Source organism: Cygnus olor, chromosome 1 (assembly GCF_009769625.2).
Source record: "Cygnus olor isolate bCygOlo1 chromosome 1, bCygOlo1.pri.v2, whole genome shotgun sequence".
Lineage (NCBI taxonomy): Eukaryota > Metazoa > Chordata > Aves > Anseriformes > Anatidae > Cygnus > Cygnus olor.
In genome coordinates, this window is record NC_049169.1 from 141,894,641 (window position 1) to 142,038,819 (window position 144,179).

The 144,179-nt window shown below is 40.2% G+C and overlaps 3 protein-coding genes across 4 annotated transcripts; 2 read left to right on the forward strand and 1 right to left on the reverse strand.

The window, feature by feature from the left end:
- Positions 1 to 1,903: 1,903 nt before the first annotated feature.
- SLC9A2 (solute carrier family 9 member A2) lies at positions 1,904 to 35,504 on the forward strand. The gene is made up of 12 exons (XM_040536451.1): positions 1,904 to 2,080; positions 7,612 to 8,075; positions 13,383 to 13,633; positions 20,470 to 20,687; positions 21,981 to 22,183; positions 23,920 to 24,009; positions 25,440 to 25,510; positions 26,999 to 27,160; positions 27,782 to 27,878; positions 29,092 to 29,223; positions 31,120 to 31,213; positions 33,013 to 35,504. Exons 1-12 carry the CDS (start codon positions 1,939 to 1,941, stop codon positions 33,381 to 33,383), a joined length of 2,295 nt encoding a protein of 764 aa, XP_040392385.1. The 5' UTR covers positions 1,904 to 1,938; the 3' UTR covers positions 33,384 to 35,504.
- A 4,117-nt stretch (positions 35,505 to 39,621) lies between these two features.
- Positions 39,622 to 51,253, reverse strand: MFSD9 (major facilitator superfamily domain containing 9). Its single transcript, XM_040536465.1, has 6 exons — positions 50,409 to 51,253; positions 47,506 to 47,593; positions 46,085 to 46,128; positions 44,663 to 44,792; positions 43,186 to 43,395; positions 39,622 to 42,669 (listed from the first exon to the last, which is right to left on the reverse strand). The coding sequence occupies exons 1-6, from the start codon at positions 50,493 to 50,495 to the stop codon at positions 41,879 to 41,881; spliced, it is 1,350 nt and encodes a 449-aa protein (XP_040392399.1). The 5' UTR covers positions 50,496 to 51,253; the 3' UTR covers positions 39,622 to 41,878.
- Positions 51,254 to 60,662: 9,409 nt separating this feature from the next.
- TMEM182 (transmembrane protein 182) lies at positions 60,663 to 87,099 on the forward strand. 2 transcript variants are annotated; one of them, XM_040536477.1, is made up of 5 exons: positions 60,663 to 61,014; positions 61,434 to 61,533; positions 63,384 to 63,482; positions 72,164 to 72,301; positions 85,593 to 87,099. In XM_040536477.1, exons 1-5 carry the CDS (start codon positions 60,874 to 60,876, stop codon positions 85,814 to 85,816), a joined length of 702 nt encoding a protein of 233 aa, XP_040392411.1. In that variant the 5' UTR covers positions 60,663 to 60,873; the 3' UTR covers positions 85,817 to 87,099. The 2 variants fall into 2 exon arrangements, with proteins under 2 accessions (XP_040392411.1, XP_040392420.1); XM_040536486.1 differs by lacking the exon at positions 72,164 to 72,301 and having other exon boundaries at positions 60,687 to 61,014.
- Positions 87,100 to 144,179: the final 57,080 nt, after the last annotated feature.

Below are 144,179 nucleotides of genomic sequence, written 5' to 3' on the forward strand. Positions count from 1 at the left end.
TTCTTTTTCTATATAAAGGAATTGTCCTCAGAATTGGCAATATCCATTTCCCTCATTTCAAGGAATATAATATAACAAAGAAAAACGCTTGTGAAGATACCCCATGCAGCTAGAGGGCTAGATGGTGTGTACCCTGGTTAGAATTTCAGATGTGTTCTCCTGGCTGCCTTGTACATAAACCAAAGAAAAAATTTTAATTGGCATCATGTTTAAGAATTTGTCATTAAAGTCATAGGTGTAGTGACCTGTTTTCAGGTTATGGGGTAAATGACAGCTACAGATACTCAGCTAATTGATTCGGAGCTTTAGCTTTAACTCCCTATAGAAACAACAGCCACTGGCTACTTTTAGCCATTTGGGGAACAAAAAGAAATCTCTCACTGCTGGCTTTTGGTTTATTTGAGGTCAAGAAAGATATGCTTTTCCATAAAGGTGTGCGGAGTGGCATGCCATAAAGATTTTATTAGTTTGAGCTTTGGAATACCATATTACTCATAAGTGCTGAAGTTGTGAGTAAACCATGACCGTGATTCTATTGTTGCAGGAAAAATGGAAAGCCGGTGCTCAGCATTAGGCGAAGGAATACCAGCCTTGCTGAAACCTGTGACACATTTCCAGTGCCTTCTGCAGGAACAGCATTTTGCCAGTGACATGTTCAGTATCGGCAACACACATATATATATATATATGTACGTATGTATTTATACACATATGTATATATATGTGTGTGTAAACACATTTATACTGTGTGTTGTCAAATGTCTAATGGGGGCAACATGAAGATAACATATACGTTCATATATATGTTATATACTATATAGAACGTATATACGTATATACATACCTCATGTATTATATTGCTATATACTATATAAAATGTATATAGGTGTATATGTACCTATACATATACATATTTATACAGAGTATGTTCTTCTAACTGTAAATTAACTGAATTTAACTCTTAATTTGCAGGAACAGAATGTCTTCTCTTATGCATTTAGCAGAAGCCCCTTTCCTGCATTTGATAATGGCAATAAATACACGCATGTATATATATGTATGTATTTATACACATACATATACGCGTATATGCATAAACATAGTTATACTGCATGTTGCCATATGTCTGATAGGGCAACATGCAGATAACATGTACGTTCATATATATAATATGTTATGTATTATATGTTATATATTATATGTTATATATTATATAGAATGTATATATGTATACACGTAGGTACATGTGTATATATACGTATCCATTTATACAGGTACGTTTATACAGAGTACGTTCTTTTAACTCCCAATTAACAGAATTTAACTCTTAATTTGCCGGAACAGAATGTCTCCTCTGATGTGTTTGGCAGAAGCTCTTTTCCTGTAGTTGATAACGGCGATATATAGGTATACGGGCTCACACGTGTGTATATTTATAGAGACGCACATTGACACAGAGCGACTTCAATGCACGTACGACTAAAATACACTCACTGGTGTGTGTGGAGGTGCACGCACACCGACCCAGGCGCGTACCCACAGGTGCCTACAGCGCGTCACCCCCCTACCCCCGACTCCCTGCCTGTCATTCCCCCCGTGCAGGGCCCGCCGGCGTGCAGGGGGCGGCGCGGGGGGGAGCGGAGCCGGGTGCCGGGGCTCGGCCAGTGCCCGGCAGGAGGCGGAGCCGGCGGGGCGGCGGCGGCGGCAGGTGCCGGCGGCGGGATGGTGGCGGCGGCGGGGCCGTAGGGCAGCGGCGGCGGGGCCGGGTGCGGGGCGGCGGGGGACGCCATGGGAGGGGGCGTCGGGGCCGGAGACCCCACGAGCCGCTGCGGGCCGCGGCTGCTGCTGCGGCTGGTGCCGGTGCTGGCGGTGCTGGCGGCGGCGGGGGCGGCGGAGGCGAGTGCGGCGGCGGGGAGCCCGACGCCCGACGGCACGGTGATGGGCGCCGGCACCCCGCCGAGCCCCGGCGGCACCGCCTCCGAGGAGACGCGGCTGCACGTCTTCACCCTGGACTACCCCCACGTGCAGATCCCCTTCGAGATCACCCTCTGGATCCTGCTGGCGTCCCTCGCCAAGATCGGTGAGCCCCCCCCCCCACCAACCCCCTCACCACTACCCCATCCCTTTTCCCCTTCCCTCTTTCCCCGGAGGTCCCGGGGCTGGCGATGCTCCCGCGGCATGGACATCCCGGCGTGACTCAGTGGTGACAGCCGGAGGGACCGGGCTTGGAAAAAGGGTCGCGGAGAAGGGCGATGCCCCCCCGGCCCCGAAAGCGCCGGGGCCGGGAGTTCACTCAGCCCCTTCCTTCCTCGGTCGTCCCCGCTGTCATTTGAGCGCTTTCTCTTAAAATAACGCCGGCTACAATGACAGCTTCCTAGCAGAACAACAGATCGATGGAAAGCAAATATTTATGAGGAAGCCTTCTCATTGCGCTTTCCCACCGTTCACTCGTGTCCCGTGAAAGATGAAAAATGCAGCGCTGAATGAGTGAGAAAGGCCACTTATTCCCTCATGTGGAAATTATTTGTATTGCATAGTTTGACTGTTTTGTGAGGTTTATATAGCATGTTTTTAATGAACTATCTATGGCCCGGGCAGAAGAATAAGTGCAATATACTAATGTGAAGAATGTCAGGTAGAGGCGTCCTACAGAGCTATGTAAAAATCACTAAAACTATAAATGATAAACTCTGTGTCTTCTTAACAAAAAGATAGCCTTAACGTCAGGGATAAAGCTGGGGGAGCCAAATAAAAAGGTGTGCTCATACTCTGGTTATTTAAATCAGAAGCCAGACTTGGCAGCACAGATTTCAGTAAAAGCTCCAATCACACTCACTTTTGACGAAACAGTTTGATACAACTTAAAACTTTGACTTCTGCCTGTGGCATTTAAATGGACCATGTCACGTTATTTATGTATTGCAAGACAGGTAATTGAAATTCTGAAAAACCAAAAATTTGTGCTTACCTCCAGCACCCAGTTAGTGTTGAAATTGGAGGCCTGATCCCCTACCCCAGTAACTTGCTGTAGCTTCATTACTTTCCGCAGATTTATTATATGCTGCATCCGTTAAGGTTGCATGTATCTTAATGCATTAAGTATGCTTGTTTAGCCTTGAGTATATAATTAGGCACTTGCAGAATCAGGTTGTAGTTCAAATATGATCCTCTCAAATATATCATGAACTGTTATAGGCAGAAAATACAGAGTTCGGTACAGAACTAATCTCAGCCGATTAAGTACTGCAAAATTGCTCTGGCTTCTGAGTGTAGATACAGCAAGAACTCTTGAATAATCTAAGACTAATGAAAAAAGTTTATGCTTTATTAAAGATTACAGGCAATCCATTTGAAACATGTAAACACATACGCACATAATAATATATAGATTCTGCAGGACTGTGTACATTATAATTGTCATGATATTTTGCTAGTGTATAGGCACCTAAAAAGTAAAAAAAAAGGAGACTTGGCTACTTTTATTTCCCAAGCTGACTGCAGTGAAATAAATATGCAGAGAGCATAAGTGAGGAGAAATGCCTATAATTTAAAAATGTTTTCATTTATACCAAATGAAAGCCGATGTGGCTAATCGAGGGTGTTATCCTTGCTGTTACGAGTGTGCACTAAGCAATGAGGGCTGGATCCAAGGGAGGCCCTAGGTGTGGCAGCACTCGGCTCCACCACGCCTACCTGCAGGGGCCCTGACTCCGGGACAGGAATTAGGAACATCCAGTTCTTGCTGCCGGAGCTCCTTTTGCGCTCCCTTATCCAGCCACTGGATCGGGTCACTACACCTGCCCAGCGCAGACTCTCATCACTCCTAAGCCACATTCCCACAATGTTAATTTTGCACTCGCTTGTGTCCTCTTTGATAGGTAGCCCAGACAGCAGAGTTCTCTAACCACTGAGACACAGCAATGTTGGCTCTGCCACATCCTACTGTGTTTCTAGGATTGGGCCATTTCAGTTCAATGGGATGGAGAGGAGTTTCTCAGCCCATCTCTCTGAGCCTGTGAGAGAGGCTGCTCTCCCGTAGATTCCTTTCTCCAGCATTTCCTGCTGGGCAGCACAGGCATCTCGCCTGTGTCATGCCACCTTGAGACTCACGCACTGCCCAGGAAACTTAGGTGCTTAATCTGGCATCGCAAATTCCTTTCTGGGGCTAGGCACTGAGCGCTTACGCGTGGCACTGCTGAACAGCAAACCTTTATGAGCAGAGCCCTAAGTTCTTCTCAGGTGCAAGGAGCTCAGAAGATGTGGCCAAATTTAATAACAGCTCTCACGGTGTGTGTAGGATCCCAAAGACAACTGTATCGCAGCACCTGCTTGTTGCCTGGTTGGAGCCTTTCTGAACAAATGTGATTTTGCAGAAGAGCAGTTTCATCGAAGCAGAAAGATTCCAAGATGTGCTTATTGTTACAGATCTGAAAGGTTTTTCAGATCCTGTCACTGCAGACTAGGTTTAGAGAGAGCACAAAACGTAGCATGAGAAAGGAAAACTTGAAGTAGTCAGGCAGAACTTAAAAGTTTTGATGAAGTACATTTTCACAAAGAAGTTAGGAACAGGCTGTGTATATTCCAAGATAAAACAAGAGCACGTTTTGAAATGTAAGAAATTGCCTTGAACAGAATTGCTAATTTCTGGCTACTTCTAGTTATTTATTATCTTGCGTGGTGATACCACAAATGAGGTATGTTACTAACATGCTGATGGACTCCACCAGTGGACTCCGCCAGTGCTTTAGGTGGTATCCGGTGCACCCCAAGCATGCTGTGGTGCCTAGGCAGTGAGGCTCATGTGCTTACTGCCCAGTTTTGCTGAATTCCTATGCCTCTAAACTTACAGAATGTTCTCTAACTCGTCCAGATTCCCATTACTACATTTAATCACAAATACATGATTAGAAGTGCTGCTTCTGGGAACCGAGCTGATATCCTTCCAACACTTCTTTCCTGAAAAAAGGTTTAAACTGTTCAGCACCTGAACTCAGAGTGCCCTTGGAAAACTCACACATAATCATAAGTACATGTCTCAATAGCATTTTCAGCATCAGAAAGCATTGGATTTCACCCAAGAAGTGGGAAACCAGGGCTCTAAGGACTTCCATTTTGAAGAATATTGAACTTGCACTTTAGGCAATGCCCAATGGCCTGAGGGCAAACATCTTCCATGCTTCCACTGCATAGTCAGGAGTCCAAAAACAAGCAGGGTTAGAGGAGGAGAAAGTAGCTATGGTCCTGGGTTCAGCATAAAGGGCCAAATAGTCATGTGCTGCTGGGGATCTGCTCCCAGGACACTGCGGGCAACATGGCTGTGGATCTGTCAGAGCAGGGAAGATGTCCCTCATCCTGCAGGACAGCTGTGCCTGAGTTGGTGTGCACTGGATGCCATCTCCTGGCTATCTGCCCGTAAGTGGGGAACCACAGCTTGTTCCTGAGATCACCTGTGAATGCCTTTCACGGAGGCAGGTAGTCTTTTAGGAGTTTTGATGTGGCTTACATGGATAAAAAGCACATTTAACATAGTTAAGTATAGTAAACATAAGGAGCCCTTATGTTACCTTCAAGGATGAGGTAGAGTCCCAAAAGCTCTGAGAAGACATGAGCTTTCCAAACAGTGACTTGTAAAGGGAAAAAAAAAAAGTTGTATTCATAATAGACATTTCATTGCCTTTGTGTTAGAAGTGGCTGGGAGTTTTTTGTTTGTTTGTTTTTCATTGAAAGCAGTATTTATACAAATTCTCTTCTTTTCAATTTTTATTTAGAAAATTATTGAAGATACTTTTAGAAGACTTTTAAAAACTTTTCTTCTAGCAAAACCTACTTAGCCAGGAGAAACTTCAATCACTGCAATAGAAATTTTGGCATCCTGCCACTGCAGAAACTAAGGCAAACCATAAAATGTTTAAGTGGAAGTAGCTGAAAGGTGAAGAGTCAAGTGTCCAGAAGGCAATTCTTGTGTCTCCAGGGTCATTACCTATTCTGCCCGTGCGATAGACTGGATATTGGTGATTCCTGTTTCGAGGAACGATAGTGAATTTGGCAGTCCTTCTGACACATCACATAGGCTGTGTTTCTAATTTTTAAAAACTGTATTCATCCAGAGAGGGAAAAAAAAAAAAAAAGAAGTTTGAGTTGCTCGTTTTTAAAAGTAGCTTTAACAGTTATTGAATATGTAAGTAAAATTCTGTAGATTAAAACAGCTCCCCCCTTAGTCCTTCTTAACCACTTGTTTTTCCTAACTATAAACTCAGGCTTTTTTTTTTTTTTTTAACCTGGAAAAAATCTATGATGAGAGGGGAATTAACAAAATCAGTGTCACAAGATACAGAAACCTGGAACTGGTAAACTAGATGTGAACTTTTCCAAGTTTGCACTAGTTTAACTGTTTCGACTACAGGTGTGATTTTTACTGAAATAGTTTTACTGAAATAGATGCCCGTTATTACCACACCCAGTGTTTCCGTGCAGCTCTCATTTAAAATAATTTAAATGCTTTTTAGTTAGGCAAGAATTGTAGGATCTTGTGGGTGTGGATAGTTTTCTGTATAATTATGTGGGCCAAATATAGATAAGGAGGAGCCTGGAAAAGATTGGTATCGCCAGGACCTGGAATGTGACCTTGGTGCATACGGTTGACCATTCCATTAGATTGGCCAAAGTAAGTTCCTTTGGAACATCTCCCATTCATCACACACACACGCATACACACACACAAATAAATGAAAAAATCACCTCTACAGTAATCAACTTCTAAAAGTAATCAGAATCTTTAAATCAAAACTATTTGGCTTTGAGAATTTTAGTGAGCTATGGAACAGTCAGTCTTTAAGTCGTCATTCAGAATTTTTTAATTCTTTTTTTTTTTTTTTTTTCAGTACTCTGCACAGTCTGCTTATGAGAGACTCTTGACACTACCATAATTCATATAACAGAGAAGAATGAGAATAATAGTACAGGTTGCAATTTATTGTCACTTCATGAAAAACACATGTTTTTTTTTTTTGTGTGTGTGAAATTAATTTGAAGGCTCCACTAAAGTTAAAAGAATGTGTCTTGGAGTGCTCCTCATAGTCTCTAATGAAGTGACCGTGGGTGAGTGAATGCAGGTCAAATGTGCTAGTTCCCCTAGCTCTGAGACCCTAAAACACACCTAAAAATAAAATGAGTGTGTTTCTTAAGCTTCTTTGTGAAGCTGTGCATGGAGGAAGGTGTGGTTACTTTGATTTTTTTTTTTTTTTTCCTCTCAGATGTAATTTGCCCTGTAGAAGTCTTTGGATCATATTTCTGGGGTATTCCACTTTATGTAAAAAACAAACAAACAAACAAACAAAAAAACAATTTCACAATCAGGGCAATAGTTGTTCTATTAGCTTGAAAATCTAGCTATTAAATTGATTCTCCACCAAATTAACTGAATTAACTGCTGTAGCTCACAAATTTACATTCACCTGTTGTAGTGGTCCATTTCAGTCTTTGCAATGAAAATGAACTTGCCCTGCAATTGCTGTTTGTTTACTATAGAGACTAAGATAACAGAATCCGGAATAGTCTTGGATTCTGTGCAAGTAACTATTTCACTTTCTTGTGTTTGAATTTCCTTTGAAGGCTTTCATCTTTACCACAAGTTGCCCTCAATAGTACCTGAAAGCTGCCTCCTTATTCTGGTTGGATTGCTTCTTGGTGGCATTATTTTTGGAGCGGAGGAGAAGTCCCCACCTGTAATGAGCAGTGATGTTTTCTTCTTATATCTTTTACCACCGATTGTACTCGACGCTGGATATTTTATGCCAACTCGTCTTTTCTTTGAGAACTTCGGTACTATATTCTGGTATGCCGTGGTAGGCACACTCTGGAATGCCATTGGCATTGGGATTTCACTTTATGGAATTTGCCAGATCAGTGCATTTGGTTTGACTGATATCACATTGCTGCAGAATTTGCTCTTTGGCAGCCTCATTTCAGCTGTGGATCCTGTGGCAGTGCTAGCTGTTTTTGAAAATATTCATGTCAATGAGCAGCTTTACATCCTGGTGTTTGGAGAGTCATTGCTGAACGATGCTATAACTGTGGTAAGTTACTTGGTAAATGGTGAGTTGATAAAAATAATAAATGATTGTTTGCATGTCACTGTGTTATATCTCCTTGTATGTGTGTGGTTATTGCAGTTTGCTAAAAGAGGGAAGTCAGTAAGTGCTAATGCATTTATGTAATTCTCTAAACTTTATGTTTAGAAACTACAATAGCCTGACTACAGCAGAGCAACACATAATGGTAGCATATTTGCTCAAGTGATTTTACTACCTGACCTCTTTAGTTTCTGTATCTTTTAATTCTGTTACTTCCGTAATCCTAAACTGGAGGATTTCCTCAACTGCAGAAATGTCGTTGGATGGGAGAGGGAAAAGGGCCAATGTGGAGTGTCTCTGCAAGTTCGCAGGGAGAACGGGCCAGTCACTGAGCTACCACAGGCACAGGATCCACTTGATGGTAGGCATTTGCGTGTGCCTGTCCAGATGAAACTGCACTGAGACCACCTATACGTTTCTCCCAGGCTACAGATGAGATAGGACAGCCACCCGGAGGTAGCCGTTTCTAATCATTAACTAGCTGAACTGGGTTTGTGGTGCTGACCTGAAGACAGCAATCTGCAAATTCTGCTAACACCCCCAATGCCCCTCGTTTGTACCTGATGACACCATGTCTGGAACATTACTTCCATTTAGCCATGCCTAACTTGAAACCCTGCCCATGTTAACTATGTCCTGGCAATGGAAATCCATTTTATTTTATTTTTTTTATATTCCAGAAGGATCATGAATGTACATGAATTGGGTCTGCACCATCCCTGTCTCTGTCACTGGCATCTTATCTACTGTCACACTCCATGCAGAACTGTCCTTTGGTTTTCTTCCTCTCTAGGACTTTGCCTCATCTGCTTAACACATGCATTTCTCAAATATTTAATCTGAGCCTTGATACCAATTGTTTCTTGTGTGCCCATATGGTTTTGTTCTCCTAGGCTTCATGTTTTACCTGACTCTGCTGCTATCCAGTCAGCTGAATCACATCCCCTTGCATGGCCTTGCCTTAGAGCCTAAATTTTTGCATTAGCTTACAGCTGAAACTGCCTGTTCTGACTAATCTGTTACCTAAAGCAGACGTGGAAAACAGTGGGTGTAAATACCGTGTTTCAAATAACCTGGCAGTTTAGCCATGGCTGTGTCTTGTTGCTATTCACTCTTAATGACCACTCATGCAAGGGAATTCTTTCCATATTATTATTATTTAAGGGGAAAAAGGGCTACTTTTATGTTAATATAAAGGTTTTTCTTCTTGATTTTTTTTTCCAACTGAAATTGCTTTTTCCAGTCACAAAATCAATCGCATTTCCACTGGAGCAGCGGTTAATCCAGTTTTGCTAGCAAAACACTGCATCCTGATGACGGATGTATTTGTGTGTGACATGGCAGATTACTTCAAGGCACCGTTTTTATAGGCACTGGCATGGCAATTAAATAACCATGATTTGCAGCTTTCCTGTAGGCATCATTATAGCCTTCTTTAGGGTCCTTTCTCACGCACTGCCTTCCCAAACACCCCAGCACAGGGGGAGCTACTCTGAGGAGCCTGTAGGGCCAACTGGGCATATGGCACTGGCCATGCATATATTCATGAGAGAGTGAAAGGGATTTGGAGTGTGTTCGGTCTTACTTCCCAGCTATTATTTAGAGGTGGTACTTGGCAGCAGACCAGGTGGTTTCTGCATGCTAAGCACTGGTCTGCTAATGGCTCCCTGTTATGGTTTTGCACACCTGCAATCATGTGCTTAGACTTAAAACATGACCCAGGCCATCGCATGAGTTCTCTGTGGGGTGTGCTTAGTGGACTTTGCCTTCTGTCCCCACGGCAGTGCTGCCAGAGTAGTTCTTGCTGCAGTGTGGTCAGGGTAGCATGGGTGCCTTCAGTGGGATGTGGGGATGGGGTGGGAGGGATGTTGAAGTTGGGCTGGCCATCAGTGTGGACTGCCCAATTCCTGCCTGCAGACACCAGCCACTAAACCACAAAAGTACCACAAAACCCGGGGGCTACACAGACAGGCAGTGCAGTACAGTGTGACTTCAGTAACCATGCTTTCTAAATACTTTAAGCCCTTCTTCCTGCTAACCTGCTTGCACTGCCAGGCTGCTCCTAATAAAAGATTTTGTTTTGTTAGGAATCTCAGCTCGGCTGTGCTTCTCAGATGATCTTGCATCCCTGGTAGGTTTCACGATAGGCCTGTGCATTTGGATGATCCATTTATCCTGCTGGTGGAATTTCTGAGCTTGAATTTGGCTGAAGGCAATGTTTGCCAGTCAGCTGTAGTGCTTCTCATTCGGGGTTGGTGCTTTACCAGCCTCCTGGGTCAGTGACAACTACCATGATAAAACTAAATGGCAAGATCACAGGTGAAGCTGAGTGTTAGCAGTTCAAATTTCAGTCCTGGGCTTAAAATCACAGAGACGGAGCTAGTGTCATTGCAATAATATTATTCCCTTGTTAGAAAACATTGCAGCAGTACTCTGTATTCTGCCTCTACTGAAAACATTATTTTAGAGTGCTTTAAAGTAATTTCAGAATTAAAAACTAATAACTGAGAACTGATGAAAATAAGCAATTAGCGTCTAGGAGGAGCAGAGATGCTCTGAGACATGATTAAGAAAGGATTGGTGACTGATATTATTTGTTGCAACCTTCAGCGAGTTCAGCTAAGGGATGTTGAGTAAATGCAAATCTTGAACTTGAAAAAAACCTGTTCTCATACCAAAAGCATTGCAAAATGTGTCTAGTGTTGCTGTTGTTTAACTCACCTGAAAGCTTAAAGAGAGCTGTAAAACTGAACTACCTGTAGAGTAAAAGGGAACTGAACCTGATTATGATCTCATGTACAGTAGTGCAGATAAAGAACAATAAGGACGAGATCGAAATTGTATTCGTGAGATTCCATAGTCCTAGCTGCTGCTTCTAGCACGGCAGTCTGGTTTTGAACCATGAGCATTGCTTTTCTTCTTTCAAATGACTTCTGGCAACAGACTCAAGATTTGTAGGGATGTCTGATGGAACCAGGCTCCGTTCGATTTGCAGTGTGAGTACTTCGCTGTGAAGATGAGGCGATGTTATGAAAAGGCTGTTGCATGAGGAGGTCACAATTACATGCTTCTTTACAAGTGGCTCTCAGTGGCCTTACCTCAGAGACTTGCCATACATATACATATATTTATATAGTTAGTTTTGAAAATGTAGAACAATTTGACACCACTTAAAGAAAATAGTCATCTTCCATAATACATACGAAGGGACTAGACTATTCTACAAGGTGAAATTCTGTAAATGTCTTGAAGAATAACACAACCCTGGGTCACAAGTCACAAATACCAAGAAATGGCTCAAGGAAAGTCCTCTCCTTGCTTGACACAAAACAGCAGTATTTTTTCTTCAGCCTGTGATTTGGAGAGCCCTGGGAATCAGTGGACTGGAAGGTCTTTTTTTCTTTTTTTTTTTTTTAGGGTAAAAAATAAAGGCACTGCTATTGTCAGGAGGCTTGATTCTGTTATGCTTTTCTCCATGCAAATTCATAAGGTCCACAAATCAAAACAGGTTGAAAACTACAGGAGCATATGCCATTACTTTCCTGTTCTGCACGGGACACAGTAGCAAGGAAGAGGGCAAAAAAAAGGCTGGTAGTCTGCCTCAGAGCAGCAAGGTGAATGGGTTTGCCGAGGTGAAAAATGACACTTCTCCCATGTGGACTCATCGTGAGGGTATCGTTCTTAGGAAATGAACAGTTTGTGCTCCTGCTCTTGCCCTTTTTGCTGCTTTGTAATGAAAATCAGAAATTACCGGTGACCCTGCTATGTTTGATTTAACCTTCTTTTTTTCATGCTTGCACTGGAATATATATTTTTTTCTTTTCTTTTTCAGTTCTTTCCTTTCACTTAGCCTAAAGGACCCCTAATAGCCCATGTCTTCGCATTAGTCTTTAGTGAGGACTTTTACCTGTGTAAGACCTCTCAAATTTTGGCCAAGAAGAGCTGTACAACTTTCTTTCTGTCATGTGAGAGAGAACAAGACTGCAAAGGTGACAAATCCCTCCCAGTATTCAAATACCTACATTGTTGGCACAATGCAAGTACTGATAAAACATTGTTCTCTCAAATAGCATTTCTGATAGAGAAACCTGTCTGGTCTACTAAGAAGCCCAGAAAGAAAGCAGAGGTTTAACTCCTATAAACTGTCCAAGCTGCCTAGCCTGGTGTTTGTTATGACCAAGGTGGCTTAACCTGTGACCCCAGTTTACACTTCTGGCTTAGATGCATTCTGTAATAGGAGTAGGACCAAGCTTTGGGCTGGGCAAGGAGAGCACATAGCCATCATGGTATCGCATGGCTGGAAGCACACATACAATGAATCTGCAAGAGGGGAGACCGTTTAATATTTCTTTAGGAGTGACTGATTCCGTTGTTGTCTTTTAAGTAGTAACTAGCATACTGAATGTTAGAGAAATTTGGACTTTATATCATTCTGTTTCCTGCGTAGAACAAAAAAGATTTCTGGCCAAGAAAATATAAAAATCTCATTGACCTCATTTGTTTAGGAGGACTGCTGTAAAAACTTTGAAAACGAAACTGGGCAAATACATGTTAAGAGGTCTTCTAATGGGAATTAAATCCAAATCTCTAGAAATAATCTCAAATTTGAAAAGTCTTTAAATCATTGGATTCCTAATGGTTAGTAGAGAAAGACCACTTCATGGATGCTATGTTTCTTGTGATCTTTGGGGTGGTCACAGTCCATCTCCCCCATGCCAGACAGATCTATGGTCTAATTCAGTGCTGCAGCTCTTGGTGTCCTATGTAGCTCAAACACGGTTGAAAATAACATGAATTTTCACCAATTATGAAGCTGTATTTTTTCCTCCTTTTTTATTTCTTTGCTTCTGGGGAAAATCTGAAATAGCCATTTGAGGGGAAATTAGAAGCTCTGCAAATGAATGAGTTTAAAGAAAATTTAAGTGAAGCTTTGGACAGGTCTTTGAATCAGCCAGGTAAGGAGTCCAATCATGACTATGCTCCTGGCCTGCAGAATGATGTCAGTTGAGACAGTGCAGTCTTTTGTCTCCATTTGCAAAAATGGGAATAATTATATTTACCCTTCTTCGTATATCTCCCTGATATTTGTGGAGGACAAGTAATATGTCAGAAGTAAACAGCAGCATATCTCAAAAGTGTGTTCAAGATAGAGAAATACAAAGTCCAGCATTGAATCAGAGGAATATGATAACACAAAAGGAAATTAAGAAGAATTCAGAAACATGATGTGCTTTTTTCTTTTTCTCATAGGTCCTGTACAATTTGTTCAAGTCTTTCTGCCAGATGCGCACAATTAAGGTTATTGATGTATTCGCTGGAATTGCTAACTTCTTTATAGTGGGGATCGGTGGAGTATTGATTGGAATCCTTTTGGGATTTGTAGCAGCCTTTACCACCCGTTTCACCCATAAAATCCGAGTGATTGAGCCACTCTTTGTCTTCCTGTACAGTTACTTGTCATACATAACAGCTGAAATGTTTCATCTCTCGGGCATCATGGCGTAAGTACCCCAACCTTCAGTAATTATAGCACCCAAATAAGAATGCCAAAGGGAACTGCAGAGAGGACCAGATTTTGCAAACTCTGCCATATGGCCTCATTCCACTGTGCATGGCAGCAAAGCTGGCTTGAGGATTTCCGGCCTCTCCCCTCCTGCTTCCATCCCATTGTCTCAGCTTGCCACCACACCAGCTGTGTCACTAAAACTGCCCGTGGCATCACACCATAAACCATATCTTTGAAACGTTCCAAGTTAAAAATAATCCCTTGTATTTTTGGTGGGGTTATTCATAACCCAGATCGGTTGGTGACCCAAGTCCTCATATGACCCTGCCACCAGTCACAAAGGCATGGCTCAGGGGTGGCACAGAGTGACGTGGGGGCAGCAGTGGCCGGCAGGGAGTGGGAGTGGTGGCTGCGAACCTCATGAGCTGGCTTCGCTGCTGATGCCAATGTATTGTGAAACTGCATCTTCACACAGTCATGTGAGCAGCCAGTAAATGCCATTCAATGAAGACAATGCATGTATCATCCAGGCAAACTCCTGCTGGATTACAAGTACAGTAGGGATTGGATGAGTGTAGGATTTGCAGAATCTAGTCCTATGGTAGTATAACACTTTAGTTTAATATATTCATACATGTGCCTGTGTATTACAAGGCTGTCTGCGTACATCATTATGTACAAAAAAATATTATTCTTCCCACTGCTAACACATAAAAATATTTTCCCTCCTTGGGTTTTCACTCCTGGGCTTCAGTAAAGATAGAGCACGGACTCTCACTTAGTGCTGTTTATACTTTAGCAACCTCAACTTTAGAAAGAGCCTTTATGACATCTGATATATGGTTTTCTTTGGTTCCAAGTAATATTTTTAAAGGCTGACCTTCCTTAATGACTTTGTATTGTTCTAGTGGCAAATGTGAGTCATTCAGGCATTAGAAGCATAGCTTTTTTTGAAAGCTCATATGTTACTTCTGAGTACCACTGATACTTGATAATACCTCATTTGATGATTATGCTTTAAGAAAGTGAAGATAGGTTTGATATTGTAGTCCTGTCAGTATAAGGTTTTCCGGGGCCAGGAAGCAATTTACAAGGAAACTTGTAGCTGATGATTTCAGTAGTATAAAAATAGAAATACGCCATGAAACGAGAAGGGTTAGTACTTTAATATAAGTAAAGATGTAAAGATTACATGGGTTTCTTTCTCTGATATGAGCCTAAATAAAGTAACATATGCATCCACTTTGACCGAGTTCATAAATGAGCCATCTCTTTCCCTAGCTTCTATTCATAGCATTTGTGTGGTTTCTAGTTTCCTCCACTTCTTAAGTCAAATGTCCTTGACATCCTATGATCAGATACTTAAAGGGCTTCTAAACTAAAAATGTGTGGCTAAACTGTGCATGGAAAAAAAATGTATCAGTGTGCATGAAAATACTGAATTGGACATTCTGCATCCAGGATAAAATGGAAAGAGCACCATGGGTCTGCTGGTGGGTAAGTGGAACTGGTGTATGCCAGTGCCTGGAACCAGCACACCATTGCTTCACATGGCACAAGTAAACTATTTGTTTTTATTCTATTCTATTCTATTATTTTATTTTATTTTTATAATGGCATCCTCTGAGTGGGTGCAAAACAGTAGAGGAAACATTGAGGATTATTTGTTTGTTTGTTTGTTTGTTTCCCTCCAACAACACAACAGAAAACAAGTTATCTTTAAAATGTCCTATATGCGTTTCGACTCTGTATTTGTATCTGAGCTGTATTTGTATCAGCTGAGGGAGCTGGATACCTCAGTGGCACAGGTGGGAAGGAGGAAGTGCTCTCTGCAGAGGTGTAGACTCTCTGCTATCATGAGACATATAACGTGCCCCCACCCTGCAGGGGGGCCTTACAGCTCCTGTAATCCCCACATCACCTTGGAGTAAATCTTACCTCATGCTCTTTGCATTTCATTAGGCTCCGAGCTAGGGAGAATCTCTTGCCCTGTGTCAGAGCACAGTATGCACCAGTACTGAGCCCCTTGCCACGTTTTGCAGCAAGTGCTTCTTGTCACGATGACTCTGTTCTGACTTCAAAGGCAGCCCTGTTCTGAGCAAGCAGCTGGACCAAATGACCTTGGGGTGCCCCTCACAACCCAGCTTGTTCAGTCCTTACATGATTCTGTGGCCATTTGCAGTTCAGCTCACAGGGAAAGATCTATATTTGCTTGAGTCTGCTGAACTATTGATTCCCTCTTCCTTCATAACCAGGTTCTTAAAGATACTCCACAAAGCCTTGCAGGTACGCACTGTGCCACACTTCAGGCACAGGACATAAGCAGGAACGTGCAGTGTTATTGCATTAATAAGATTTTTACATAAATATTATGACACACAGAGTGCCTCCTTTCTGTGTAAGTAGAAATTTTGCTGCCAAAGGAGCAGAGGGGAGTAAGAGGTGCCCTCTTGTCCCTCCCCTGATAAGTCTGTGTATTCACCCTGGGGACAAATGATTCGTGAAGCATCCATGTGAAAACCCTGCACTGGGTTACTCAGCTGAAATAGCTCTGGGACTGAATCACCTCCCTGCCAGCTGCTGTGTGAAAGTCCTCTCCAGAAAGAGAGGAAGGAGGCCCTCCTGTAATTAGAGCCTGGCTTGAGTCAGATTCACAGGTGTGAAAAATACAGATGTGAATCTGAATGTTATCTGCTTGATTCTATTTGTAATTATAATACTGCATTTGCTGCTTTTGCTGCTTACTAATTTCTTATAACGGCTGTGAAGCAGCAGAACTTTTTTTTTTTTTTCAACAGTGAATTAGCAGTCTGAAAGGAACAAACATTGAAACTACTGTAAATTTAGTAGGTCAAGGAAACATGAGGATTGAACCCAGTGGCCTAGTTTATTTCAGTCATGACAGAAACTCTACTGTTTGTGCAGGAGAATTTCTATTCTTCAGAGGCACAGAAAGCTGCAGGTTAATTGCAATTAACTGTTTTTTCCCTCCTTTTCTTGATGAAGACAACTACTGTAGGTCACAGAAATGGAAGCTAGAAGTAATGTGTGAGGATAAGAAATGTAAAATAAAACACACCTAAGCTTTTCATTTGATCAGGGTGACAGTAAAAATTTAGTCTATGAAAAACATCTTATAGTGATCTACATAAAATCTTAATAAAAATTTAAAGGATTTGCTTTTATATTGAATCTTAAAGGATTTGATTTTATATTGAATTCTAAAACTTTATCTCCATACCATTTTCAAATTGAAGAGACTTCAATTGGATTTTTTTTTCTAATGTAGATAAATATTCTGAAGAGATACCAGATTCATAAAATAAACAATGATTTGCAGTGGAACAGCATTTATCTGAAGAATAAGAGTGAATCAACTCAGCTGATGACACTAATTGGATGAATGCAAAATGTGACTGAAAAGGATATTTTATATAGGAGTGTAGTCCCTTTAAATTCTTGTGGTGGTTAAACATGGTAGGTGTTTTAAATTACACCTTGTAAAGATCACGATTAATCTGGTGGCAGATTCTTATCAGACATCTATTTACAGTGTCTCCATTACCTCAGGATCCAAAAACAAACTGTGTCCAGTGTATGCTTCCTCACTCCCCAAGCTACAGGGCTTTCCTAAATTACTATAATCACAAAAACTATTTATTTTAAGAGGGTAATAAATAGCACTGAGTGTTTCATTTTGTCTTTGAGGCAGACCTGACAGCCATAATGCGTCAGGCAGTAAGCTGCAGCTTTGAGACCCTGAAAAGCCTGTGTGTCTATAAGGGTCTGTTTTGCAGCCTGCCCACGGCATTCTTACTAGATTGCCCCTTCTGCCCCTGCATTTGCACCAGTGCCGTCTCTGCTGTGTGTACAATCGATTGGAGGTGGTGACGATGTGACCGAATTGCTATACCTGGGCAGATGAGCTGTGCATTCACAGGAGAGCTGTCATGGGCTGTGACATAACCTGAGATATCTGTAGGTCTATCAGTGCAGTCTGTGGCTTGACAACAGCTGACTTGACCCTGAATATGAGAGTTCTGGAGAGTGAATGTGATAAGTAGAATTGAGACCCTTCTTCACATATACTTTAGAGGTTGGTCACCTGTAAACTGAAGAACCTGGCAACGTTTGCCAGCTCCCAGGCTTGGGTGTGTGTCCTGGCCAAGTCATCACTCCATGTCAGGACAAAATCATTCATGGCCCAGGTCCTCTCCCACTTTCTTCCTGAGATGTGCAGGCATGTGTAATGTGGGATCTCTCACAAGTCCCTAGTTTGGGTAACTGTAAAATCAGAACGAGGAGGAGAGCTGTGAAGAGCATCTGCATCACAGTCTGTGCTGGCAAAAATGCAGGACCTCGGTTGTCCTAGTCATGCTTAAACTAGAAATGTTACATAAACAACTGAAAGTTGCAAGGAGGAAGGTTGCATACTCATGAAATCTGCATCGGTTCATTTGTGCTGGATCCCATGTAGCCATGACGAAAGCTGCTTCCCAGAGAGCATGCTAGTCTTGGGCCACAGAGGATCTTTCTGTTCAAGACCATGGTGAAATCAGCTGACAATGAGAGAGAGCTGACCGTTATGTTCGTACTAAATGCAGGTGAGGACCTGGGACGGTTTTTATCAAGCTTTCCTTTTACTCAGTCTTGGGGTTTGGTTAGGGATGGAGCTAGTGCTTGGATAGAAATGGCCATTTTGTATCGTGCAGACTAGATCTGCCTCTGTATCACCGAGTGTAGTTGTACAAAAATGCAGAGCGAAGTCCAAGTTAGGTGCACTGTTCTTTTAACACATATCCACTTACCTTTCTAAGCCACTACAAGCATCTGTCCCCATATCAGACCCTCTTCCCTGGATTTTATTCACCCTGATATGCCTGCACTGTTCAGCAGAGGTAAGAGGAGTAGTCTGTGCCCTCTCCCAGTGATGTCCCAGGTTCACCTGGCAGACCTAATGCTTCCCAGTCACTTTTGGGGCTGTGGACGTGTTGGTTGGGTCAGAGATCTAGAACTACATATCACATTGTGGCCATTGTCCTCCAAAACGGGTCATGTTGGCTCCACATAAGAGAAAGAAACTTCTGGACAAAACTAATTTTAATTAAGTTATTTAATTAAAGAAATGTTTTCCGAGTCTACCAGCCTCAACTACAGCCTCAGTCTCTGTTAGGGACAACCTCTTGCAAAATTTTAAGAAAGTTTTTATTCTGAGGTCCTTTTGAAGTTACTACTAATTCTGATATTTAAAAAAAAAAAAATTAATCCCTTCTTTTAGAAGAAAGAATCTAGACATGTTTATTCCAGTCAGTAGGCTTGTTCTCAGCTTTCCCTTTGCCTTCTTTTCCGTTTGCACTTACAGTCAGGGACAACTGAGTTGTTCAGAGATGGGACTCTCAGCTTGGAGTGAGAACACAGAATTAGATTTTCTTCACTGGAATCTGCATGAGACTTCAGGAAACATTCCTCAGCTTCTTTCCAAGGAGGGTCTGGAAAACTTTTGATCTTCTTCCTTCATGAGAGAGAGCAATGTGGACATTTCAGTAGGAGGAGATATCCCCTGTGTTGGCAAATAGTGTTTATAAACTGAAAGCTGGTGGTACTGGGGCAAGTAACCATGGGATAAGTCCTCGTGGGCTATATTCAGAAAAACAGCATAAATAGACCTCTCTCTCACTCTTTAGGTTTAATCTATATCATTTGACTCAGAATCAATACATGGGTGTGTATAATATTGTTTTTAACTGGGAAATCAGAAAGGACATGGCTGCAGGGAGGGAAGACATGCTCTTGCCTTAGGTAAAAGAACTAAGAACGACAGCTGTTTCTCAACTCATCTTGCACTGGTTGCCCACCTTGATGATTATTAGGCAATTCAGACTGTGCTTCCCTACTCCGAGGCACCACTTAGAGGTTATCTTCTAGCCAGAACTGCTAAACATCTTTAAGTCTGAAGCCTTTGCAGCTGAATAGTCTCAGCCATCCCTGCACTGTGGGATACATCACCATCCTGAGCAAATGGCGTACAGCCAGTAATGTCATTCTTTGCTTTGCTCTTCCTGCTGATTAAGAGTCTACATTTACTAACAGGCCTAGAGGAAGGACCTGTAGACATAGTAAGCCCTGTCTGTTCTCTCACATATCAGTTGAGATGTGCATTTCATTCATTTGTGAGTGCTTTATATGTACAACAGCACCAGCATGATTTCTGGTTGTGCTTTTTACTTCTGAAACCGTGGTCAGCTCTGTGCATACACAAAACAAGCAGAGTCCTAGAGTGGAGGAGAAGTTTTCTGTAGCTTACTGCTTGCTGCTTACTTTGCCAGGAAAGAGGAGCTGGCTACTGTCACTGCCGTTGCAGGGGGAATGGTTTGGTGGGGAAACTACTTATGGGAAGGGAGTAAAGTCCAGCCCCAGGGCCTATGGTTTCCATCCTGTCTGTTGATGTCTGAAGGACATCTGTCTGATGCCCTTCAGCAGCAATAGGAGCAGCAGTCCCAGTTCTCTAGGGCTGCGCTTGGCTCTCCTCAGCTCTGCCTCTCTTAAAATACACAGTTTGAGTGACCCTTGCACAGATCACATGGATTTAGTATGTGAAAAAACTCTCCATATACTGATGTCTTCTCAGAAAACTTCCCACTGTGGGGAAAAAAAAATCCCATGCCCCAAGCTGGAGGTTCACTGAGTCCATAACTTTGACATGTAGTGGTGGTGGAATAAGTCGTGCTTTGCACTTTAAAGAGGACTATGGAAAAGTGAATAGTATTCTGTAGAAGTGAGAGAGGGTAGAAGAAATCATACCAATGATACAGGATTATGTTTGCCTTTCAGGATTACATCTTGTGCCATGACCATGAATAAATATGTGGAGGAAAACGTTTCCCAAAAATCCTATACAACGATAAAGTATTTTATGAAGATGTTGAGCAGTGTCAGTGAGACCTTAATCTTCATTTTCATGGGAGTGTCCACAGTTGGGAAGAACCATGAGTGGAACTGGGCCTTCGTTAGCTTCACCCTCCTTTTCTGTTTAATATGGAGGGCACTGGGTAAGCAAGTCTCAGACTGCACGTCGTGTTCTTTAAAAGAGAAAACTCCTACCACTTTTCCTCTAGCAGAAAATGCCAAAATTTAGGCAGAGTCCCATCAGCTTGTGGAATTGTCTTCTTATTTATAATGTTTTCTAGATCTCAGGGTCAGCTTCCACCTTTTCCCAGAACAGAACCTAAACATCAGTTTGGTCTTGATCTTGCCTATCTGAAGGCAGAAGCAGTAGGCGTGGTAATCAGAGTACATATATCTAATTACACATTTATTTACAAATAAACCATTTTTACTTAAAAGGATGATCAGTTCTGCAACAATAAAAAGATTTTGTTTTTGTTTTAATGTTTACTAGGCTTGTGTTTTTCCCCATCATTGACATTAATAGCATCAAAACAAGAAATGCTATATTTGTAGTGCTGTTCAGGCATATGATGTGAGGAAAGTGCTTGACCCTGCTGTGTTTGCAGTATTAGCTCTTTTTCGTTTACCTTGATACCAAAGTAGATGTCAGATTAATAGGTCTTCAATCTCGGTTTGCTGTGTAGTACTTTGGCCCATCTGTGCATACGAGCAGTTCATGTTCTGGACTGCCTCCTCACTCCTGCTTCTAGCTCCCAAGTCTCCCTTCACTGCACAGATATGGACTATTTTCCCTCCACCACACGTAACCCCACAATTAATACCTTATACTGAAAAACATCCTGACTGCCCCTCAGCTCAGGGCCCTTAGGCTTGCTCCCTTCACCTGCCTTTATGCCTTTACTCCAGCCTGCCCCATGTCTGGAGCCTGTGCCTTGGTACACTCCCATTCACTGATATCTTCTCTTTCCATCCCTGGTCCTCCATCCTTTCTGCCTATTACAGTAAAATTAAGAGATTGACTAGGATTTTGCAGAATTCAAAGCACAGATTTGACAAGGCAATGTGTTCAAAAGCACTTTAAATCCCATTTAAAAATATAATTTAGGTGTCTCAGTCTATACTGACACAAGAATTATTGCTACTTTAGAGGGGCATAGTGGCTGTCTCATGGCTATCAATTAGGTCCTTCAGGTCCTAAATCCAGCTGACCTGAGGTGGATATGTTTAAGACAATGCTTCTTGGGAATTAAAATTTTTTCTTCTTTGGTGTTTTCGAGCTGCTATATAACTTCTAATTTCATCTATAATGAGTAAGGAAGAAGCAAATAAAGGTGTTTCAAAACAAATATTAGTATTGTGGGGGATTTCCATGCAATTTTAATTTCCCTTTTTTATTTTTCTCTTCTTTGTATTTCCATTTTTTTTTTCTTCAGGTGTTTTTGTTCTGACTCAGATCATTAATGTGTTCCGGACAATTCCCCTCACTTTTAAGGACCAATTTATTATTGCTTACGGTGGCCTCCGAGGAGCTATTTGTTTTTCACTTGTGTTTCTGCTTCCTTCTACTGTGTTCCCCAGGAAGAAGTTGTTCATCACTGCCGTTATTGTGGTGATATTCTTTACTGTTTTCATTCAGGTAACGCCTTTCCTCTTCTGGACCTTTTCTTTCTCAAACATGTTGCAAATAAGAAGTGGGTAGAAAAACAGGTGTCTTAAATTACTGGAAGGAACATACTTGAAGGAACATACTTCTGTATTGCTCCATGGTCATACTTACAAAAAAAAATGCTATGCAGTCAGCAGACAGGTAGCAAAGGTATGCCAGATATTAAGTACTTATGCAAACATGTAAGTAGCATTAAGCGTTTAAAACCCTATGAGGTTGGAGGGGGGGAGGGGGGCGAGCTGCTACACAGGAGATTGTTAGTGTAACTGTTAATTAAACTGACGTTTGGGCTGGCCTTTGAAGGATTGTAAAGTGAATGAGGAAGGAGCTGGCAATTCCTCCTGTATAGGGAAATAGATGCACAGGGCCTCTGAGGGTCCCTAGTCCAGCCCCATGCCCACAACAGGGCCACCTGCAAGAGCTCGATCAGGTTGCTCAGGGTGATGGCCAGTTGGGTTCTGAGTATCTGCATGGATGGAGATCCCCCAGCCTCTCTGGGTACCTGCTCCAGGGTTCGACCACCCTGAACAGATGAGGCTGATGAGATGGAACTCCTCAAAGGATGGTTCCTGGCGATGGTTTTGTTTAATATTCTTGCTATTGACCATGACATAGGAGCTTTTTGGTGCTATGGTTTTTGATGACAGACCTCGGAAGGTGACAGCCTTATGGGGTAGCAACTAGGAAAAGGAGAGCGAATACGGACCAATATGATAGAAATAGAATGAAATTTAACAGTAGTAGGTGCAAATGTGTTCTTGCAAGGACTTTCTTACTAAGGAGTTCTCTTATGAAATGGGGACCTTTCATTCTGAATTAAAAAATAGGGAAAAAGACATAGGTGTACTGATTGATAATGGGGTGGGGTTTAAGCCACCAATGCAATATGTACAGAAGAAAGGCAAATGTGATCTCAAGACATACTGAGACAGGTATTTCCAGGAGAAAACAATGTCATGTTCTAGACTGATCATGGGACTGGTAAGCCTGTCGTGTGAAAGGAGACCAGAATGTCTTGGCCTCAGCAAAAAGAAGGAGAAGAGGGAATGTAATTACTGTTTATATCAGGGAGTGAACACCAGAGAAGGAGGAACACTGTTCAAGCCAAAAAGACAATGTTGGCACAAGAACAAAGTGGTACAAAGTGACCATGATGTAATTAAGAAGCTGCTTTCTAATTATCAGAACAATGAGGTTCAGGAGGAGTGTTCCAGTATGAGCAATGGGGCAAAGAAACCTAACTACTTTTGAGATAAAGCTTGATTCATTTATGAATAGAAATACATGACATGGTTGTCTAGGGTAGTAGGGACTGATCTCAACACCATTAGATTCATTTCTCTCTCCTGTGTCAGTGTGCCTATACAAATAAACAATGATGTAAATTCTTCCAGAAATAGTGGTTCAAAATCATTGTATCATTTAGAGGTAGCCAAAACATTTGTTCTTTCTCTAAGAATAGTATAATATGGATACATATTTACCAAAAATCTTGGTGTCATGGGTCTGGTCTATAGCCATTCAATAGCAATTTTAGTGCTCCTGTTGAGACATATTTGAGTCCCTGAGTTAAGAAAATTTTTGGAGCGAAAAAAGCTATCCACAGCCATTTTCACTGCTCTGACAGAGATGCAGAAGACCAAAAGGCTTTGTTTTTCCTTTATGTTTATGGAAAAACACAGAAATATTTGCTTTTTTCTTCACAGGGAATAACGATTCGTCCACTGGTGGAGTTTCTTGATGTCAAAAGGTCAAATAAAAAGCAACCTGCTGTCAGTGAAGAAATTTATAACAGGGTATGCTGTATCTTCAGTGTTACAGATGAAACCTTCATATAGATAAAATTGCTGTTGGCTTTCAGTGTGAGAGATTTAACATACAGTATTACAGAGATACGTGCACTCTTTAAGATTTCTTTTCTAAAGCTGTTTTAAGCACAACAACTGTAAAGCTTATATTTAAATTCTGATCATTATCAAAATTATCATTGTTATGTATCATTATTTGGGAATCTTCACCTTGTTTTGTTACTTGTTGAGGTATGTTATCTTCTTGTAATTTGTTTCTCTTAGGAGATGTGTTATTTTGGAACTTGACTACATTAGGAAACCTTTGGCAATTTAATTACATTACATCGTGTTTGAGTTAGTCTAATTAAACACATGTAAACTCCTTCTAAAGACACATTTAACCTTCCTTAACTCTCACATCATCAACCCCTCACTGGATTTGTATTTAGTATGTGTATGTCTAATTATTGTGGCTCATTAGCTGTGCATGTTCTTGAATGTGTTTCTCCTTACAGCATACCTGTGGTAGGTGGTTTTAAATTCCAAATTGAGGAATAATAAGGTGACATTCAGTAGAGAACTGAATCTAAGCAACTAAAAGTCAGTACTTCTAGAACTTACACTTTGGACATATCTATCAGGATTTCCATCTGAATTTTAGAGACCCCCTGCTATGGTACTTGAATCAAGAGCACAGCTGCTTGTGAGCCACCTCTGAGGATCCAGTGAAATCTTAGATGGACTGGTTCATCCTTTTGTAATTGGTAATAGACTAAGGAAGAGTGTGGTTCCAATACTGGGGGCTCAGGATGTTTTGAGGTGAAGTTGGACCACAGTCCTCTGAAATAGGAGCTCAGGACCCAGTGCTGGCTATTGTAGCTCTATCCTGTGCATACAGAAGGGGCAGTGCTGGCACAGGGACCTGCTGCCCACTCAGGCTGTCTCCTCCACAAAGTCATACCTGGCTCACTGTCAAGCCTGGGGAAGTCCCTGGAGAATGCCCAGGCATAGCCCCAACTGGTTACAGAACATAAAAGAAATGAAAATATAGGAAAAACAAATTGCCTCCAGATTTAGGTAGGAGATCAGCAAGATTGACGTGGAGATTGGCAGCTGACTTCTGTCCTTCTGGGGCTGTGAACTGATGGAGCTCTAGGGGAGGAGAACAGAAACCAGCTCCGAGTTCATGGTGCCCTCCCTGGCATTTGAATGGCAGCAAGGATGGACCCCTTTCAATATCCATAAGCCAAGCCTGCACTTGTCTGTTTAGACTGCATTTAGTTAACATTATTTAGTTGCATTTAGTTAAAGTCAAGCACCATCCTGAATTCTGACGAGGCTTTTCTGTTTCGAAGTAAGTTGAAAAATAGTAATATCTAAGTGCAAGCTAAATTATGTCTATAAGTTTATGTAATGATCCAACATTTCCCCTTTAGTTCTTCGATCATGTGAAGACAGGAATTGAAGATGTCTGTGGACACTGGGGTCACAACTTTTGGAGAGATAAGTAAGAATGGCATTTAAAACTCTTTGTTATACGGGGAGACTAAACTGGCTCTGCAGCAACAAATAAAGGCTGTTGGGCATCAGATTTCATTTTCAGCATTTTATTCTTGAAAGTGGGTGGTTGTTTTTAGAATGTGTGGGTTACAAAGAGAAGGCAGAAAAACAATGTCTTTTTAACTAAACCACAAGCAAGCAGGACAAAATCTCCAGCTGGGAAAAAGCACAGCCCTCTGATCCCAGGGTAAAGTATTCTACCTTCTGAGGGTGAATGTAATCTCCCTGTTTCTGACAGTTTCAGAGCATTTCCTGTATGTCTGCTGAGCTTTTCATCCCGAGCTGGCTTTCCTGCTCAGGATGCTGCTGCAAATTGTATGCCACTGTGGTGTTAAGTGCGGGGTTAGTTCCCTAGCTGATGAGAAACAAACAAAAGCTTTGGGACTTCCTCTAGGAAGATCAAGGCACTGGCTGGCATGAGGTGCATGAGAGATCTTAATGGCAGGCAGCTCCACATTTCCTGATGGTATTATTTAGGATTTAGTGTCAGTTAAGAAGATTACCACTGGCAATACCTGAATTATTCATGTGTTCAGTTTAGCTGCTGAATCATCATCATCATTTGTTTGGATCTAACTCTCTTTTCGCAGAAGTACATTCTTTTTCACCCAAATCCTTCAGCCCCAAAGCATGGGCATTGCTCACCCACCTTCTAGTCACTGCTCCAATAAGAATTTAAGTGTTTTGTACAGAGGAAAGAGCATCAGTGGGAGAGGCTGAGAAGATCCCTCTCCAAATGATTAGAGGACATGACAGAGGATGTGTTCCTGAAAGATGGATAACATGGGTACAACTCTTTTTTACTCAGCCTGGTTCTCCTCCAATCTGTGTGAGATCTTTAACCAACAGATTATGGAGCAGAGGAGAGTCCCACCTCTTTGTGACCTTCAGAAAGACTTCTGACTGAAATTCAAGAATAATTTCAGAATGACTGGAGGGCAGAATATTTTCTGACAAACAAAGTCACCCTGGCTCTAATCAATGTTTTTTCACTAAGCATCCAAGATAGTTGTGGTTGCTTTAGAGAAAAGGAGAACTTCTGAAGTTTTACAAGAGCAAGCTAAAATTTCAAAAGAAAAAGCAGTGGGTGCAAATGTAGACCTTTTATTTGTTATTACAGTAAATATTTAATGTTCCCTTTGTCTCAGTGAAAATGGAGAATTAGAAACAATATTGTCCAATAACACATAGTACCTAAAAGTTAAATGTTGCTGCCAGAGACATGTGCTTTAACAGATGAACCAAAACATAGGTTAATACTAGCTGAAGCAAAGATGAACTTGACCCTTGATTATGTGTTATCCAGCCCTAAGTTCTTAATATGCACATATGCCATGGGAATAAACTTCACAATTGCTTTAGCTACAGTATAGCAGCTTTCCTCAGCTATGCATAGTTGAAATTAACTGGTTGGGTTGGTTTGCCTCTCATACAGGTTTAAAAAGTTTGACAATAAATACCTGCGAAGACTTCTCATCCGAGAGAACCAGCCCAAATCCAGCATTGTTTCTTTGTACAAGAAGCTGGAAATAAAGCATGCCATCGAGATGGCCGAGAGTGGAATGATCAGCAAAGTCCCATCGTCGGTGTCTCTCAGGTAAGCCAACTAGGCCAGCGTGGCTGAGCATTGCGGTGGGGTTGTGTAATGTATTTCACAGTCCATAGGCAAGATAATCACTTTAACTTAGGGCACTTTGTGTCCACGAACAGTAAGCAGACGTGAAACCAGAGCGTTTCACTTGCAGCTCACATAAAAAGTACTCAGTGAGCCTCGATCTTCCGGAACGTGTAGTTTTACAAAGGCAGCTGCATGCAGCTCACAGGGAACGTTGATTTGCTGCCTAGAACTGAGCTGGATTTAAACCAGTGCCTGCACATCTGCTACAAGGAGCTACAAGGGAAGCCTGAGGGACATTTTGAAAAGTGTCTTAGTCGAATTTACAATTTAGTGAAAGCAATACCAAGTTTTGGAGAGTGGGTTTTGAGCCTTAGCACTTGACTCAAATGAGATCAAGGTTTCATTCTTACCTGCTACATTTTTACCTCTTCCTCAGTTGTTTTAAAATGCTGTTTCCAACTCTAGCAAAGAAAACAGTTCAAATATAATTTTCAATCATAAAAAATAAATATTCTTTTTCTCTCTCTCTCTTTCATGTATTTTATTTTTTTTTTTTGTGTGTGTGTGTTTGTTTGTTTGTTTGTTTTTATTCTGCCACAGTGAATATCATGAAGGAAAAATAAAACCATTGTCTCCCACTGAAATGGAAAACATGCGGGAAATTCTAACAAAGAATCTCTACCAAATACGACATCGAGTAAGAATAAAGCTTTGCATACTTAAATACCCCACTACTTTTTGAATATACTTATTACCTTTCTGCTTTTTCAGTCTTCCTTTTGTTCACTCCATTTACGGTACTGTCAGCTCAGGTGCTAATGAAATATTAGAAGACCGTTGTGCAGTGAATTTGTACCTCTTGGTCTCGGGTTCACCTTTGAGCAGGATTTGCTCCTGAAGCTTTATTGCGCCATGAAGCAGGCTCCCCAGGGCAGTGGTCACAGCACCGAGCCTGCTGGAGTTCAAGCAGTGTTTGGACACTGCTCTCAGACATAGGGTCTGATTCAGGTAGTGCTGTGTGGAGCCAGGATTTGGACTTGATGGTCCTTGTGGGTCCCTTCCAGCTTGGGATATCCTATGGTTCTATGACATCTTTGGGCCAGTACAGCATCTGCTGTACTATAGCGTAGTAATTAATCCTGTTATTTACTTCTGTTGTCTATTAATCTGCTGTCATATGTAGAGCAACATATTCGTGATCCTTTATGCAAATTGCTTACTTGGTCTTAGACTATTGATAAAGCTTCATGTTTTTCTCATATTACCTGCAATATACTTCCATTACTTAGAAAGGATCATAGGTGCAAATTCAATCCAACCTTGTCCCACTTCTATTAGTATTTTGGTCACTTCATGGTATGGGATTAGGTTTCCCATTTGCCTCCAGTTGTGAAGTTGTTTGTATTAAGAACAGAGGTGATGAGCTGGAAAAACAGTGAAATAAAAGTAAAAGGACATTTCACATTTACCCTCCTGTGGCTAAGTAGTTTGAATGTCTGCGCCCTTGGAAAACATTCAAAAGTGGAGCTTGCTTCAACTTGCTGGAGGTAAAAATGACTTCCCTCTAGGTGACTCATGTTACCACTTTCAAATGTGCATCCTCCATTGACATTTACTGAGCTAGTACAACGTGGGGGTAAACACTGTATTAAGTCAGCTTTCTGCAATTTCTGTTTCATTACAAATATCAGCAGGCTTAAAAAACAAGCAGCTGCTCACGAAGCCTCTGACTAAAAAAATGCCAGCATAATTATTGTCCTTGTTCTTAATCATCTTTAATATGATTTTATTTGCAAGGATTTATGGTGGTTATTAAAATATTAAAGCAAAAATCCTATTTTGTACTATTCATATAGCTCAACATTTGACATTGCTCTTTTCAGAACGTAACCACTGCTTTTCTGTTTCAGACAATGTCATATAACCGACATAGCCTGGCTGCAGATGCAAATGAGAAGCAGGCCAAAGAAATTCTTATCCGTCGCCGGCACAGCCTTAGGGAGAGCCTAAGGAAAACTAACAGCCTGTCAAGAGAAAGACCGGTACTTGCATTTTAGTTGATTTATAGAAAACAACTCTCAGTAGCTAAATGCCACGCAGAACAAAATCTGAAATGCAGAAAAAAAAAATCCCAAATCTGAAAGACAACAGCACATATAATGTCACACTTACACCCTCAGTTGTGCACTTGGGCCCCTTGGTTTGCACTGATCCCTTCAGAAAACCTTCAATGCTGTGGAATATGAGTGGGATGTGCTGCTATGATTTTATCTCAGAGGAACTGAGCAGGTTCCATACACAGCATACTTCTATGGCATGGTCAGAATTCTCTGTCAGTGTTTTGATGAAGAGTGGATGATCGAGGTAGAAAATGACTTTGAGACAGTCAAACTACTTACAGTATGCTCCAAAATATGGGAAAGATGAGAACTTTTGGTCAAGTTTGACAGGGTGAGCACTCCATTTGAAAACTGTCATCATCTCCTTAGGGTTCTTAAAAAGTGGTCAGGACTTCAGGTTTTGACACAGGATGGGAAAAACCCCTCCATCTGCAAGAAATGGCATGTCATGTTGACATTTGACTCTGAACCAATCCTTTTATGCCATCATTGTAAACTTCAGACCTTCCAAACAGAGCAACGACAGAGAAGCTGATACTCCCATTTTAGCTAGGAGGGAAATTAACCACCTTATAAACACGTATTTTCATGTTACAAGAACACTTAGTGACTTCATTGATACATTTGTCCTTCAGCTACGAGGCTGCTGATAGTGATGTCTACAATAAGTGCTGCATCCCATTTGTGATCATTACCTGGGTGGCCTGTGGCATTAGTTATAGTAATAAGTCCGTTTCTGAATGATCTTTGTGTTGTTGTTCTCAACCACAGTAACGTATGTTGATTTTTTAGAAGGAATACTGAAGACACTTAGCAGGACTGAGTCATTTTTGGGCAGGGAGAAAGGTGATGTCTGACAACTTTTTAAAATGCACAGGCTGTTATTTTAAAAATAATTATCCTTGAATAAATCCACCACACAAGGAAGTGTTATCTGTAAGTTCGTGCCCAGTGCACGTGGCCAGACTACAGAAGTGATCCTGAGAAGCACAAAAATATCAAAAGATGAAAAATGTCTCATGGAAAGTAGATTTTCCTTACACACTCCCTTTGAGCGTGCAATGATGAGTGGTGCAGGCAGGGGAGAGCTGGTAGATTATAAAGGTTTTAAACAGGTCTTCATATACAAATGAGAGAAAGGATACTCTTGAGAAATCTCTGACTTTTAAAAATCACCCTGTCCTGGAAAGTACCTCGTATGCTCCAGGAAGTGTTCGCCAGAGTATGCCAGAGGTGTGCTCTGCACCCAGGGACTTTAGAGCTTAGTCTTGGGAAAACAAGGCTTTTATGCCCTGCACTGGTAAATGGTCACACTGGTGCCTAACTTCCTCGTCAACTAGTGTGACTAGTCAACTGTAAAAGTCATTTATATGTATAAGGTGTTTGCAGGATCAGAATACAGATTACTTCTTGTGCCCAAGCTTCAGTCTCAAGCTAATTTTCGTAGCTGACTAATAAGGTTCCAGACTGGAATTGCATAAAATGATGCTTTGCCTTCCTCTGAAAAACGTGTACAGGTAAGGTTGAGGTTAGAGAGCATATATTTATTAACTCTGATCTCAGAGGGCATAGCACTAGGCTTTGCTTTGATTAAGCTGCTTGAGAATACCCAGTCCTTACCTTAGTTAGCACAGACCTCAACCAGCAGTAAGTGTTAATTGAGTGTGTAGTAAAAGATCACGTATTAGCTAATCCCAAACTACTCTCTAGCCCTTTAGCTACCTAAGTCTGTTCAAGCCTCGGTTGTTTATCTTAACATACACTATGGAGGTACTTCAGTCTGCTGTAACTTAATATTTCTTTTATTTCTTTGCACAGGCTGCTGCTGCAAATACAAAAAGATTTCTTTCACTTCCTAAAAACACTAAACTCCCAGAGAAACTACGTGTAAGAAATAAAACATCTTCCAGAGGTAATGGAAATTTTTCTGCTCTCTTACTGTGCTGCACTCATCTTGCCTACATAGAAGGAAAGCTTTTCCAGGGACGATGTAAGGAAGTCAGCATGTTAATATTGAAATAAACTTTAACTGCTTCATGTGCAAGTGCTTTCATTCTAGAGTTAATACCTTCATAAAATATTTGTAGGTGCTGGATATTTAGCAGAGGTCTTACAGCATTAAAAGTGATGGGTTCTAAAGCAGGTATTTTAGTGTGGAGAAATACCTCAGCAAGCAGTCTTGTGGGGCTTTCTCAGTTCAAATGCTGTAGCTGCATGGCCCTCACAGCGCATCTCCTCATGTGAGCAAGCAGTAGCCTGAGACACTTGCACCAGAAACTCTGTTCATTGCTTGTTCTCCATGTCTTTATTCAATAATATACAGATCTCTCTCTTGGATTGTAACCCTATGTGGTTTACTTTCTTACTGGGGTCAGAGCAGACGACAGTGTCCTGAGAACCAAACCAGCGAGGAAAATGAGGACATGAGGTCTGATTTATAGATCTCATGAAGAACTTCTCAAAAGTCTGTGGTGTACAACCTAAATGTTTATTTATTTATTTATTTATTTTTATGCCTGAACTCACAAGTGGTTCACTTTAGAGTTCTTGAATTCTAAAAAAAATTAAGAAATAAAAAAAAATCTGGAGGAAGGCAACAATTTGATGTGAAAACTTAGCCAACTCTATACATTACTTTTATTTGCATTACCATGCTTATACCATGCTCAGGAACATTCCCTTTCATGCCAAGCAATCATCAGGATCTCTTGTTGAGAAGTTTAAATCTCTACATATTCACTAAAATTTCTGAACAACACCCCAGCCCAATTAGTCTTCCACTCTTGCAAATTAATTTAGCAATAGACCATGTCTTTGTCTCTTGTTAATTACATCTTTGCCCTCCTGAATGTAAGATGCGTTTTATTCTATAGCTATGTCTACAGAGGTCACCTACTGTCACCTAGAATTAGATATTAAAGAGGAAAAATGCCTCCAGATTATTCAATTGTCAAAAACATATATCATATGACATATTTAGGAGAAGAAAAGCCTACAAACACAGTATGATGAAGACCTTCCTTGATATAAAATTATCTGGGTGAATGGACAATTATATGGTGATATATTTTGTTGACCTCTTCCTCACCTTTTTAAAGGAAATAACATGTAGGTTACTAATGGAAGTTGCTCTTATGACAGTTGCACAATATGCAATTCTTTGCTTTGATTCATTTAAAACATTATATCTGACGTGAGCCTAAGAACAAATCTGAGTCATTCATAAACGATTGTTAAAATGATTACCAAATGACTGAAGTGCGCAAGTTTTGATGAAGATGTTTGTTAATTAAAAAGAAGTCTGCTGGGGAAAATATATTGCACATGCACACACCCAAAATGTTTCCAGCTGAGCTTACCTGATAGTTATCATTTAAGAGTATTCCCTGAATAGTTATGCCAGCTTTCCCGTGGCCATTTTCTACGTTGCTGTGAGGGGATGAAGGAGTCTGTGGCACTTGCAAGCTGTGAGATTTGCCCTGTATTTTTTCTTTGATATCTTACGTTTAGGCATATTAAGGATGGGATGTTTCCTCCTAGCTGGTCATTGCCCTTGGGAGATCCTTTGCTTGGTGGAACATTGATGCTACTTTTCCAAAGTCAAGTTTCTAGAGTCCCTATATGTGCAGTGCCCTGGAAATGCCTCTTATGGGATGTGAGGCTGAGTATCTCATTTCTGTGCCAAATTTTAATTTTGTTTTCAATCAACAGTGGGTGACAGCAGTGACTCTGAAATGGATGCCACTACCACGGTGCTCAATTTAAGACCCAGAGCAGGGAAAATCTTGAGAGAACAGAGATTGAGGCAGCAGCGGCCACCGTCTGAGTTAAGGATGGAATGGAAGAATGAAGTCGATGGGAGCCAGAATGGACGAGGAGAGCAGCAGGAGCCAGGCAGCCTGCCTCAGCCATCCGTTGGGTTCAGGCAGCCACTGCTGACGAGACCAAGATTTGGCACTTTGAGCAGGGAAGATTTGACTGCAGACCATGGGTCGGCAAGACCTATACCACCACCACGATTGGTTAGGCAGGCGTCACAAGGGGAAAGACAGAGAAATAAGCCTGAGAACCAGCCGTATTGAACACAGCAGAAACTGAACTATTGGTAATAAGCAGTGGGCATATCGTTAGGATTCTAAACTATCTGATCAGACAGCGGGATCCATTAAAGAGAAGAGAAACCTTAATGTGGATCTAAGCATTTCCATTTGGACAAAGTCAACACCATTAACTAAGTGAAAGGAATACTGGAGCAATTGCAAAACTGAGGACGTTAAAAAAAAAAAAAAATCTCTTTTATAAATAACTTATGGCAATGCTTTAATTACATTATATCCACTATTAAGATAGGATGGAAATGTGCCTTATCACATCATCTCCTGTGGAACCAAGTCATGCAAGTTCAATACCCAGCTATCCATAAAAAAAATCATGAAAGTCCAGTGATGAAGGGGTTCTTTACAAAAACCTATATCATTTCAGGTTTTATTTATGATCAAATAATACTTGTTTTAACCAGAGCTTTAATATGAGTAACACTGAAAATTGCACAATGCACCTATCATATAGACTTCATAAGAAGAATAAATATATTCCTGGAGCCCAGTTTATTGGAAGAGCTGTGATGTGCAAAAAGAGGAAGAAAAGAAGGAGCAAGCTGTTGGACCAGAATTGCACAGTTTATAGAGAGAAGCTGCAACAGAGACAAGGCCTGAATAGCTTGAATTTTTACTTTTTTTTTTTTTTTTTTTTTTAATTTTTGGCAATATGTAGCCTTTGAATGGTACTGCGAATCACCAAGGGAAATCTGAATTCTCACTGAAATCTGAACCTTGATTCTGACTAATGTCAACACAACTAGAGCACCTAAAAGGACACCAGAAGTCCTAAAAAGAGACTTCAAGTAGATAAAAAATGTTACTGTTCAAAATTGCTTTTCGCACCTTAGCTTTTCCATGGCAGTGCAAACACAGCAGTAGAACAGTTGCAGAGCACTGCACATAGACAAAACCAGCAGTGCCCTGTTTGAGTTTTGGGACCACTGAGGTTCAAGAAAGCTCCTTCACTCATGCTTGTGAACCTGGTCAACTCATTTTACTTTCTGTTTCTTTATCTGTAAAGGGGGAATGATTATCTTTTCTTTGGGCTATGCACTCCAAGGAACAAAAATGTTCCTTCTTGTACAGTAAAAGTAGGACCTGGAAAAAAATAGCTCTGGAATCAGTTGCAGTCACTGTGCACCTTACTAATACCCATAGAAATGCAGACTTTCTTCACCCCAGCGTAAATGGCTGTCATCTGAGTGCCTATGAGAAGGGAGGGTGCATTAAAATAAATGATACTTAATAGCTCTCAGGAATTTGCACTTTCTGTCCCACTTTATCTTAAGTTTTGAGCTTGCTTCAGCACAGATACACATTTCAGCACAATGCAAAAATCATTTTCATTCTTCCGGTTACAAGATTCATAACTTTCAGTTAAGAATGTACACTGTGAAATCATAACTTCTCTTTTTTCGTTAGCACATTTCTAAATCTGTGGGCAATAAGATTCACTTATTTATTTAAGCTCGTTTTGAAAGAACTATTAAAAATCAAATTTGCTTTTAAAATCACAGGGTAGATTTATTTCAAAGGTTTGTGGGCCGGGATGGTAAATGAGTTTTATAAATAGGGATAATGACTTTCCTTCACTTAAGCTTTTCCAAAATATTCATTTCATGTATGTATTTAAAATGTCAAACCTGCCTGAACTCTCTTATTGTCACGTCTTTTAATCTTTTCCTCTGTTCAGGCTATGTAATTTCTGCTGTTTGTCAAATGCAAATTTTAAGCTGCAGAGAGATGGCTAGGTGAACCCTAGAAATCTCAGTCAGGTGTTCATGGCTATTTTCAAAAAACGATTTTTGTGGAAGGCAGTATTTGTCTACCCTTTAATGATCATCTCTTGTTTGGAAATAAAACTGGGTTCTAACAAAGCTAGTAAGCTTTAAAAATAAATTTGAATGTCTTTCTACAGGAAAATGTTTCAGCTGTAAAACTGCCAGCAAATACTCTGTCACTGCATTACTGAGATCATGATTAAATAAGAAGCCTTAAGTTTGGATTTCAGTTCTGAAACTTCTCTGCAGATGGGACTGTTTAGACTAGGTGTTTTATAGCAGGCCCATCTGAAATCTGACCAAATAAATAAATGCAAAATGTTGCACGTCGACACTTAATTTACTCCCTGTGTGTTGCACATCGACACTTAGTTTACTCCCTGTGGAGCTTTCTCCTTCACGTGCTGGTAATGACCAGGTAATTGGCTTATGTCTGGGGAAAGATGTCATGTTTAAAAAAAAATGTTTGTTGGTTTTATTGGCATAATTTTAAATAATGAATGCAGGTTTCAGGAACCTGACAGCTTTGCTTGTGTTGTCCATTAGTACAGCACCTGCTTAGAGCACTGGTACTTGAACTGGGTTCCCCACTGTAAAAACACAAAGGTAGAGGTTGTTCTTAGGAAATATGGTCTTAACCTGTTGGCGCTTCAAGACACACCAGCACTTTGTTATCTTTTCAAAGCACTTTGAGAACTTCAGAAGAGGAGCATCAAGGTAAACCTCCAGCATGGTTACACTGCAATGCGGAATCACATCTCCTGGGACTCTGGCTCCTTGCAAGTGCTGCCTCCCTCTCCCTCTCCTGGTCCTCCCACCCCTTCCAGGCTCTTTCTTTTCTGGTGCTGCTGGGACAGACCTCATCACCTCTGGGAACTGCTTCCCTGGGTGGTCTTTTCAGTAGCAAAGACAGCTGCAGGTGACACAGGCTATGTCCCAGGTAGCCCCTCATTCAACTCATACTCTGGTTTGGGTCTGAGGTTTGTCTCTCTTATTTTTCTTCTTGTTTTTCTCTCCTGCAAAGGGTAAACTAGTTCAGCAGCACTTTTGCCTCTTCCTCGAGTGCCCATCTAGCTTCAGCTTTCTTAACGTTGTATCAAAGAAAGCTTGTCTGCTAAAGAACGAGAAGCCCAATAAATCTGTCCTCGAGCGCCATCTGATGGAGAAAAATGTGTATTGACTGGGGACACGCTTTTCACTTCAGAAAACCACATCTCCAGCATTGACTGGGAAACTTGCCAAATCCACACTTTTCTTTTCGTTGTTGTTGTTGTTTGTTTCCAGATGGACTCCCCAGTGCTCGCTGTAGTATCAATATTTTACTGCCTTGGTAAATGCCCAGCTGTCCAAATTTAAGGATGAGACAGTAGAAAATATATGTTACACTGTGAATTAGGGTTCTCTGAGAGTTTCTTTTCCCCTTCAGCTTCCAAGGCCTGTAAAATTGAAAGCAAATAGGATAAGAAAGTAGGTGTAGCAAGGGCTACAGTGCAGATAGACATCCAGTTATCTGTTTAAGCATATATTTGGAAGAGAAAACAAAAATAATTTGCTATAAAAGACCAAATTTTAAGGGACGTACTGCTTGGTATTCGAGTGTAATTCAAGGCCCACTGAAATGACAGGTGTTTAACAGAAGATAACCCTGCTGCATAACAATTTAGAAACTTAAGAATATCATTCTCTGTTGAAGCCACATAGAAATCACATAGGGGAACAAACTGAGTTGAAAACTTGGCCAAAATAACATGCATGCTGTTCTGAATAGTACCTTGGGGTCTCTGGAAGTAAATCCATTGCACTCTGCACCAGCTTTTTCAAGAGATGCCAAGTCCATCAGTTCCAGACACCAGAAACCTTTTAAGGCTGACACTGCAAGAAGTGCTTCAGCTGGTCACCATTTCCAGAATTCTCTAGGTTCTGCCAACATCCCCAGCTCCTGAAGAGATGAAGGATTTTGAAATTGGTTGGAGGCATGCTTGTACCACAAGACTTTTGGTCCTATAAAACTATGATTGTGAATATGCTTAAAACACAGCATCTGCAGCACACAGTGCCAGCCAGGCCAACAGTAGAGGCCTGGAGGCACAACCCAAAAACAAGATGCAGGAGGTATCAAGTCCAAGCAGGAGAATGAGGATCTGCTTTAGGACCCACTACAGAGGGAAGTCATGAGCTACCTAACTCACCTTATTCAGGTGCTATTTAAATCCTGAAGAGAAAGAAGGACTAATAGCCTTTTTTTTTTTTCCTCCCTGACTTTAGCACACCTTAAACTAACTTGTACATTATAGATAAAGCTGCAGCTGTGCCTGACAACGTCACTTATGTGAACCACTGTGTGGAAGATGTCTTAAGACTTTCAAGCCAACGGGTTTCATCTCCCTCTTGGCTTATTTATTAGATGGCAAGCTAAATGGGGAGATATTTTATTTTTTAATAAAAATATACATTACACCTTAATTCTCCTCTTGACATTTGAAGGGTATCTCAGCATTTGGGAGTTAATCAGATTTGGGGTTGAAAACTGCACTGTGCCGCTTGAGAATTTTCTCCACCAGAATTCCTTCTGCAGGTGCTGGACAGGTCTTCTCATAGGACAACAGAATGGGATATTGGGTTAGCATTGTTTCTCCACGCAGTCAAACCCTGATACAATTCCTGTACAGCACTGACAAGCTTTGGAAGCCTTTTTATCCTGCGACATTTGATACCTGCGACTAATATTGCAGGAGGAAAATAATACTTACACTGGTTGATCTGGTGAGTCTCACTGTTTCATGATCTGGAATGTGCTGAGGTTCACATTGGTGTTGTGTGAGTTGCAACAGCACCCTAGTTGCCAGAGGTTTTGTTTCAAGAAGTAATTTTTAGCCACAGAAAGGCAAAAGTGTTTTAAATACCCCAGCTTATTTCATTTATTTTTCATATTATTGCTATCACCTTGTTTAACAGACTTGACGGAATGAAAGAGCAGCTCCAGTTGCAAAGCATTTCTCAAAAATAGCTCTTTGATGCTAACACTGGATTAAAAATAACTAAATATTTAGCTTCTTTTCTAAGTTGGCCTCAGAGATTTTCAAGACTTCCCTTTAAAACAAGCTCCATTAACTATTTCATTTTTATAAGAAAAAGGTCTGACCTCCACTCAAAACAAATTTATTCTCAAAGTCCAGGCCATAATAAACTTCCTTACAAGACTCATGATGATCTCTTTGTGAGTCTTCAAAATTATAGGAACAGCGGCCCAGTTTCAGTTTCCAAATCCCAAAGTGCCAAGCTATAAAGAATCACTTACCCAGGGATACTCCACAGCACCCATAACTGAAGGGTGTAGAAGGGGGAAGTGGCAGTGCTTGAACATATCCACAGTGGTTGCAATCTGCTTGACTTCAATGAAATTAAGAAGTGCTTGAAGTGACGAGCAAGCCAATAAACAAGCAGTACTTGTCCTGGTCTGTAGCTGCATTATCTGGTCCTCAGGAAACATGTTCTCAGAAAATGAGAATGGTACAGACCTCTGTGGTGGGTCTGTGCTGAGTAAATTCTGAGTAAAAAGATCACACACACACAAAACAACCACAAAAACAAAAAGGAAAAAATAAAGATGCAGAACTGATAGATTTATAAAATATCTGTTGGAATGTATAGAGCATAAACAAACAAGGAATAAATCCTACATTTATTTAATCATTTAAAAGCAACAAAATGAGTACCTATCATACACTACCAGTTGTTTTACAGAAGAAATACTGCACAGTATATGCAGTTTCTTTAGCATTAGCTAATCACAAAGGTCAATGATAAAAAGTGAAAATTTCAAAAGAAAAAAAAAAAAAAAAAAAACCTATCTACAAGCCCAAGAAAACTAACCCAAAGCAAAGGAAAATTCTCACTTTGCAGTCATTTGTACGTTGAAACTTTTTTTTCCACTTTCGTCCATGTTTAGATCTGTTTTGGTATATTCCGATGCCACAACTGGATTAAAGAAACTGCTGAGTAATTCAGTAAAGCCCAGAGAACATAGTTAAAAATAGCTGCAACTGCTCCTCCCTCAGCTTAAAAGGGGGAGTCACATCTCCTTCTCTCCTTGGACATCGTTTACTCATCACTTGCTGCTTACATGGCCATGGCAACATGAGGGATGCATACGTGGTCTCCACACACTAGGAACAGTAGCTTTAAGCATTACCATCCAACTGGTAAGTTCTTTTTTATTTCATTTCTTTCTTCTTTTTCATTCACTGTCAGGCCACTTGGCTGGCTCCTTTGCCTTTTACATGAAAAGCAGATAGACTCAAATGATTATTTTAAGGAACAGCTAGTCCATAAAGAAAAAAAAATTTGCACTTCTTTAACATTAACTTGACCATTTCTTTTTCATGCTATAGTTTCAGCAGAGGAAGAGAGGAAAAAACACAGTGACAAAATGATAAAAGTGGAACATAATTTCATTTTATTATTATTTCTTAAAAAAAAAAAGTACAACTTTTCTGTAACTGAGGCTTTTCAAGAAGAAGTGTTTGTATGGCACTTCTGAAATCATTCTGGCCTACTAGTAAAAAAAAATTACTTCCATAACACCAGTTGTAACATCCCTGAGATCACAGCCTTCCAAAGATTTCTCAATGAAAATATTTAATTTCATTTTTATTTAGTGTATATGGAGACCTATTTTTCAAAATAATATTAAATCAAAAATATTTTATCATTGTGGAAAGCACATTTTTTACTCATGTATAAAAAACAGTGAAACTGAAGCTTTTATAGGCAGAAAAGCAATATTCTGTCAGCTGTACAGTATAAAATGAATTTTATGGTGTTTACAGAATTTAGCTTTAAACAGTGCAGCAACTCTAGAAGGGTAAATGTTATCTGTTACCTAGCATAACCAATAAGCATAGTAAAAATTACAAAATATTTCAAATACATTCATTTGTTAGGTCCCACCTTCCCCCCTTTTTTTCCTTTAACCTATGCTGTACTTGCAAAACAGAAATTGCTGACTTACAGAAGAGTGGTTTTAGGTAAAAATAAATACTGAAAAATTTATTTAAGACATGGAAAGAAAGAGGATAGGAAACTGAGGGTGAGAATGTTTTGAAGCATCTATCAAGCAAGACAAGGGAAGATAACACACTTGAAAATGCCTCAAGTTCCTAGGGTAAATTAAACACAGGTTATTACAATAAGTAATTTTGAGGATAGTTACTGACATCATAGCAGTAATGTAATAAGACACTTATTGTGTCGATATATACAATTAAAAACTCAGAGCTCCCTCTATATATTCTCATGGTGGTGTCACTGGAGTGACTGAGGTTTCAGAAAGGACTTAAATGGCAGCAGGCACTGGAAAAGAAAATATAAAGTGCAAAACACTGAGATTCTCCTAAAGTAGCAACATATTTCCACAGATGTACTCAAGGGAATAACGTGGGTTTTTTTAAATCAAAAAATAAAAATTCTATGTAGTTGACTTTGTCCTTTCATCAAGTAATGCTAGGAAAAGCACATGGAACATTATCAGTGCAAAATACTTTTTTGTATATGTTTCAGATTAAATATAAACAGTGGTGACTGGTAAGCAATATAGGCTCGAACAACAAATAGCACAAGAGAGCACTACAACTCTCACTGTAGCTCTGAGAGTAAGCTCACATTACTTAAGAAGTTCAGACAAATAAGACCAAAATACAAACAAATTGACACTTTTTGTTTTGCCACTAAAATGTCACCTATGACTCCAGTAATGAGAGAGAATGCATTAATCCAAAGCCATCTTAGAATTACTGTTGGTTGCTTTGGCAGACCTTTAACAGTCATTCAAAAGACTTGAGAAGAAAATTTATTCTTAAAACGAAGGTAGAAAACCTGCACAGGAAGTTTTAAAAAATAATTTACGACAAAGTTGCTCAGTAGAAGTCAGCACTAAACAGAAACTACCAGTTCAAGGTTCAATAAAGCTTAAGTTCGGTCTCAGTTTCCATATGAATGTCCTCATGTTATTCTAAAATAGTTCAATTTAGGCTTGCTAATACACAAAATTAACATATACCCAATTCTGTTACCTGGGAGAGACTAGAAAACAGGGGCCGGACAGCTACCCTAAGGTGTCTAATCATGCTGCACAAGTTTTGTAGACAAAGTATGCTTAACAAAATCATATAAGCAAATATCCTATTAATGAAGCTATTGTCACAGCAGACAAATGGAAGCAGGCCACAGCATAAGAAAATAAGGCTAACGAGTTATAATGTAAATTCCAATTAAATAATAAAAATTCACTTCTGATTAAATAATACAAATCAACTTCCGTCTGCACCTTTTAAAGTCAGTCTAAATACTGTTTCAAATGTTAGCTACAAACAGGATTTGTGTACTTCAAGTCATCCTTTTTCCCTCCAGAAAGGTTAAAAGTCCACAAAAAAAAAAAAATCCCAGCCCATACTGTATAGTAATATCTGCCCCTCTCAGCAGAGTTCTAGTGGTACCAGCTCAAAAATACATCAGTCCTGCAGCAGATATTTATATGTATTTGTCTCCAACAAGTTTGTTACGTGTTGTCCATGTGAACATAACATGTCCTCGTAGAAGATCCTGTTACTGCTGTACAGGTCTGGTAGGTGTAAGCATCACCCCAGGTTGATTCATTGCCTCTTCTGTAAGATACACCCATACAATCCAAATTTGCAGCTACTGATTTTTTAACTTAACATTTCCACTGCTACAATATTTCTGTTTGTTTACATTCATTATCAGAATAGCTACCAAAGCCAATCCAACCGCTACGCTTGGAGGGCCACAAGGACTGAACTCCTGAGCAATTCCAGAAAGGAGCGGGGCAATTATACGTCCCACTGATGTCACAGACTGTCCAACACCCAGGAGCGTACCGCTGGCCTCATTCCCACCGATGGTCAGTTCAAGATCAATGATGCAAGTACGACCTATAGTAGTTGAAAAGGCTAAGAAGGTAGAAGACAAAATGACCATCCATATGCTAAGCGCTGATGCATACAGGAGAATCAACGTGCAGGTAAAAGTGCTGGAGTGCAACAGAAGTCTGTAAGTGTTGTGCTGATACAGTCTTGTTATTGGTCCAAGCAGACAACCAGCCAGAACTCCGAGCGAACTGCTATAGCTCATTAGGTATCCAGAGAACAAGGGTTTCACCCCAAATCTCTCCTCCAAGGCCAGACTAAAATTACTATGGTACAGCAGTATAGTAACAGACATCAGTAACCGCACCAAAAATATATCCCACAAGTCAGAACATGCAATTCCTTTAATCCTCTTCAGCACTGTCACAATTTGGACCCACGGAGACTGGAAAGGACTATCACTCGCCACAGTTCCATTAGTTACTGATTTCAACTGCAGGTCACAATTTGGTTTTGCTGTGATACTGTCTGTCCTTTTCTTCTCTTGTTTTTGTTTCCTATTGCCAGTGTTTTCTTCGCTCCAGGGTAGCATCCAGACAAGACCTAAATAGATCAAAAAATTAGTTGATTTTATTCAATAGCATTAATGGTAAGTTTACTGTTAGTGTAAAAAATAAATTAAAAAAATGACTTCAACAATCATTTCACCTTAAAAAATTACAAAGATTACTGGTATTATTCACAGTTCAGTTTTAAATATGGTGAAAGCAAGGAATGAAAACACAAACACTGAGATGACACCCTCACAACATATTAATCTAAAGACTGAAGCCAAAATTCTGATTTCCAGTTGTCATCTTTGGGCACATACAAAATTTCCATTCCAGTGTCTAACTATAAAAGCAATGTACACAATGTAATGGAGAAGCAACTGGAAGTTAACTGTTTCAAAATTCCTGCTCTTCCACACAGGCTCAAATTCAAAGGGTACTATTAATATACAGAACACGTGTGCCATAAATAATAAAAGCCACCGTGAATTCCAGGTGTTACAAATGACAAAAATATACAAGAGTAGGGAGTGAAGGAACCCAAAATGCAAAACGTGACAAAACTTACCAGCATTCAGAAGGAAGATAGAAGCACAGATGAAAGACGTTTGATAAAAGCCATCTTTCAACTCTGTAAGGTAGCCACCAACAACAGGTCCCAGAATGAAGCCCACACTGGAGGCTGCATTGAAACGTCCCATTACTAAAGGGCGGTCTCTCTCAGAAACCAAATCAGAAAGCAGGGCTTTAGAGATGGAGAGCGTGTGCTTGAAAATACCTGCAACATATTATTAAAAAAGTGTGTATATCTTAAACCAAAAGATTAAAAATTCCAGATGCTATATGAAGTATCAATATTAAAAAATCTGTATGATTAGTATGTTTAACATTCCACAAACAAAACGTTCTTCAATGCTAGAGCTATACAGTGTGTTGAGCCATGACCATCAAGGCTGTTCAAGGATTTGGACCTAAGAATCAGAACTATTCAGATAACTGAGTTGACGAAGTACTCCTCCAACTCTACTGGAAGAATAAGTAAATAAGCTGAGTGCTGGAGCACACTAAGAATAACACAGTCTCTAAAATAGGATATCATGGATGGGTAAAGGTGGAACAGGAATGGCTTTTCTTTCTATAAACATAGCTCAGTAACAACTTTGCTGAGTATGGAGATTTCCAGGATTGTAATGCACCATATTCATATTAGATACTGGTGAGTGGCAAAAAAAATGCACAGAAGCGTAAGCATGCTGCAGGAATACTAACAATACAATCTTTTAAGTTCCTTCACTCTGACCAGGACAATGCCATCTGTCACAGGGACAGTGCTGTTAGTATTAAAAGGTATTTGATCGATATTTAATCGATTAGCAAGTTTTCTTTAAATTAAGAAACAGTAGAAAGAAAGAGTTCCTAAATTGGGACCACAGGGCACAAAAGTGCCCATCAGTAGAAGTGTTCATAGTAACAGCAATGTTTATTACATCAGAATATGTACAATCGATGTTCAGCTATTATAAAAATTCTGTTAAGAACCTTGCTACAAACTTAGCTTATGTGCTGTAAAAACACATGCTTTTGCACATAAATATTCTACTGAAGCAGTGACCTAAAATTTCAGCCAGATTTTGTAGTATCACTTTAAAGTATGTTTTCAGCATAAAAACAAAACGGAACAAAAAAATAATAATGCACAAATCATTCCATTCTGCATTGCAAGATTTCATCAGTGACCAGGTATATTGGGTACCCCTAAAGACTAACCTTACAACAGTTGCTTTCAAGGAATTGCTGCATTACTATTCTTATAAAACTCAGCCACTAAAGGTGGCATAAAATTTTTGACAGTTTCAGTATACATTTCAAATTATTTTCAGAAAAATCGTGAGAATGAATTTGTAGAGGTGTTTCCATTAGCAGGGTTCAGCTGGTGCTGTTGGATGATGCTGTGTAGTCATCCACATGCCACCACTTCTCTAGTAGCAATTCTCGAGCTGAAAGTACAGAGAATTTAAACTGCAAAATGCCAAGTGCTTACTCACCTACAGGGACTCTAGAAATGGCAAACAGGTGCACAGTGGTGGACATTCCAAGAATGAAGTAACCCAGTGCACTGAGAAGAATACAAGTAAGCAGGGAATACCGTCTTCCTACTATATCACTCCAGCAGCCCTACAAAAAAGAAGGAATTTAAGAACATTTTATAACATTTAACTAGGTACAATGCACAATCAGTATGTCTAAATTAAACTGAGAAAAGAATTAAAAGGACTGTCAGTGAATGCTTAATAAGCTTATTACACAAGTTTTCTACGTGCTTGAAGTCTGGAAGTGACAAGCAGAGTTCTGCCCTGCCGGCAGTGCAGCTGCTGAAACTATGCTTCTATTTAATGTTATGTATAAAGCTTTAAAAAATATATTCTTCTTTTTAAAAACACAATCCTGCAATAAACACCCTCAAATACTATTGATGGTGGCCCTCTGAAAACGTCACCACAACCAACCACAAATATTTGGTTGCAACAATGGTTGCTGTGGAGTAGACACTTGCTGAGCATCCTAAAACAAATGGCCTTAGGTAGGAGTTTGTCACCTGAGAGCGGACAAGTAGGAATTATGAGAAAGTCAAACACTGAACTTATACGTAGTATATTTATAAATCAGCTTGTTTCCAAACAGGAAGTAGGTTTGTAAGAATGTAGGTACCGGTCTTGCAGTTCAAAGAAAATGCCACAAAATTACAGAAGTGAGTTATCCCAGGTGGCCTGCATAACAAACTCTGAAACAGTTTTTCGTAAGATGCTCAAAATCTGCTCTCTTGAGAGCTATGAGGTACCAGGGTAATAATATTAAAGGTGTTCCTGGTTAAATGCAGGGATCTAAGGTATTGATAGGTAAAGTGTGCATTCATAAAGTTTAGGCTTGACAAGCCTTAGAACTTTTTTTGGTAAGGATGTAAGAAAAAACAAGAAAAAAAAAACACAAAAACTAAACAGAGCTCAAAGACACACTGCATGAGTATAGACCGTATGACAGATTACAAGACGCTGCTTATGAAGCAGGGAAAGCAAGCTCTAGATAACAGGATTATGAAGAGCTGACTCATGAGACTACTTTTTAGAAAGGCTACTGCACTGAAGAAAACTGCTTTACTAACATCAACGTTGGAGACAACCCTGTGTGACTAAGATGTGGCTCAGTAGTGTGTGACTGACACCAAATCTGAATTCTAGCTTTGGTCTAAAGACTTCATTCTATTTAGAGATGTTCTGAAGGACCTAGGTATTCGCTTTAAGTGAAACAAAAAGGCAAAAAACACATGGTTCCTTCAAACCGAAAATGCTTACATGAACACTATAAACATTTTCAAAATTTCAAGAAATGTTGTTATTAACCTAATTCTTTTTTTCGCACAAAATCCATAGAAATACCAATGTACTTTAAAAAGCAGGGTTAGAACTCACCACAAATGTGCTGGAAAATAGCTGCATTATACCATAGAGAGATCCTAAAACAAACAAGTAAAATACCAACAGGAAAAATTATTATTATTATTATTATGTTATGAAAAGTGCACAAAATCTTAAATGAGGAAACATGAGAAAGATTCTAGGAATAATTTACTGAAAGAAGAGGGAACGGAACAAACCAAGGATGAAGTTTAGACTGCGAGGGAAATAGTTTCAGGAGTAAAAAAGTAAAGCAACTGCTGATCAAACTTACAAAGCTATGTAATGTAGAAGGATGTTGCTTTGCATGGTGTATTAATCAAAAGAGATCTTGGCATTTATAACTCCTTTCTCAGAATCAGGAGAGGATTTCATTACTGGAAGGCTGTAATTACTTTCCACTTGGCACTTCAACCTATTCCAAGGCACCACAGAAGCCCTGAAGAAACCACAGACCCTACTCTTTCATTTTAGAGGCTGAGTTTAGCGCAGTTAGTGACAGAAGAGAAGCAGCAAAGAAAAGCACAGAGAAACATTTGCCAAATTCTTTCTTTTACAAGAATACACCTCAAAATCTATTTTTTTTTAAGTTTAAATCAAAGCAGACTGTTGAAATGCAAACATATTTTTGATGAACTGCTGCTTAAAATAATATTGCCACCTCAGAGCAGAACTAAATTATTTCACAAAAAGTGCTTTCATTCAAAATAAAAAAATCAAGGTAATAAAAAAAAATTTAATAACAAAACCCAAGTCAACCACACATGGCTATGAAGAATATCACACTTGTATCATAGCAAACCATAAACAGTATAATAATATATAAATAAGAACCTCAGAACCATGGAACTTCATCTTACCAGTTAATTTGTAAGATAGACCTCCAAAATTTCAGAATTTACTCGTTAATATTACTTAAAGATGATAAATATTTTTTTTGCCAAAAGGCAGCTGCAAGGAATTTAATTAAATGGGAAGCAATCAAGAGCACTGGAAAGCTTGGGAGAACCAGATGTAGAAGTACTGTTTAGAAAGCCTGCAAATAACAATAAAAATAAAAGCCACAGCTCAGCAATTCTGGGATCCAGAGCTGTAAATTCTTGGATGCTGGAAAAGCACCTGTATTATTATTATTATTATTATACATATACTGTACATATAATAATACCAAGTATTATTGCAAGACTTCCTTCTTCTTGCCAAGAATGCACTTTCCCAGGCATCTGCTTTAGGCTACTGACAGGATTTGAGGCTGGACAGGTCTCTGGATCTAACGCAGCATGGTTTTCCTTACATTTTTATTTGGAATTTGTCATTACTTTTTATCATGCTACTAGACAAGGAAGAATTACGCTTCAATGTCCAATTTGCAGGAAAGCATATTCCAGTTCATATTATCTTATTCTTTGGTAAATCAGTTGACTACTGCAACTCACCTATTATTCCAGCAACTGTAGGACTTGCTCCTAGAGATTTGATATGAAGGTTCATTAAAGGAACAACCATACTCACACCAAACAAATCCTGAAAAGAAGGCAGGAAAAGTTTTAGGAACTGATCACTTCTGGAAAGATGGTAGCAACCTGGCTTAACAACAGGCAGTCACTATTCAAAAGTTTTAAATGATTTCTGCATCAGTACAAGATTAAAAGAAAAGTTTTCATGGCTAATGTGGTATGTTGTAACCTCTGCAGCATACCCTGTATGTACAGAATTATAAACACAGAAGCTGAAAGATAAAGGATTGCCTCACGCAGTAGTGAAAACTACAAAAACATCAGTACTTTCCCCCCTCCAGATACAAACATTCTGAAGATACATATATAAACATTACATTTGAATATATATTAAGGGAATACTTACCTGTTTAACAAGAAAAGTACTTGGCACTAGTAGTTTAAATTCAAAGTGGTCTGTCATTTCAGTCGCCTAAATACTTTTTACTTGCACAGAGGGAGTGTATTTAGAAAATCTACAGTACTTTAACTCTCAACCAGGATGGGGCAGAAGCTAAGATAGATCTGAGCCCACCCAAATACTGTCTTTCTGTATAACTGAAGAAGTGTAAAGGCAGAAACATGAAAAAAACACGTAGAGCAAAGCATAAGTAGAAAACTTCTTGTAAGAGGAGGGCAAAGGATATTGCCCATCCTGAATGGTACAAGGATTTCCTACTCAGTCCCTTTGACTTTTTATCTTTTGTTAAGCTAACCACATTAACCCAGTAGTTCTTTCACTATACGCTGCTGGTACAAGTCTTTTATCAGAGCTGAAGCTTACAAAGGAGAGCTACTGAAGCAAGATCACCTTTTATCACTGACTGCTGAAGCTGAAGTAGACTAGCTGTTCATAGTATGCCCACAGTCAAAATAATTGCAAGAACGCATGCCACTGAGTAAATTCCAACTTTCTAAGTCTCTTATGATGATTGAAAATAAGACTTAGAAAGTTAAAATGGCCCACATGACTTACAAACATCATCAGTAAAACAGTAACAGGGCTCAAAAAGCTATTCTAAGCACTGGTTTATAGAATCATAGAAAAACAGAATAATCCCCTTGGAAAGGACCTCAGGAGGTTTCTAGTCCAGTCCCCAGCAGAGCCAGCTCTGAAGTCAGACCTGGTAACTCAAGGCTTTAACCAGTCACGCCTTGAAAACTTGAGGTTCTGACTGCATACAGGACCTGTGTCCCTCTTACTCCTGCCATGCACTACCCTGTGGAGTCCTGCTCCATCTTCTTGTACCTCCCTGCTGACACAGGAAAGGCTGCTGCCAGGTTCCTCCTCAGCCTCTTCTCACGGGGCAAGTGCTCCACCTCTCCAGCCACCCTGGTGGCCCAGGAAGCTCACTCTGACCTGGACACAGTATTTCAGATGCATTCTCACAAGTGCTGAGTGAACTAACATCACTTCTTTGTTCACATAGCCCAGGACACTGTTGACTGCCTGTCTACCAGGGCACACTGCTAGCTTATATTCAGTTCACTTCCCACCAAGGCCTTGTCAGAAGAGCTACCCTCCTGTCTGTATATTTGGAAGGGTTTATTTCTTGCCAAGAACAAGACTTAGCAGTTGTCCTCGTTCGGTTTCATAAGGCTACTGTCAGCTCATCCATCCAACCTGCCTAGTTCCCCCCTGGATGGCACCCCTGCCTTAAACTGCACCCCCTACTTAGATGTCATCTGCAAACACAAAGAGACTGCAGTCTGCCACCTTGTTGAGGTCAGGGATAAAGATGTTAAAGAGTCTAGGTCTCAGAATGCATCCTGTATTTGACTTGTCATAGGCATGCAGGTCGGGCAAGACCCATTGACCGCTATTCTTTAACAGGCGGTTATTTTGTCATTTCGCTTATAATTTCTCATGTCAAATGACAACATTGCATTTGCTTGGTTACAGGAAACTTGCATAACAGGTAACAGCTCTTTATTATATTTCACCACACTCTACAACATTAAAATTACACTCATTTTTTGCTTGGTTGCAGCGTGTACTCAAAGCTTCGTGTCAGCAAGGTATTAAGAAGCAGCACATGTTATAATGCACTTTTGCTTGGAATATTAGTTCCAGGACTGAAACCAGGTAGATTGTTTCTACTGCCCGGGCTAAAGGTAAATAACAGAGTATAGCTACATTTCACAGTGCAAATTTGTACCAATGTTGTATTCATTTTCCATGTTACCCCCTTTAATTTTAAATTAAATTGTCCTGTTTCCCAAGGCTTGTAAACTACAGAAAGCAAATCTGTTTTTCCACTGTGATTTTTCTTTAAAAAAACAGATGGTTTTTGAGCTCATAATAAGCACTAGTAGTTCAAGGAAACAAAGAACTGTTTTGATATACGTACAACAAGACTTAATTTTAATGGTGATACGCTATTCTGTTGCATTCGCTGGATGCAACCCGTACCAAGCCAGGCCATATGACTGATCAAAGTGGAAAAACATCCCAGCTGCTACAGACCACTGCTTCAGCAAGCGTTCACACTCCAGAAAGCAGCTAAGCCATGCACCTTGAACGTGGCAACCTCGTCCGCAGCACAAGGGGGGCATCCAACACCAGCTCAGGCCCTACCGCAGGCTCGGTGGGAGCACCGGGGGCTTTGACCGGGTGTCCGAGGAAAGAGAAAGGGAGACAGAAAACCAATTTCTGATTAACCTCACGCTTCGCAGCGCCTCCCAAGCACCTGAAGGACCCTAAGGGAGAAGCGCCCCCTGCCACCACCAGCACCGCCCCTCCGGCGGCAGACCCGGCAGAGGGCCCCAGAGCCGCGGGGCGGGGAGGGCTTCATTTCCCCTCGCCCGGCGCAGCCACCCGCTGCCCCACGGCCGCCGCTTACCAGGAAGCCCACCGCGTAAAGGCACCGCACGAAGCGGGCGGACGCCGCCGGGCTAGCCGCGGCTCCCCGGCCTCCATCTTCCTCCATGGGGTCGGCGGCTGCCCGGGGCCCCGCAGCGGCCGCGATGGGCGTGCGCAGTGCAGCCGGGGCGGCCGCAAAATGGCGGCGCGGAGGGGTCAGTCCGGGCAGTCCTCTGAGTGCCGTCGTGTAAACCTCGGCGGTTTTTTATTCCTTATTTTAGCGAGGGTATTTGTGTTTCCTCTCCTCCAGGCGAGGAATAAGGGTTCCTTCAGTTTTTGGAGGTTTTTGAAGTCCCGGCCTTCCTCTCGTCACCTGCAGGAATTTGCCCTTTCTGCCTCTCTCTGCGTGTTTGTAGAGAGTTTTGCAACGTGTCAGTGTCACCCCAGGAAAGTAGAAACGCCTTGATAGGGAGGGGGAGAGGAGGAGATGTTTCTTTGGAGACGATTTTTCATTTCTGCCTTTGGAGGCAGAAGTATGCCCCAGCAGCATGGTGATGGTCCCCGGCGCAGTCTTCCTGGCCGCTGTAGGAAGACAGCTTTTAAACCTGTATGCCTTGGGTTCTGCCTCCCTCACGGGGAAATGTCCCTGTTCTACTACCACTGCTGGTGTTTGGCTCTCACAGGGCTAAATCTGCTCGCTTCACGTGTTTCTGATGACAAAGTGCTTTCCTGCCATGCTACGTGCAAAACTGGCTGGAGGTTGTAGTGCAGCCAAGGGAGATGGTCATCCTACTTTCTTTTTAGGGTGTATGTAGTTGTGCTGCATTTCTCCTAAAGTCAGAGAGACATAAAATTCTGGATCAGTACCCTATTTTAGAAGTATTTTCATCCAAAGAAGTAAAACAACATTCTTAAATCTCTGAGAAGCATAGGTAGAAGTGGTTATCACGTGCAAAATATTGTTATATTGGAGGCAGCAGAGATTGTTTGTATAGCTGCTGATCTACAAAAGGGGCACAGTTTTAAATGTTAAAAAAAAATAAAAAATACTGATTTATGAAACAGGACATTTTAAAATTTGTTTTTCATTAGTAGTAAGAACAAGCTTTTGAAAAACAATGGTGATATTTTAAACAGTGCTTGTTCATAAATGTTTGAGAATGTCAGTTATTATTTAATTAATGGGATAACTTCACCTCTGTCTTCATGTTTAAAGAAGAAATAAATACCACAGGGCTGAGGGTCTTCAACAGAGTTAGTTCACGAAACAGGAGAAGGGAATGTCATTTTCCTTGTGGTTCTGAAGAATTAAGCTACCAAAAAAAAAAAAAAAAGCTGGAAGGCAAGAAATATTCTTAAATATGCAGCTTATTTATAAGATACCAAAAAGGATAGCCTAGTGTGTGCATAGGGACAAAGATGCTATCAGTATCTCAAATAACTCGGTTGTTTAATATCCCAGTGGCAGTAATATTTTATAGTTGGCTTAACCAGTGCTCCCTATTAATTTAGCTCTCTAAGGCTATTCATTTACTTTGAATAACAAGGCCTCTCAGAATAATGATTCTTTTAAAATTTTGGATGTAGCATTGATGGGGATCACAGTTACATACAGTTGCTCTGAAATGAAACAAAATGATTAGAGGATATTGAAATATTAGAATATCATGGGAATTGACACTACACTGTGTCTGCTCAATATTTCACTAATTTTGGTCATTTTAACTTTGATAGAAGAAATAGAAAAAGCCTGAAGGCTTTTTAAGGAAAAATATTAAAGAGGTGGATGATTACAAGATGTTGCAAGGATTTAGATAATGTTCCTGGGTTATAAGACAGATCATGTCTTGTCCTAACACCAAGCCCAACTGAAAATTTTGAGATTCTGTCTAAATGTCAGTCTCTGCTACAAGTCTCAGAAGGCAGAGTTAGCAATTCTGCATTATTTTCAGATTGTGAAGATCCAAACAATCATAATGGGGACAAAATGTTGTTGGCAGCCATGAATTCCTCGACAGTAAGAACTGTTTCTTAGTTTTGTGTACTATTTTCAGCTATCCCCATGCAGAATGGCTCATAAAGCTGACAAAACCCAGTTTTTGGTTTCTCCAATAGCATTTTCAGTGCCAACTGTTCACGGAGAAAAATAAACAAATAAAAACACACACACAAAAAAAAACAACATGCAAACTTGATCAGGTTATTAATATATATATATATGCATCTGTATATTTTTACATCATGTGTAAGGAAAGGGCATTAATGTATAATAACATGGTGAAGATCTCTGTTGCCTTTGAATTGAAGGTAGATGGTTCCCACTACCTCAGAATATCCCATTCATGTTCCGTCATTGCAATTACAAAATTTAAGATAAAGGCTCCCAAATAAACAATGGCATGACTGATAAGGGACTTGACTAGCACAGAATTAAAGGAATAAAATATAATGACCATTTATCACAATCTTAAGGAAAATAGAACCAGTCTAATGTGATATCTTTTGAGGGCAGAATTACATAGTTGGTTGATACTGCCAATATTATACACTTACATTGCTGTAACATATTTGTCTTTTTACTGGATGGCTCTTTGATTAAAACAGTAGAACAATACATACTCAGAAATGGCCATCAGCATGTGGAATCAGACTTTTTCGATACCCCTCCAGACCGTAATTGTGAATGAAGAATCTTCTCAGAGGAAGAGGTGCATCTAGATGGGTCCGCTCATTTCTTACCCTTTTTTCATGACTTGGAAGAAACTATAGTATCAAAATTATTAATATTATGGGCAACACAGTGACCAGGAAAATTATGCATACCACTGGTACAATACAATCTGAGTACTCAGCTTTCATGATATTTTAGTATTCTAAATATAAAGACAGCTATAAACAAAGCATGAGGGCCATGCTAAGGGGGTGCATATCTCTGTTGTGGCAGCCAATGATTATGAAATAAACTTGGTAGTCATATTAAATAATCAGGAAGAATAAGTTTTTATTACTATTCTGTAACCGAAAGAAGATAACTCCATCTTCTGATAATAAATAGGGGGATCTCAATTAAAAAAGCAGAAAACTTTATTCCTTCTGTATGCCTTTTTTTGATATGAATACTAATGCAACATTCGTCTAGTTCCACTGTTGTAATTGAAGGACAATGTTCAATAATGGGAAAGAGTCCAAAAAAAGAGCCTTTAATGGCAGGAAGAAAATATCTTACCATGTCAGGTTGTCAGATATCTGACCCTCCTAAGGCTCGCGTCCTGAACTGTTCTTGCCTCAGATTATGTATGGGAGAAGTAATCCAGGGAGGATGTCTGAGGTTCAGTTTGCTAATGAGGAGAAGGGATGAGGGATCTGCAGCCCTTTATTAAACACATCTCCTGTGGCAAATACTCGGTGTCACCTGCTGAGGAAGGGGTTGAAGCAGTCAGCACCTGTCCTTCTTCAGCCAACTCTGAGGAAGGCTATGTGTGCTCCATGCCAAGACAAAGTGAAAGCTCTGATGGAAATCATCTTCCAAAATTTAACAAAGTTGTGAAAAAGATCCTTTCGTTCCTTCAACAAGGGAGAAAATTTTAAACCTTATAAATTCTCAAATACAGTTCTTAAAGCCATTTTGTAAGACAGATCTAAGACAACTACAGAAATTTATTGCAGTAAATGGAACATATTCGTGAATTTCTGCATTACAAATGGGAAAGGTCAAGACCCCCAAATGTACCATTTGTCATCAAGTTTAGCAAATCTAACAATGACTTATTTCATTCTGGTTTACAGTTTCAAATCATTAGGGTAACATCTAACAGTCATTTCAACTTTTCATATACAAATTAGGCCCAGTAGAAAGAGTTACAATCCAGTGGTCCAGAACTTTTTAAGAGGAACTGTAAAAGAACTTGAATTTGGAAGCTGCTGATAATATTAAAGGCATATAAAGTGTAATCTTTCTGAAAAGATCTGCAGATTTAAGGAATATAGAAAGAAATCTTTTAATTGACTCCTACCTCAAAGCTATAAATGCTGATGGGCAAGACAGAGTGACTTAGAAAGCATTTCTAAAAATCCTGTTAAAGGAAGAAATTGTTTCAGCCATTGGGCCTCTTTCTCCCCTTCTGCAGTTTTCTGTGGCAGCACAACTAAGACTGCATAGCTTTCCATGTTTCTTTCAGTTAATGATTAACAGATAAAATAAATATGTCAGGTTTAGACGCCGTTGATCCTGCTCTATTGCAGAGGATAGGCCGGACAAGTCCTTTTGACTCCAGTCCATTTCCCACAGCCGCATTTCCTGTCATACTACAATAATCACCCCACCCCAGCCTATGCTCTTTTTTTTTTTTTAACTTTTCTTATTTTTTTTTTTTTTTTTTTTTTTTTAGCCTGAGAAGCCCTGTAGATACTGGAAGAGTACAGAAAGGTCTGAAGTCTGGTTCCTCAGGCTTCCTGAGTAAAATCCTAAAATATGTACCAAAAAGCATCTGTGCAGTACATGGGAAGAATTAGCACCTCAGACTGAGTTTCATAACAGCTTTCTGCTGTGAAAGGACCCATATAAGACAGCAATAGAAACGCTGAGGAGAGGTGCAGCTCTTAATTTCTGACCATTTCTGAATTGCAAGCACATAACTGTTTCCATGGGAAACTTCCTCGAACACCTCCTAAAATTAAGCAACTTATTTATGTGAAAAATGCACACGGGGGTGAGATATTCCATTAAAACACAGCAGGAAACAATAATGGTATTTCCCCTGCTTTCTTATTCATTTAAGAAAATTTAAGAGCACTCAGGTATGAGTGGGGACCCCAGGTGCATCTTCTTGTACCTGAAGTGCGAAAGTCTGGAACACAGAGAAAATATGTGGCAGGGTCCAAAGGAGCTATACACCCTGCAGTTCATCTAGGTGGCTGCAAGTCTGGCGCATGTTCCTGCAGATGCAGGTTGCACCAGATTGTGCAAACAGAAGTGAGAGGGAGAGGCTGTGTTTTTCATTACCTCCCACACAGTAAATAAGCAACGTGTATGATATAATACCTGGACACATTAAAATGTGTAGATGTAATGGATCATAAGATGGTTCTTGTTGGTGCATTAGAGAGTTCCTGTTGAAGCTATAGCTGGGATAAAGGCTTCTTCTGTCCTTGGGCCATCATCTCTTCATGAGCTATACTACATACCAGCATAGCAGTGCTGCAGAATGAATGACTTGGTGATGTCTGTATTCAGAATGGCTTTATTTCATCCATGTGTAGAGAACTTATACTCTCTACAGTCTCTTCTCAAGATTTACGTGATCCAGAAATGTGCCCTTGCCACAAAGTAGGCTAATGATATTTTGGCCTGCATTAGAAGGCGTGTTGCCAACTGCTTGAGGGAGGTGATTCTTCCCTTCTACTCAGCACCGATGAGGCCACACATGAAGAACTGTGTTCAGTTCTGGACATCCCAGTACAAGAGAGACATGGACATACTGGAAAGAGTCCAACAAAGGACCACAAAAATAATGAAAGGACTGGAGCACCTCTCCTATGAGGCTGAGAGAGTGGGGACTGCTCAGCCTGGAGAAGAGAAGGCTAGGGGAGATCTCATCAATATTACAGACCTGTCAGTCCAACCTCAGTGCCAGGAAAGGTCATGGAGCAGATCCCCTCATCGCACACTACAGGATGATCAAGTGATCAGACGCAGTCAGCATGGGCTTATGAAAGTCAGTTCCTGTCTGACTAACCTGATCTCCTTCTATGACAAGATGACCAGATTAGTGGACTAAAGAAAGGCTGTGGATGTTGTTTACCTGGACTTTAGCAAGGCATTCAGTACTGTTTCCCACAGCCTTCTCCTGGAGAAAATGTCTGCTCATGGCTTGGATGTTCATTGGGCAGTTCATTGGGCAAAAAACTGTCTAGATGGCCAGGCTCAAAGAGTCATTATGAATGGAGTTTAATCCAGTTGGTGGCCGATCAGCAGTGGCATTCACCAGGGCTCAGTATTGGGACCAGTTTTGTTTAACATTTTTATCAGTGGTCTGGATGAGGGAATTAAGTGCACCCTCAGCAAGTTCACAGATCACACCAAGTTGGGTGGGAGTGTTGATCTGCTTGAGGGTAGGAAAGCTCTGCAGAGAGACCTGGATAGGCTAGATAAATGGGCCAAGTCCAAGCACATGACATTCAGCAAGGGCAGGTGCGAGGTCCTATACCTGTGTTGTAACAACCGCATGCAGCAGTCTAGGCTTGGGGAAGAGTGGCTGGAAAGCTGCCCAGCAGAAAAGGACCTGGGGCTGTTGGTCAGCAGCCATTTGAACATGAACCAACAGCATGCCCAGGTGGCCAAGAAGACCAATGGTATCCTGGCCACTATCAGAAATAGTGTGGGCAGCAGGATGAGGGATGCGATTATGGCCTTGTACATTGCACTGGTGAGACTACACCTCAAGAGCTGTGTTCAGTTTTGGGCTCCTCACTACAAGAAAGGATATTGAGTTGCTCCAGCATGTGCAGAGAAGAGCAATGAATCCAGTGAAGAGATAAGAAAACAAGACTTAAGAGGAGTGCCTAAGGGAACTGGGGCTGTTTGGTCTGTAGAAGAGGACGCTGAGGGGAGACCTCATCACTCTCTACAACTATGTAAAAGGAAGTTGCAGCAACGAGGATGTCAGTCTCCTTTCTCAGGTGACAAGTGATAGGATGTGGAGAAATGTCCTCAAGTTGCACCAGGGAAGGTTTAGATTGGATATCAGGAAGAATTTCATCATGGGAAAGTGGTTAGGCATCAGAACAGGTTGCCCAGGGAGTTGGTAGAGTTGCCATCCCTGGAGATATTTAAGAGACATGGATGTGGCACTTAGGGACATGATTTAGCAGTGAACTTTGTAGTGTGGGCTTGATCTTAAATGTCTTTTCCAAACTAAATCATTCTGTGATTGTATATAAATACCAGAAGGGAGGGTACAAAGAAGGCAGAGCCAGACCCTTTTCAGTGAATTCAGGGAATTGAACTTCTAGGGTGTAATTCACTGCATGTTGAAGTAGTCATACAAAAATAGATCAGATGGACGGTGCCCTAAAAGTGCCTATATAACTGTAAAGGAAACCTGAGGTGACTGGCTTAATTGGAGGCAGCTACAGTGCAGCTGTCTAGTGTTAGGTAAGATGAATCCCAGCCAAGGATTTAATGGACAAGGTGTACTATACTCTATATGTCTGCCCAGCACACTGCTGACAAATGATCTTGTAGGTGCAATGGATAACATACTACCCAGCTGGGGAGGGTGGCCTGGATGAGGATCTGAATCAGTGGGTGAGGTATTTTATCGATGTTCAAAACGTTTTTTCTCCAGCGGCAAATGGGCAATGAGGTCTCAGAAGGACTCAGCTCTGAGGCAGCTGCAGAAATTGTTTCTTGGTGTATAGTGAGACATGCAGCCAGTTCTAACAGGCTGTTTTTAGATCATGGACATATCTGCCAGCACAGATAAGGAGCTGCCTGCCAATTCCAAACATATACACACGACATTTACTCAATCACACACAAACATAAACAAGCAAATAAACAACCTCCCCCTCCCATAAACCAATCAAGCTTTTTCTCCTTCAGATGGAAAAGGAAGAAAGAAACAGCCTGCTATTGTTTCGTTTTGTTTTTAATTCTTTTCTATTTTTAAATATGAGGAGGGGCTCAGATAGTATATTGATGCTGCAGCCATTTAGATACATAAATAAACAAAAATATGCAGATTTGGGAGTTAGTTTAGCCTTATCTGCAAAAGAAAAATAAACAGAAATATAATCATAAAACTTTTGCCAGCTTTGTTAAATGAGATTGGAATGCATCCATTATATGAGGGCCTTCAATCTTCACACTATGAATCAACAAAATCAATGGATGTTGGGCATAATTGGCCAAATTGATTGTATGTTAAAACAGATTTAATTACATCATTGTCATTATAGTAGGGATAAATTTGGCTATGACTTTAAAGTGTCAGTCTTTCTGTAGAAATTTAGGAGTTTGGGAAGTAATTGGAGAGTGACCGTGTTTAAGAATCAGATTAATGATTGTTTTGATTTGATAAGCCTGGCCCTATTTTCACTGCCTTGAAACTTTCTCTGTTCTGTTGAGGAACCTTCAGAATTTAATTTAAATTAATTGAAGAAAAAGTGCGCTGGAACTTTCAGTGAGCATTCAAGTAGTGGAAAAAAAGTGATTTTTTATGATGACAAAACAGATCTAAATCTGTCTTCTGATTCATTCCAGACATAGTTGGGCATAATACCGGAGATGTTAGAGTACCTTAGAAGATAGTGCTGCCAGAGAATGTACCATAAATACAAAAGAGAATAATTAAATTAGATCATCTCAGGAAGAACATTCTACTCGGAGACCAGAATGCATGTAGAGAATGCATGTCAGCGATTCAGGTGTCATTTGAATTCAGTGAAACTTCATAGCATTCCAAACATTCCAGGCTTCATTTAGTCACCCTCACGTATACTCCTAGTGCCTTTTCAGGTGGTAGAAGGTAGCTAAGACCCCTGTGTGGTGCTAGCAAATGTAGTTAAAGCCAGGAGACAAACATTGCCCTCTAGAGTGGCAGCTGAAAGCCAGCAGGATCCCCTGAGAACTACCTGGAGCTACCCTTTGCATTTACTAGATCTGTATTGATTATAATGGAAGGACATCTAGTTCACAAGAAGTTGTCTAAATTTGAACATGTTATTTCTGAGCTGAATCTGACTTTTTCTAGTTCTTCTATTTTGACCGGACATTATTCTAACTAGCAAGTAATGATTTTCTAAAATATGCTCTAAAATATGCTTTATTTCCTGTTATAACACATTCTATGTTCTTTTTCTGAATACTTTTTTGCTTATTGTTCTTTAATAGCATACTCTCCAAAGATCACCTTCAAGTATAGCAAAATGAACTGCATCAGTGCCTGCCAGGGAAAGAAAACATGACACAAAGAGTCTGTTTGACTGGAGATTTGTTTACTGTTCCGCACTGAAACTGGGCAGTGCAGAAGGGCCAAAAAATATCAGAAATGCTTGTGTATTAAGTTAGTATAGTATCAAGTTTGAATAAAATATGAATTGTAATATGCAAATAAGGCATTAGGCAGATAATGTAGTGTTATGAAAACACTCAGGACACATCTCTGCTTCATCTATATGGAAATGAGAACAGGTGGAAACAGTCTTTTCTGTTACTCTCTGTGAGCATGCTGCAGTACTGTCCAAGTGGGCATTGGCAGTAGGAATTCCGGTACGGAGAGCTAAATCTGTTGAATAAAATTTTGCAACAAGTTTTTTCTGGGGTAAATTGACTTCATCTTTCTCTTGGTCACAGCACTTCCCAGCACAGGAAAGCAGTGGAGGATTATTTACTCCAGTGATAGTAGATAACACCAGTGGAATTTTATTGGGTAAGGACTGCAAGATCTGATGCATGGTACAAACTCAACAGATCTCTACAGGAGGAAGCCCTGTAATTCACTGGAGATGGCAGGGAAGGCTTGCTTGGCATTACAAGAATTTTTGGAAAAGCCTTTTTCTTATGCAGTGAATCATTGGAATTTAAATGTGCTACCTGATCACCTTCCAAAATATCCAAGGAACACAGATGGGGAAGTCTCTTCTTTTTAAAAAGGTTTGATATTTCTATACCAGGTGCTTGGTTGGTGTGGTGCAGGAATTGGTTTCACTTTTTCATTTTTAGGATGTTCTTCTTGGTTTTATTTGCATGCATTTGTGAGATATGCAAATAAATTGAATGGGAACAAATAAAGCAGTTAAATGCTTAGTGTCATTAAAGCTATTACTTTACAGATAAGATGCAAATTTGTAAAGCTAAGTGTATTTGCAATAAAGGTCAGGACTTTCCAAAGGCATCTCTGTGATTTGGCTGCCATGTTTTCAGAGTTCCATAAAGAAACAAACAAATGCAAACTTCATTTAGTTAAGTGATTTACAGTAACTTTCAAAGTGTTGTTCATATATCCTTCCCTGCTAGTAGCCAGGCAAGTTTTCACCACCAATTCTGAACTTTGCAAGTCCTTACTGCTACTCTGGGCTTTGTAACACAGTTCACGTGGACTGCCAGAGCCATTGCAGCTCCACCTCCATCTCCCCTCATTTTGATGTACCAGCTGCAATAATATTTCAAGTCAATCCCTGATTAGTTATGGGAAGGTCAGCTATTTCTGACTGGCCTCGCCCAGACAGAGAAACAGAATGAAGCTCTGCCATCAGTGTCCTAAAATAGATGGCCCTTTTCATCTGTCAGTCTTGAGTCAGCCACATGGAACACAAATTAGGAGACACAAATCAGCTCACAGGGCATTGGGAAATACAGGGAGAAAGTCAAGCAAGGAGGAACTTCTTCAGACATGAGCTGTATTCTCCAAACTTTCTAGTCACTCGCACAATAATTTTCTTTAGTTTACTATTTCTTAAGTAATTTTAAAAAATACTTGCATTTTTTAAAGATAACTTTGATAATGAAACTGAGTGTAGGAATATTTTTTGGAGGTTTCTTTGCAGCTCTAGGGGTTTTGCTTTTTTTGGTGGCGTTTGGAACTGATTATTGGCTTCTTGCTACAGAAATAGGAAAATGTTCAAAAGCACCTGAGGATGTTGGGGTTAGTATGGATTTTTATTTATAATGGGAATTATATATTGGTTGTTTCATGGATGTATTTATTTTGTAAAAAAATTACTTCTGTAGGAACTTTTGATCATGTTCATTTTGACCTTCTGGAGGTCTGCTGCTTCAAAATAAGGCTACTTCAAAACCACTTTTAAGCAATTATTATCAACTCCAAAAATAATTTGTCTTTTGTGATACTACTTTTGTGATATGATAGTCTTTCAAAGGAACTGTAACTGTATAGATATACTATAGCTAACCTATATTCTGACAGTCTACAGTTTATTGTAATGGTGTTATTTTTTACTTAAACATTTAATTTTACGTGAACTTGATTCTTTCAGGTAGCTGAAAAAGGGTATGATAATGGCTTTTTATTTATTTATTTATTTTTATTTTTTATTTCCATAGGGAGAGAAGGCCACTTTCCATCATGAAGGTTTCTTCTGGAGGTGCTGGTTTAGTGGAAAAGTAGGAGAACATAACTCCAGCATGTGGAAGTTCTGGTACAGTAAGTAACTCTTTTCCTTTGTTGTTATCTACAGTAGTTTGATTTCAAAGCTGTTTTTTTTTTTCTGTTGTTGTTGTTCTTGATATTTTATTTTTTTGACTGATTGTGAATCACTCAGTTTCATTTGGCTTCTTTGTTTCTTCAGCAGTCTTTAAATAAATTCAAAAGTGACAAGCACTTTTGTAATTTGTACTAAAGGAATCCCCAGGACAAAAACATACATGTTTAAATATCAGTCTATTCTTCAAGTGTTATGTTACTCTTCTCCTTTGTTACTCTTCTCCTATGAAGACAGGCTGAGAGAGCTGGGGCCGTTCAGCCTGAAGAAGAGAAGGCTCAAGGATGACCTTATTGCAGCTTTTTGGTACCTAAAGGACACTTGTAGAAAAGATGGAGAACAACTTTTTGCTCAGGCAGACAATGACAGGGCAAGGGGGAATGGTTTTAAACTAAAAGAGGGGAGATTTAGATTAGATGTTAGGAGGAAATTTTTCACTCAGAGGGTGGTGAGGCCCTAGCACAGGTTGCCCAGAGAAGCTGTGGATGCCCCATCCCTGGAGGTGTTCAAGGCAAAGCTGCATGGGGTTTTGGGCAACCTGGTGTGGTGGGAGGTGTCCCTGGGAGATCTTTAAGTGCCCTTCCAACCTAAACTGCTCTGTGATTCTAGGATATAGTTCTATGTTATACCTGACCTGTTAAGTCTGAGTCCATTCTTATCAGGACAGTCTTTTGCTTTTTGTTGTTAACAGATTGTTTATGTCTGTAACATTGGAAAAAGAGCCTTGTGGTTAGGATGGTCTGTGAGTTTTTGCCTTCACTATTTCTCCAACTAGTTCTACGAGTAGCTTAAGGAGGGCATGAGCAATTCCATGGTGAGAATAGTGTCGTACACATCCTCTCCAGAAAAATCCCTCTTCTAATTGCGTGGATGACCTCTTTTCTTTCACTACATGCCAGGATTCTGGAAGATAGTGAGTTTTTTGCCAGCACAATTTCCCATGAAGAAGAGACCGAGCAAAACTTCTACTGTGTTTGACCCTACTCGTGATATACAGAGCTCCCTCTCCTTATTGCAAGATTTCCACAATTCTTGTGAAAAGCAGGTGCCATCATACCATTTTGACTTTAATATCCATATTTTTCTAAATATGTTGCTTGGTCTTAGGTGGCAAATGTAATATTCACTGTAATTTCCCCTTGTTCTTTATCTGGATAATTCTGCAGTCAGGAATTTGAAATCTGAATGTGATTCAAACTATAGAAAGCCTTTACCCTTCGCAAAGAAGAAGGTCATCACCATCACCTTTTTACAAGCATTTAATAAAAAGGGTGAAATAACACTTCTCTGGAGATATCGATTCCATAGAATGAACTCATAGTTGTTGAGACTGTAAAATTTCTGAAGATGCTCGGTATTTGTCATTATCTTTTCACAAGAGAAAAATTAATTTCCTGTTTTTGTTGTTGTTTTATTTGCTCGTTTGTTTGTTTTGGTGGGATATGCAGTAATGAGACAGAAATAATTAACCTTCACAAGAGAAAAGAACATATTCATATAAAAGCATACATAGGCATTGCATATAAATTGCAGTGTACCAGATCCTTCTCTCAAGAGAGGCTTCTTTACTGTTCCCGTAGTACAAATCTGAGCTGCCCTTTAAGGAATATCCTTGGCTGGATATCAAGGCTGGTATCTCTTACCAACGCAAAATCCACTGTAGAGCTACTGCCTGGGAAGGAACCTGGAATCTTGACCTATGAAACTCAGTTTACCTATTTGAAAAACAGGCATAAAATATTTTATTTCTAAGGCATGATAATATTAATCTTTTTCTCTCCTTTTCTTTTAGCCAACCAGTCACCTTCTAAGAATTGTACACATGCTTACCTCTCACCATTTCCTCATATCCGAGATGAACACAACTCAACCTCCTATGACTCTGCAGTCAGTAAGTAATTTTTTGGCTGCAAATGGATACAATGCCTATAGTTTCAAGAAAACAATTTGGATGCTTCAGTACAAAACAGCATCATCACTCCAAACAGTTTAATTTATAGAGTTTTGGTGTTTCATACTTCTCATACTTTTACAACATGCATATTTAAGACACTATTTAGCAAAGCACTTAAATGAATGCGTAGCTTTAAGTATGATGGCAGAATGGAAATCATTCCAGAAAACAGAAACATTTCTTTTTAGTGCTTTTTTTTTTTTTTTTTCCTACAGAAAAAGTGTCTTCCTTGGGCTGAATGCATTAAACAAATACTTCTCATATATCCCAATTAAACTGTTTCTTGTTACATAAATAACCACATGTGGAATTATATTGCATTTTTACTTTATGAGAAAGGAAAAGAGGGGCCTTGATACTGTCGAAGTTTATTCAACTAACTCAGATATACTGCACCAAGTGCTGGAGGTGCCAGCTTCTCTCCACTCACACTATAGGAAGCTGCAGCACTAAAATTACTCTGAACAGTGTGTGCCATACATGAATAATGTAGAACAAGAGTGTAGCAATGTGCAATCTTGTTTTGTAAATTAAGTTCTTTTTGAAAAAATATGTATAAGTTCTATAATATTTCCAAATACTTGATATCTTAAACTGAGATATTAACACCGAGAAACTATAGTGTAGTAACAGACATACATATGTATATGTAAAATACACAGAATCGAAAACCTTATACTTGAATAATGCCTGGAAAGCTCTGTTTTTACTACTCCACTTAAAAAATTGGTCACATTTCATCAGATCAAGGGCTTTATGCAAATGTATTTGAAAATATTGCTTCTGATGCCTATTTCATATGACTTTTTAAATAACCTGTGATGTGTGGATGCTGCATGTCTCTGAGCCTGCTGACTCAATGACTTAAGTGATCCCTGAAGCTGTAATTATACCTTTGCTGACTTTGAAGTGTCTTCAGAATCCATGTTTTATGCTACAGACATGAAAAAGAAGTTGGACTGGTAACAGTTCTGTTAATCTTCAGAAATTATGAACTGTTTGTCCAGGAAGAATTCATACCTCACCCTTCAGAGTCAGAGATCTAATCTGTAACTTCGAAGCACATCTAGAACAGTATATCTTTCCATTTGAAAGTGACGAGTCATCTGCTCCTAATAATCTAGACAGAGTTTGTATTCCACCATTCACTCATACATTCACAGAAGATCTTCAAATCATATTGCATGATTACACAGAAGTGGACAAACAAAGAATAAAGAAAGGAGAAGGAATATCATCAAAAATTTAATTAATTTCAGTTAATGTTTGCCAAAAGAACCACTGCTCAAATATAATTTTCCTATCTATATTTTATATTAAAAGATTAAAAATAGACAGAACTGTACTATAGATGCTGGTCCAGGTAGAGTATATTCAGAGCCATTCCTGCTGTATAAATAGATACAGTTGGATTGCTTTGGAACTCATTAAAACCGGAGAAGTTTTTTTTTTTTTTTTTTTTTTTTTTTATGCCACCAGTTCATTTTCAGCATCTAGAGCAGGTATACTTGTTCAAGAATCTTCCACAACTTATTATTAAGAAGGTTATATCATCATCTCTTCTGTTAGTTCAAAATTCATTCCTCTTCTATTGTACTTTGACAGTCCTGCCTGTGATATTTGGCAAACAGGTTTTTAAAACCTCACTGAATCTGCATTTACTAAATTAAGAAATACTAGAAATTTATTGTCTTTGATTCACAGTGGAGGAAATGCTTCTCTGAATTAATCAGTGGAGAAAGCCCTCCATCTGATTTCATGCAAAAAAAAATTATATATATATTTTGTCAGCTATTTGTATATCCACTTGGCTGTATCTAATACTTTCTGTCAACAAAACATAGAACAAAAGGGCACTACCGAAAGATTAGGGTTCTTGTTCCTTTTTTTGCTTCTGCTACTGTATCTTGATACAATATTTCCTTTTTCATGGCTTATAGTTTTCTCAAAGCATTCACTTTGGGGGATAAAAAAAAAAATCCACCACTCTTGATCTTTTCAGAAAGATTTTTCACCATGTTTTTCGTGAGACCCCCAAGTCTTATTTTAATTAGGAATGGATATGAAATATTATGTCATCTGAAAAATAGTTTGCTGAAAAATAAACAGTTGAGTAAAAAGCTTTAAAGTTCATTAGAGAAATCAAGTGTATACGCACAAAACAATTTTCTAAAAATCTCTAGCTTCATGTTAACAGAACTGTTACCTTCTGAACAAGCAAAGGCATGCACCTTCTTTTATGGACAGTTCGGCTTAAGAGAATATGAGAACTTGTCAGAGTGAATTGGATTTAATTACAGACACTAGTGAAAATACAACTGTGGTTTGTAGTTGGAGTGCCATGTTACCATCCAGTTAGGATAGCTCAGGCAAAAATCAGTTTCCTGAGGACTGTAAAATCTCTGATGATTTTTGAGTGGAGTGACTGAACCAAGTCCTCTGTTGACATAACTCCTTTGGCTTTAGTATCAGTAAGAATTTGCTTCAGAGTTTTTCTGGGCCATGGCCATAATTCAAAAAAGGCTTGATCTATCCTTTATTTATATTTTTTCATGTGTTGGTTTTAAGGTGTTTGATAGTTCCCAAAAACCTCAAACTCTGAAGACCTTAAAGTTTAGTGTGTTAATATGCTTTACACAAAAGGCCTGGTTCATCCTCCTGTGGAAACCTAGACTATGAGTTCTTGCTGTGAAGAGTTATAGCCTTAGATGGAAATGTGAAGACAGAAAAGCCTACAGCGATGCTTACATTGGGGATTCAAATGCATGTTTTATTGTCTCAGATTTCCTTTCATCGTTACTGTCAGATACATGATCAGCTTGGAAGGGTGAGATAGTACTGTTTTAAAATTGCAGCTTTCTGTATCTTAATCACAAGTATTATGGTTTTGTTCATTCATTGGTTTTGTTAAGCATCTTGGTGGATCACCTACCTGCAGTGTAAAGTGCAGTCTACACCTGTGCTAGCCATCATTTATAGTTATGCAGTTAAATAATTTTGCAGGCCATGTCATTTATCTTAACCTGAAATAGACATCTAAATGAAGTCAGGGAAGCCTGACTCTAGTGACTTTCTGTGATGTTACAATGTTTTATAGTGACAGCTATTACAATATGCAGCTATTAAGAGGACAGACAGCACCTCATTGTGTCACCAGCAGATTCATTTATATGATGATTCACAAACATATGTGCAACAGACTACAAGCTAGGAATAATAATTAAAAAAGAATAGCCCATACGGTAAAAGTACCAGAATAGTGACCTTTTATTTATTTTATTCTAAATATTTTATTCTAAAATAAGCATACTTATATATACATTTTTATAATTATAATTATATTAAATAAGAATTCATTGCAAGCTAGATTAATTCATGGTATCACATCACTGGATTACTTAACATTAATATTCAAGGGCTATCATACTTTTATAAAACTCTTTTACTGTACAAAGTCCTTACTCATACAAGTAGTCCCATATTGCAACAGTGAGATAATTCCTAAGAAAAAGAAGTATAGGATCTATCACTTAGTCAAGTCATCAATTAAAAAAAAAAAAAAGTTTATTTGGAAATATGCAGTAGTTTCTTAACTGTTGTAAATTGCCCCAGCACCTTTTGAGGTTAAATTGGAAGCAATTTAATGGGGCTGCACTGACACATCAGTTTAATACTCTGATTTGTAGCTGCTAGTACTTTTTTTCCTGACCATTTGTATCCTATTTTGTCCAGTACTGGGCACATTGCCAACATTTGAAGTAGTGCCTAATATAATGTGGAATACAGAATGTTTATAGGACTGAAGAGAAGTTCTGGTTCAGCAACTATTACATCTAAATTGGTGTGATCAAATTTATTGGCAGGTTTGTTGCTGGGCTGAAATTAACCTAAAGTAATCTAGGAAATATCATCAATGAAATCTGAAAATAATAACTGTATAGTGAGATGCTAGAATTAGCCTATTTTTAGGGCAAAAAATGCTGTTATGTAATATGGTAACATAATTGCCCATGAGAGGTTGTAATACAGTACATTTACTAAGGGAGAACTCCCTAGCCACTGAGCAGTGATAAAGCAAGAAGTATTTAAAAAAGCAATGTATTCATAATGTGAATAATGTATTTATTTTACTGTTAAGGTTATTTGGAAAAAAAAAAGATTATTACTACTAAGGGATAATAAAGGTTACTGAGTGAAACTGATAAAAGTTTTGCAAGGTTTATTGTGTTGCTAGATGTGTCTCAGGTGCTGCTGCTGAGAGCTGTGATCACATTTGCAGTTGTTTATCTGCAGAGAAGGTACTTCAGATATAGAACAGTTCAGGCACTTTACCTTTCATCTATTTTATATTGGGAGTGGCATTTTGATACCTCTTGTCAAAATCATTTTGATATCACTTACATTAAATAGAGAAGTAAAAAAGATATTCTGAAATGCACTATTTAGCCAAATCACAGGAAAGGTTCACTTTAGGACCTGAGTTTGTGGGTGAAAATTCATGACAACTTTTCCAAGTCATTTTAATGATTCTTTGTAATGTTTATGAAGCACTGTACTCACACGCACTTCAAAAAGATTTTCAGCTTTGTAGGACTTAATAAGTCTTGTTTGATATTAAGTGATTGTTTTTTTGTTGTTGTTGGTGTTTTTTTTTGTTTGTTTTTGTAGGCCATAGGAAATGTATGAGCCAAGTCTTTTACATGGCTAAGATTTTGAAGGACTTGAAGTTGGCAAGGGCAATAAAGTATGTGGTGTGGTTTCATGAGTTTGGTGTTAACATCTCTGGTTTTAGATGGGTGTTACATTGTATCCTTAGCTAACCTGTTCCGGAATAGCCCATTATGGAGGTTTTGAGGTGTGCATTGCTACTACATAAGAAGTGTGTCTTTTAGGTGACATAATTGTGTAACCATGTCAAATATATTATTACTTATTTTCCATATCATGTACCAGTAACATCTTAAAACATGAAACTCTGGTGTCAGTTTCTAAACAGGGTTGGGATCTACTATACAAGAAAATGGGGCTTTTGATACTTTTCAGCGACTTATTCAAAATTCAGTCCCTTACTTAAAATGTGATACTTCAGCTGCTTTTCAAATGATGCAGAAGTCTCCAGAGGACTCTAAGTTAGTTAGTTAATCTAAGTTTCTCTTTTGGGAGAAAAGCAGGTGGAAAGGCAAAATCACAGGTCACGCGATTTGAAAGGAATATAATTCAGCTGCAATATTTTCATGGTATATAGACTGAATGGTGCAGAGCTCAAAGACAAGCATTCTGGCTGTACTCCTGTTTTTCCTCTAAGTACTATTTTATTTTTAGGCCTGCCTGTCACTACCAAAACAAATGTTGTACCCTGATGAAGGGACGGCTTACCAAGACAAGTTACAGAACCCTCTGTTTAGCACTCTCGCAACATAGAGCAATGATATCTAAGGTTAACACTGCAGATAGGTTTACCTCAGACTCTTCAGTAGTGTTTGTACTTTATTTCTTCCACTGCAGGAAATACTTGGAATAATGCAAGTACTTGAGGTAGCTAATTCTGACATATCTGTGAGGTTCATTTACTTAGTGCCTGCTGCCTTTGAAGAGGCAAGGGTATTCCTTGTTTGGACCAGAACATCTTATGAACTTGCTTCAGTGGGACTTGAAATGGTGCAAACTTCTCTTAACATCTTGTGTACGTACACTGAACCACAGTTGAAACAGACTGCTTGGATCACAGTGTCATCCCTTTTTATGGGTTATAAAGAAGCATAATTCAAAGCAGCGTCTTCTGTTGTTTTTTATCTGTCAAAGTTCTCCTCAATCCTAGAGCAGCAGAGTCTTTGACTTAAGAATTTCATCCTTAGGTAGGTTTATTTCAACCACCTCTTTTGTGTTTATCTGTTGATGCCAGCTAAGCTTGTGACTGCAATAGGGCTGCACTGTAATTTTGAATGGTTAGCTCCACGGGAAGTGATCTTGCCCATCTAAACAGAGAAGGTAGGAGATGTGGTCTGGGTAAAAATGGTCTGAGTATGAAATAAGTGAAGTCTTCTCTGTAGAAGAATGGTTGCATTTTAATTCCATTATTAAATAAAAAGTCTAGCTGCTCTTAGGGTGTTTACTTGGACTTGTGCCACAAATGGCCTTAATGACTTCCTGTCTTGTAGATTAGAAGGGGTAAGCATTTGCATGAAAAGTCACAAATTTGAGAGCATTGAAGACTTTTTACCTGTCTTCTCTATTTTCTAATTGATGTTTAATGATGGAGTTAGCTAGATAAACAAGTATTAGGATCATCAGAATATCTCCATGATTGTCTAGAGAAAATAATTATGTATAGAGGAATACAGTGGAAGCTTATTTCAGGTGAGAGCTAGGTCAAATCAGTATTTCACATATAATGCATAAAACAGTTACGCTGTTGGAGCAGAGAAGCAGATTTTCTCTTGTATAGTCACAGAGAGTTTTAAACAGATTTTCATCAGGTACATTTGTACTCCATTTATGTTTAGTTTTCAGGAATATTTGAGGAAATCAAGCTTTTCTGGTAAAAGTTCACTAAAAGCCATCTTCAAAGTTCCTGTATAAAGAATATATAATGAAGCTGCACACTAATTTCATAATGCCGGAGAAGCTTGTGTCCTCATCCATTCAGAAAATAGATACACTGCTATATAATTTCAGTGACTGACCATAATGATATTGAAGTAAGCTTTTTCAAGGTCCATTTTGGCCAATGTGTCCTATTATGTAGCATGACTTTGAAGTACCTTGGGCCATCCATGTAAAGGAGTTGGGTGGTTATAGGCTGATTTAGCAGTATTAGGTTTTAAATGAGGAAGTAATGTCCCATGGACTTGGGGACTGCGACGAAGCTTAGCAAAGTAGACCCATGAGTAAAATAATATGAAATTGCTTCAAATACCCAAGACCGAAGGACTTGAGAGATTTACCTTTCTAGGTCTCCATTCACTGTCCATTTGCATTAAGTGAATCATTTAACAATGTGTTTAACTTTAAACAGGTGCCTCAATCCCGTAAGAATTAGAGTACTTAAAGCAGAACACACACTTAACTGATTTGCTGAACCACAGCCTTATCTCTTACCTACTATTTTCATATTTATTTGTTTATGTGGAAGGAAGCCTTGTATTGGATATGAACCAAAACACTGTTTTAGCCCTTCTGCCAGCTACTTTCAGACACATTCATCTTCCCTGTGCCCAAATCTGCTGATCATTGTGGCAGAAAATTATGTCTGTGAATCTTTGCCTGGATTAAAAAGGTTGTTATTTAAAAAGTGTGTCTAATGTGATGTGGTGAATGTGATCTAGCTAATACATTTACAGGGCTGAGGTAGGCAAGATGATGTATACTTTAACATGAGTTAAGCTGGTCAAATTGAAAACCATAAATTTTTGAAACACATTAGTGGGAAACACAAACTGATAATGTCTAGTGCACCTTCAGTCTTTAGATGAGAGCAAACCAGAATTATTCCAGAATAGCTGGCTTTAGCAGCCTGAATGGATTTGAAACTTTCAGGAGTTGAACCAGTATAATAGTTGCTTAGCTGTGTTTTGCTATAACAGTAAGTAGGTGCTGTCAAATGATAAGTGGCAGTTTCTTTTGTGACTCACTTTTTCTGACATGCCAGCTGGCTTATATGCTTTCTCTCAGTTGGGTGGAAATGTTTTTCACTGACTGAATTGTCAGTGCTTCAAGATTTTCAGATCTGACGATGGAGATCTTTGCAACTCATAATTTTACTAATGGGTTGTGTTAATGTAGCAATTTTTAAATTCATGGGAGAAATTTATGTCACTCTTGTAGCATTTGTAAAATGATGACTTTGTTAAATGGATGTGCAATTAACCAGCTAAAAAATAATTGTTAGAAAGACTCTTTTGGCCAGAGTATGTCACAAAACTCTCGGCTCATTTATCACCAGCTGCATCCATTAATTCAGCACTGCTTGGCACTGTCTAACAGGGACTTCTGAAACATCACATTTTAAATTTAATAAAATACAGAGAGCATTAGAGCAGGAATAGGCTGGTTTAAAAAAAAAATGTTTTTCAGTTTACATTTTTGAGTTGCACTTCTTTCCTGCTTACATTTCCTTGTATTGATTATGACTGTATGTAAGGAGAATTATCCACTAGTAAATTATAGAGAACTTAAAGATTGCTTTTGGTGAGAGGTTCTGAGCACTAACAGTGTCAAAATGTTAGAATTCTCTGCTTCTCCCAGTCAATTTTGGTAAAACAATAATCCAGTCAGTCCAGTCATTTACTCCAAAATATCATTGCTACAGCTTTGGTGCACCATTTTCTAAAGTGCATAAATTTGCTATGTTGCAAGTCACTGTCTAAATATTAAGCATGTGGATTTCATTCATGGTAACTTACATCTTATTTTCCATGATCATTGGATAAGAACTGTGGTCCAAACCTACTTTGATCCACATGATATATAATGTGCATACACAATGGAATGAATGTTTGGTTTGTTAATAAGGAAAGTGAAAAGAGAAGAGGAAAGGAAAAAGTTTTGTTAGCCAAATATGTCACTTGTTTAAGTTCTAAAAAGTGTCATGTGCTTTTTTCCTTCTTCCCTTTCTCCAGTTTATCGAGGTTTCTGGACAGTTCTTATGCTCCTGGGAGTGCTCACTATTGTGATGGCTAGTTTCTTCATCATCTGTGCAGCTCCTTTTGCCAGCCACGTTCTGTACAAAGCAGGAGGAGGCTTTTACATCATTGCTGGTGGGTATACTGTTTGCTCAGTCAATTAAAACTGTTAGAATAGAAAAGATACAAGGTATTTCACCCCATTTTCTGTGACAAAAAAAAATAAATTATATTAATCATGGGTAAAAGAAAGAAAAAGTGCATGCCTCTGTCCTTTGGCTTTTGGAGCGCCTGCCTTGGAGACAATTCTTTCCACAGTTATTTAGTCATGAAGCCATTCAAAAAGCTATCATTTGATTAAGATAGAAACAACAACAAAAAAATGTCTAGGACCATTCATGTAATCACTTTACAATTTCAAACTAATTATTTAGCAGGAAAAGGAATGCATATTTAGCGATGCTGCCTTGTAGGACTCTCAAGGGCTTTAGCTAAGAAGAGTTTTTTTAATCAGTGGCACAAAAGCGATGAAGATGGTAATGGTAGACTCTAAAGAAGTTGCAAGACACAGCACATTCACATGACAAGAATAGGAGACATTTTTTGTATGTGATTGGAACGCACAAAATAGTTGTCAAATATGAGTAAGTGGAAGCTGTAAACCTCTGTGAATGAAACATAGTTAATAACTGAATTACCTCTTTCCTCATAACCCACATCCTCATTCAGGTTGGAAAAGACCACCAAGATCATCTAGTCCAACATTTAACCTACTACTGACAAGTCCACCACTAAATCATGCTGCTAAGTTCTATGTGTTTCTTGAAGACCTCCAGGGATGGTGACTCAACCACTTCCCTGGGTAGCATATTTCAGTGCTACACAACCCCTTCAGTAAAGAAATTTCTCCTGATATCCAACCTAAACCTGCCCTGGTGCAACTTGATGCCATTTTCCCTCACTTTATCACTTTGCGCTTGGGAGAAGAGCTTGATCCCCACCTTACTATCACCTCCTTTGAGGTAATTGTACAGAACAATAAGGTCTCTCCTAAGCCTTCTTTTCTCCAAGCTAGACAACCCCAGCTGCCTCAGCCGCTCCTCATAAGACTTGTTCTCTAGACCCTTCACCAGCTTCATTGCCCTAACGGCTGGATATGAGTTATATATATGCTAATATGTAGGATGCATCCTTCCAGGATTCAGCTGATTTGGCCAGCTTTCTGGGACACTTCTCTGTTAATCTTGAAGAGTCTGGGAAGATGTGTAAGATAACAGTTGTGTAGGATGTAAATGATAATATGTGCTCAATCACCATTCTAAACTGTATACAGCCTGGTGAGAGTCAGTTCTAAGAGCAGCATTGTGCTATGGAGCAGAGCACCCATGCCAGAATCAAAAGGCCCAGGCTCTCTTTCTCCTTCTATTATTGATCTGCTGATCTTGCTTACCCACTTTACCTTGGAACTTTGCATACACAGACTAATAATGATCATAATTTACTTGTAAAGGACCTTCAGTGAAGTGTGGGAAGTATTTTATATTATTGCTGGAAAAACTCCTGAATACTTGCATTTGCTCCATTGAGGATTACTCCTCCCCAGTTTTAAAAGACATGAAAAAAGTATTCATAATCTGTTGGAAATTCTAAGGTTTTTCTGATGCTGAGTTGCAGATTAAAAGCCCATGTAAATCATGCTCTTTTCCTGCATTTGTAATCTGTAAAAACCTCTGCTGTCTCTAGAAAGTGGCAGAGACTGTTTGGGAGGAAATGGGAAAGCACCAGGAACTAGCAGGGAGACCTCTGAAGTAAAGTGTGTTTTTTCCACTATGGGTAACTTCATCCACCCTAATTTAGGCAAGTGAAAGTTAGATCCCCAAGTCTGGGCTAGTCACCCTTGGCTTCCCTAAGAGGCCTGCTGGAAGCAATAACATTCATTAACAGTCAAAATGTTAGGTAAGAAGTCCCCAGCTGGCAATTCATTTCATCTTGAAGGAGGGGCCTAAGATGGCTCACATGAATGCTCTATAGAATCATAGAATCATCTAGGTTGGAAAAGACCTTCAAGATCACCAACTATCAATCTGACCTACTGAGTCCCATCACTAAACCATGTCCCTTAGTGCCACATCCATGTTTTTCTTATACACCTCCAGGGATGTGTACTCCACCACTTATCTGGGCAGCCTGTTGCTATATTTGACAAGTCCCTCTGTGAAGAAATTCTTCCTAGTGTCCAATACTTCCCCTGGCACAACTTATGTCACGTAAGAAATGACATACCTCTGTGCCTGACAAGATTATGGAAAAGATCCTCCTGGAAGCAATGTCAACACACATGCAAAACAAAGAGGTGATCCAAGACAGCCATCATGGCTTCACCAAGGACAAATAGTGCCTAACCAGTCTGGTGGCTTTCTATGATGGAGTGACTGCATCAGTTGACAAAGGAAGACCGATCAATGTCATCTACCTGGACTTCTGCAAGTTCTTTGACATGGTCCCACATGACATCCTGATCTCCAAATTGGAGAGAGATGAATTTGATGGGTGGACCATTCAGTGGATAAGGAATAGGCTTGACAGTCACACTCAAAGAGTGGTGGTCAATGGATCTATGTCTAAGTGGAGGCTGGTGACAAGTGGTGTACCTCAGGGGTCTGTCCTCAGACCAGTACAGTTACAGAATAGAATCATAGAATATCCCAAGTTGGAAGGGACCCACAAGGATCATCAAATCCAACTCCTGCCTCCACACAGGTCTACCCGAAAATTCTAAGAGCATAGTCCAAATGCTTCTTAAACTCCGACAGGCTTGGTGCTGTAAGTACGTCCCTGGGGAGTTTGTTCTAGTGCACGACCACCCTCTCAGTGAAGAACCTTTTCTGATATCCAGCCTGAACCTCCCCTGTCACAGCTTGACACCATTCCCTCAGGTCCTGTCACTGGTCACTAAAGAGAACAGATCGGTGCCTACCCCTTCATTCCCCTCTGTGAGGAAGCTGTAGACTGTGATAAGGTCTCCCCTCAGCCTCCTCTTTTCCAGGCTGAACAGACCAAGTGACCTCAGCTGCTCCTCGTATGTCTCCCCCTCTAGGCCCTTCACCATCTTTGTAGCTCTGTTTAATATCTTCATCAACAACACAGACAGCGTGATTGAGTGCCCCCTCAGTAAACTTGCAAATGACAACAAGCTGAGTGGTGCAGTTGATACAACAGAAGGAAGGGATGCCATCCAAATGGACCCGGACAGGCTTGAGAAGTGGGCCCACATGAACCTAATGAGGTTCAACAAGTCCAACTGCAAGGTGCTGCAGCTGGGTTGGGGCAATCCCGGACATGAGTACAGACTAGGAGAAGTAATTGAGACCAGCCCTGTAGAGAAGGACTTCGGGGTTCTGGTGGATGAAAGGCTTGACATGAGTTGGCAGTACACACTTGCAGCCCAGAAGGAAAACTGGGCTGCATCACCAGAGGAGCGGCCAGCAGGGAGAGGGAGGTGATTGTCCCTCTCTACTCAGCCCTTGCGAGGCTCCACTTGGAGTACTGCGTCCAGGTCTGGAGCCCCCAGCACAAGAAGGATGTGGAGCTGTTAGAACGGGTCCAGAGGAGGGCCACAAAGATGATCAAGGGGCTGGAGCACCTCTCCTTCGAAGACAGGCTGAGAGAGGTGGGGCTGTTCAGCTTACAGAAGAGAAGGCTCCGGGGTGACCTCATTGCAACTTTTCAGTACTTGATGGGGATTTATAAAAAAAAATGGAGAGCAACTCTTTGCTTAGTCAGATATTGACAGGATGAGGGGGAATGGTTTTAAACTAAAAGAGGGGAGATTTAGATAAGAGGTTAGGAGGAAATTTTTCACTCAGAGGGTGGTGAGGCACTGGAACAGGTTGCCCAGAGAGGTTGTGGATGCCCCATCCCTGGAGGTGTTCAAGACCAGGTTAGATGAGGCCCTGAGCAACCTGATCTAGTGGGTGGTGTCCCTGCCCGTGGCAGGGGGTTGGAACTAGGTGATCCTTGAGGTCCCTTCCAACCCAAACCATTCTGTGATTCTATGACTGAAGGTCTCTCTACCAGCACCACTAGTCCCCATGTGGATGAACTGAAAGAGTTCCCCTCACATCCGATAAAGAATGGAGATTCTCCTTAATCTTTTGCTGTTGATATATTTATAAAAGCATTTTATTGTCCTTTACTGCGCTAGCCAAACTGAATTCCAGCTGTGCTTTGGCCCTTCTAATTTTCTCCCACAACAACTTGACATTTGGGAGAGCATCTATACCTCTCTTTCCTTTACTGAGGGAATCTGGACTATTTTTAGATTCTTGAAGTTAAGTGAATGTTATTCGGGGAACTATAGGCCTGTCAGTTTGACCTCAGTGCCAGGAAAGCTCATGGAGCAGATTATCTTGAGGGTCATCACGCGGCACTTGCAGGGCAAGCAGGCGATCAGGCCCAGTCAGCATGGGTTTATGAAAGGCAGGTCCTGCTTGACGAACCTGATCTCCTTCTATGACAAAGTGACGCGCTTGGTGGATGAGGGAAAGGCTGTGGATGTGGTTTACCTTGACCTCAGTAAGGCTTTTGACACCGTTCCCCACAACATTCTCCTCAAGAAACTGGCTGCTCGGGGCTTGGACTGGCGTACGCTTCGCTGGGTTAGAAACTGGCTGGATGGCCGGGCCCAGAGAGTTGTGGTGAATGGAGTCAAATCTGGTTGGAGGCTGGTCACAAGTGGTGTCCCCCAGGGCTCGGTACTGGGGCCGGTCCTCTTTAATATCTTTATCGATGATCTGGATGAGGGCGTCCAGTGCACCCTCAGTAAGTTTGCAGATGACACCAAGCTAAGTGTGTGTGTCGATCTGCTCGAGGGCAGGAAGGCTCTGCAGGAGGATCTGGATAGGCTGGAGCGATGGGCTGAGGTCAACTGTATGAAGTTCAACAAGGCCAAGTGCCGGGTCCTGCACCTGGGGCGCAACAACCCCAAGCAGAGCTACAGGCTGGGAGATGAGTGGCTGGAAAGCTGCCTGGCCGAGAAGGACCTGGGAGTATTGGTTGATAGTCGGCTGAATATGAGCCAGCAGTGTGCTCAGGTGGCCAAGAAGGCCAACAGCATCCTGGCCTGTATAAGAAGCAGTGTGGCCAGCAGGTCTAGGGAAGTGATTGTGCCCCTGTACTCGGCTCTGGTGAGGCCGCACCTTGAGTACTGTGTTCAGTTTTGGGCCCCTCGCTACAGGAAGGACATGGACGTGCTCGAGCGAGTCCAGAGAAGGGCGACCAAGCTGGTGGGGGGTCTGGAGAACAAGTCTTACGAGGAGTGGCTGAGGGAGCTGGACTTGTTCAGCCTGGAGAAGAGGAGGCTCAGGGGCGACCTTATCGCTCTCTACAGTTACCTTAAAGGAGGCTGTAGAGAGGTGGGGGTTGGTCTGTTCTCCCACGTGCCTGGTGACAGGACGAGGGGGAATGGGCGAAAGTTGCGACAGGGGAGTTTTAGGTTGGATGTTAGGAAGTACTTCTTTACCGAAAGGGTTATTAAGCATTAAGAACGGGCTGTCCAGGGAGGTGGTGGAGTCACCATCCCTGGAGGTCTTAAAAAGACGTTTAGATGTAGAACTTAGCGATATGGTTTAGTGGAGTACTTAGTGTTAGGTCGGAGGTTGGACTCGATGATCTTGAGGTCTCTTCCAACCTAGAAATCTGTGTCTGTGTCTGTCTGTGTCTATTAACCTTGTATATGACCTTGGGCCTGTCTCTTTGCCCCTCTCACCCTTTGAACCTATATAGCAGATGTTCTTCAAGGGAAATCCTGACTTTTACTATGCATATACTTAGTGTCTTTCAACTTCAGCACTGTTCTCAACCACAGCTTCAGAGCAGGGCTGCGTTATTTTATATGTTACCATTTTTGTTGTTGAAAATGAAGGATATTTAGAAAAATCCTGCTGTGATTTCCCAAAAGGAAGTGGTTGTAACAGAATACTGGACCCTGCAGCCAGTAGGCTAGCACAAGACATTTTGGCTTGGTTATGGGGACAGAGTTCCTGACTGAGGAACTATCATCAGGAACTATCCTGACTGAGGAACTGCATCTACTCCCAATAACACCAGTAGAGCTGAGCTGCTCAAGGAAGGTACTTACTGTAAATATCATCATGCTGTTCAGCATTTCAGATCACTCACAAAACCAAAACCAGAAGCTCGTCTCACAAGTCAGTGTACCCACACAGCCCATGTGTCCATGCTATCTTGCTGCCAAGGTGCAAGTGGCAGTTGTACTAGGGAGAATATTAGGCTTCTGAGAAAGAAGTCAGTCACCATAGTTTTTCTGTAGAAGTCTGAAAGCAGAAGATAGGAAGATCAGTCATTTTCCTACTTTTTTACTTTAAAGAAGAATGCTAGATGAATCAATTTTAATACCCACTATTGGATTGTATTGTTTTGCAACCTTAACTGACAAACTAGGTAGCAGTTAAAAACTTTGCCTCAAATGAAGAAAAAGCTTGTAGCATAATCTGTTGTCCCATCTTAGGATTCAGAAAGCAGGTGAAGAGGTTACTGTAAATGAGATTCAAGTCAACTATTTAGCCATCCTAAAGGTGTGTTTTGTCTAAACCTGGACTTGTCCAAAACATTTGAAAACGTCCTGCACAACATCCCTGTCTCTAAATTGGAAAAAGATGGATTTGGTGTTGTTCAGGACCAGGTTAGATGAAGCTCTGAGCAACCTGGTCTAGTGGGTAGCATCCCTGCCTATGGCAGGGGGGTTGGAATTAGATGATCTTTAAGGTTCCTTCCAACCCAAGCCATTCTATGATTCTATGACTGAAGGTCTTTCTGCCAGCACCACTAGTCCCCATGTGGTTGAACTGGAAGAGGTTATACTCCAAGGGCCAAGGGAGCCTCAGCAGGTTCTCCAGAGCATCCCAGATCTGAGCCCCAGAAAGTCAGCAAATGTGCCTAAAGAGCAATTCTGATGTCTGATCTGTGGCAGGGTCACACACCTGCCTTTTGCTCATCCCAATATTTAAGAAAGGTTGGACTAGGTGATCTTAGAGGTCTTTTCCAACCTGAATGATACTATGATTCTGTGATTCTAAAGGCTTCAAGCTTCTCCTCTTGAGTGGTGCCTCTGAAGTACTACAAATGGAGAGGCAGACACAATTCTCTGTGTATCTGTGGCAGCTTATTGACCAGCAACTTTCCATATTAAGCTTTCAAGTTTCACCCAAGTTTACAGGTGGGGAAAAAGTGCCTGTGGGGAAAACGTGCCTATCCGTTTAACAATACCACAGTCAATGAGTTGAGCAGTCTCTTTGCAAGCTCACCTCCATGTCTTCAGCCTCAGAGGATGGAACAAGAGCAGCTACGGTAGCTCAAACTGTAAGAAGCCCTATAATTTCTTCAAATGTCATAGGAAAAGAAGGAGAAACTGCCATAAAATAATCACTTAGGGCAACCTTCAATAAAATTCAGATTATCCCGGGCCTGTTCTTGCAAGATGTCTGGATGTTAGTTAAAACTTTCATTTTGTACTGATGTCAGGCAAGCAAGACCTCACGATGTGCACAGAGCATTACAGAATCACACCCTTGTGAAGACGCAAGATTAGAAATATGACTTCTGCTTCCTGCCAAAAGAGTGAAAAAGCTGATATTTTAATTCTAGCTCCTAGATGAGGACAAAATCTGTCTTCAGAGATATGTGTGCCAACTACCATAACTCTAAAGTGGGATCCTCTGCAAATACTTTAGAGTTGAATGTAAACCATACTTTTTAAAGTAAAGGTCACAAGAGGCCAAGGTAGGTGGAAGTAACTATAATAAGGACAAGAACAGAAAAATGCAATTGAAAAAAAATATATATACACAGACATGCAAGTTTTCCTCAAGTGAAAGAAAGAGTTCTAAACTTTTAGGCAGAAGCAAAAAGCTCACATCATTCTTTCTAAGACCTTTTGTCTTCATGTCTGCATAGTAAAAGATTCGTGCCATAAACAGCCATTCACCACTGACAAGTGAAAGGCATTTCTACGTGGGAAGAATAAGTACTAAAGGCCAGCAAACTGCCTCTTGAATTCATAGACATTTCTAAAGGTTCTGTATTCTTTCTCCTCTGCAATATGCACAAGTATTTGTTTGAGAGAAATTCAAAAGAATAAATGCAAAAGACAGAAAAGAGTGACCTCAGAGAAGTCCATGTCTTATCACATTGCACAGAGCTGTGTATCAAACATGTGTGTTCTTAAAAAAATGCAAAATGGAAAAAAAAGAAAGAAAAAGGAGGAGGAGGGAAGTATTTATTTGTCTTAATCTCTCTCAGACATACTTCATGTTCTAGGAATAATTTCCCCCATCATTCCTGATTCATGCAACTGCTGTTTTATTTTATAGTCACTAAAAGGCAAGGGCAAATGGACATCCGCATGCTATGAAAAAGGTCTGAAAATGCTGAAAATGTAGAAATGCATCATAGTATACATTGTTCCTAAAAATATCTGCTTCATGAAATTGTGGAGTTTTTTTTTTAATCTCAGTGATTTTGCCTGGAAGCTTGGCCATGGGAGTTCATGACATTCATGATAGATAGTAAATACAAGAGTGCAGAAACAGATTTCCTTGAATAAATATATATTCATTTTAGCATATTCTCCATAATGAATAGGGTTTCCTATTACAGTTATAATGGATGCTTTCTCAACTCTATTGGCGTGACTAATATTTTGAAGGAAAGAGACAAGCTGGTGAGGCAAACTTGTCGATGCAGAAGTAGGATGGAATAGCAGTAATTATATAAATAGAAGGATTCTCCCTGTTGCCTTCAACAAGCAGTACAAACTTTATTTAAGAAAATACTCTCCAGCAATAAAAAGCCTAACTCTCATCTCCGCATTTACGTGGTCATTGCCAATGTTTCTGAGTTACCAGTATTTCAGTGACTCTACTAGATTATTCAGAATCAAGTCTAAATCTTGTGACTGGGGGTGATGTAAAGACATATTAATTTTTAACTTTTTGCAATAAATGTTTTTTCTTCAAAAATACTCTATTATCTACACATAAACTGAGGCAGGCAGAAAGAGGAGGCTCAGGGGGGATCTCATCAATGTGTATAAATACCTGAAGGGAGGGTGCAATGAAGACTGAGCCAGGATCTTCTCGCTGGTGCCCAGTGGCAGGACAAGAGGTCACAAATAGAAACACAGGAAGTTCTGTCTAAACATAAGGAGACACTTCTTACTGTGAGGGTGACGGAGCCCTGGCACAGACTGCCCAGAGAGGCTGTGGGGTCTCCTCCTTGGAAGCCTTCAAAAGCCGCCTGGAGATGGGCCTTGGCAGCCTGCGCTGGGTGGACCTGCTGGAGCAGGGCTTGGGCCTGATGGCCTCCAGAGGGCCTCAGCCATCCTGTGGTGCTATGATTTTGTGATTTTGGAGTTTTTTTTTAGGAGCTACTTTAAAACACTTAAGCAGACCACAATAGACAACTGTTTAGTAAAATTTTGTTATGTCTTCAATCAGATGACTTTACTTTGGTTTAAAGTATGCTCCAGTGAATGGTAATCCACCAACAAGTATAAATAACAAAAACAGAATGTTGCAGTGTAGGAGTAGGGTAGAAGTAGTGTAGATGTATGCACAAGGTAGCAGGATGGAGAGGCAGAAGATGGATAGATGTGTGTTTATTAGCAACTCTGCTTATGTTAAGCAAATTTGCCTTGGCTTTGAGGAGCAAAACTTCTTTGAAAGCCAGAACAAAACGTGAATACTTAGAACGTCTGAATATCAGATTTTTTTTTCTATCCCTCATTTTTCTTTCTACAAAACAGCTTTTGATCTACATTTTTGTAAACAGCATATAAAGTTCTGACTGTAAATTGACGTCTATTGCAGTTCATAATATGTAGTCCAAAATAATATCTTGTGGTCTGTAAAAAATAACTCGCATATTATATGCATCTGAATCTTACATGCTACCCAGTCCACTGAACAAAGTGTTCTGTTCTTGATACTGCTTTTCTTTCAAACCTTTCTTGAACAGCTAGCATCTCACTGTTTTATTAAAATGAGACAATGCAAACAGGCATGAAGTTATATCCTCTGAAAAGAAACATAATTCTTTTAGAATCTAACAACCAGATAAATATTCAAGGCGTAGTAACCATTCATTAAGCTCATAACTCGCCTTTGAATCGGGTGTTTTGATGCAATCAGTGTTGATGCCAGGAGGAAAAACCCTTTAAGTCAAAGAGACTTGCACATGTGCTTAAATTTAAGCACAACCTGAAGTGCTTAATGGATAGGAAGGAACCAATGCCTCTGGCCCTAAACATCAAACATTTTCAGCAGATGCATTAGTGATAATAGAAGTATATGATCTGCTTCCCTGCTCTCACTACTGCTTCTAATGTACTCTAACATCTCAGGAAACAAGACCAAACAGACAAAACAGAAGGTCAGCGTGTGAAAAAGTGTTTCTCTATTTTCCTTTTTCTCTATGTTACCATTTACAACATAGAGGAGACACAGTATACTACCCTGTAAGTGCTTAACTCCCACGAAATCATAACTCTGTGAAAATTAGAAAAGATGGGCATTAACAAATGAAATCCTATTGGACCAGTGGGACTTGGCCAGTTTTTACTTAGTCTGATTCTGCTGCTCAGAACATTTCTCGAACACTCTGAACAGTATACCTACTAATTAGCCTCCATTAGCAGGTAGTCAGAACCCTTAAATACTCTTTTTAGTGCCTTAATTAATTAAGAAGGTTTACATGTTCTTCCTTCCTTTTTCTTCTGTTTTAAAGATGGACATTTATCTCTGCTTGACATACATTTCTTCAGCAAATTTCCATACCCCAGAATTTGACACAGGCCGAAGTTAGCATCTTGCTGTGATATCACCTGATGGATTTTAACTTAGCTGGAGTTGTTTTACCACTCATTGAACTGGCTTGCTATTTTGCGCCTACATGGAGCTGGCTCTAGTTTAACTAACTAGATGTTGCTTCAGACTGTCTGAGGAGCAAGGGGTGCCCATTTTGAAATTAAAGCACCTCTGAAAGACTCTTGCTTTAATGCTTCTGACTAACTGGGCTGTTTAGCTTTGTGTCTGCCTGGGGTGCCTGCTGGAGGTCAAAAGCATTCCAGATGTGCAAGGCCTGGTTATACTTACCTGCTGCTGTAGTAAGGGAATATACACCACTACTTTCTGTAATTATTATTCTTCTGGATTAAGATTGCTCTAATGTAGAGAATAAAATAAATAGAAGACTTTGGACATTTCAAATTAAACAGTCACAGCCATCTGATGAGGTAAATTCCAATGTTCAAATGGATTTTACCATGTTATCAGTGTATCTTTCCAAATATTTGTGTTGGTTCTAATTTTCCTATGTTGCCTACATTATCTGTTATCATTATACCTTCTGTTACAGGAATCTTCTGCTCAATTTGACTTATATTTGGAGATTCTTCAATTTAATTTCTTATTTTGTTTATATCTGGCCCCGAGATGATCCTTCTCTCTGATTGTTTCACCATCTGTGTGTTTAATACAATTGTAGCACTAAATTCCATCAAAATTGAGTTTTGCTTAGGTAAAATATTTTCAAATTTGAATTTATGTCTTTTAGAGTTTAGTTTTTGTTTTGGTTTGGTTTTGTTTTGTTTTGTTTTGTTTTGTTTTAATAACTTCGTTAGGAATTCAAGCCTGCACAAAAAATGTAATCCTGGAAGTATATTAGTATATTTCATAGACAGGAAATCCTTTGGGATTTTCAGTCACTTTTTGATTATGCCTCAGGTTAACTACTTCAGTTCATTTTTTTGGCTGGCTTCAAAAGGTAGTGTTCATAAACATTGAGTTGTGAGCTTTCACCTGTCAGATGTTCAGGATGTCGAGAATGTAAACCTATTACATTCTGACAATAAAGCAACAACAAGAATGTCAACAGGTCACCGATGTAAATTGCTGCAGCTAACCTGTCTGATTTTGCTCAAAGCAAATGAGAGAATGATGATAGGAGTTGTTCCCTTGTAAGTGGGTAGCAATGGCAGGGCAAGGAGGTGGTGAGGCAGGATCTCAGCATGGAGATAAGGAAAGGCAACCATGAAAGAATACCAGGACAGCTGGGTCTGGAGGCAAATACCTCTCCGTGGGTACTTACACAGAGCATTTTTGGGTTTTGTCATATTTGTTCAAGGTTGCATTGTAAATATTTAGAGACCTCAAATGTCTTTAACTTGTACTCTGCTGCCCTACAGCCTGTAGGTTCAAGTTTGGCAATAAGTGTTCCCAGAAATATTTCACTGGCTTATGGTTTTAACGAGGTACCTAAGCATCATGGCAGGAAAACATAGGCGGTGTCCCCCTAATATCTTAGTGTTGGAATAGATAACCCTGCTGCTTGTAACTGTGCTATGACAGCTGGAGCTCAGGGAGCATGTGGGTACAGGCTGGAGCATGCAAAAAATTCAGACTTGTGCCCTCAGCTTTCCAGTGGATTTTCTGCTAGGGCATCTGTGCTGCAGGCTTGCATTTCTTAAGTGTTCCTCTTACTAAAATAAAGAGGAACATTCCTCTAAACTAAAATAAATTATTAGGCATGCGACTGATACTTAGGAAAGCACTTTATTCTTATATCTCCTTCTGGTGTATAGTAACAAAGAGATTAACAAAGTTTGTAAGAACATGTGCTCCCATTGCTGTCATGTGTAAACAATCCAAAGGCCTTTCAGAGGAGTGGTTGGGAAAATGCTGTGAATTATGTGGTGTATTAATTCCAGGAAACTGTTCTGCACAATCTGAGGTTAATACTAATAGCCTGCTTCATAGTAGTTAATACTAATAGCCTGCAACTTCTTTTCTAATGTGGAAGATTTGAATGGGACACATTTGAATTTGTTTGCAAAATACTTGAGTAGAATACTCCGAATATTCTAAACCATGCCCTTTTCATTAAGGAAAAAAAAAAAATGTAGAGAGGTGAAGACAGTAGAAAGATTTCCCACCCCTTCCTCCTTTTCATACCTCGTCCAGAAGTCTGTGATAGAAACAGTATCAGAGTTTGGGAAATAAATGTAGAATTTGTTTTCTAGATCATCCTATCATATCTCCCCTTTCTTCCTCCCCTGGCCCCTGAATTCAAAACAGTGAATTTTGTCCCTAAACACACCCATGTTTCGGTCTGCCCACCAAAAATAGATATATCCTTTGTCATGGGAATATGACTTTCAGGCAAAACAGAAGCAAGGTGGAGACAGAGCTTGTCAGAGAAAGCCAAAGGCAAAAAATATCCAGTGATCACTGACTGTGCCTTGCAGAGGGGGCCACAAGTGTGGATGTGTTTCTAGGTATTACTGTATAACCACTAAGTGCACCCAGTGTTTGTCTCACACTGTCATTAAAACCTTATGTTTCTTTTCCAGGTGTCTTGTTCTCACTGGTAGTTGTGATGTATGTCATCTGGGTCCAGGCGGTGGCTGATCTGGAAAACTACACAAACATGAAAAAATTGGATTGTCCAGATTTTGCTGTTTATGTACGCTATGGCTGGTCTTTTATGCTGGCTCCAATAGGAGTATTTTTTGCATTATTAGCAGGAATGCTATTCTTGTTGGTAGGGCGTGCTATTTATTTACGCTCAGATTAGCCATATACTGAAGGGAATACAGGAAACCTAGTGAAACTTCATGACACAATTTTATACATTATTACTGTTATGGCAATCCTAAGTATGCAGGCACACTTCTGGAATTTCTTCTGTTATTTGTTGAAGGCTGATGGACACAAAATTCAATACAGGAAGAAACCACCCTTAGTCCTAGCTAGTTGCTTTTAATTCTTTAGAAAGTACACATGTGGTTCTCCATAGTTTACTACTAGCAGCACTTTTGCAGTTTTGCAAACAGAGGAAGGCAAAAATATTCTGCAACTGAAAGCCCAATGTGAAATGGGCCAAATCAACATTTTATACACTTCTTAACATGTATCTTGTGCTTCTGCTTGTAGAGAATGGTAAAAGATGGAGGGAAAACAAACATTCAAATACAGTAATTTAATCTACCTCCTCTCCTGTTTTCCACTACTTGCCTCAGCTTTGATACAAGCAAACTTATCTGCACTTTACAAAAATAGAGTGCAGTTGTTCATGCAGAGTCCATGGGAAGAGGGTAAGAGAGAAGACAATTACAGTGAACAGCGATTTGGTGCTAGTCTGTACATGTAAAAGCTTAACTACTTCTGTTACATGTTTCTCCTTTCTGTATGCATTTGAAAGCTGTATACTTCTATATTCTGAAATCTGTGGTTTTTTTTGCATGATTCTGTAGGCCAAAATACCATATTTTATTCACTAGTTAAAGTTATGCCAAAACTGTACTTTGAATTACTGCTTTAATATTTTAATCAAGTTTTAACCCTTTTATTTTGAATGGAATAATTGGCTCCTCCTCCCTGAAGCATTTTCTTGGTTGTGTCAAATGCCTTTTTTTTTTTTTTAATCATAAAAAGGTTTATTATGAAGATAATACCTATGACATGTAAATGTATGTTTAATGTAGCCATCATTTTTGTTAAATATTAAAAATCTACATTATAGACCAAATCCATCCTCGCTACTAGTCATCCCAGGGAAATCAATGAGACTAGCAAATAAAGCAGGGGAGGAGGATTTGGTTCTGTTTTGTAGGAGTGGCTGGTTCTTGGGGTGTGTTTGTGTGTGTGTGTGTGCGTGTAAGATGGGGTGAGGATGGGGCTGTATGCATGATATGGAAAAGATGGTGTGGAGTTTTAACAATGGGGAAACTTGGTTTGTCTGGCATTGGGCCCAAGCTGAAATTAAATCCATCTGAGAGTGTGTTCATTTTCACTTTGTAACTCAATGCAGAGTAGTTTGAGACTGATGGGGAAAAATAAAGACTGCATGTTGGTTTCCTCTTGTTCGTAATGCTTAATTCCACAGCTGTTATGAATACTAAAAGCATCACTAAAAGGCAGGAAAGGAGTGCCCACCTAGAAGATGTGGTAGGCTAGATTGGATGTTGCTTCCTTTTCAGGAGCTTTTGTGATTGGAAGATTTCCAGCCTTCCCTGCTACTTATTTATTTTTCCATCATCAAGATTAGCATTATACAATACAGAACAGGAAGATGACAAGGGCAGGGGGTAGGGGAGTATGGGGCTATGATGTTTGGAATAATTACCAAATCATAAAAATATTTTTATTGGCAGCTAACATGGTGTTTTTAATTACTGTGTCAGAGAGTATGATGGGTGAATTTTAACCAAATATTCATAAACTTATATGTGAACTCCATATAAATGATAGCCATCCGGAGAACATTAGGGTTACACAATAATGCCCTTGGTTAATCAGGAAATGCTGAAATTAACCCTGCCCCTTGTGCATATGGTATTATATTCCTGTCCTTAATTACACAATCACATACTGTTTCTCAAATAATACAATCTGTGGTATTTACCCCCTTTACAGTCTAGGATACTCACTGGTAATTGGGGAGGTAAATTCAATAATCAGCAGTCATTTGGCTAGGTACCCCTCCCAAACCCTGTCTGGCTCTCTGCAGGGGAGAGTCCTTCTCCACAAGAGCTTGGAGGGGGCAATACGCTTGAGCCACTTTCTTGCAACTTTTAGAAGCTGGAGGAATCGAGAGGTGCCTCAGAGCTGGACTTCTTCCAGGAACCTAACCATGTGCGCAGCAGCAACTAATAAACTCTGCAAGGAATGAGCCAAAGGCTCCTGTGGAGCCCTTAATTCAGCCCATGTGCATCTTCAGAACTCTCTCCATTATGCAGCTAAATTAGCTACCCTCCTATGTGCAAGGCAACCTCTCTTGGAGGCAACCTAAATTAGCTATACTCCTATGTGCAAGGCAACCGCTCTTGGAGGCAACCCTCTGGGTCAGACTGCGGGCATAATGGCTGTTGCAGATCCAAGGAGTTTCCTTAAAAACTTCAGGAAGCCTTTCGACATCGGTAGAAATTGCTTAACTATGCATACATTCTTCACTCTGACTCACTCTGTCGATTTGCTTTAACTGGATACCACCTTTTTCTCCTAATGGCAGAGCTGATAGTTGGGTTCCTTCTGAAGTGATGTGGACAGGTTGCATGCTCACACCAGGACATGGCTATAGCTGAGCACATAATGTGGAGCTGTTGTGCACCAGGGCATTGTGTTGAGCGTGATGGGGAGGCATTTACATATAAATATTACCTAAAAGCATAGTCTAACTCGTTCTTCTGATTTCATTAAAATCTATGTGCAAAGGAATGGGTTTGTCAGAGCTCTGGGAAGACAGGCCAGCAAGAGAGGCTTGTTCCATGGCATTCTTCCAGATATCCTTTTGTCCAGAAAAATCCTTGGTGGCAATGCAGGGATTTTCGTGATTAAAGCTGGGTAAAAGATTGCAAAAGGGATTAAATATTCTAATCATGATATTCAGTGAAATTGGTCAAAGAACTCTATACCTCACAAACCTATATAGGGCACGGAGGTTGTTTTTTAATTGTCTGGCTGGCTCAACAGCCTGTGGTCAAATTGAAAGAAAAGAAATTTTTTTGTCACATGTTTGGAAAAGTGATGCTAAAAGGAACAGGTAAGAAACATTTTCATGCAAATGTGGTGAGAACAGTGACTGCCCACCAAAGGGGCAGTACAAAAATAAGAGTATGGGGGCAAGAAAGGAGCATGAGTGTCCCTCCGCACTGTCCTCTGCCAGCCCGCTGTGCAGCTGCTGTGGATTCCTGATGGATGTGCTGAAACGATGTGGCAAAGGCAGCTGCTGACAAAAACAGATGGAAAAGGATTTGGCCCTGCTTTATCCTTGTTAATCATTGGGGTGGCTGCTGGAAGTTCCACTGGAGCTGACCTTGATGAAAGGTGTGGTCATTTATTGATGTTTATGTTAGTGAGCTAAAGCAATGTTCTCCTTTGAGGAAATGCAAAGTAAAGCCTGCTCTATTTCTCCACAGGGTGTCTAGCTGCTGCTGCAGCTGCATCAGTTCCCTGCAGCGTGCTAGTAAACTGCTAGTAGGACAATTGTAAGTAGCGCCTGTATCGCTGTCCCCATTCTTGCAAAATCTTAACTGGCTGCCAAATATGTTGTGTTTACTACCTTTTAAGAAGTCAAGTTGATCCTGATAAAGGAACTATCTACCTTCTGATGAAGCAGCTGGGTTTTCCTCTGTCTCTCCTGTTCCTATCTGTACCCTTGGAAGTGTGATTTCCAGGCAGTGAAGACTAGATAAAGTAAGAAATTCTGCTGTGTTAACTTAGAGTAAATCTGGATTGATGCTGCTGAAGCTTGTGGAGATGCTGAAATTGAAAACAGAAGCCAGTCATCTATAATCAATCATCTATAATCAAAAGTGTCAGGAGGGATGAAGAATCACAAGTATTTACAATACCACTTTTTCCTCCATGTGTCTTACTCATGTTACTAGTTAAAATGGTCTACCCAGTCCAAAATGTTTATCATCTACCCAGGAGACACACTGACAACAGGAATCTGGAGAGCCACTTGGCATGAAGGTAAGAAGGAGAGGAGGACTGGCAGTATCTCCTGTGTTAGACACCTCCATACTCTGCACCTGATTTTTCCCTGCATCTCTAAGATGGTCCTCACAGAATGCTGCCGGGCTCTGTGGTTTGCTGTGAGCTTAAGGGGGATGCCTGGAGCAGAAGTCACCCCAGGTTATTTGCTGTAGGTCTGTTCCTAAAAACTGTCAAGAATGCATTAGGTACAAACCAAGGGGATCCCATACACGTGGAAGCTGCCTTTCATGCTGGGAGGCAGCCACTCTAAACTGGGTTTCAGCAATGGGATTTTCTCAGTACCATCAAGGCAATGATACTTTACACTTGGCACATCGTGCCCCCCAGCCTGGTCCCTGGGTGCCCAGGGAGACATTCTCTGAAATGACTTGCACGTGATTCAAGTTTTAAGCTGGTTAAGAAAAAGACCTCAAATTAATCCATCTCTAAGATGGAAGCACATTTAAGACAGCAAGAAACCCAGAAAGATAATGAAAAACGTTCCCCCCTCCTTTCCGATACCACATCAGATTGACTTATCCTCTGTTATGTGGCTTTACTTTGAAACAGATCACTCTCATTGCAACACGTTTAATGCTGCCAGCCACCACATGCTTATTTGGCAGCTATTTAAAGCTCAGATCATATTACTTTGTCGCAGTGCTAGGCACCCATGTTCCAACTGGTATACAACTGATCTAAAGAGAAATCAGCTTCAGGTTTTGTTCTCTGAAATTAAATGTGACGGCATGATCTCTGTGATCCTTTTTCCCACTTTCCTCCTTTCTCCTTTTTTTTTTTTTTTTTTCTCTCTTTGTATGCATTATTACTTTTTGGAACAGCATTTTGCTAGCACCACAGGGGAAATTCAGTTAGGTTGTCAGCCTGATACAGTGCATTATCAGACACGTTAGCTTTTCCTCCTCTTACATTTGCTTAAGAGCTTATAAACCACAGAGAATAAAAAGTGCTAAATAGAATGAAATGACCTGTCAAGGGTAGATATCGTATTTATGAATGACTTAAGAAAATTCTGCCAGTTCCAGGCACTCCAGTCTCACTGACTGTCTGTGCTATCTTGAAATTTGGCCTCTTTCTTTTTTCCCCAAGTAACATGCTTTGGTGGTCACTGATCTTTGATCATTACTTCTTGAAAAGGACTAATTTTGTCTTCTCATAATCAGTCCAGGATGAGATTTTGTAGCAGGAGAGGATGCCATTATAACATTCAAAATAGATTTGAATCCTGCTCTTAATATAATGAGTCTAAATCTTGAATTTTACAAAACATTGAACAAAGTCAAGACAAGTGACTCACAGGAAGAATTAACCAATAAATACTTTACATTGCAGGAAATGTAATTATTTTTATTATTGGAGAATAGGAGAATTTTCCATAGGAAACAGAGTGACTGATCTGTAACCCAGGTCACTGTTAACCCTGATAGATTAAATTGAGGAGCTGGGGTGATCAGCTTGCATTTAACCTCTCTCAGGAAATACAGGGTAGTGCTACACCCAGAAGCACCAGTGATTCCTATTGATCAGGAAATTGAAGTTTTGGATGTAATCCTTCACTGATTCCTTTTTATTTTTTTTTTTTATTTTTATTTTTTCTGAAGTTCTATCCTTTCTTCTTCCTCCCCCAACAATTTCAGGCCTTAAAGCTTTACCCTGAACCTGAATAGCAACTTCTGTTGCTAGTCAAGGCAATGGAAAGAGCATATTCGTGTATATTCCTGGACTAGTGTGAAGGTTATTCCATAACTTGTTTCTTCAGGATGTGCACCACATAATCCAATACAAAAGCATGTCATTCATCCTTCCCTGATGAGCAGGCTTTATGGAGGGGAGCACCGCATCCTTCAGAGTGCTGGTGTGCTGCTGCCATGCACACAGCAGCACCGGACGTGCCTGGGGCTGGAAGAAAAGCCTGCACTACTACATGAGTTTCTCCGGGACCCACACAGGCATCCAGACATAGGAGGATGTGTGCATACCTGGCTGGGTTCAGAACTGGACGTGGTATGGGTAAGATGTGACTCTGCAGTTAGGCTGATATGGCATTGTACAGAAGCTGTGCAGTTTCATGTTTCGTTGGAAGATATTTCTGATGGACTGCTAATCCGCTGTGTCTACAGAGAGAGCAGTCCACAGAAGGCATCTGCTTCCTGTCACTGTCAGGAAAAACTCTCTAGCCTGCTCAGGAAAAAAAATAATCAAAAAACAGCTCTTATAAACTGAGATTTTTCAGCCCTAATGAAAACCTAGCTGTACCTTATTGTGGGAACAGTCCCACAGAAGTCAGCGTCACAGGGCAATGACGTACGTGCTCAAAGACAGGATGGTGACAGCTGGTTCTAGTACATGAGACCCTCTTATAACTCTAACCTGTGATTCACCCAATAGGAAAATATTTGGATAACCTTTCTGCAGTAAGAAGAATTAATTCGTAATTCAGATGTATTGGAGTGCTAAGTAATTATATTCCTATTATTAATTGCTATAAAAAGGCATGTCTGACATTTTTTTCTTTGCAAGAAAAGAACCCCACCAAATTCTGTGCATATTTCAATGGCAGTGAAATACCCTTCAGATTGCCCTTGGTAATCTGTGCCCGTGTCTCTGCTGCTCCAGTGAAATGAGCACATCCCTTGAAGACTGTGCATGAATCAGCTACGGGCTCTTTAATTTAATAAGGAGCCTCTGCACTCAGAGAGGGAAGAAATTCATGAACTAGAGAGACCAAAGCAGAAGCCCCGGTTAGAAGTGAATGCCCTACATCTTGGTGTCTGAAACTCTTTGATCATTAGTGTGTTTGGGTTATTTGGTCATGTGCTTGCTCCAGTACGAGCACACACTCAGTCATTGCCTGTATGTTCAGACACGAGGAAACCCTCAGATGCAAGAGTGTTTAAAAACCACTCAATAATGGAAAAAGACAGGGCCTCGAGAGAGCGATTTAACGAAAAGCATCTGCCCCCTGCCTGCCTTTGCAGATTCTGCTGGTGAATGATGTGGAAGGTGTCCTTTTCAGTGGGAACAGGGCACTAGCAGCGTGTGAGCCCCTCAACTACGTGTTCCTCCAGCCTAAGACCAACAGCTGGCAAAAACAAGTGGTTTAGCTCGAAAGGAAACGCAGGTAACAGCCTTGCACCCTGTGCTGCAAGCAGGGTGGGTGGATGGACACCCGGCCAGCCGATGCCCCCGCCGGAGCCGGGGATGAGGCGAGCAGCCTGGGCGACCGGGGGCTGCAAGGCGGCCGGTGGCCACCGGGGGGCTTCATTTCCCCTCGCAAGGACTCAGCCGGGAGATGCTTCCCCAGAAACGGCGAGCCCGGCTTCCCTCCTCCTCCGCCTCCCTTCGCTTTTAGGGCAAGATTTCCCCACTGAAAGGCGTCTCGGCCCCCTTGTTTATTCCTGAGGCAAGCCGGCCCCAAACGTTGGCTTAAAACCCCTTTACAAAATCCTATTCCTGAGGTACTGTTCTTTTTTTTTTTTTTTTTTTTTTTTTTTTTTTTTTTTTTTTCTATAAAAGGGTTCTTCAACAATTTATTGCTTAAATAATTAACTGTGAGAGCAATACATATTATTAATAATAATACATCTTTTTTTTTTAAACACTTTTATTCATTCACAGATCTCCAAGTGCTTTTCAAATGAGGCTACCACAATTAACCCTGTTGAACCGCTGCTGCGAAGATTTTCCAGGCATGCTCATAACCACAGCTGCTGTGCCTCAGCCAGGCACTCGGTCCCCATTTCCAACACTTTTAAGCCAAGGCTGGAGCCAAAAGCAAAACAGCAGGAAGCCCCCATATTAGACAAGGTTGTCGGTCTCAGGAGCTGCCGCCTCCTCGAAAGGAGGAAGAAAATCGTCTGGAAGTATTTGGAAACTGCCCTGCTGTGGTCGAAACAGTTGGGGATCACTGAAGAGCTGAAATGAGGGGAGGCAGCAGTTGGCAAGAGCTGGGAGAGGCGGCAGGGAGAGGGAGAGCAGAGTTTCTGAAGTAACACGCAGCCTAGAGAGCTGTCACAGGTTTGAGATCGGCTCCTGTCCTTCCTTGGAGAAAAACGTTCCCAGTGATCTGGAAGAGCGAGGGGGCTAACGGAGGCCTCCAATTTTAGAAATGTCTCTCGTCTCCATAATCCCTCAATTTTTATAACATTTTCTAGGTATGACATTATACAAACTGCGTTAACTGACAAATCCTCCGTTTGCATTAGATATAAGTGGCTTCCCTCCCATCACTCCTCACTGTTAAAAATACATTACAGAAATTACTATCCTGCCTAGGAAAATGTGTGATGACTCCGGTGTCTGTCGTTTATTTCTAAAACATTTTGGCACTTTTCCTGCCAGGTTGTCTTCTCCCTTCAGCTTTGAGTGAGGGAAGGGAAAGTGCAGAGGTAGGGCCAGATTTTTCCATTTCCCTGATTATTGCATGCATGCCTTGGAGCCCCCACTGCAGGCATGGCAGGAACTAAATGCAGGGCAGGAGCAGTAAAATCCTGGGGAGGAAAGGCGAATAGCACAGAGAAGCCACACTTCAGGCTGCCATAACAGCGGCTGTATCAAAGATACTGCCTGGGATCTTGTCTCCCTACAGCGGCCAATATTTACAGAGAGACTATCAGCAAACAGCAAGTGTAACATGACCTTTCCTGGTGAGCTTCTGCAAAGGGGACAGATCCATCCCTGCTTTCAACTCCTTGCTACGTGGGCTGAATTTGGCCCTCAGTATCCACACAAACCCTTTGATATCCACTGCTCCTCTCTCCCGCAGCCCGCTGGCTGCTACGCCAGCGCCGCTTCTGAGGGGCTGCTCACGCGAGGCATTTCTAACCATTAATCACGCCGCAGAGATCCGTTTTCCCCGTGGTAAGAGCCCGCCTCAATCTGGAAGGAAAGGAGGAGAATCAATCTGCCTGATTGCCGTAGACCCTTCATTTTGCACTCCACAGCCCATTGCCAAGTGGAGCAGCGGGGGAGTCTCGGCTCGATCGGCTCGGTTGCTCCCGGCAGGTGTCACTATGGCATGGCAAAATGCAATCCCAGGGCTGGCAGAGCGGCTGCCGGAGCCCGGCTGCAGCGCTTCCACCGACACGGCCACGGAAGGAGCACGCCGCTATGTCCGGGAAAGTTTCCCGATTACGTCTGGAGCAGAGGTGCTGCCGTCCTCTGCTTTCCTCCTGTTTGCCCCTCTACTGTGACAACCACGATAACGGGTCAGAGGAGTTTTCTGATTTTTTTTTAAATATTGCTTGGCAGTGAGCGAAGAAACACCCTTCTTCATGGATCACTGCCTTGTGTAGTAACACGGCACAATGACATGTAAAGTTTCCAGAACTGTTGGTAATTACTGATAAGCCCAGTTCAGCTCTCAGTTACATACAAAGCTGGGTAAACAATGAGAGGAAAAAATTAATTAGAGCCCATGTTTGCTAAAGCTGGCTAGCGATTCCATCTGATCACGTTCCTGCTCCTCTTATTCCCTTTGCACAAACATTTGGGTGGTCAGGTTTTGCTGGTGCCTAGGTGCACAGGAGGAGCTTTTGTCTGTGCAAATAGTGCATCTCCCTTAGGGCATGGGCCCTTCTGGTGAGTGCTCGCCCATGCCCTTGTGTTTGCAGCTGGGAAGGTGTTTGGGGAGGCAGAGGGTACGTGGTCGCCTCTCTGAAGCTATATCAGGAATCTCCACATCATCAAGAGCAACAGGGGAAGAAGGAAGAGAGGAGAACTGGGCATGGGAGACAATGGGAAGGATGCTCATCTGGAGAAATTTCACATGTGTTTTGGCCCCAGAGTACTCTTGTGCTATGTGTCTTCTGTGACAGCACAGCTTACTTGAAGAGGCAGAGGGGAATTCAGAAAGCTCCTCTTCAGCATGTTCTGGATGCATTGACTCAGATTGCCTCCCTGGGAACGCTGGGCAGATCAAGATCTTAGAGGTTTGTCCCAGCCAAATTGTAAGGCTTGATGAATATTACACAGCAGCTTGAACACTGCATGAGCTGCTTGTCCCTGCTCGCTTTCTCATCAGGGACTCAAACAAATACTGGATATTCCCGGTGTCAGAGGGTTTTGCAAATCGTGTTCTCCTTCCTGACTGATTTGAACCCTCTCAATATGGTAGGTCTGATTTACTAACATCAAAGCTAACCCAATCTTGAGAAGGTGGTCAGAGCAGATGACCCCCAAATGTCCCTTCCAACTAAAATAACTCTGTAATTCTATGACTCTGGGGTGCCATTTACTTATACATGTCCTTGAGCAGTGACTTCATATTTTCTGCATGTCATTTACCAGTTTTATACAGTGGCAATGCTTGTTCTTCTGCTCTGCCATCCTCTGAGCTCTAGGTCTCCACGCTGGAAGGCTGAATGTGACATCTCCTTAACTGATTATGAATCTGGTGTGTGCCTTTCCCTCTCCTTCAGCCTGGGAAGACCTCACATGACTGCAGATAGAAACCACACCTGGTCAAGGGAGAACAGGGAAAGTGCTTCAGTGCCTTCAGCATCATTTCCTGCTATGCACCTTTCCCTGAAGTGCTCCCTCAGAGTCAGTGCCTCAGTGATTTCTTCAGAATCAGCCCCAAAGCATAGAAAGCAGGTCCAGCTATCATGGGAGAGATGCAAATCCAAATTTACCATCAGAAATCACGAGGAAGATGCAAGGCCAAACATACCATGAGACTTCACCATGAGTCATATAGCTGAAGTATGAATACAACAGGTCAAAACCACTAGGTGAACTCAAGTGTTCTCAGACATTGACTGCAAAGTAGGAAAAAAAATGTATCAGGGACAATGCAGTTCTTTTGGAAACAGCTTGCAGAGAGCACCAAATTGGCTTGATGCTTTGCTGGCAATGAACAATTTGGTGAGTCCTGGCATCTGCTTAGGCTCATGAGTTCTTTCTCCTCTTGTGAAGAAATGCTTGGCAGATGGATCCATAAAATCCTGCTCTTATGTGCATCCCTTTTATTGGTGTTGTTCATGTTCAGGGTGTGTTTTATGGGGTGCTGGGAAAGGCTTAGATCAAAGCTAATGTGATTTATCCATGATACTTGCAGCAAGAAGAAGAGTTCAAAAGATAGGAAATCATATATGAAGAAAATCAGGCCTCACATCTCATTTCCTGTACTTTATGCAGAGCTGGGACCACAAAAAGAAGGGTTCTGGTGAGAGGCCCAGTACTGAGCCCTGCTTTCTCCCACTAGCACATTGGGCAACATGCACCCCATCTAACCCTGTGTGGTCTCCCCTTGGGCCTCCAACCATGGCCCTGACAGAGTGCTTCTATCACAAACTATGACTGTGTGAGTATAATTAATCAAATTCTCCCATTTCCCTATTTGAGCTACTGTTAGGAAAAAAAAAATCATCCCTTTGCTCTAATTTTTGTTTATTCTGAACACAGTTGCTGGATGTAAGCCATTCTAATTAAACTGCAAAGTTCTTTTGTAGAGAGCTCAGATGTTGCTGAAATCGGTGTTAAGCGTTACACAAGTCTGTATCATTTGCAGTGATCTTTCTAAATTCCACTGGCATACAGAAGAAGTAGCAGGGAACAAAAAGAGAAAGAGAGAGAAAAAAACAAACAACAACAAAAAAAACTTAGATATTTACTGTTGCACTTCAGCTGTCCCTAGGGTCTTCATGGAATTTGCAAAACCAGGACCACAATCTGACGCAGGGCGTCAGCTGGCAAATGTAGGTGGTACTAGGGAGTTAGATAAAGATTCATTTAGATATTCACCAGGGGAGAAGAAAACTTCCTTCCATACCCAGCACAGCCCTTGCAAATCAGGGCTTGAATTCACTATCATAGAGCGAGCAACTGCTCTGCAAGTTGTTGACCACATGTAGGTCATGGAGGTGATACTGCTTTAACCTACAGAGTTGTACTGGGTGTCCAGCAGAAGACCCTGAGACACTTTGCTCGTGGTGTGGGAGGGTCTGGGACATCAGCCAACCGAGCTGCATACACTTGCTCATACTCAATTAGCAAGTTCAGGCTGCGAATGTAATCCACACTGCCTACGGTGCCAAGCAGCCAGTTGCCCTTAGCAGCTAATAATATAGAACGGCAAAGTACAGTTAATTAAGTAGGTACAATGTATTCCATAGTATGTTCCCTACATACAAAATAGCGTGCAGTTTTCTGGTAGCAATGTAGGACATTGCTCTGAGAGTTGTCCCTCGTAGTCCTGGTCTCAGGTGCTGATTCCTTCCCCCATGCTGTGTACAGGACCTTGGCCTGTACCAGGGGCTGCAGAGCCATGACTGGCATCAAAAATGTTCAGTCTTCTTTTGGACTAAAGTCTTGCTGGTCTCGGGGTCTTGACTAGCCATGGTCTTTATCTGGCTACTTCTGCTATCGCTTACTTTCTTAACTAGGATCCCAAAGATCTGCAACCATTGTTCTTTGCTGTTGGAAAATAAGAGTATGGAGGGCAGGGGACAGGTCAAGAAAGGTCCATTTTGTAGGCTGCCATCTGGATTTCTGTAGAAGTTTCATGCCCATTGCATGAACTCTTCCCCATCAGTGTTCATTCAATACACTGAAACCTTACACAGTAGTCTAACGCAGAGATTCAGCATCAGCTTCGGTCATTCACAGAGGCAGAGAGCTATGACTTATATGTACAAAGGATTTAGGGAGAATGCTTTGCAAATACAAAGGGGCTTGTTTTAGATGCTGCCACTGAGTCTCCTTTCAAAGAAAAACATGTTTCTCAGACTGGGCATCATGTTGTTTGAAGGCAGATTTGTGGTAACTGCATTATTAGTTACAGGATGAAGAGGGATGCAGTGAAACTTTATAAGGACACTAAAAATCAGTGAAGAAAAAAGAAAACCAAAAAATATTTAGGAATGATTGAGAGTAATCTGGGCACTACTGTATGAATGAAACCTTGCTATCTCCTCTTTCTCTGCTTCCTACAGTGAGATTTTGGCAGGATCTGCCATTGTTTGGGTCAAAGTGAAATATCTGTTCCATTTCGAGGAGGAATTAAATATTTTTACAGCACATCTTATTCAAAGCATTATTCTTGGGATGCAAAGAAAGCTTTGTTACTGCACAGTAAATGAGACATAAGTCCACTGAAATAAGCTTAGACAAGTCTAAGCAGAGACCAGAAAACAGTACCACATGTTTCTTTTACAAAGAAAAATATCCAACAACAAAAAACAACAACAAACAAACCAAACAACAAAAACGCTGGAAAAGACAGTGAAAGATAAAGATGCATTTGAATGATCTGGTAATTATATGTTCATCGAGAGCCATTCATTTGTCTATCTATTCTTCCTTTGCCAGCATTGGCGAGCAAGCAGAAACTAGATTCTTCCAACCTTCTCTGTCATTTGCTGCTTCTTTCATCTGCCTTCCAGGTTCAAAATCAAACACTTAGCTCTCCCTCTTCTATGGAGATTTGCAAGGTTTTTGTTGTATTTCTGTACTCAAGCTGACTTCCAGTTCACATGGCAGTAGACCAGACCAATACGAGAGGTTAAATGAATAGTCTGGAAAACTGAATTATTATTTTCAGGAGAAAACAGAAGGTCACGAATCCTGCATGCTAGGAATGCCACTTGTAGTGATGAGGATGGTGGCTAGGTGTTAGGGAGGGCTGAGGGACATGTGATGGACACAGCCTTGTTTACTTCTTTACCATTGATATAAAGACAATTGCCCCACACATACATTTCAGACATACAAGAAGGCTCCTGTCTGCCCCTAACACCCTACAGTTTGACTTAAAATAAAGTACAACAGCAATTAGGAGGGAAAAGAGCAAGAAGTTGGAGAGTACCAATAAGATCTCACAGAAAGTAAGTACCCACATGTGCAATTGGATATTCCAAGCCATTTTAGAGTGGAGCTATGTGAGTAAATGTTTCTTCAGTTCAATGCTCAAACTGAAGGAAAAAAAAAAAAAAAAAGCATTCATTTGGGGTTGATCTGAAACAAAATTTTATTGGTTTTCTTGGCAAAATGAAAAAAAAAGAAAAATTGGTTTGGTGTTGAAGTCAAAGTTAATAGTTTATTTAGTTGTGGGAATTCAAATGCTTATTGAGTAAATTTTTGATTTCAAGAAGTTTAAAAATAATCACTTTTGAACAAAAGCTTGAAATACTATGAAAATATGGCATAATTTCTCCTTATTGGATTTTTTTTCCAGTTAAAATATTGGCCCAATCAAGCCAAAGTCAGGAACATTGGCCTGATATGTTTTCCTAGTACATAATGACACTAGTCCTCCCTGTCCTTCAACCTTGTTTTCACAGGATAGTGCATTTCTTAGAAGAACTGTTGAAAAAAACTTCTGAGGAAAATGATGATATGATTTTTAAATGAGGATTTTTAACTCACTTCTGTTGGAGAAGAAGGACAAAATTCTAAACCCATTCCTCTGTTACAAAGCTAAAATTAACAAGAAAATATTACAGGGAAGCTATTCTGTAGGATTTTTTCAAGGTAATATGCAAATAAGCAAATAAGGCTTGACAAATGAAAAAAAAAAACTATTCTTGAACAGTGCATCAAAACTGCTACTGGTAAATTAACAATTACCAGTCCTAACAAATAAAACAGAATAAAATAATGTGGTGCCAGAGTATTCAGGTAAGCACCATGGATTTGCACTGGAGTTATTCAGTCATCATTTCTGCAGCAAATTGGTACCAAACATGGATGTGCTGAGCCACTCCAGGGTTCTGTATGGGGCTGAAGACAGGTAAGGTTGATGTCTGATTGCACTGGTTGCCCACGTGTCAGCCTGGAGAATGAAGCTCCCAAGGCTGAAATCACTCATTTTTACTCGTTAAGAAAAAGCTGATGTGCCTTTGTGGGCTGGGGTTTTGAGTTCTCTCTTCTCCCTGTAATAGCTCAAAGATTAAAGAAAGAATAGAGGCTGTTTTTCAGGATCCTGAAAGATGACCCATCACATGGGCTTTGCGAGAGGTGCTTGGCAAAGGAACTGGTTTCATCCAGGATTTAGTGACTGTTTTGGTTACTTGCAAGTTCCTGACTTCCAACCCCCATTTTTCCTTATTGTAAAAATGCTATCTTTCTTATATATACTGTCCACTCATTATTGGTCCTTTTCTCTCTCAAGAATTGTTATATTTTTGCACATCATACTTGAAAATTACTGAGTGTGTTACTTCTTCTTACATTATCTGAGTAATATAGAGCAAGAAGAAGAGAAAAGTTGTCCAACAAAACTGTTGTTCCCACACCACCTCTCACCATCGGCTAAAAGGGAATGGTGCTGCCAAACAGGTCGGAGGCTGATCCCCACTTGGCCAACCTGGTGCATTTGATGCAGGGGGCCTCTGCTGGGGTTTGGAAAGGGAAACGTGGGCTTGCTGAGGACTCTCTCAGCTTCTTCTCATGTGGACTTGGCACAAGAGCACAGGTGGTTATTTATGGCTCTGAGCCCTAAGCAGCTATTTGAAAGGAAGACATCTTGATCCAGTTAGGTTACAGAAAATAATGGGCACTACACATGTACTTTGATGCATTTGCTTTTCTTTTGATTTGGCTGAAAGCCTCCTGCTCTCTGTCTTTCCTCTTCTTACAGTCATTTCCCCTTTTTCTCCTTCCATCCCCATTTCAGATAGAGAATTTATGAATTATAGCCAGGCCCCAGCACAGCCATTGATCTGAAGGGGAGCAGGTTTCTGCCCATATGGGTTTGTCCTTCGGGTGCTACTGAAACATTCAGACAATTCATTTATTTTGTATTAAAACTTTACTAAGGGCAGCCAATCTTATTTTTATGTTTTTCTCCTCCAGAAAATGGAAAGAAACAGACCCACCGAGATGTATTCATAGGGCAATTAATAATGATAAAAATAACATCATCATTGTCATTAACGACTACAGTCTGATACTTTTTTTCAGGCAATAGATCACCTTATCGTGACTTCTGTGGGTATGTATGCAAGAAAAAAATGCTTCTTATGGTGTATAAAGAAATGGAAACCTGTTTATTTATGACTGGATAAGAGTGAGCTGCCTCATTAATGTGTTATAAAATGGGTATAATTCAGCATCCCATACAATCCTCTGTGACGTGTTGACAGGTGCTGTCATGCACTATCACTCTTAGGTTATTGCACTCTAATAGACTACAATTATAGCTCATTTAATATGATATGACAGTGGGAAAGCACGTGTGAGGTTACAAGCAGTTACACTCACAAAACAAGCTAGTAGTAATGGTTGCTGCTACAGGTCAATATTGCAGGGGGCAAACCCCCTTTCCAACATCACAGGGCCCAGATCTCTGCAACTACAGTTGTGGTGGTTTCACATCAATAGGCAGCTAAGCACCACCATGCTATTCTGTTCTCTTATTTCCCCTCCTCAGAAAAACAGGGGGGAGAAAATACAATTAAAGAAAATCTTGTGGGTTGAGATAAGGACAGGAAGATCACTCCCTGATTACTGTCACAGGCTAAACAGACTTGGCTTGGGGAAGATTAATGGAATTTATTGTCAATTAGTAACAGATAAGAGTAGTGAAAACTAAAAGCAAACTAAAAACACCTTTCCCTTCCATCTACCCTCTTCTACCCCCCCATCCCCCCCATCCCTGTCCCCAGTAGCACAGGGGTGCAGGGAATGGGGTCTGTGGTCAGTCCCTAATGCTTCATCTCTGCTGCTCCTTCACAGTCACTCTCTGCCCCTGCTCCACATGGGGTCCCTCCCACGGGATGCCGTCCTTCCTGAAGTGATCCTGTGGGGGCTGCCCACAGGCAGCAGCTCTTCAAGAACTGCTCCCACATGGCTCCGTACCACGGGGTCCATCCCCCAGCAGCAAACTGCTCCAGCACGGGTCCCCCACGGGCGGCAGCTCCCCCCAGATCCCTGCTCCTGCGTGGGCTCCTCTCCACGGGCTGCAGCTCCGGCCCGCGGCCTGCTCCTGTGGGGGCTCTCCATGGGCCACAGCCTCCTCCTCCAGGCCACATCCACCTGCTCCACGGGGGGCTCCTCCATGGGCTGCAGCGTGGAGATCTGCTCCATGTGAGACCCATGGGTGCAGGGGACAGCCAGGCAGTGGGTTCCTTTTGGAGCTGTCTGGAGCTGGCTCTTATCTGACTGCTGGACTCTTCTCACAGAGGCCACCCCATAGCGCACAACCCCCCTTCCCAAAACCTTGTCATGTAAGCCTATACAACAGGACTTGTACATAAAGCTCTTCCAATAATACATTTGTGTTTAGCCTTTACCTCACATTCCCTCCTCTTCTTCCCTGAAATACCAATATTGCTGCCTTTGGTTGCATCCCCCCATGTCACTCCAATAGTTGAAACCGCAGCAGGGGTGGAGTAGGCTGGACAAAAGGCCACAGCTGAGAGTAACACAAGATTTCCAACAGCTGGCAGCCCACTACCTCATCTCATACAAAGGGCTAGGCATCCTTCCTGGGGCCTGCTGTGCTACCACCAAGGCAGGCTGCCCAGTCTACCCGCTGGGCAGGGCCATGCACAGCATGCACCAGTAGCGTTTCCCTGTAGTATGAGAGTGGGCCCCATGCTTTGGTTTCACTCATTTAAGGAGAAAACTGCAGAACTGATGCTGAGTAGAAACATTTTTAACCAGTTTTTTTTTTTTTTAAAAAAAGTCCCCTCAGGGAGATTGAATGGAGGTTGAATGTTTCTCAATGGCACTCACCACCCAGGCGTTGCAGAGTTTTGTCAGAGAGAGATTCACGCTGCAGCCATGTAGGTGGTATTACAAGCCAAAAAGATATCAGGCAGTCTATGCTTTTGTTTGAATGCTGTACTGAAGACAGTGACTTTTCTACTTCCTTCTTAAAACGTGTTTCGACTATTGTTTTAAGTGCTCGGGTTATATATATCTGTGTATATATATGCATATATGTATATTATATATATGTATATATATATGTGTATATATATACATACACACATATATATCTATGCTTGCATGCTGAGCAACTACAGGAAATTCTCCTTCTGGGAGCTGCCACCCACTTAAATTCAAGGGTGGTAATATAAAAGCCTAGGAGCTGATTCTGTGTGATGTTTCTGGAAAGCCAGCTTTCTGGCCTGTGCAGCCGTAGTGCCTTCACAGCTGGGTTACGCCAGATGGCTCAGGATGCCTCTCACCGGTTCATGCACCCACAGAGCTGGAGTAATGCTCCTCAGCTCCTCAGTGATGAAATACCTCCTTTGCATTACAAAGAGGATTTCAGCTTCTTCACTGAAACTGTCCCCCATCATAAGCAATCATATGCTTGGCGCACCTACTGCAAAAGCAAGAACACTGCTTACTTTGCTCTGTCTAAACACCAAGGACTCAGCCTGCTGTTTTGGGCCACCTTCCTCCATCCATGCCTCAGCAGACTCCTTTCTCCTTAATCGTTGAGGTTTCCCTGCCACACCTTTCCAAACCTCCGTCCCCTTGAAGGCCTTCACTTGCCTGCACTGGCTCCTGACATGGGCTCAGTGAAGAGGAAACGAAGTAACTTCCAGGTCAGGTCCTACCTCTTTTGTGGTCCAGCTGCTCCTCCTCTTTAAGCAGGACATACTTTTTTTTTGGCCAGCTTTGTGTGCCCGACAAGCTGGGGTATTAATGTCCAGGGGAGACACCTGTGCGTACTTCAGCTTGCTAGTCTCAGCTAGTTGCTCTGCCCTGTGGAGTTGCCCAAAAGTTGCATCTTCACATAAAAACCCTGTTAAACCAACTGCATTCTCCAGGTAATAAGAAGACCTCAGTGCTACTGAAAACATCACAAATATGCTCCTCTGTTAAAAAAAAAAAAAAGATAGATAATTATTTTGCATCTTTTTATGCTATTCTATGCATCCATTTCAAAGGAAGAATTGAATTAATACAGAATAATGGTGTGCTGGAGAGGAAATCCAAAAAGTGTCTTTCACATCACTGTTTTGGTGCAGGGCTCTGAGAAGCTCCTGCTGCTGTTTGGGGCAGAACTCCCTATGAATAGCAGTGGCACTTGGGATCCTCATTAACTGATTCCTTCTGATAATCTCCCATTTAAGGTCACTGTTGTTTTTAAATTGTCCTACAATAAAGACAAAATTGTGAATATCAAGGTAAGCATGAATACTTTGTTTAATATCTCTTTGGCATTTGGAAATGAATTAAACTAAACGATATCTAAATATTTGGAGCACATTCATTAGTAATGAACGTTTTTTAGAAAAGTTGATCTCATGTCACAGCTATCACTTTTTCTTCATTGTTGTGACCAATCTCAAAGCAGCTAACACTCTTTATTTATAAAAGTAGTAAAATTCAAAAGCCTGCTTTAGCACGCCAGTAATGTCACATGGTTAACGCCTATTAAGAAAGGGCAAATGCTAATATTGTCACAGCAAAATTAACTCTGCTATCCTGCAGGTTGAATGCTACAAACAGTAGCACCTATATGCATCCAGCAATGACTATTGCTGGCATGACGACTGAGGTTGGAGGTGCACAAAGTAGAAGCCTTCACTTCTGAATTATTTTTTTTTCCTTTTTTTTTTTTTTTTTTTTCCTGTTTGGCATGAAAATCTCCCTCTTTAAATTCAAGGACAGCTTGATCACTGGTTCTCTTCCTTCCTTCCTTCCTTCCTTCCTTCCTTCCTTCCTTCCTTCCTTCCTTCCTTCCTTCCTTCCTTCCTTCCTTTCCTTCCTTTCCTTCCTTTCCTTCCTTCCTTCCTTCCTTCCTTCCTTCATTCATTCCCTTCCTTCCCTCCCTCTCTCCCTCCCTCCCTCTCTTCCCCCCTCCCTCCTTCCCTCCTTCCCTCCTTCCTCTTTCCCATCCACTTCTCCTTTCCATTTTCCTTTCCTCTTCCACCTTCTCCTTCTGTTTTCCCTTCCCCTTCACCTTCCCCTTCCTTTCCACTTCTGCTTCACCTTCTCCCTTCCCCATCTCCTTTCCCTTTCCCCTTCATCTCATCATTTGTTTTTTTCTCTCCTTCAGCTATTTTCAAGATAAATTCTATCCTTGCAAATTCATAACTGACAGGGCTGACAACTAGAATATTTACTGGAAAAAACAGGAATGCACAGCAAGACTTCATGATTCTCTCTCTCATATGTATTTCTTTATAGGGTGCACTCTGCAGTATTTGGTGCATGTGTCAGCGGAGATGAAAAGATACTTTACAGAGAAACTGAAATCTATTTCCAATGACATTACTATAGCACAAAATGTAATACTATGAATGACAGTCACTCAGATTTCCATAAATGCAGCTCCTCTATAGCTGAAACTCTTAAGTGATTTTTATTTCTAATGTCACCCTTGGAGGCTCTGAAATGTCATCCTCATTTTCTTTAGAATAATTATATTTAATTTTGGGGTTTGGTCTATCAGATCTCTATAAACTTGTTTCATCAGTTAACGCTACTGATTTGTCAGAAAAACAGCCAAGAAACAATGATTATCCTATTTCACTTCCATACCATGCAGTTATTCTTTAATTGTTAAAATGTTGTTGGCAGGGGAGGAAAAGGGAACACATGTTTTATGAATCTTTCTCAGTGAACACAACAGTCTAGCCTTTGTCTGCATGGTGTGGTTGGCCATTTGAACCTTGCGTCGCACGAAGACCTGAATACCTCCCAGTCAAAAAGGAGTAGTTTCCACAGTGAGAGCACAGTAGCCTTATAAATCTGAAGTGTGAGTGTAGGGGGGATGCTAGATTTAGGGAGTTTTATTTAGAAGCAAGTTATGTAGAGTTTTAAAATGGAATCAGTGAAGCAAAATCAACCTTCCAAGTCCATTTCAGGCTTTCTTTTTATTATTTTTCCCTTTGGACATAAAACACTTCAAATAAAAGTTCTATTAATAAAACTCTAACCACAGATTAAATATTTCTGCTGACATTATTTGACTGATAATATCAATTTCAAAGTTCAAATTTTAATAAGGTATTACAAAGCATAGGAAGAAACAAGCTAATCAAGCCAAGTTTCATATTTCCCTTCTTTGTATAAAATGATAAGTGAATTTAAAGCTATGCTTTGTCTTTTTAATATCTGCTAAATATGGATGAATTACTGAATATATATTTATTCTTAGCCTCATTTGAAGGCAAATATTTACAAGGCTTTTCTCTTGTAATCTGATTTTAATATCTCAACTGAAAATGATTCATAACATGTGGCTTCAAATACCCCGTAGTTAAAGAGGCCAAAAATTAATTAGCTGATTCTAGTGAGGGTTTCTTGGAACTGACCTTGAAAGAAAAACAACAACAACAACAACAAAAACCTCAACCAGTACTCTTTATCAGATCATTGTACATTGTTGTTGCTTATGCAAAGAATTTCAGTAGTAAATAACAGAGACTGACAATAACTTGCATCTGATCCTTGGTGCTGATGTGTGTGTTCATCCTTTGGTTTTCTGTGGCTCTTCTAGTAGGGCCTTGGGCCCAAGTATCTTCAGTCCTTTTGGCATTGCTATGTGAATCGGGTTAGTAAGTGTTATGCAAGCAGCGGAAAGCACCTCCTCTTAATCCATATCCAAATTAAATTGTAGTGAGTGTGGAAATGCTCAGAGGTCCTTATTTCTTTATTTTCTTTGTCTCTCTCTCTATTTATTTATTTATTTGTTCCATCTTATAAATACACTCAGGAAGCCATCTGGGAACAGAAATACTCACTAAGTACTGCTGACCTGAAATGCAAGTGTCTTTGTGAAGTCAATTTCTCTCCTTCCTTTGAAAGACAATCTTGCTGATGCTGACTGCTAAAAATAAAGACGCAAAATCTTTTCCAGCATCTGGAGTTTTCTGTGCTTTAATCCATTCATTTCCTTATGTATTGTTATATAGGTATTTCTGTGCACACTCTGATTAATGTACAAATATATATTTTACCCTGTAGAATTAGAGTCAAATGGGCCTGATTCTCTACTTCCTTGCATCTTTCATCGTTAGCTGTACGTGTAGGTACAGCCCCTTAAAGAACTGTCATTATATAAGGAGCTTTAAGGAATTAGATTAACTCTTGCTTTGCTACTTTACAAATTGTATCAATTTAATATTGTGATTTGAAAGCAAATCTTTCCTCTGTTATTTTTTTTAGTCTTTTCAGCTTTTCTAGAAACCTGAGTTGAGGGTTATCTTCTGTCCCATTAAGGTAACTTTTCTTCCAAAGGGTACCATATAGTCCAAAACTTCCTTGGGGCAAGAGTATTCCTGTAAGTGTATAGAGGTATGTGTGCAGGTATGTGTTATTTCCTGTGCTTAAGTGCCAGCCATAAAAGTCCAGATAAGCAGTCTAACACCCCTTCCACAAATCACCTCAGAAACCTCCTCTTCAACTCCTGTCATGAGTGGCTAGCACTTTGGGGGACATTCAAACATTCAAATTAGGAGGATATGTTGACTGCCTACATTTTTTTTTTTTTAATTTTATTTTTTATTTTTAATGTGTGCACACTTTGGGCTCATTCAGCTTTTCAGTAAAACACAAATTTGCTTTGATTGCTTCCTTTTTCCTCCCCTCCTAGGAAACTGGCTGATGTGGTAGGTGTGGTGTCTTTGGTTACTACAGCCACATTATTTTAATAAAGCTGTGATAGTAGGTGCTCCCTAAATCCTGCATTAGGGTTTAAACCTGTATAATCTGTGTATTTCTGATACCCCCACTCACATATTAGGTTGGCATTAATCATCCTTAAAAGAATCAAATAGTAAGAAATATTTGACAGTATTTCTCCAGTGCTGATGAACCTGGGTTTGTCATAAAAAAGGTCTCAATGATCATCTGACTCTGGCAGCAATCTGGTGTCAGAATACTGATTCACCTATAATTTAGATAAATGTAAATCAGGTCATGAAGTCTTTCAGGATTTTCTTTTATTTTATTTTTCACAGAAAGGAAAATGGAGCAAGATTTGTATACTTAACCAACCGGGAGTGTAGCCTCAGCTCTAGAGTTTGGGTTTTCTCAGTGATGTAGCCTCTGCTTTGGTTTTGATAACATTAATCCATTTAAAAATAAACTAGTGGAATAGCATGCATGGAATTTACTCAATACTAAGAGCAAAGCATGAGAACCACAAACGTGCATATGTACTCCAAGTGCTTGATCTGCAGGCTGGTAAGAACATGGGCCCAGGAATGCAAGGCTACTGATGAAGCTGAGGTGATGTGCACACTCCTGGTATTTCTTCCAGTGTGTTGTGTATTTTGTGTGTGTGTGTGTGTGTGTGTGTACTACAATTAAAAAATCTTGATTTATTCATGAGCAGTCTTTTGTATGAGGCTTGAAAGTTTAGGTTGCATCTGTGGGACTTTGCTAGTTCAGTGTCATCCAGTGTTGCACTATCATTCCCAAAGTAATGCATTTAACAGAAATTTTTCTGGCAATGATGGAGAAAGTCAACAACTTGCTGGTGCCCCTGACTGAAGGTTTTGTATTTCAAGAAACATGAGGGATTATAAAACCACACTTCACACTTTGGATCAAGTTGCCTCTAACAGGAGTAATTGCATCTTTATCAATGAATGGGTTTACTTGAAGAACTTACTCTTCCTTCCACAAAGTTAACTTTTTCTTGGTATAATTGGTAACTTTTAATCTTTTCTTAATCAAAACAGTTTCTGAAAATGCAAGCTATATTTTGCTTGAGAATGAAGTTGAGAAACAGCTTTAGGAAATCTCATAAGGTTAGTTAAAGGTGGTACAGTCTGCTGTTTAAAAGCTTCTAGTGTATACAGCTCTGTATCTTACATTTTATCAGTGTGATGTGATCTAACAGCCACAGGAAAGACGGAATATTCTGAGTAACCAGTGATTGCTACAGGGCAGCATGATTTGGCAGAACCCTACTTGCAATTGCTGATCTTGAGCTGAGGAAATACAGATGGAAAAAAAATGCAAAATTTTTTTTGCCTTGCTTTTTTTTTTTTTTTTTTAAAAGCGTCAGGCAGTGCTTGAGAAGTTTGGCTTCCTGATTTTTCATTTCTGCTGCTTTTACAAAAACGAAGTAATGTGAGTGATCCGCTCTATGTACATATTATCTGTGGTTTTGGTATAGACTCCTCATTAGAGTAGCCACATCCTTCCCTTCTCATAATACCACCTTTGCTCTCATCTATAGTGCCACTGCTTATTTCCTCTCTCTTCATTATCTCATGTAGTGGACTTACCAAGATCCTTTCCTTCCTTACATACATCCAGCTGGCCTACTGTGGTGGTTTTACCCTGCTGGGCAGCTGAGCTCCATCATAGCCACTCTCTCACTCCTCCTCCTCAAAGGGGAGTGGAGAAGAGAGGGAGAAAATAGGATGGAAAAGGGCTCAAAGGTTGAGGTAAGGACAGGGACATCACTCAATGATTACTTTCATGGGCAAAACAGACTCAACATGATGAGATTAATATACTTTATTGCCTATCACTAGCAGGTTAGAACAGTGAGAAACTGGTATCAAACTAAAAACACCTTCCCCATCATCCACTCTCTTCTGCCTCCATCCCCCGAGTGGTGCAAAGGAACGGGGAATAGGGGCTGAGGTCAGTCCCTAACACCTCATCTCCGCCGCTCCCTCATGGTTACTCTCTGCCCCTGCTCCATGTGGGGTCCCTCCCACGGGATGCCGTCCTTCCTGAAGTGATCCTGTGGGGGCTGCCCACAGGCAGCAGCTCTTCAAGAACTGCTCCCACATGGCTCCGTACCACGGGTGTCCATCCCCCAGCAGCAAACTGCTCCAGCACGGGTCCCCCACGGGTGGCAGCTCCCCCCAGATCCCTGCTCCTGCGTGGGCTCCTCTCCACGGGCTGCAGCTCCGGCCCGGGGCCTACTCCTGTGGGGGCTCTCCATGGGCCACAGCCTCCTCCTCCAGGCCACATCCACCTGCTCCACGGGGGGCTCCTCCATGGGCTGCAGCGTGGAGATCTGCTCCATGTGGGACCCATGGACTGCAGTGGGACAGCCTGCTCCACCAGGGGCCTCTCCACAGGCCACAGGGGAACTGCTGCTGTGTGCCTGGAGCACCTCCTGCCCTCCTGCTGCACTGACCTTGGGGATCTGCAGGGCTGTTTCTCTTACATTGTCTTTCTCCTCTCTCCCAGCTGCTGTTGCACAGCAGGTTTTTTCCCTTTCTTCAACCTGCTCTCCCAGAGGCCTAACCAGAGTCGCAAACTGGCTCGGCTCTGGCTAGCAGCATGTCCCTTTTGGAGCCATCTGGATCTGTATCTGATCTGACATAGGGCAGCTGCTGGGCTCTGCTCACGGAGGCCACCTGTACAGTACCCCTGCTACCCAAACCGTGCCACCTAAGCCCAATACACCTTGTCGGGGCTCACAATAAAAATGTATGTACTGTGGGAATACCAGAGATCTTTCTGTGATCTTTGACCAACATTTTGCTGGCATTTGCTGCGATATAGTTACCTTTTCCATAGCACAACCCTGCCTACTTCCATTACAACCATCATAAAAAAATAAAGTATTTATATGCAATGCTTTGAAGATCAAGTTTAGATCCTAAGAATGTAGACACAATGGTTTAGATGTTTTGACAAACATAGCTCCAGGGAGCTATCTAAATACACTCCTGAATTACTGTATCAAGCCAGGGAACTTACATAAAGTCTCTGCTGGTTTATGGTTTCTTGAATGCTGCTAGTCATTGGGTATTAGTAAGTTATGCTACAGAGTTTACAGCAAAGCATATACACTCCATGGCCTGTTATAGCCATAATCCATATTTTAATGCTTTATGTCAGGCATCCCTGCTGCCCTCTAACCATTCTTTAATAATAAGACAAAAGTGATATTTTAGGGTAACAGTTAATAAATAATGTGACTTATCCAATCACACCTTTCACTAAAATATTATTATCTTTTGACAGGTTCATTACTGTAGAGACATCGGGGACTGATGAAACATTGTCTAATTCTACCACTAGTACATTTTCTGTAGTTGTCTTTTTTTTAATTTAATTCTCTTACTCTGAAAGCATACTGTCCATTGCAATTATCGAATGAGCATTTAATCTAGCATAACTAAGGCATTTTAATCTTTTCTTATGGAAAAACGATTAAATGGTCATAACATTGCTATGATATGCACTCATCTACTCCTTAGAGAATCAAAGTTTTCTCCTTTCTGATAACCAATTCTCAAGTAAGATTTTAACTTTAGTGAAGCGCGTTGGCTGCCTGCGCAAGGAGAGGACTGTTATTTGTGTCATGGTACTGCAGAGTCAGAAAGACAATTTGAGGTTGTCTATCTCTTCAGGTAGGATTGTCTCTGGGCAAATTCTGCATAGTCCAGTGTATTTTGCTGGTAACTGGTTTTTTTTTGTTTGTTTTGTTTTTTTTTTTTAAATATTACTTCTTAAATCAGAGATGTATGAACAGTACAAACCCGAAATATAACAGATTGAAACAAAGAAAAAAGCAATGGCAAGTATGCCAAAAAACACTTCCTGCATAGTGATGTGATCACATTTCAAGAAATCTATTTCTTGCAGTACAGAGTGTCCCTTTTGTCTGACATTACATGTACAAATTTAATGGGAAGTGAAATTGAAATACACAAACATACATGCACAAAATAAAATACTGGTTTTCAAGTTTGCCTGCAAAATTTGGCTGGAAGCAGTACACATTCCTCCCAAAAAGATGACTGAATAAGAAACTCAAATTAATCATTGCAGAACAAAACAGAAGTTCTCAACCTATTTTCTTACTGAGATCCAACTTGTGTCTCTCTAGGACAGCAGTCCCTGTGGACAACATGGAAAGGGACAGTAAATTCATTGCTCTTTCAGAACATGTTGTGAGCTCCGAATTCCCTTGGAGCAAGTTCATCAGATATCAGATACCCACAGAGCTCTGCTTCAAATCAAGTCATAGAGTTTACAAAAGATTTTAATAAGGGGTAGATGATTCAAAAAGAAAGCTAAATTTATTGGATAGATTTATCACTCACTCCAGTCCCTCAGCCAGCTGGTTTTTAATGGCTTATTATTTTGCTCTTAAATAACTAAATTTGTACACATTAGAATAAAAGATTAAATGTGATTCCTAACCTACCCACATAATAAACAAAAACTTGTCTTTAGTCACTGTCATTACATAGAAATATGTCATACCTCTAAATTCAAGGAGAAAGTGCTGGCATGCATGTATATCCTGGAACATTTTTTAGCACATACTAAGACTATGACTTGAACAAGTTGACAGTTGTCACCATTCAGTAATACTTCATCCCAGGCAAGGATGGGCTATGGCGTAGACCTTCACTCCCACCAGCCCCCAGGAAAATACAATTGTCTCAAAAAAAAAAAAAAGGCCTAATATTACGGATTTTTGTATGGTTATTATGGTTATTGTAAACAGGACAAAATGTTACTGCAGTGCCTCATAATCTCCCATATCATTTGGGAGTTCTTTTGAAGGTCTCTTTGCTAAATCCCCTTCTTTCTGCTTCATGATCTTCATACCTCTCATGGAGTCAAGATGTTGCACTGTGAGAGCCTCCAGCTTTATTAAATCATGGTGTAGGTATCCCAGGTGCCAATGGCCAATGTGAGACAAATAAGTGGTCTAGAAGGAGACCTGTTGTACATTTAGTGAACAACACTATTGCAAGTGGCAACTGACTCCAACACAAGAGCATCACTAGAGATAATGATGCTCCAAAATCCAAAAGAGTTAGGAATGGGCAAATTGCGTGAGCACCTACCTCTTGGAAAGTGTTTTTGAATTTCTCCCCTAAATTCTTAATTTTGAGTTTTGGACAACAAAGGTCTATTGGAAGGTGCTTCACCAGCACATATCCTACCATGCTAATAAATAAATAAATAAATAAATCCTGTTTACCATTGAAGGGTTCATCCAACATGTCTTTTCTGAGCTAATTACTAGCAAAACTATTAGTGTTTTTTTGTGAGGACAGCTGCATGGAGAAACTGTCTAAAATTTAGTTTATGCAACAGCTGTAGAGAAGTTCTTCTTTAATTTAAAGGCGAACAGTCTTGGTCATATTCTTCCATGCTGAAGATGCATACAAGATGTGGCAGACTTTTGTTTGGTTTTGAACCTGCTAAGATATTAGGGGTTTGTGAGTTCAATTCAGACATAAAGGTTATAGTGCTTGCAAGCTACTAGAAAAAGTTCAAAACAAGGAAATGAAAAACCACCAGTCATGTCACAGAGGAGCAAAACTTTGTAGGCTTGGCAATTTATTATGGTATTAGTTCATGCTTTTGATCTTTTAAAGAAAAGGATTGATGACATTTAAAATTATCAGGGAAAACGTATTAATTTTGTAATAACCGAGTTCTTAAAACCTAAAATGATTATTAAATATGCAATAATTGCCCATATTTTTGCTCTCACTGACAATATCCTCAGAGAATGCATCTACTTTTAGATCAATGTTGCAGATTTATACAGGATGAGGTCTCTCACTTCCTGAGTTATCTAGGAATAATTCAGGAATGGGAAAACTTGTGCTGAAACAAGACAAGGCCCTCTCTACCTCCTCAGCTGTAGTAAGGTGAACATCCTGAGTGTCTTCTTTCTTAACGTGGAATAACCTTGGTTTGGGATATGTGGCTGGGAAAAGTGTTCACAGTGTTGGGTCATACAACTAGGCCACACCTGGGGAACATACCTCCTGGTCTTGGGCACTGGAGGGCAGGACTGCAGCTACACCTTGCCCAAAAATGTGGCAGAGAACCAGCATCTCTGACTTGCTGGATGGTGGAGATCATTTCCCCATTTTTCTCCATCTTCCTTCTCTGGGTTATCAGTGGTCTTGATCTTTCTTTCATGCCTGTGATCAAAGGAAAGGTGAAAGATTATTTTTTTATTGTTTGAGCTGGCTATTCATGGGAAAATGCTGAAACAAGGCTGTGACTCATCCACATAGCCCTCCACCATTTCTCCCTCCAGTTAGGGAATCATTTTAAAAGGGAGGATGCATTGACTGGCTCTGTCCTTCTATACAAAACTAGCCAAGGATGTGGTGCATAAAGACTTTTTTTTTTTTTTCCAACTCAGGAGCATGCTTTTGAAGAAAATATGCTGCTTGGCTCTTCTTAACAACTTGTTTCACATCATAGCGGTGTCTCAGAGTGTGTGAAACCGATCCTTTTGGTTTAAACTAAACCAGGAGATATGCTCCAGGAATGCACCTAGTCTGCTCTATGTCCTAATGGGTTTTGAAACCCCAGGCTCGGGCAAGTACCATCCTGAAGCAAGCCCTCTGTTACATGTGTACTGTAAATTTCAGTATTCTGCACCATGTTTTGCATTACAGATCTGCTTTACCCACTCATATGGATATGGACAGGCCCCAGGGATCTTTGCTTAGATTTCTTGAGGATTTGTGCTTACCTCAGCTGTGATGATTGTTGACTGTCATTGACTGTCACTGATTTGTGCTTAAATAAGCAGAGCTGCAACTCCCAAATAGCATCGTGAACTGACATTACCATTGCTCTTATTAGTATTGCACGCTAATAGTATAAACTTAGCTGCTCACAATGCCTTCTGGGGTTCTGTTTTTGTCTAAAACAGTTCCTTTAACAACTTTGTGCTCACATTGTACACGTAATACCATTAGCATGTGTCTCATATGACATATTCAGCTGCAATTTTCACATTTCCAATTTCATGTATTTCCACAACATTCATGAGGCATTTTCAAACTTCCACATCTTCATCTCCACAGGTTTAAAGGGAGGAAGGGATCATTATGACATTAATGTTGTTTCTTGACCGTAGGGTTTCATCAGCACTTCTTGTCTGTCACAAGTCCAAAATAACAGCAATGATTTGCTTAAGTCATAACTAGGTCAATGACAAATGAAGACTTCATGTTTCCTTTCTTTACCACAGGTGAAATCAGAGTCTTTATCAAAGCTCTGCTAATTCCTTATTTTTTGCTGTGTACTGTACTTTGCCCTTCACCAATTATTTGTTCATCTTCTTTGCTTCTTCCCATGTTTGACTCCATACATGATCTGAAAATTCTTGTGTGGACGTTCTACAAAACCTACTTCTGCCTGCCTTCTCCACTCTTCCTTCTGCCTCTCCCACTTGAATATTTCCCTAAATCACTTCCTTCTTTCCCCCTTCTCATTGAGTTCTTCTTAAGATTATTCACTTGGAAAGCACTATGCATAGGAGAATTCATGCAGCAAAACAAAGATTATTGGCTTCCCTTTGAATCACAAGCATTCATTATGTTTATTTGGAATTGGCTGGAAAAATGTTCAACTTAAATGCTATGTGTTAAATATGCTGATTCATTCAAACTCAAACTTTTGAAAATCCTTATATGTTATTTTGAAACATTGTGTTCTGACCTTCTCTGGGTAAAAATCCCCATTTCTAGGCCAAAATAACTGATTGCTTTGTAAGCTAGACTAATTATACTATAAACTTTTGTAAAAGTCTGAGATGTAAAGGAAATATTTTAACTGCTTTGAGACAATTTTTTCCCCTGATTCTTAATGTGGGAAAAATTTCAAAATGCTGACATTTGTCCCAGCTTGAGGATGAAAAAAATAGAAATCTAGAAATATTTTGCTTAGCAATAAAGCCATATGGTTAAGAGGAGCAAAATGCACATATGGCAACAAGATCATCTCCTGTAATTCAGCCCATTAGTGCAAGAAATTTGTTCAGACAGGTATGGAGTTCGAGTCTCATTTGTGCTACTGCCATCTCATTCTTATCTGTCTATGAAAAAGGCCCTGAAATACTAACCGTAACTATAGCATATGCTACCACTACAAGGAGTCACATTCTTCTCGCTTCCTTACACCAAATTAGGCTATAGTGCATGTATGTAATTTATATGTATTTGTTAAAAAGTTGAGTCTCTCTTTTTGATTTTCTTTGTTCTGAAATGAAACAAATGTAAAAAAGCCATATGAGGATATTTTTACACCAAAACAGAATGAAAATCAAAATAATCTCAAACTTTTTTTTTCTTCTTTTTTTTTTTTTTTTTTTTTTTTTTTTCTTGAATGTCTTCCTTTCTCCTAAATTAGCAGTGGAGGTTATTTCCCATTAGGCTATATCCTACTACCTCCCTTTCATTCCTGCTATCATGAAGATCACTCTGCAAACCGTAGCAGAGAGAACCTCCATGACAGTTCCCAAACCTTTCCTCTTTGGGCCTGTTGTGGATTTATACAGCTTTAAGAGTGATTGAGTGGCTGTAGCCTCATTAATTCTTGTTCTTGCTACTGCGCTGCAGTCCTGGCCAGACAAATACCACCTAGCTGCTCGGGAGTGTTGTGGCTGGAAAGCATTGGAGCTTTGCACGTGACTTTAAGGGTATACAATTCCAGAAGACTACCTTTAACACAACCTCGTAAAGGGATTTCCTTGGTGCAAGAGGAGGGACATTGTGCATATTTCCATTTTCCTACTAGACAATTTCTGTTTTGAATATTTTTTAATGAGCAGAGTTGATCCCACTGGATGTGGAGAGTTCATGATGAAGCATAAATACCACTGTAGATTAATGTGCTTACTTTCAAAGAGTTGTCCAGTAAGAGTGGTCAGTAAAACAAGCAAATGATATTAAATTATGTTTATATATCTAGCCCCTCCTGGCTTGGAGGACATTTCAGTGGCTTCATCATCATTTCTATGAATGTTTATTCCAGTTTACTAGAATATGGCTGACTTTTACTTGGACAAACCTGAAAGCCTTGCTAGTTCAACAGCCAGTCAGCTGAGTACTGTGCATATGGAAGCTGTGTGGCTGAAGGGCATACCTCTGGTCTGATGAGGGGTCTTGGGTAAATACCTTCACCTCCCTGTGCTTCAGCTCTTTGAATGATACTCTCTGCCTCTCTAAAGTGCTTACAAAGCTGAGTAACATTAAGCAGACCTGATATAAGGTCACAGTCGTTAGAGTTGACCACTTCAGTATTGTTTCCCAAAGTATGTTTTCAGGCAAAGTTGTACTGGCTGCTGTTTTGATTTAAATGCTGCTTGCTTATATCAGGAAATACTTATCTCCAAGGAAACTCCCATAGATTGTAAATTCTAAATACTCTCTCTTCCAACTCATGCACAGCCAAGATAAACTGAACTTTTACTGTTACAAATATAATATTAGCATGTATTAGCTAATTAGCGGAAAAGCCAAGCAGGAGAAGACAGAAGACTTGATAAAGTCAGATATGGAGAGCAAAAGTAGTACATGATGATACCAAACACCTCAATAATTATGGTTATCATATAGAAAATATTGAAATTGATAAATTATAGTAAACATCAATAGCAGTTCTAATATGATATTTTTAAGCATCATGGAGTGGCAACTGAATTGGCTGTTAGTTCTAGTGACCGTGTATCTTTGTGTATTTAGATCCAAGGACTAACCTTGTGTCTGACTTTGTACTCTCTATAATAAATTCCCTGTCCATGGCAAAATTAGAGACTGAGCCAAAAATAATATGGCTTCCTAAGCCCTTACTGAGAAAATTCTCTGTCTAACCTAGTCATTTTATTAAAAAAAAGTAGCTGCAAAAATCAAAACAAAGGCATTTAAACACACTGCCAAATTGGTCCATAGATTTATCTCATTTCCTTTCGTTTGTTATTTATTTTCACATTCAATAGCTTACTATCATTCAGTCTTTGCCCTCAGGTTTGTTTGGGAAAATGGATTAAGAATACTGTCCCAGGAGTAGATTTTACTGTCAAAACCATCAGGATCTGTGTAAATCCATTGCATATGTTTTAGGGGAAAAATTAACAATACTATCTAAGTCTTTTGATAATGTAATAGCTAGCAGGTATGCATAAAGAAGACTAAAAGCAGTATCTGATATTATTCACTGACATTAAATGGCTGTTTAAACTTAAGAAAATGATCCCAAAGTCTGGCTGATTTTAAACACCTAAGTCCACAGGACAGCTGAGAGAGTAAGTGAATTTTTTCACTGGATGAGAAGCTTTTTCTGGGCACAAAGCTAATATGATAAAGTGCATGCATTTTCTGTGGTGGCAGAAGATTTTGCCTGGGAGAGATGATGTATATTGCTTGTATTTTCCATATGTTTCTATCTCTGTTTTCACCTTCGTGCAGTGTTTTGCAACCAATAGGTTACTATGTGCTTTAAGATATCAGAAGGTTGTCTGCAAATGTGCTTGTGAAAAATCTCCTTATCAAAATATTTTCAAATGTGTTTTCCTTGCTGTCAAGCAAGAGAGAGAAAATGACAATAGAAACATTCAATATTTAGCCTAATTTTGATTTTTTTTTGTTTGTTTTCTGTAAACTAATACCCTTCTGACTAAGAATGTCAAGAAATATTGCCCATGGCCATGATAAGTCACTCTGACGGCATTTATATAACGCAGGTCTCTGACTCCTTCTGTAGCCTCTGGACCATGCCAATTCAATGTTACTCTGCTTTCTCCTGTTTTCAGAGAGCATCATCTGTATTTTGGCTTGCTTCCCAGGCAATGTTGTTCCAGAGCAGAGATTTTGACCCTCACTAGAGACAGAGAAATACGAACTAAAAATAATTAAAAAAAAAAAAGAGGTAACAAACAAAACACTGGATCTGTAGACATGTGAGGAAATTCATATGGCAGACCTTATCATTACTGTGACCTTAATACTTGGGTCAGACTTGTATACCTCCAAATATGTATTTGCCTGTGCATGGCCTGTGCTTACCCTTGGGATATTTTGGCTTTGAATACCGAATATTACTGTCAGGTAAAAAGTCTTTGCCAGCTTCCCAGGAATGGTCACTCAGGTTAATGGTAAAGGTGACTATAGCAGTATATCAGAAGCATTGCAATCAGTCTACCGAGTCTAGCCTAGCTAGACTTAGTTTAACCACAAATGTGCCTATATTTTAAAGTGCCTACTTCTGGAAGGACATTTTATCAGGCACTCAGGGAGCTCTTCAGTCAAGCTGTAATGTGCTTGGCTTTACTTATCAGGAAACCTAAGCAATACTAGAAAGACAGTTTGGGACTGAGCTGAAAAGTAAGTGCTTTCCACCTCAAATTTAAGGCCTAAGTTATATAGTCTCTTACAGGCTCAAATTTGTCCCATTTATACCATGAGACAACAGAGAATAAATTAAACCAATGAAAAACATTGACTTAGCAGCCCCTCAGGAAACAAAGGTCAACATAATTAGGGTGAGGGGTGGCCTTGCAATGACATTTAATGGAAGCCATCACTGATCCCACTACTCAGGAAAACAAGGCACAGCATGAAGCATTTTGTTTAAGCTATGAACGTACTATGTGTATATGTCTCTATTATTTCCATCTCCATCAAGAGAAGCCTGCTGGCACTGCCAGTATTTTGAAGCACACACGTAGAGATCAGAGACTTCCAGGACTTTGCCTTCTCCTTGTATCTATGTCACTAATGTTAGTATTACCAGTATCAAAACTGGTTGGTGTGGAACAGTACAATAAATGGGCAATCTGAGCAACTCAACCACACACTCTGGGTCTTAACATGAACTTTGGTGCAGGAAGATTGGAATCAGATCAGGACTTTGAATTTCTAATTACTGGATACTAGTGTGGCATGAAAAGGCATTCAGTGTCCTGTCATTGTTTCTTCATTAGGGAATTGCCTCTTATCTTGAAATGGATTACCAGCAGGAGACTGAATGCTGTGAAATTAGTGCCTTTTATAGGGAAAATGAAGGCCTTTGGTTAAAAGAGAACAAATACACAGTGGAGAATGGATTGGCCAAAGAGTGCGATAGCCTGAAAAGCACAGTGCTGTTGGTTCTCCTCTTCTCAAGTCATGCTGCCGGCCCTTCATTTTCCACCTCTCCCTTTTTATTCATTCCAGTTGTCTAATTCTTCTCTTCCTCAATGTCTTGAGCCAAGCACGACAGTCCCTTTTGCAGCCTTTTGTGTCTGTTGATTGGATGCTGTCATCTCCTTGACTATCCTTATCTGCAATTGAACCCTCCAAACCTGGGCCTCTATACCCTCCTGCTCCACGAACCCCTCACTACCCCTTGCCCTGGACTGTCAGCATAATGAAGGCTTGATTTCAATACTTCCCCTCATTTCTCTGTTCGCTGCTCTGCAGGTTAATGCAGATTCCAAACTTCAACAAGCAGCTGTTAAACATGTCATTAACACTGCTTCGGCTGCAAATGAAACTCTGCTATTGGGATTATTCCGGGAGCTATAGTTTTGTGATGAGCTTTGTCAATCACAGCTGACCTGCTGTGTACAGAATGAAACTCAGATTATCTTCTTTCTTCCTCAGACTCTTGTCATTTTTTTCACAAAGAATTACTATTCTACTCCCCGAAAGATTGATTACTTGCACAAATAAGAGAGTCTGAGACATTAATACAAAATTCACAGGCTTTTCTTTATCTCAAACCTGCAACTCCCTCTACATTTCCTCCTGGTAATTATATTAGAATTGTGTACACTAGGAATTGCCATCTGATTATTATGAAACTAGTTTTGTCATGACAAAAATGAGCTTAAGTCTTGTTTTTTTGGAAAATGATCAGTACAGTGCACTGGATGAGAGAGAAGGAGATTAAATCCAACTTGCTTTCATCCATGAATGCTTTCATCTCTTTTTCAAACACAGGAAATGATTACCACTGCTATAAGCTGCAGTTCATATGAGTGAAAAAGGATAAGAAAATATTGAAAATTCTGTAACCAACAGTAGGACATAATATAGGTCCCTGTTACCCACTGAGAGACATGTACTTTATTTTTCTGTACTGGCGAAGTCAAGGGTTTCACATTTTAAGAGTTGCCTTCCACTGAGGTGTCATTAAGTACTGGAGAATATGTTAATTAATTTGCCATTTCTCCAGGTAAGGATTTTCTTTTATGGTAAGAAAGCAAAATATGCTGAAATTTTTTCTCTCATATAGCCTTTCCTCATCAGTCACTCAATGAACCTTACCCTTGTTTCTTCCAGTAATTCTGGAATATATGAATTGCCCCAAACTGATCCCAGTATGTCCTTTGTTCATAATACTTGGAGCATATTTGGAATAAAGTAGGAAACATTTAAAATATTCTCACAGGCTGACTTAAGTTCTTTTGTGTCCTATTTTAACACATTGATCTAAACCTTGGTTTGATTTGTTTTTAATTTTAAAGTTGAGGAAATTGCTTGACCTCTTACACAGCACTATTTTTCTTTTAGTGGAGCATCAATTCCAATGAGCTATGCCTCTCTTGATATTAAACTCAATATTTGGAATAGGATGAACCTTTGGGCAGGGCATATATTTAAATTTGAGCTCACCTCCTCTAGTACTGCAATCCAGTAAATAAAATCATTTCAGTAAATAAAACCATTTCAAGTTTCATTGTCCTCGCCCAACAGATTTTCTATTTACAAGGCCTGTTGAGCTTGTGTTGAAAAGTAAGTCCTGGCATCATTTCCTCCGAATCACCATTCAAAGCATTTGGGTTTGTTAAATGGTGTGCCCAAGTCAGTAAGAAATTCAAACTCTCTTAGGCACCTAAGCCAACAGAGCTGCTAAATGTAAGGTCACGTTCAAAACCAGATCATCGCCTCATGAATCATGATCACACTCTGAACAAGCGAAAAAGAAAGACTGAGAGGAGATAGCGTGTGTTCCTGGAAGAGGGAAGGAGGAAGTGAGCAAGCAAGCAGCAAACATAAGGTTTGAATCAATAGGAGAGACCAGGATGATGAAGAGAAAGGGGATAGGGAAACACAGGTGCCTCTTCACCCCTGGAGCTGAACTGCTAATTGTCTTTTCTTTTAACCCCTCTGTCTAGCAGAGAAAGAAAGGGGAAGGAGGTGAAGTGTGGAGTGAGTGACAAAATGCTCACCAAACAAAACCTCACAATTATTAGTAATTGAATATTTCATATTTTGAGTCATTCAAGCTCTGTGAGCCCCAAATAGCACTTTTAAATATTCAATTTTTTTCTCCATTGACTTTAATTAAGCTTGCCCCAGGCTGGCAGTCCTGATGAACGTGGAAAACGTTTTTTATAAAAGGAGTAAGCTTTCTACCAGTGCAGATTTTTTTATTATTATTTTTTTATTTTTTTTCTTCCTGAACTCATCCAGCTGTTATTTAAACTCAAACCCTTATTATGTCATCAGGTATGATCTTAGAAATATAAAATACAGATATATTAAACTGCTGCACCATAAATATTTTCCACTTGGTGACTGTGAAAATTACCATATTATTTCCTGATTCAGACATGCCTGATGAAGCCTAGTATTAGTGATAAGTGACTCTACATATAGTAACTTCTGCGCAGGGACTGGCATGAAAAGCTTTAATGATAGGATTCACATACATACCTGCATTAATGCACCCGATCTCACATTTCCTGCTTCTCTCATTTAACCAAGCCTACAGCCTTAACAGCAAAATGTCCTCACAACCATGGGGTGAGACCACTTGTAAGTAACATTTCCCCTGTATCACAGTGCCACTCTTTTACTGGCATACAATGACTTTATTGTGTCCTCATATTGTCAAGCTCATGGGCTAAATTAACCTTGATGGCAATGCACTGATGTCATGGAAGGCACACAAATCCATGCTAACTGCAATTATCCCCTTATTTATCACTAAAATACGGTTGCTGTGGTAGCTACTTTTTTTTCCTGAGATGTTAAATACTCCAGTCTTAATGCGTGGCCTTTTTCTTAGAGCACATTGAAGTCTTATAGAAGCAGTGGCACAGATACATTGAAAAAGCACTTTCTGTAAGTCAGAGAGTTGGACTTACTGTCTGGATGCTCTGTCAATATTTTTTCCTGTAATAGTTTGACTTCAGTCTTGCTATACTGATTTATACTAGTGGTGAGTTAAGATTTAAAAAGTGAGGTGATCTGACATGCTGATGAAACTACAATCTTGACAGAGTGAGACTTCAAAGGGGAAATAATCCCTGCAATCATGCAAAGCCCAGTGCAGAGACCAAAGGCAGGCTGTCTTGCAAATCCTGAGACAGTGCCAATCTCAGTACTTGTTAATTAAGTAAGGGGATTGTCTTTGGGGGCTCCTAGAGACCCCACACTCTTGACCCCATGAGGTCAACAGTAGTCAGTGATGTTGTTATACATGCTAGAAAACAAGTCTTCTGAAGCTTGAGAACATCCAGGGACTGTGCAATATGGTGAGGGCTTCCAAGATGGTGGTGGTGGAACCAGCTTATTCTGCTGACTGTTCTGTAACAGGCTCTCCAGGTAAGCCCCAACATTTTGCAGCACAAAAGGCTTGTTATGAAGAACTGAATTGCTTCATAGCCTCCAAAATTTTTGTTTTGCCTTGCTTTCTGTTGGGGTAGCTCCTATAACACCGTGGCAAATGAGAAAACTATAGTTTCCTCCTGAGGTGCTTGAATTTTACATTAAAGCTTATTAGAATAACTCTGCTTCTCTGCTCTTTCCAGTCTCAGTCCATCTGCTGCAGACTTTCAGCTCTTTACTGTTAAGTGGCATGACATGTCAGCAGCCAGTTCCTTTGGAGCGTAACCTCAAACCAAACTCACTTCATTTGTGACCATATTTGAATAACTTCTTTGTGGGCCTCCAAGGATATGACTGTGTTCTAGCTCTGTATTTCCAAGATTGGACTTGTCCTTGCTAACTTTCAGCAGGACTCTCTTGGCCAGATTTATGCCTGACTATGTCCAGCACTATCTGCGATCATGAAGCACTAACTCCTCCAGCAATTACCAAAGATTTTGTGGTCAAACTTTGTTACAATGGGCTAGGCAAATCAGTGGTAGGATACGGTGCTTCCAAAACGTGGGCTACAAAGGCTGACCTAGAAAAGATGGCTTTGTGCACAATCTCACACAAGTGCTTCTCATAACCAGGGTATAGAGGTTGTGTGTGGGGCTTCTGCTATAAATATATCTTGGTGATGATGCTACATTACCAGGATACAATATTAGTAGTAGTACAATGCAGAATCAGCTTTGAGTACGTGGCTGCGCAGCTTATCCGTACGAACTAAATTTTGGCTGTATATCAATCTGAGCCAATATGCATATTGTAGTTAACACTAATTAATTTTCACAGGAAGGAGAGTGGTCACAACAAACCTGATTTGGGGCTGCCTTGTTTTGTAGTTGTCTATGCAAGTCTGTGGGTGTTTTGCTCAAGGACGCAGGGTCCTTGATCATGAAATGCTATAGGTGACTATGAAAGGTAGGAAATTCTCATCTACTATTATCTCTCTCAATATTTTTTTTTCTTTTTTTTCTTTTTTTCCATTTTTTTAAGACTTTATTCACGGAAAGGGGGTTAGTTTATTTCCCACAGTCAAAATAAGAGAAGTGGGTGATCCAAGAGCCCTCCTTGCCCCTTTTCTGAAGATTTTGGGAGCCTGAACACCCAGTTTCTCATCTTTGCCAGCCTGTAAACATCTGAAATAGAGTGGCATAGTCAGCAGCAACTCATCTCCTATTAGGGGGGGAAGGCCAACATGAGGGTCTGAATTTCTGTTGAGCAGGCAGAATTTAAATGGCCATGCCCAGGCAGCAGACAAAAAAAGATACAAATATATTCAGTGTGAGAAAAGGTTGTGGTTTTGTTTTGATTTGTTTCTCTTACCCCTGCACCAATTTTGGCTGTATTTGGGGCTACCCCCACTTACAGATCTTGTCATACCAAACTTATCAAATAGCACATTATTTGACTATTTTTTTGTGTCAAAAGGATAACATATTAAAAACAAGTCACAGACAATCCTTTTCCTGTAAAGGTTAGGGATTCTCAATGTACATTCAGAGCCATACACACAAGTGCAAATAAGTCAACTACCACAGCTATTTAATCAGGAGCGTTTGTTGATTTGAGCAGAGCCCCTATGCTGTGAAATGAAAAAAGAAAACCAAATTTTCTTGAGCAATCTTGCTGTTCCTGCTTCAGGTGCTAGGCCATTTCACTAAAGCAGCTCAGACGAGAATGTCATTAGTTCTTAAGCCCCAGGTGAATTTGCCACTGTTCCACATGATTAAGCCAGATAATTGTGTGTTGATAGCGAATGTGGTTGGTGAAATACAATTTCTAGGACCTTCCTAAACAAACACAATGTAGAAGTGAGTCAAAGTGCTGTCATTTCAGTCCTTTGTCACAGGCTTTGCACTTGCAGACATCTCTGGTGAGGACTGGCGAGTAATTCTATGGCATGTCACTGTGCTCTTAAAGGTGACCTGGCTCAGAAAGTGGATCATACATCTTTTGGCATTCGGTTTAGGGGAGGAGGGGGAAAAGGGCCTAGTTACTGTGCCTGTGAACAATGCAGGCTTCCATGTTCAGCATGTTTTAGACTATGCATTCTAGAGACTGCTTTGTCTTCAAATAACTTTGCAATTCCAGACAGTAGCTTCAGAAGTGATTAAAATGCCATGAGTAATGTGCAATTATATGTCCTGAGAAGCAAGCCAGTGAAAACTTTTTAAGGGCTTTTTCAAACAGGATTTCTCTATCAGAGCAATGCAGACCAGTAAGCATGGGGACTGTATCCTGTCTCTGCTGACTCTCTCTGTGACCTTGACAGGTAACTTAAATTTTTTGATCCTAAGCTGAGATGAGGCAAGACCTTAGGTGTTTTTTTTTTTTTTTTTTTTTTTTTTTTTTTTTTTTTTTTAAGTAGAAATTCAATGGCAGTGATAGCTTCAGCAACCACAGCGCTCCCTTGTGTTCTCCTAGCCACTTGTTTCTACCAGCATGGATTTGGTGAAGCACAGCTGGGGACAGCCTTGGCTGAAATATTGTCTCTTCTGCCCCAAACAAAGATATATTTTTTTCAGCATATTCACATCCCTGTTCCTGTCTACCACGTGGCTCACCAAATATTTGCACTGGACTAGTGCAAGTTAAAGAGGTGGAAACAAACATGTTTAGGGGCTGGAAAGGGAGAAGAGGAAAACAAGTGGGTTGCTTATATTGGCTCTGCTGCCAAAAAACAGTTGTGATTTTATTTATAACAAAAGAGCTGATAATACTCAGGCTGGCATTAAGGGGACTGTATATTGTAGAAGCATCCTCCCAGATCTTTTTATAAAAGTCACAGTAGAAATGGAGGGCATGAGTGAGCTGATTCTACGCACTTAGCACTGGTCATGAGATGTTCAAAATGATTAATCCTTAATAAAGGAATTCATATTTACAAAAACAAACATATAGAAAGGAAGAGACATAATTTGATGAGAAGCTGATTTCCGTGATTTACCTACATTATGTCTTCTAGCTGTGCCAGGTATATCCTCTGACTTTTAAGCTACATTTTTTTTTTCTAGTTACCATATTTCTTGAAAGCTGGCAAAGGTGGAATCATTTTCGGGAAAAAGAAGCCCCTCCAAAACACAGAGTGAGTGTATGAGTATCCTGGAGATGCATGTTATGAGTCCACCAGACATTGCATGGTAACCTTTAAAACAAATGTCATGTTCAAATGTGTATGTGTGTTTGTGTGCATACACGTGTCTGTATGTGTCTCACCTGCTAAGCTTTGTTAGTCAATAAAAAGAAGGAGAATATGAGCAAACAGGGAAAGGATTGGAGGTGTGGGACCAGAAGGAAACCTCCTTGCCTTTCTGAGTACTTTAGAAATATTTCTCAGGTTATTTTAACTGTCTCATTTCATTCAATAAGCAGATGTGTATTATGCACAGTCTATAATATTATGTGGCAGTCCCCACAGTGGAAGAGGAAAGAGTTTTTTGTAATGACCTATGGTGCCATTAAATGCCGGTTGGATATTTGTGCAAGCTAAATATTTCCAGTGTGTGTTCTTCACTTTGATGACCATTTTTTCCCATCCCTTTTCCTACACTTTCTTATAATACATGGATCATGTATCTCCTAAGCGCTGAAGAAGTCCCTTGAAAGACTGTTTCAGCTTCATTTCTTGGTCTGGCTGTTTCTCTGGCTAGTATGGCTATCATTTTAACTTCTGAAAGCAGGGGCCTTAGTGGGGCACTGCTGGTACCAAGAGTAAGAAACTATTCTCATTTTTCACCAAAGGCCAAAGTATTGACTAAGAAAAATGTTCTCACCTGACTTCTGGGTAGTATATTAATATTCAAAGGTGAGTGAAGAATCCAGAACGTGTGTACCTTTAGCAAGCAGGTACAGCTTTATCTAGAATAAGACAAACTGATTAGGTTGACAGTATGGCAAGCCAGTTTAAAGTATGTGACTTCAATTAATTGTAATTAGATTGGATTAAAAGGAAATTTTAATTTTGATGGCTGTTGCAGGGCTGAATCACAGAGGATTTATGGAAACTTTGTTCTGTGCATGCTTAACTGTCTTGCCTGAATCAAGACATATGAGATTTGGGAGAAAATATTGTTGCATCCATTTCTTTCAGTGAAGGTACTCAGAACTGCCACAGAGACTGATAAACCCTGTAAAGCACAGAAAAACTGTGTTATGCAGCAACTGAGGGTATGTTTAATTAACTTGTGAAGAAAAGAAGAATTTGTTAGTTTTCACCATGATCTAAACTTTGTGATCATCCCTCCTGCTGAGGAGAAAAAAAATCTAACACCATCTTTTTAAAGACAGCTTTTTGGTTGGTAAGAGTTTGGAGTGTAAGTATACTCACCAGTGTCAAAAGACAAATAATTTTCCTATTCTCCACAAATTAGTACAGATAATATCTGTTTATTAAGGGAACAAGAAAGCTTTGGTCCAAATGGCCAAAATAGAGTCCTTAAAGCAATTCCAAAAAATGTCAAAATAAAAAAGGAGAAAAAAATCCATTGTCTACAGTTCTGTGAGAGCTGCCCTAATGGAATCACAATGTGCATTTTAGAAAAAGCAGAGGCAGTTTTTAATAATTTTAAATAATTGTGTGAAAATAGCCTTGATCTCACCGTAAACTGCTAAATCTTTTTAATGCTTCTCTCTCTCTCTCTCTCTCTCACACACACACACACAAAAAAAAAAAAAAAAAAAAAAGGCTCCAAATGGATTTAAACAGCTTTGATGAATGTGAAACTTATCTGTCTGCTTGTAGTATTTCCAGAAACTGTGCTATTAAGTTGGTTTGTGCATGGACACAAATCATTAGCAAATTGGGCCTTTTATATTAAAAAGGTTTCAGTCAGCGTTTAACTCATTGGGTGAAAACCATGCTCTAACCAGGGTTCTAGAATATAAACCTTGAATTCTATAAAATGAGGCACTGATCTCTCTTACCCTTAATATTCAGTGTTATGGGCATTGCATGTCAGAAACTATGCTGGTCACTGACACAAACTTGCTTTTTGCTTATGCCTGAAGGCAGGTAGCATCCATGCACTGAATGGTCCTCTGACACCTCCTGTGGCAGATAGGATTTTTCCATCTATCACTGACAGTCTTTTCTGCTTATTGGAAGTGATCGTATTCCTTGAACTCACATGGGAACGAACCATAGGACCATCCACAGCTAAGATACACAAGCCTGGAGATCTAGTCTGCAGACTCAGTGTGGTGTAGCCAGCTAGTACCCTTCCCTCTTGATGTTATTCTAGTGAGAAGGTTTTAACTTTGGGCACTCAGAAATCTCCTATTCCCAGAATACAGGCTATTTCAATGCCCATCCATATCAAGGGACTAGAGAATAACACAGTCTACAGCTGCCATGTCGTTCTCCTTTATTTTTGTTTAATTAGGGTTTTTCTTTCTTTCTTTTCTTTCTTTCTTTCTTTCTTTCTTTCTTTCTTTCTTTCTTTCTTTCTTTCTTTCTTTCTTTCTTTTTCTTTCTTTTCTTTTCTTTTCTTTTCTTTTCTTTTCTTTTCTTTTCTTTTCTTTTCTTTTCTTTTCTTTTCTTTTCTTTTCTTTTCTTTTCCTTTTCTTTTCTTTTCTTTTCTTTTTTCTTTTCTTTTCTTTTCTTTTTTCTTTTTTTTCTTTTCTTTTCTTTTTTTCTTTTCTTTTCTTTTTTCCTGTTAAAGAAAAACAATTATTTGGCTTTCATAATATTTCAACAGCGTTCCATACTGAAGACTAATGTCACAGTTTCTTGAATATAAACTAAATGAGCTAGAGCCACAGATCTAGTCTGCTACCCTTTTGTCTAGCAGATTCAGACAGATGGTATCAACCAGTTGGAATACTCTTAGTTATAAGCCATTAAGATGAGCAGCGGGTCAGAGCCTTAAAAAATAGGTAACTACGTATTTGCTTATAAAATGAGTTTCTAACTACTGAACAGTATAATTTAGTAAAATGGAGGCAAACCAATTTCTGCTCTGAAACTGTTGGAATACCAATTTCTGACTCTGGTGATCAGAACTATTCTCATTTTCAGTTAGCTTTATTGTTAAAGGAACTGAATTAGAAGAGAATGCCTTCCTTTCATTTATAGTAGGATATTCCTCAGGCATCTGGGTGACTGGATTTCAGCTTTTAAGGGGATACTTCAAAACTTCCACAGATTTCAAGAGGTTTTGATTGGGCCTTTAAATATCCATCCCTACTGCAAGTTTTCTTCAGTTTGAGTGAACAGCAGAAAGAAGAGAAGCTTACAAGAAATAACAATCTTGTTAAGGTATATTTTCCTCTAGATCTAAAATATTCTAAACCAAGCTCTTCAGGACAAAGGCTGTCTTTTCTTCTCTGCCTGTAATGTGCACACAGCAATGAAGTCCTGTGCTTGAGTGGGTCTCTGGTTTCTGTTATAAGACAAATAATGAATCCTACTTGGTTTAAATCTCTAACACATCTTGACTTGTTCTTGCCTTTTAGACTGCAGGATCCTTGAGGCAAGGACTGACTTTATTTATGATGGATAACATGATGTATGCTGGTGGAGGTTAATTATAAAAAAGATACCCAAAATGCAATAAAACCCTCCATAGTAAGGAAACAATTCTATGGAAAACTCTGCAACAGTTTTAAATGCTGTATGGTAATATCAGTATTAACAGCTTTATTAGAGTCTTGTATTAACAAGTCTTAGTGCCGTATATTAGTAGCAGCTGGCTCTGCATTAATTATCTACTAGTTTAAATGTGACAGCATTATGTATTTATAGTGGTCAGAAAACTTGTCATTAACTAACTTTATCTCAGTAAAGTAGCTCAAAGTATTCTAACTTAAAATGATGAAGTAGCACAGGTCTGCAGTGTAGCTACTCAGTAATGAATATTATTTTACCTCAATGAAATCCAGAGTATCTTTAAGAACGACCACTATGCAGAAACATGTCATTCAGTATAACGGTGAACAATTACACTGCCAGCCTTCAGAAACCTGGCAGAGTGTCTTGCTTGGGATTGCATAAACACAGTTCAAACCCCTTTGGCTTGTTGAACTTACCTAAACACTTTTTTTCAGATCTGTTCAACATTTGTCTGTGTTGCCCTGTAGTGTCATGGCGCCTAGCATCCTGGTGACCAAGTTTTCTATGCAAACATCTCCTTAGCTGGGTTGTATTTCAAAGGATGCAGCTGGATGTCTTCATTGAGGTGAATCTGGGGATCTGTATGATGATGTACCTTGTGGCACACTCGGAAAACCTGTCCATAGTGAAAAATTAATAATACAAGGCATTTAAATGCCAGCATTTGTGGGATATCAGGATCATTTCAGCAGGACTTATATTAGTATTGAACTGAGTTAAAATGAAATGCTTTGGCTTTGTTCAAAAACTGTTATTCAGTGTTGTAGTTTTGTAATATACAGCATTTCCTTTGGATCAGAAATACTAAAGTGGCATGTTTTGACATTTCTGAACTTTGTGATTTTCAGAAGTTTCAGTAGTTGATGTTTGACTTTCTGCTCCAAATTGGGATAAAAGCAAATATGAAGACAGTGAAATTTTCAGTGGGACTGAAAACACATGTTCTTTCAGCCCTAGCTGTAGCCTTGTTTCACATAAAAAGAGTTTCAGATATTTGCCAGAGATACTGAATTTTGACTAGTTTCACTTTATTTCCTTACTGTATGAAACAGTGGGGATGTAACATTTGTACAACTGTAATAGGTGACTTTGTTTATTAGCCAGCTTTGTCAGAAGTGGAAATTTTAATATGAAAAACTGAAAATTCAGCATGTGTTTGAGTTTCTCTAGAGATGTATGAACTGGAGCCTTTCTTCTTGCAGTGATTCTGTCTCATTTTCCCCGGGGGATTCAGTGTTTCTGCTTGATGTGCCCCTTTCCCTGGGCTCTCCTTAAACAGAAAAGAAGGAAGTGGAGACTGACTCTTCTGATAGGAGTCCCTGGTCTGTGTGGGGATATACCAGCTCCAGGCCTCTTCTTTGACACTGTCCTTGGGAAAGGTTCAGGCACAGTGATTCCTTCAGAGACTCAGGCAATTGAAAGTCGCTCTCTTTAGGGACTCTGTCAGAGCCTTTATGGCCTCTGTCATGCTCAAGTGCAGTGTGTAATATGGTCTTCAGTGTCTTCAACCATTATGGAAATGTGTATATTGGGAAACTGTGGCAGTTAAATATCTGTCCTCTGTCTTAGTGAATAGCAAAGGAAATTAACCCATGGCAGCCTATCTGGTGTGTCTCATCCACGTATACAAAAAAGCGTCTTTGCAGATAGTCATGATGTTGTTCCAGTTGAGAATGAGTTTCTTCCCATGCCTGCTCAAAAGGTTGGAAAGTTTATCTTACATCTGTAGAAAGAAGGGTGAGTACAATACATTTAATTCCAGTGAGCTGTTATCTGTAACATCCTCCATATCCTGACACTATGACACTGAAAACTGTATCACCTAACAACACCCTCTTCATTCACAAGATTTCAAGATACATTTCAAGATGTGTTATTCTTTGTCTCACACGTAGCACAGAGTCTCAAAATGCCAAGGGACACGCAGCCATGCACAACATTTCACAGGGAAAAACCCTTGTGATTTGCTGCGGGGGGTCTAACCACATCATTTCCCCCAGGGCCTTTGCTTTTTGAGAACAATTCAAACTCCATGGCAGCAGGCAGAGTGATTTCCCCTCTCCAGCAGGGATGCTCTCTCTCACACCTTGGATCATGTTTTAGTCATCTCTCCAGCACGACAGGTGGACTTCCTATGTACAGACAGCTCTCAGGCTGCAATAATAAGGGGAGAGGGTGACAGGCCAAGGGATAAGCCAGCTAAAGCAAAATGCAGAGCACGTATAAATGAGGCTGCTTGGCTGATGAGATGCCTTTGCCTCCGAAAAGCTTAAAGACTGCTTTGAGGAGAGCAGGGTCAGCTTCAAACAGCCTTGTGCGGTGTTGGTCCTGGTGTGAGTGGCGTGCTTTCTGCATCACTCACCCTGTGCCACTGTGATGAAGCTGAGGATGGTAGGGAAAAAGTCCTGCAGTTTAGACAACACACAGATGAATAGCTGAGAATGGGCTTTAGTCATCCAATGCTTTTTGTGATTTAAAGAAAAAAAAAAGTAATTTATTTATTTATGAAATACACAGGTACACTGAGAACCAACTCTTGCAGATAGAAATGACAGTCTGACCCAGTCAGGCAAGAGTCATGCTGTGTTTCCGGCTGCCCTGGTTGGGAGCTGCCCACACAGCTGATCCCCACATGCAGATCTCCTAAAACTGCATTCAACAAAAAGTGCTGGCGGCCTGATTAATGAGTCTTGTTGCTGATGATATACTGTGCTGCTGTGTTTGTCCTAACACACATCACATTTCCTATAAAATGGATGCTAAAACTGTGCTAATGCAACCTCATCCCTGCAGAAGTTGACCATGCAAGCCTGTCTTTTGCAGAAACTGCCCTGAAACAGCCCCTCCTGCAGGATCTGGTCAGCTTGCTTTGCTCTACGAGTACCTGGAAAGTTCATTACCCAAGCCAGTGGCGTGCAGATATTATAGGCTGCCTATTTTTTATTTTTATTTTTATTTTTTTTTTCATTATTTTACTTGGATTTTTAGTGTTACAAGTGTTTTCCCCAGGTTTAGAGCACTGGTTCAGCCAAACCTCAGCCTTGTTTGGAAAGTAGTTTTTAATACCCACCTGGAGTGTGGGTGAAGGTGAAAGTTGTCAGGCTGTGAAAAATGGAATTGGTGTTGGCTGACCTGAAATAGGCCGTAAAGTTCTATTCCTCACAAAGGCAAGATATATTATTGCTGTAACGCCATTATTCCGCTCCATCACTTTTAAACCTTGTTCCCATTATCTGCAAGTTAAATATAACCCTATGTAAAAACAGGAAGGACAGCACTAAGTTGTCCAGCTTAACAGCACACACTTAAAACATAATAGAGCACTTGTTACTGTATTTTATGGAACGGAAACTCCAAATGTAAAGATGTATTAAGGAAATATCTCAAAGTTATTAGGGAAGGATATTTACAATTACAGATTGCTTTATATTATGCTTTTATGAACATCTCAGGAAATGAAATAGCCCTCAGCTGTAGAGAGTGAAGAGGGAGGTAATTTTCCTTAATACGGGTGATAAAATTAATCTGATTGAAATCGCTAGCGATTATTTCGCAGAATACTGAGTGGCAGTACAATCACTTACACTCTTTTATATTTTTTTAGTCAAAGCTCGTGTAGATGAAAGCTAATTACAAAGTAGTGATGTGAAGCGCTAAGGAAATAGTTTGTATAGCATAGAACAGGCACAGCTAATTGGGGTTTGTGATTACACAGATTGTTGTTAGGGAGAATTAACTACCAGCAGTCTCTCCTGCAAAGCTTCTCATCAAGGGAAAGTAAAAATAGACACTGGATCTGTTATTTATCTAATTATGCTATGAATATTTTCACAAGCATGTTACACACTCTCAAATGGTTTGTTGTTCAAAAACTTTTGGTCTCATGTTGCTTCTGATCAAAGTATCAATATGAAGTTTCTGACATTTGATTTTTTTTCACTTAATATTGCACACGCAGTCCTTCCACTCCATGAAGCTATTCCTGGAAACAGAGTTGTACAACCTCAGGCATCGATACAGAGCACCGTGGCAGCAGGAGCGCATCAAAATGATTACTGGAAAGGTGACTGGACAGAGAAGATTGCAGTGAGTGACCAACCTAAGAAAAGCCAAGATAGGTTTGAAATAGCACTGAGAAACCTTTGTTTAGCAATTATTGTTTAAATCACTGTACATGCCTATAGACCACTAAAGCCTTGCAAATAAGCAAGAAGACAGAAGACAGGCCTTTGTTTTACACTGCTCTGTGCAGAATGGGAAGGGGTGGAGGGAGGAGATGTTCCATATGGAGACCCTGATCTTGTAAACTAATCTGCATGGGAGACTCCTTATGCTGCATGGAGCCTCACTGAAATCATTAGGACTCTGTGTGGTGCAGTGTGTAATCAGGCTGATAATAGATGCTCATTGAATTTGTTACATGTTTTGCTTTGCTTTGTTACTGCCTTTTACTTGCTGACCTGGAGTAGCTTGCTGAGATTGAAAACTGTCATGTGACAAAGTTTCAGAGAAATCTGTAAGAGCTAATGCAGAAAGCCGCTTAGAGTCCTAATTTCTGTTGGAATATTAAATTAATGGATGTTAATAACATATTCAGCAAACTTTGGCCATTAGCAGAACAGCTGAAGGAATTTTGGAGGAAGGCACCTGAAGAATTTAGTGGTGGGTTGTTAAATTACATATTAGTAGTCCTAACATAAACATTCATCAGTCTCAACAGAAGTTCTTGTTAGGGGCAGGGGGTGGGGGGAGCAATTCTAAAATGCTTAGGCACTATCGTCCAAACAAATTGACAAGCATTAATATAACTGGTGAAAGGAGCACCACACCTTCCTGTGAGCAGTACTTCCTGGCATTGCTGCTTCTCGGTGGAAACCTCGTATATTCCTATTTCCATACATATAGCATCTCCATGTACCGTCCCTCAAGAAGTGCTTGAATAACACCCAGCTGCATTCTGCACAGGGACTGGATTCTCAGCATTTGTAAGACATCTTAGGAGACAACTGCAGCAGGGAAGTATTTTCCATCTGCATAATCTCAATTTTCTGTATTATACGGTCTTTTCTGTACTATACAGTCTTTCAGACTTAGTATAGAAGCCTGAAGATGAATGGGTAATTCATAGCAGTTTAATAATTCATATAAAAAATAAGAGCAAAAAGGGTCAGAAGCAGCTTCTGAATTTGGGTGGCCAATTTGAAGCATTTGGGTTTGCTTTGTAAAAATGTTGAGTTCCCACAATCTCCACTCTGACTTAAAATTGAAATGCCCCAAGTCAGAGGACCATTTTAGTATAAGCTCACATGTTTCTACTTTGCTGTCTTTTTTTTTTTTTTTTCCTGAAAAAATCCTAAGGCCACGGCTTGCTAAGCTGTGAGTTGTCCTATCATCCAGTGGTTCCCAAACTTGAACTAGCAGCACTGAAAACTTCTCTCAGCAGTCCAAAAATTAGTCCTGCTGTGGAAATTTCTCTGTGCCCAGGAGTATCTCTAGATGGCTGGACTCTGTGGAGAGAAACAGAGCCTATAACTTAGTGCAGGAATGGGCCATAACCAAAGCTCCTGTGGTTTAAGGACCGGGTGACCTGGGACAGTCTGTGCACCAACCCTCAATGACAAGTCTCACCCTCAGCACAGCTTAGCTATCAAGAAATGTTGTGTGGAGCACCCAGGATGGGTGATTTATACATCCTCCATGCAGATAAACCCAGAAAGATTTGAAATGTAGTGATGTGAGATGTACTGACCAGCAATACAAAAAAAAAAAAAAATATATATATATAGTATTAAGATTGAGATGGGAAAGTGCTGCTATACCCTAAAAAAAAAAAAAAAAAAAAAAGTTGGCAAGAAGGTGTATGTACAGAACTGGAGTAAATTTTTTCCAGAGAGACTTTTTGCTCTGGATAGTCAGTTTAAGACAAGCTGGGTCTGATTTTCCAATGTGCTGAGGCCCTGCAGCTTTCACTGACTTCACACTGAGAGGCCTAAAATCAAAGCAATAAATATAGCACCAAATGTCTATAACAGTGCCAGTTCTCCAGCCCCTTCACTCCCCCCATCCCTTTAGAGACAGGGGGAGGCAGCCCCTCCACTCCCCATCCCTTAAACAGGGAGGTGAAGAGGATCCTCAGTTGTGATAACCAGCGCTGGGAGGGGAGCTAGAGGAGACTTGCAGCCTGTCAATATTTCTGTTCTACAGTCCTGTCAATGGGTAATGAAGGGCCTCTGTTGAGCTACGGATATTATTCCCTGATGTGGTGTCTGCCTGCAGAGTAAAGGAGGTGGCATTTAACAGCCCTCTGCAATAGGGAGAGGAATAGGAAAAAGGGAAAGAGTATGGAAGAGGAAACCTTACCTACTGTTTGGTTTAATTTACATTTGGAAAAGGATCAAGGACAGAGTTACAGCAGACAAAACTGTTCATAGCAGGAATAATATATAAGAAGCTCTCATTTTTCATGTGGGTACACAGAGGACATACTTGATCAGACAAGCTGTCCACCTCCTTCAGTAAACTGTTTATAAAATTGGCTAGCTTCAGATGAGTATGCCAGAAACTGTGTGTTAGGCTGTTACAAAGACAACTTACAGGGAAAATTTCCTTCTAATCCACAGACTTATGCCGTGAAGCATAAGAATTTACATCCTTTCCCAAAAGTCTTGGAATCTTTTTTTGTTTATTTTCCTGCTCTTTACTACAAGAAAATGTAGATATTTTGAAATACTAAAGTTCAGAATTTTCACTATTACAATATTGTAACACACACTCGTGAATAAATATTTGCTATTTATTTCAAACAGAACGAGTACAGGTATAATGTAAAATTATATACTTTTTCATACTATTATTAATGGTTTGTCACTAGCAACACACTGTATTATATATATGTATATATATGCAGTTTCACTGCCATTCTGTATGAGCAGAAAATAAAAATTATATTATATAGATGTATGCAAATGATGAAGGGTCTGGACCTGTGCTAAGTAATTTTCCTGTGCTCCTTTACTTTGTCCACCTCAACTGACAGCCACTGAAAATTAAATGGTTTTCAATAAAAAATCTGTAACCTAAAATGAATCCCTACAGGATAATTAGAGTATCTTTCTCATAAAAAGTAATCGTGTCTTCCACTCGTGAAGAATCCTCCATAGCTGATCAGCAGCCATGTAATGCCGGTCAAGCCAGATCTTTAATGCCCATCAGAAGCAGCACTCAGCTGAGATGTATCACTGTGTTACATTGCTCAGGGATGTATCCTTCCTCGAGCACACAGTTTGGTTTGTTACTCCATGCAAACTGTACTGTACTGCTTTCTGCACTCTTCCTGATCTTCGTGGCACTGACTCCACTGTGCCTCCTGCTTTCCTATCCCACCAGTCCAACCCCTCTACAGCGCTTGGACTAGGACAAAGTACATCTTCTCCCTGTTTGGCTTACTATATTGAAACTTCTGCCACCACTAAGGATCTTAGGGTTCATTTGGTGGAGACAGATATTGTTCCAGTCAACTCAAGTCTAAGTATTTTGAGCTACAACTTTAAGCAGATCTCAACATACACCTAATTGCCAGGCATCAGATCTGGCAGAAAATTGGGCATTCCTGCACCAAATGCCATGTGGTCACAGAAATACTATACCGAGCCTGTATCAAGGTATAGTAACTCTCAATAGCACTGATTTCCTTGGGCTTGAATCTGGACTTTCAGCTCAGAGCACAAGCCAGCCAGAAACGAATCTTCCATCAGTCTCTATTGCAGAAATGCACCAAATGAAACAACCAAAAAACAGAATCAAAAATAACTTTGATTTCCATGCATTTTAAAGAAACTCTTTCCTCTTAGCTAACAGGCCAGAACTCAGTAAATCTAATGAACTGAGATATTGATATTAATTGTCATTATTCGTGTGTATTACATGGGCACCTAATTAGGATCTCCTTTGCAATATAGTAAAGGTATTCCCAGAGCCTTACAATCTACAAAGGACACACATGAAGGACAAAGGAGAGAGGAAAAAAAAATGTCTCTGATTTTAAGATGACAAACTGAGGCAGAAAGAAGCTTACATTTTCCTTCAGAAAGGTGAGAGATGGAAGAGATGAACAATGTGAAAAAAGGACTGAAATGCTTGGTTTTTTAGTCGCTGACTTTGAGAGTCAGCTTTCACACCCAGTGATAAATATAGAGCTTAACTTGTGGTACAAAACTTAAGGAGGATCATTGACTTGATTTATTTTCACGTGTGCTTCTAGATCAGCATTTTTCCAACACTACAATGCAGGTGATGGGGAAATGGATTTCCTGTCCTATGTAAAGTTCTTAGTGTTCCAGATTTGCATGGAGGTGGCTGTGAGACCAGCATTTTTTTTTATTATTATTTTTTTTATCAAGAGAAAGGGGAAAAAGTCCAAGTCACTGCCCAAAGAGAAGTGCAAGGGGAAAGTCCAAGTCACTGCTCAGTCATCTATCAGGCATGTAAAGGGTGAGAGGTTCTGCCAAATTGGGTAGAGGAGTGGCTAAAGCATGTAGGTGGCATTTCTTCCTTTTTTTTTAGTCAGATAAATTCCCTCAGTGCAAAGAGATATATAAGTCTGAAGAGATCGGTTTACCCCTACCTAACAGAGACATGTAAGGTGAATCACCTTCTGGAATAGCTCCTCTCAGCCTAATGCAGTTTAGATGTTTACAGATGTGTTTGGAGCATCCCAACAGCTTAGCAGTTACTTTGCAGTGAGTCCCTCGCAGTCACCTCTATGGGAGCTACTCTGGTATGTGCAGGTGGTGAGGGACCTTTAGCATGGACAAACTGACCAAGGCTGGACCTGAGACACCTGGTAATCCTTGGTCTAAATTTTTAAACATCCAAAGCTTTCTTGCTTCATCTGAATTGGACTCAAAGCTCTTCTCACTCTGAGTAAAATGGCTGCCACATCGTGTTTCTATAATGCACTTGTTCTATTTTGTTTTCTGAGCTGGCTGCCCTGTCCCCCATAAAAACCTCTCATCGCTTTAGGGTGGTGCATGGGAACCTTCCTGTACCAACAGCCACCCGTTTCCAAGCAAAGGAGTTCAAGGATAAGAACATAAATTTCCTTAAATCCTGGAACCTTGGCATGGTTTTACTGTAGCTACTTTACTGATAGTAACTGAGCCGTTATGAGCGCGATAGAAATTGATGCATATTCTTGGAGAATGGCAGACTATATCTTAATGTAGGTCTTTTTATGATGCATAGTACTAACTCTATGAATACATGAAGCTGCAATTTATTTACACCTTTGGTTTGTTTATAAAAATGCCTTATGCATATACTTTACAGGGGTATTGCTTTTAGTCCACACATATAAATTATCTAATAACTAGCATGCACCCAAAGCTCACTGGGATTCACATTAGTGATGAGAAACATTTCCAATTACATCCCCTGAAGGTCTGGGTTTGTGACGGGCTCTGTCCTGAGTTTTTACCACAACACTTCTAATACAATAAATACTCAGTAAAGAGAAAGAAAAAGGGAAGAAGCTGTCAGTGTCTTGTGGGAGCCTCTCTTCGATTCCTTGCCTGTGGTGCACTTTGCTTGAACATTGCCATGGCAAGTTTTATCTACATGTTTATCTATCTGTCTACACCAGTAGATATATTGACCAGGATATTATCCCCCACCCACCTCTAGCTTTGTCCTGGCTCTTAAATTTCCATTGTTACCTAATCCCTTGACAGCCTCTACAGTGTTCAACTCCTGGGTGCCTCAGTACTGCAGTGCACAACAGATTTGCGTATAGCTAAATCACCCCATGAAAAATTCCCTTGGTGCCCATTTTCTACTTAATCTGGTGATTAAGTATCTCTATCTACTACAATTTGAAAAGCATCAGAATGCTCCTAGGTGCCAATTTCAGCTGGTTGGAGAAGTAATTTAGTTTTCATGGGAAATTTTTTTTTTTCTTTCCCCTCTGATGTTCCCCATGTTTTTTGTTTTTCTTGAATAATAAAAAAAATGCAAACCCATATATTTCAATGACACCAATAATCATTAAAAAAGATAGGTATAGAGGGAATGAGAGGAATGCCCCTTTTTTAAAAAGCAAAACAAATCAAAACAGAGTTAGCGAAAGAATTAAGTAAATCTAAGCATTTTTTTAAAAGATAAACAATTTTTCATTTCTGTTCTTTTATCTGTTTCTGGTTTTCTCATCAATAATGAGCACATTTGGTGGGAAATCTGTATCTTGTTAAAAATATCTTCCAAGAAGAAAAAAAGTTTAGCAGCCCAAAAGTAGAAATGCATATCTATATACGGAGACATAGTATTACTTAGAAAACCACTTATAATGAAGGGTAAGCTTCATAGTTAAAAAAAAATTATGAACCATCTGAATGCTAGAGCTAAGAGTGCGCATTCAGTGTTAATTGAATTCTCTTATGCATTTGCCTAGCAAGGGATACTTAAATTCACATACACTCTTTGGCCTTTGTACTTATTTGCTGGAACAAAGCAGCAATAACTGCGGTAGATCTGGGCAGATGAACATTTTCTTTGCCTTGAGGGAGATAGAGTCACTGTTCACAGCTGCTTCTACCCCACTTCCCCTTCTGGTTGTTAGCATGGGCAATGTGTCTGCATAAATGGGCAGCACTGGGACTCTGCATTAGCTGATGGCAGTGGGTGGCTCAACCAATGTGAGAACGGCTGTGGTCTGAGATGGAGACATACATAAATGGCTCTGGACAGGGCCATGGTAAGACATTTCCATCATATTGCCATGCCTCCATACCATTTTTAAGGATGGTATAAAATAATAACCAGAATTAATTATTTAATTAATTGCTAGGTAGTATGGCACCTTGGATATGAGCTTTTCTGAAAACTCAGCCAGCTTGCTTAAGTATAAGCGCAATGATAACACAGTCGTCGTGCTTTTAGTGCCTGAAGCAGTACCCTGCATGTCTCTATCTACTACTCTGTCCCAGTAAATGTAATGATCAGTGCTGCTTTCTGACACCAAGTGGATGGCATGCTCATGCCTGCATGGCTAAATTCCCTTCTCCCTGCATTGTCCCTGTTGTCTCCTGGGGTCCTTGATTCAACCCATTACCTGAGCAGTGCCTGGGAGACTGCTAGCTGGCATGTGCCCAAAATGTGCCAAGCAGTATACTAGCAATTAAGCACGATGGATGATCATAGGCCTGGTCCCAAACACTGATTAACTCACGAGGAGAGAGGCAGCTGTTGTGAGCCATGCAGAGCAATGGCTAGCTCACAGGCAGCTTGCTGACACAAAGCTGTATTACAAAGTGTAAGCCTGTCTTCTGTAAATTCTGCACATTTCCAAGGCTCAGTAGAGAAAAACAAGATTATGACAAGTGAATGCAAAGAATCAAGGCAGTCTTCAGTCTCATCCGTAATCCTGGTCTCTACCTCAAAATTTGAAAACAGATGGCTTTTGTCTCACATATTGGCCTTCATTAGATAGAAGCCATTTGCAGTTGAGGGAAGTTGAGGGAAGTTGAGGGAAGTTGAGGAACCAAAGGGACTTCTCTTTCCTTCTTTAAGGAAATAGAGGATCCTGAACATGGACCTGTTCAGCAGCGCTTGTTGTAATAGCAATACATAAAGAAAAAGGTGTCCTCTCCCTTATCTTATCCCCCTTTTTTTTGCTACATTTTATGCAGCCGTACTGTCTCTTTTATCTGCCTACCACCCACTCCCCACTAATGATTTTTGAGCCTGTTGAGTTCAACCAGATTTTTGAATGAAGCAGATTCAAAAGATGATGCCTCAAAGTAAGTGAAGCACTTAATATTGTCATAAATATTGGCAACTGAGTAAAAGAGCACCTATAACCCCTTGTAAAAATAAACCAGATAGAGTATGGTTTGTGCCATGTGGCAGCAACTTGAAGCCAATCAGCAATGATATTCTGTCTAGTGGCTTTGCTGTATCTTGTCTGGGATGGTGTTGTAGAGACTGTGAGGGAAAACTGGGTTATTCCGGGCAGAGCCTTTAAGGATTCAAAGACACAAATCTATAGAAATAACTCATTTCATTAGTCTGTCTGCTCTTAGACAGCATCTGGTCTAAGCTCACAGGTGCCTGGCAGGAGACAGCCAGGCTGTGCTGGACATACCTGTTTATGACGCATTGCTTAATTTCCTATCTCGATGCAGTGTCCCAAGTGGCTTCATCCTAAAATATGTATTTAAATGATTTCTCAGAAAACACATATCTTTCTTCCCCAAAACTCCGAGGAACTGCTTAGCTGTACATACTTGCTGGGTATATCTCCAATGCAAGTGTGTTGCTAGCTTCAGCTATGCTGAAAACTCCTGTATACAACTGTAAAGTTCATTTTTATACACAGAGTTCATACTTAAGCTATAGAAGAAAGTATACTCTAAATACAAATCACAGTTCAATTAGGATAGAGATGATTTTCACAGAGTATTTCTGGAACATCCCAAAGAGCACACATTACACGTAAAAGATGCAACGCTTGAGGATCTTCTTCATTTTATTCAAATCAGATATATGCCTGCACATCATTTCACCACTGCATGCATCAATTTAGTGAAAAAAAAAATCTACTACATGTTCTCAGTCTGCATCTTGCTCACGTAAAATCAATTTATCCAGAATAAGGTTATGTCCCACTTCTTAAAAAAAAGGCTATTTTCGTGCCAAATTTCCGTTTCAGATCTGAAGCATTTAAGGTAGAGGGTTATTATGAGGACCAAAAAAAAATAAAAATAAAAAAAATAAATTATAAGTTTTACACAAGGGAAAACTTGATTTTCTCATGTTCAAAGATGGCACAAAACACATATGCTAGAAAGAAGTTTAAAATACCAAACTGTTCATACCTGACTCAGTCAAATGTACAAAAAGGGAGGCTGTTGTCATTTTCTGAATGGTGTGGATTATTCCAAACTTCCACAACTCTGTTAGCTCAAAAGCAGCTGAGACTTACACTGGTGGCTGCAGCCTCAGTCATTTCTCATCTCCCACACACATTTGCTCATGTCAGTGGGAGGCAGTGTGGGCACTGGTTCTGACAGTTTTAAACCAGAATAAATTTTATTTCTCCTAGATTAATTATCTAATGCACTATTGTGAATTAAAACCAGCTCATACAACCTTTGAAGGATGTAGATGGCAAAATAGCAAAAAACAGATTTGACCTTCAGCGATGGAAAATTTCAGCCCACACATAATCATTTCAACATACTCCAGTGGTTGGCTAGAAAGCTACAATTCTAATGAAAAAACTTAAGTCTGAATATTTGGTTGACTTTGTATTGTGGTGACACTGAGACAGCCAACCCAGACAAGTCAGAGGAGAGCAACTACAGTTCTGAGCTGGGGAGGTTAGAGAGGAGCAGGTCTGGAAGGAAAGAAGGGTTCCTCTCCACAGTCTTCTTTATGGCCTTCTTTATAGCTAGGGTACGAGGCTCATTCAGAGATTTCTGCTTTTGGGGATTGAACGAACATTACATCCTGGACATGGGACCATTCCCACACCAGCTCAGTTCATGTAAATGAAAAGATGAAGTTAAATAATATGTAAATCC

Coding starts and splice junctions, on each gene's coding strand:
- SLC9A2 (XM_040536451.1), top strand. CDS start 1,939: ATGGGCGCCGGCACCCCGCCGAGCCCCGGCGGCACCGCCTCCGAGGAG. Junction 22,184..23,919: donor TCTTTACTGTTTTCATTCAG/GTAACGCCTTTC, acceptor TTTTCTTCACAG/GGAATAACGATTCGTCCACT. Junction 25,511..26,998: donor CACAACTTTTGGAGAGATAA/GTAAGAATGGCA, acceptor CCTCTCATACAG/GTTTAAAAAGTTTGACAATA.
- MFSD9 (XM_040536465.1), bottom strand. CDS start 50,495: ATGGAGGAAGATGGAGGCCGGGGAGCCGCGGCTAGCCCGGCGGCGTCC. Junction 47,594..50,408: donor TTTACGCGGTGGGCTTCCTG/GTAAGCGGCGGC, acceptor CCTTCTTTTCAG/GATTTGTTTGGTGTGAGTAT. Junction 42,670..43,185: donor TATCTTCCTTCTGAATGCTG/GTAAGTTTTGTC, acceptor TGATCTATTTAG/GTCTTGTCTGGATGCTACCC.
- TMEM182 (XM_040536477.1), top strand. CDS start 60,874: ATGAAACTGAGTGTAGGAATATTTTTTGGAGGTTTCTTTGCAGCTCTA. Junction 61,534..63,383: donor CATGTGGAAGTTCTGGTACA/GTAAGTAACTCT, acceptor CTTTTCTTTTAG/CCAACCAGTCACCTTCTAAG. Junction 63,483..72,163: donor CTCCTATGACTCTGCAGTCA/GTAAGTAATTTT, acceptor CCCTTTCTCCAG/TTTATCGAGGTTTCTGGACA.